Here is a 119,383-nt window from a genome sequence, read left to right on the forward strand (position 1 = left end):
TTACAGGCACCTGCCACCACTGGTGGGGAGAGGGAGACTGGCTTCATGGCCAGACTCCAGGACTCTTACGGGTCAGGGACCAACAGCTGGGGAGGGCCAGGGTTTGGGGTAGGGGCAGAACAGAAGAGAACACTGTCTATGCTGAGCCCACTGTGCACCAGATACTCCACCAGCAGCTGAGAGGGTCTCCCTCAGTCCTCACAGCAGCCCGGGGAAACCAAGGCAAGATGAGCCTCTGAGCCTGGTTCCAGGCATCACAGCTGGGAGGCACTGGAGCTGGGATTTCAACCAGGGCTGTGACCTTCAAACTCTCACGCCCAACCATATCTGGCAGTTGTCTCTCACATCTGTGTCTTTCCCTGTCCCTGACCTTTCTATGTGTCTCTGTCTCTGCCCTCTGTGTATCTCTGTTACATCTCTCAAGGTCTCTGGCCCCTGTGTGTCTCTATCTCCTCCCCTCTGGGTCTCTGTGTGTCTCTATCTCCTCCCCTCTGGGTCTCTGTGTGTCTCTGTCTCTGCCCTCTGTGTATCTCCGTTGCGTCTCTCAAGGTCTCTGGCCCCTGTGCATCTCAGCCCCCTCTAGGTCTGTCTCCCACGCGCTCCGCCCTCTCCCTGGCTCTCTGGCTCCCGCCCTGTCTGTGCTGCGGTGGTCCCGTCTGTGCTGCCGTGGTCCCGCCTGTGCTGCCGTGGTCCCGCCTGTGCTGCCGTGGTCCCGGCTGTGCTGCCGTGGTCCCGCCTGTGCTGCCGTGGTCCTGGCTGTGCTGCTGTGGTCCTGGCTGTGCTGCTGTGGTCCTGTGTGTGTTTCCAGGGTGCCCCTAAGCATCAGCCCGTGAAGGCAAGTTTCTGTCGCCTGTCCCTAGCGGTGGCCTAGTGCTTGGAACAGTGTGGGGCAGACGGGAGATGCTCAGTAAATATTTCTCAAATGAATAAAGGAATGAATGAGTGAGTGAATGAATGAGCTCGCTGAGATGGGTGAGATCAGCGCCATTTCCCAAATGAGAAACGTGGGCTCCAGGTGGGCGCCCACAAGCCCAGAACTGCCGGTCCGGAAGGTTCCAGTGTGGGCTTGACACTGAGCCCCTGGACTCTGCCCCCAGCTGAGCACCAGACGCCAGGACGTGCCCATCACTGCTCCTCCCCGCCCTCAGAGCAGGGTGACTCCCTCCGGCCTCTCCCCACTGTCGGAGGCGTGGGTAGCAGCTGGGAAAACCGGCTGAGTGCTGCCCCTCCCCTTGGGCCGGGCACGGAGTAGGCACCTGGCGGGCTCCCCAGGTGGCAGACGCTGTCGCTGCGCACACTTGGCCTCCGTGCCGCCTGCTCCCTACTCGTCCTCCCCTCCCCAACCCTCACCCACCTGCCATGGACGGGCCCGCTGAGCCCCAGATCCCGGGCTTGTGGGACACCTATGAACCTGACATCTCGGAAATCAGGTGAGGCCCAGACCTGGGCAGGAGCCAGGAGATCCCAGGGAGGAGGTGGCTGTTTGGGGGAGCCAGGGGCTGCGGCAAGGGTGGCCTCCAGCCTCCCATGGCGGCAGGCCTAGCCCAGACTTGGCTGGCGGGGCTGGGCAGGGCTGGGGCATCCAGCATGGTGTACTCCTGAGAAGGGAGTGAGGACTCGGCCGTGCTGAGTCACCAGCGGGGATGCCTGGGGTGTCCCTGTCCCGCTCCGGGACTCAGTTTTTCTGTCTGTCAAAGGGACTCACAAGCCCTGTGTCTCCCTGAGAGAGGAGTGGAAGAGAGCAGGCCGCTTGGTGCACAGTAGTTGCTCAGGAAACACAATGGCCTGTAGTATCCAGGACACCCCATGCAAGCCTGAAATAATGGGGGTGTTTGGGGTGAAATGGGAGAAACTGGGATGCCGCTGAGACCCAGAGGGAGTCTGTGTTCGAGGGGGGCTTGGGGCTGAGAGGGCAGGCTCCGGACTCTTCAGGTATCCTAAGAGTGGTTAGAGCAGAGCACTGCCCACCTCCGTGAGCTCAGCGTGACTCCCTGTTCCTGGGGATGAGTCAGGCACTTTGACAGCACCTGCTTTCCAGGTGGGGAAACTGAGGCTGGGAGGGAATGCAACATGACCGCAATTACAGAGCTGGAAGCAAATTTGAAGCCAGTCTGTCTCACCGCAGAGCCTGTGGTTTCTCCTGCTCCTCACGGCCTTGGTAATGTCCCTTTACACCTCTCCCCGTGGCTCCATTTTTCAGGTGAGTGTGCAGAGGCCCAGAGAGGGCAGGCAGCCTGCCCCATATCACACAGCGAACTGCTGAGACAATCTGCAACCCCTTGTATCTTTTTTTTTTTTTTTTTTTTTGAGACGGAGTCTTGCTCTACCACCCAGGCTGGAGTGCAGTGGCCGGATCTCAGCTCACTGCAAGCTCCACCTCCCGGGTTCCCGCCATTCTCCTGCCTCAGCCTCCCGAGTAGCTGGGACTACAGGCGCCCGCCACCTCACCCGGCTAGTTTTTTGTATTTTTAACACGGGGTTTCACCGTGTTAGCCAGGATGGTCTCGATCTCCTGACCTCGTGATCCGCCCGTCTCGGCCTCCCAAAGTGCTGGGATTACAGGCCTGAGCCACCGCGCCCGGCAACCCCTTGTATCTTGTACTCTTGCCAAGTGAGACCTTCCTGGCAGCCTGGACCCCTCCAGCCACCGTGGGCTGTGAGGAAGGGGACAACCAAGACCCGTTCTCAGCCCAGTTGCCTCATTCCTTTCTTATTTAATTTAATTTAATTTTTTTTTTTTGAAATGGAGTTTTGCTCTTGTTGCCCAGGCTGGAGTGCAATGGCACAATCTCAGCCCACTGCAGCCTCTGCCTCCCGGGTTCAAGTGATTCTCCAGCCTCAGCTTGTCAAGTAACTGGGATTACAGGAGCCTGCCAACATGCCTGGCTAATTGTATTTTTGTATTTTTGGTAGAAAAGGGGTTTCGCCATGTTGGTCAGGCTGTTCTTGAACTCCTGGCCTTAGGTGATCCACCTGCCTCGGCCTCCCAAAGTGCTGGGATTACAGGCGTGGGCCACCGTGCCTGGCTGCCTCATTTCATTCCACTGTTTCAGGCCCTCTCCTCCCCTCCGTCAGCCAGAAGCTGGGGCATGGAGAGGCCTTCTTGGGTGCCTGGGACTCCAGAGACAGGAGCAGTTCAATCCTGATTGCTGTGTGACCTAGACAAGCTTCCTAGTGTCTCTGGGCCTCCTGGGCTGAGAGCCGTGACTAGGCTGGCCCAGTTCTACTTGAGGGACGCCCCAGCATTCAGTACTCAACATTGGCTCATCCAGGCCTTCTGAGTTCTGCAATTCTTCCCTCCGGAGATAAACAGATAAGCCAGCTCGCCTCTGGGAAGGCCTCACCCCCACCCCATCCAGGCACCTGGGAGCCTTTTTTTATCTCTGCTAAGGCCCTGCCCGCTGGTCATAAAATGCCCTGAGTGTGCTCGCTAAGTGGGTGACCTTGGTTCAGTCATTGACCCTCTGCAAAGCTCGGTTTCATTATCGTGAGGGAGAACAGCCCTCCCCTGCAGGACTCCTCCAGCCCTGAATGGCTGCATCGCCCTGGGGGGTGCCCTTAGGACCTCAAACTTCCAGGCTCTTCTGGAATCCCCTAGGCCAGGAAGCGTGCCTCTCCCCAGCGAGCCCACTTGACCATCCCCCTGGGGCCTGCTTCCTCCCGGGTGTCCCCCTCTCGGGCCCCCTCAGATACGCCACATCCCCCTGAACTCAGCAGCCCCCCAAATTCGCATCTCCTCCTGGGTTGCCCATCTCAGGGATGCCCCCCCACCACCCCACATCACTGGCTCAGATCCACAGGGCTTCTCCTGGCCCCGACTTTCCCCCCTGCTCGCCCCCAGCCTGTCAGTCCCCAATCCCCACCCTCGTCCCCTGACTCTCTGCCCCGGTTCTTCCTGTCAGTTGCCACAGCCCCAGCTCAGGCCTCCTCATCTCCCCTCAACACCACCTCAGCTGTCCCAGGCTGCTCCTCCCTTCCTCCCAGCCATCCTGTGAATTCCTCAGCACCCAGCCCTCACCCACCCCGCCCCCAGCCTCCTCACCTGCATTCCAACTACTCTACTACTTTTTTTTTTTTTTTTTTGAGACTGAGTCTGGCTCTGTCACCCAGGCTGGAGTGCAGTGGCACGATCTTGGCTCACTGCAACCGCCGCCTCCTAGGTTCAGGTGTATTACCTCATCTAATAATCACAGCCATCTGAGATGAACCCACTCTGACTACTGTCATCCCGTGTTAGAGATAAGGCCCAGAGAGGTTGAGTGACTTGCCTAGGGTCACACAGCTGCCAAGCAGGGAACAGCCAAGATTTGAACCAGGGAAGCCTGACTGTATCACGCCCTGGACAGGAAATGTAGAGATGATGAGCAAGACCAGGAAGGAGCGAGATCCAGGAGGTAGATTCAGCTCAGATGGGAGGCACAGCAGGCACTCTGAGGTTCTAGCCTCCCGAGTAGCTGGGATGACAGGTGCATGCCACTGCGCCTGGTTAATTTTTTTTTTTGAGATGGAGTCTTGCTCTGTAGTCCAGGCTGGAGTGCAGTGGCACGATCTCGGCTCACTGCAACCTGGGCCTCCCAGGTTCAAGCGATTCTCCTGCCTCAGCCTCCCAAGTAGCTGGGATTACAGGCACCTGCCACCACGCCTGGCTAATTTTTATACTTTTAGTATGGACAGGGTTTCACCATGTTGGCCAGGCTGGTCTCGACTCCTGACCTCAGGTGATCCACCCACCTTGGTCTCCCAAAGTGCTGGGATTACAGGTGTGAGCCACCACGCCCGGCCTATCTACTCTATTATTTTGATTTACTTCTGGCCACACTGTTCCCTGCCACAGTGCCTTTGCTTATCTGGCTCCTTCCACAGGGATCCCAGAGAGATCTTTTCTCTCTCTCTTTTGAGACAGAGCCTCGCTCTGTGGCTCATGCTGGAGTACAGTGGCACAATCTCGGCTGACTGCAATCTCTGCCTCCTGGGTTCAAGCAATTCTCTTGTCTCAGCCTCCGGAGTAGCTGGGATTAAAGGCAAGTGCCACCACGCCCAGGTAATTTTTTAAAAATTTATTATTATTATTATTATTTTTTGGAGATGGAGTCTTGCTTTGTCACCTGGGATTTCTGTCACCTGGCAATTCTTCTGCCTCAGCCTCCCGAGTAGCTGTCTACCACACCTGGCTAATTTTTTGTATTTTAGTAGAAATGGGATTTCAGGCCGGGCGCGGTGGCTCAAACCTGTAATCCCAGCACTTTGGGAGGCCGAGTCGGGCGGATCACGAGGTCAGGAGATCGAGACCATCCTGGCTAACATGGTGAAACCCCATCTCTACTAAAAAATACAAAAAACTAGCCGGGCGAGGTGGCGGGCGCCTGTAGTCCCAGCTACTCGGGAGGCTGGGGCAGGAGAATGGCGTAAACCCGGGAGACGGAGCTTGCAGTGAGCTGAGATCTGGCCACTGCACTCCAGCTTGGATGACAGAGTGAGACTCTGTCTCAAAAAAAAGAAAAAAAAAAAAAAAAAGAAATGGGATTTCATCATGTTGGCCAGGCTGGTCTCAAACTCCTGACCTCCGGTGATCTGCCCGCCTCGGCCTCCCAAACTGATGGGATTACAGGTGTGAGCCACCGCGCCCGGCCTAATTTTTGTATTTTTAGTAGAGACAGGGTTTCACCACTTTCGGGCCTTTGCACGCACCAGTGCCCTGCCCTTTGCCTGGACTGACCTCTGCCCTCTCTCCTTCCTTCACCAAACTGCTCAGGCTTTAAGAGTCAACACAGGCAATTTAGGATTTTTGGCCAGGGGGATGAGAGAATGCAGGCACACACCCACCCCGGGTCCCAGGTCCCTGATCACGCTGGTCTAACTTCAAATCTGCCCCGTGGCACCAAAATATTGGCCTGTTCGTGGATGGGAAATGAATGTGGGAAATTTGTGAAAAGGATGTCGAGGATGAATGAATGAATGGAGGTTCCATTAAGCAACCTCTGAGCTGGAGCTTCCAGGATGAGTCAGAGTTAGCAGACGGGGAGGAGGGGCAGGGCATGCTGGGAGAGGGAATGGTTGGGGCACAGGCAAGTAGGTGGCTTCAGGAGAGTAAGGATCAGCTGGGTCAGAAGAGAGCCAGCTGCAGTGGAAACTCCCTGTGGTGGGCCATCCTGCGGCAGACCTGAGCGGCTCTCACATGGTTCATTCTTTAAGCATCCCCAGGGAGAGAAACTATTGTTTTCAGAATACACACATATGTGATTTAAAAAAAAAAAAAAAAGTTGCTGGCGCAGTGGCTCACACCTGTAATCCCAGCACTTTGGGAGGCCAAGGCGGGTGGATCACTTGAGGTCAGGAGTTCGACACCAGCCTGGCCAACATGGTGAAACCCTGTCTCTACTAAAAATATAAAAATTAGCCTGAGTCATGCCGCATGCCTGTAATCCCAGCTACTCAGGATGCTGTGGCAGGAAAATGGCTTGAACCCAGGAGGCGGATGTTGTAGTGACCTGAGATCGTGCCACTGCACTCCAGCCTGGGCAACAGAGCAAGACTCTGTCAAGACCCCCGCCAAAACAAAGTTATCCTAGGCCGGCATGGTGGCTCCTGACCATAATCCCAACACTTAGGGAGGCCAAGGTGGGAGGATCATTTGAAGCCAGGAGTTCAAGACCAGCCTGGACAACACAGCAAGACCCCTGTCTCTAAAAAAATAAAATAAAAACCAAACAAGGAATTGACCAGAATTTAATTCAGGATAGCAGCTCAAGGGAAGAGTAGATGCCACAGGCAGGGGCCCAGAGATATCAGCAAGATGCATCGCTCAGAATATTCTAGTTTATGGGGTTGGTTATAAATTATGCTTTAGAAATTTAATATGTGAGATCGGGCTCCGTGGCTCATGCCTGGTATGCCAGCAGTTTGGGAGGCTGAAGTGGGCAAATCACTTGAAGTCAGGAGTTCAAGACCAGCCTGGCCAACATGGTGAAACCCTGTCTCTACTGAAAATATAAAAATTTACCAGGCGTGAAGGTGCCTGCCTGTAGTCCCAGCTACTCGGGAAGCTGAAGCAGGAGAGTTGCTTGAACCCAGGAGGCAGAGGTTGCAGTGAGCTGAGATCGCACTACTGCACACTAGCTTGGGTGACAAGATTGAAACTCCATCTCAAAAAAAAAAAAAAGAAAAAAGAAATTTAATATGTGTTCCATGTGGCCTTGTACGTAAAAAGGACTAAAAAGGATAATAAGGGCTAAATTAAAATCGTAAGAGGCCAGGCGCGGCAGCTCATGCCTGTAATCCCAGAACTTTGGGAGGCCGAGGCGGGCAGATCGGGAGTTCGAGACCAGCCTGGCCAACATGGAGAAACCCTGTCTCTATTAAAAATAGAAAAAAAACTCAGCCGGGCATGGTGGCAGGCGCCTGTAATCTCAGCTACTTGGGAGGTGAGGCAGGAGAATCGCTTGGACCCAGGAGGCAGAGGTTGCGGTGAGCCAAGATCGTGCCATTGCACTCCAGCCTGGGCAACAAGAGTGAAACTCTATCTCAAAAAAAAAAAAAAAAAATTACAATTAACAAAATTAAAAAAAAAATAAAATCGTAAGAGGAAAACATTTGGCACAGGCGGTAGGCAGGATGGGCTGCAGAGCCAGTAGACTGACGAGCTCAGATGTTATAATCCCTGTAACATCCTTGAAGTTGTTCTCAACCTATTGAGTGCTGTCTGTATTACCTCATCTAATCCTCACAGCCGTCTGAGATTAACCCACTTTAACTACTGTCATCCCCTATGAGAGGTAAGGCCCAGAGAGGTTGAGTGACTTGCCCAGGGTCACACAGCTGCCAAGCAGGGCGTAGCCAGGATTTGAACCAGGGAAGCCTGACTGTATCACGCCCTGGATGGGGAACTTAGGGATGAGCAAGACCCGGAAGGAGCGAGATCCGGGAGGGAGGCTCAGCCCAGACAGAAGGCATAGCCGGCGCCCTGCGGTTTCAGGCGTTTCTTTGCATTCCCTGCGTGCTGAGCTATGGAGAGTGTCAAGGCCAGAGAAGCCACGCCGGCCTTTGGACCTGGAGCGCCTCGGGCAGCCAAGGAGAGCTGCGATGGCCGCTCCTCCCCTCGCTCTGATCTCGGGAGTCCCTGGCGCCGGCACCGTCTCATCTCTGCCTCTTATTGGCGGGGAGGGCGAGGAGGGGCCACCTCTGGTTTTTCAACCCCGGTCCCGCCTTCCTTAGGGAGGGCTGAGCCACTTGAATGATTTTACGGCCAAAACACTGCCAGTCATGAGGCTGCTTTTTCTTTTTTCTTTTCTTTCTTTCTTTTTTTTTTTTTTGAGACGGAGTTTCGCTCTGGTTGCCCGGGCTGGAGTGCAGTGGCGCCATCTCGGCTCACTGCAACCGCTGCCTCCTGGGTTCAAGCGATTCTCCTGCCTCAGCCTCCGGAGTAGCTTGGACTACAGGAGGAGCATGCCACCATGCCGGGCAAATTTTTGTAGTTTTAGTAGAGACGGTGTTTCACCATACAGGTCAGGCTGGTCTCGAACTCCTGACCTCAGGTGATCCACTTGCCTCGGCCTCCCAAAGTGCTGGGATTACAGGAGTGAGCCACCGCGCCCTGAAGCTGCTTTTTCTGAGACAGGGGCTGATCAAGAGTTTTCTTTTTTTTTTTTTTTTTTTTAGTCGGAGTCTCGCTCTGTCGCCCGGGCTGGAGTGCAGTGGCCGGATCTCAGCTCACTGCAAGCTCCGCCTCCCGGGTTCATGCCATTCTCCTGCCTCAGCCTCCCGAGTAGCTGGGACTACAGGCGCCCGCCACCTCACCCGGCTAGTTTTTGTATTTTTAGTAGAGACGGGGTTTCACTGTGTTAGCCAGGATGGTCTCGATCTCCTGACCTCGTGATCCGCCCGTCTCAGCCTCCCAAAGTGCTGGGATTACAGGCTTGAGCCACCGCGCCCGGCCAAGAGTTTTCAAACAATTAAGAAATAATAAGACATTGCCTCCCCGCTGGGTGAGATTTGGGCAGGCAGACTAGGGAGAGGGGCTTTGGGGCCAGCACTAGCAGATGCGGGGACTTGGGGAGAAGTGGAAAAAGATGCTCACGGTTCCCTCCTTCTCCCCCCAGCCCCTGACTCAGGCTTCAGGAGGGAGGCACAGGATGTGCTTCCCTTTCCACTCGCTCTTTGGGGTAAGGGGTGGCAGTTGTGCCTGGCGGGCCTGCGTAGGGACCGGCAGAGGAAAGGCTGAGAAGTGGGGACGTTCAGAGTTCAGGATCCATTTGGTTTTGTTTTTTGTTTTGTTTTGTTTTGTTTTGGAGACAGAGTTTTGCTCTGCCCCCAGGCTAAAGTCCAGTGGCGCGATTTTAGCTCACTGCAACCTCCGGCTCCTGGGTTCAAGCGATTCTCTTGCTTCAGCCTCCCAAGTAACTGGGATTACAGGCGTGTGCCACCATACCCAGCTAATGTTTGTGTTTTTGATAGAGACAGGGTTTCTCCATGTTGGCCAGCTGAGTTCCGGACCCATTTGGAAAGAACCAAGCAGCCCAGTTTGCCACCTGGAGGGTCTGGAGGAGGAACTGTGGGACCCAGTGGGTCACCCATGACATGGAATAGATGCCAGGCCGAGAAGGGAGACCCTAGCCTTGCCTGGAGGCCTGGAGTGGAGGCCCTAAGAGAGGTGTGGCCGGCTACTTACACGGGGACCAGAGCCCCAAGGATCTGGGAAAGTGGGGACCCTGACACCGCAGGCAAGAATGCCTGCAGGGGCCAGGTGCCACAGCTCACGCCTGTAATCCCAACACTTTGGGAGGCCGAGGCGGGAGGATTGCTTGAGGCCAGCAGTTCAAGACCAGCCTGGGCAACAGCAAACCCTCGTCTCTCTTTAAAAGAAAAAAAAAAAATTAAAAAGAAAAGAAGAATGCCCACAGGAAGGCAGTCCCAGGTTCGAATGCCGCTTCTGTGGCTCAGGAGCTGGGACCCTCCTGGTAGACAGGACTGACCTCAGGGCTCAGCGTCTGTGAAACGGGCAATGACCTGGGAAGGGCCTGACCCGGGCTCATGGCTGACTCAGCATTTGTTTTTTTTTTTTTTTTTTTTTTTTTTTCTTTTTTTTTTTTTTGAGACGGAGTCTCGCTGTGTCGCCCAGGCTGGAGTGCAGTGGCGCGATCTCGGCTCACTGCAAGCTCCGCCTCCCGGGTTCCCGCCATTCTCCCGCCTCAGCCTCCGAGTAGCTGGGACTACAGGCGCCCGCCACCGCGCCCGCTAGTTTTTTGTATTTTTAGTAGAGACGGGGTTTCACCGTGTTAGCCAGGAGGGTCTCGATCTCCTGAACCTCGTGATCCGCCCGCCTCGGCCTCCCAAAGTGCTGGGATTACAGGCTTGAGCCACCGCGCCCGGCCTGACTCAGCATTTGTGCTGTTTCTCTCTTTCCTCCTTCCCCAGTTTCTGGGACCGCTGCTGAGCCAGGGAGGGAGAGGGGGACGGGTGAGGAATGATAATAATGATGAGCTTCCTGAACATCTGCCCTGAGCCAGGCCCTGTGCTGAGGGCCGTGTGGGGAGGAGCTCATTCAGTCTTCACAACAGCCCTGTGCGGTCCCAGTGTTACGATGCCCATTTTACAGATGAGAAAACTGAGGCCCGACTCATAACCCTCATGCCAGAGAAAGGAATCCGACAGGGGCTTGGAACTGCAGTCAGAGGCTGCCCCTCAGTGGCCATTTCTTCTCTGGGGGCCTTGTCACCCACTGTGGTTTCCATGACTCTGGCCACCCTCCATAGCTATATACCAGGAGCCCATAGGAAAACATTTTCTCATAGCCACGTTTTTCAAAAAAGCATAAAAGAAACAGGTGAAATTAATTTTTTTTTTTTTTTTTGAGACGGAGTCTCGCTCTGTCGCCCAGGCTAGAGTGCAGTGGCCCGATCTCAGCTCACTGCAAGCTCCGCCTCCCGGGTTTACGCCATTCTCCTGCCTCAGCCTCCCAAGTAGCTGGGACTACAGGCGCCCGCCACCTCGCCTGGCTAGTTTTTTGTATTTTTTAGTAGAGACGGGGTTTCGCCGTGTTAGCTAGGTTGGTCTCGATCTCCTGACCTCGCGATCCACCCGTCTCGGCCTCCCAAAGTGCTGGGATTACAGGCTTGAGCCACCGCACCCGGCCAGGTGAAATTAATTTTAATCACATCTCTAATCTATCTGAAATAGCATTTCCACATATAGTCAATTTCAAAAATTGTCACTGAGGCTGGGCGTGGTGGCTCATGTAATCCCAGCACTTTGAGAGGCTGAGACGGGTGGATCCCTTGAGGTCAGGAGTTCGAGACCAGCCTGGCCAACATGGTGAAACCCCATCTCTAGTAAAAATACAAAAATTAGGTCAGCTGTGGTGGCTCACGTCTGTAATCCCAGCACTTTGGGAGGCTGAGGTGGGCCTATCACTTGAACCCGGGAGGTGGAGGTTGCAGTGAGCTGAGATCCCGCCGTCGCACTCTAGTCTGGGCAACAAGAGCAAAACTCTGTATCAAAAATTAAAAAAAAAAAATTAGCCAGATGTGGTGGTGGGCACCTGTAATCCCAGCTACTTGGGAGGCTAAGGCAGAAGGATCGTTTGAACCCAAGAGGCGGAGGTTGCAATGGGGCTGAGATCGCACCTCTGCACTCCAGCTTGGGAGACAGAGGAAGACCTTGTCACAAAAAAATAAATTTGGGCCCTGTGCGGTGGCTCATGCCTGTAATCCCAGCACTTTGGGAGGCCGAGACAGGAGGATCACCTGAGGTTGGGAGTTCCAGACCAGCCTGACCAACATGGAGAAACCCTGTCCTACTAAAAATAGAAATTTAGCCAGTCGTGGTGGTGCATGTCTGTAATCCTAGCTACTCCGGAGGCTGAGGCAGGAGACTCGCTTGAACCTGGTAGGCGGAGGTTGCAGTGAGCCGAGATCACGCCATTGCACTCCAGCCTGGGCAACAAGAGCAAAACTCTGTCTCAAAAATAAATAAATAAATAACATTAAGATTAAATAAATAAATAATAAAGGTATGCTGGAAGGGAGAGAGAGAGGAGGCATTTGAGAGCAAGGAGGAGAGAAAAAAGTGAAGAGCCCCAGGCGAAAGGTGTCGCGCAGGGTGCGGTTCCATAGTGTGGTGGAGCATTCGACACTCAGGAAACAAGCCAAACTGGACAGTGAGAACGGGATAACACTGGCAGCCCAGCCAGAGCGGGACTCGGAGGGGCAGGGCCTGTGGTGAGACTGCCAGGCTTCAAGGGACAGAGCCAGGGACCTTGAACCTAAGGTGTGTGCCCCATCAGGCAGATGTGGGTGAGATGCTCTCCATCCCAGAGCCCCACTCTCCTCTTCTCCAAAATGGGCCTTGGCTGGGTGCAGTGACTCACACCTGTAATCCCAGCACTTTAGGAGGCTGAGGCAGGCGGATCCCCTGAGGTCGGGAGTTCAAGACCAGCCTGGTCAACATGGCAAAACCCCATCTCTACTAAAAACACAAAAATTAGCCGGGCCCAGGGCTCACACCTGTAATCCCAGAACTTTGGGAGGCCGAGGCAGGAGAATCACTTGCGGTCAGGAGTTTGAGATCAGCCTGACCAACATGATGAAACCCATTTCTACTAAAATACAAAAAATTAGCCGGGTGTGGTAGAGTGTGCCTGTCATCCCAGCTACTCGGGAGGTAAATAAATAAAAATTAAAAATCATATGAATATTTATATAGATTTTTATTATTTTATTATATATAGATCACAGTTTTACCTGTTTGGAGGATATATATGATATTTATACAGACTTTATTTATTTATTTATTTATTTTTTGAGACAGAGTCTCACATCCTCACCCAGGCCAGAGTGCAGTGGCATGATCTCAGCTCAATGCAACCTCCGCCTCCCAGGTTCAAGCAATTCTCCTGCCTCAGCCTCCCAAGTAGCTGGGATTACAGGCGTGCACCACCATACCCAGCTAATTTTTGTGTTTTTAGCAGAGACGGGGTTTCACCATGTTGATCAGGCTTGTCTTGAACTCCCAACCTCAAGGGATCCGCCTGCCTCGGCCTCCCACAGTGCTGGGATTACAGGTGTGAGCCACTGTGACCAGCCGATATTTATATAGACTTTAAGTGTGCAGGAATTGGAAAGAAAAAAAAAAGTGAAGGGGGAACTTTCCCTATCAGATCTTTTTTTTTAATATAAAATTTTATTAAAATAGATTTTTTGTGGAGACGGGGTCTCACTCTGTTGCTCAGGCTGATTTTGAACTCCTGGGCTCAAGCCATTCTCCCGCTTTGACTTCCCAAAGTGGTAGGATGACAGGGGCATGCGCCACCGCACCCAGCCTCCTATCAGATCTTAAAACCTACTTTACAGCTACTACAATGCAAATCATATGATATCCACTCTGTGACCTAGCAATTCTGTTCCTAGTTATTTGCCCAAGAGCAATGAGAACGCAGGTTCCCACAAAGACAGGAACAGCTGTGGCAGCTTTGGGAGTAATAGCCTGACCTGGAAACCACCCAGGTGTCCATTAACAGAGGACTGGATCAACACATTGTGATTTATTTATGCAGTGGAATTCTACTCAGCCGCAAACGGGAACAAGCTCTAATGTACACACAGACACGGAAAATGTCAGAAACATTATGCTAGGCAAAACCAACCAAGACGCCGAAGAGCCTCTTCTGTAAGATGACAGTTCCAGAACATGCAAGATGGAGTTGACACAATCTGTGCGTGGGGGAGGTGGAGAGGTGGCCTCTGGGGACAGGGCAGGGACTGATTGAGACAAGATGCCGTCCGGGGCGTAGGCGCCGTGGCTTACGCTTGTAATCCCAGCACTTTGGGAGGCCGAGGCAGGTGGATCACTTGAGGCCAGGAGTTCAAGACCAGCCTGACCAACATGGCGAGACCACATCTCTACTAAAAATACAAAAATTAGCCAGGTGTGATGGCACATGCCTGTAATCCCAGCTACTCGGGAGGCTGAGGCAGGAGAATCACTTGAACATGGGAGGTGGAGGCTGCAGTGAGCCAAGTGCCAAGTTGATGCCATTGAACTCCAGCCTGGGCAACAGAGACTTCCTCTCAAAAAAAAAGAAGAAGAAGACTGGGCTTGTGTAATCCCAGCACTTTCAGAGGCCAAGGTGGGCAGATCACGAAGTCAGGAGATTGACACCATCCTGGCCAACATGGTGAAACCCCATCTCTACTAAAATACACACAAAAAATTAGCTGGGCGTGGTGGCGGGTACCTGTAGTCCCAGCTACTTGGGAGGCTGAGGCAGGGGAATCGCTTGAATCCAGGAGGTGGAGGTTGTAGCGAGCCAAGATTGCGTCACTGCACTCCAGCCTGGCGACAGAGCAAGACTCCATTTCAAAAAACAAAATAATAATAATTTAAAATATAGGCTGGGCACGGTGGCTCAAGCCTGAAATCCCAGCACTTTGGGAGGCCGAGGCAGGCAGATCATGAGGTCAGCAGATCGAGACCATCCTGGCTAACACAGTAAAACCCCATCTCTACTAAAAATACAAAAAATTAGCCAGGCGTGGTGGCACACGCTTGTAGCCCCAGCTACTTGGGAGGCTGAAGAAGGAGAATCGCTTGAACCCGGGAGGCAGAGGTAGCAGTGAGCTGAGATTGTGCCATTGCACTCCAGCCTGGGCGACAGAGCGAGACTTCATCTCAAAAAAAAAAAAAATTAAAAATAATTTAAAAATAAAAATAAAAGAGACCAGATGCAAGGAAACTGGGGGCTGGACTGTCCTGCATCTTTTTTTTTTTTTTTTTTTTGAGACGGAGTCTTGCTCTGTCACCTGGGCAGGAGTGCAGTGGCGTGATCTCGGCTCACTGCAATCTCTGCCTCCTGGGTTCACGCCATTCTCCTGCCTCAGCCTCCCAAGTAGCTGGGACTACAGGCACCCGCCACCATGCCAGGCTAGTTTTTTGTATTTTTTAGTAGAGATGGGGTTTCACCGTGTTAGCCAGGATTGTCTCGATCTCCTGACCTCGTGATCTGCCCGCCTCGGCCTCCCAAACTGCTGGGATTACAGGCTTGAGCCACCGCGCCCGGCCCCTCCCAACCTTTTATTTTGAAATTTTTCAAAACTTACAAGAACAATGGAAGGATTACCCCGTGAACACCACTATACCCACCACCACTAAAATTTGGGGGTTTTAACAGTTTTTAAATCTTTTTTCTTTTTTACAGTGTCCCTCTCAGGATACACTGAAATTTTATTACATAGTACTTGTTTTGTCACAGATCTTTGTATCCCTCTAGCCATGTATCAATCCTTCTGGCTTTTGTGTTATTGTTGTTGTGGTTGTGGTTTTATGGTCGTTATTTTGAGATGAGATTTCACTCTGCACACCCAGGCTGGAGTGCAGTGGCGAGATCTCGGCTCACCGCAACCACTGCCTCCCAGGTTCAAACGGTTCTCCTGCCTCAGCCTCCCGAGTAGCTGGGATTACAGGTGCCCACCACCACGCCCAGCTAATTTTTGTATTTTTAGTAGAGACGGTGTTTCACCATATTGGTCAGGCTGGTCTTGAATACCTGGCCTGGTGATCCACCTGCCTCAGCCTCCCAAAGTGCTGATATTACAGGCGTAAGCCGCTGCTCCCGTCCTAATTTTTGGTTTTATAGTAGAGACAGGGTTTCGCCATGTTAGACAGGCTGGTCTCAAATCCTGATCTCAGGTGATCCACCTGCAGAGGCCTCCCAAAGTGTTAGGATTACAGGCAAGAGTCACGGCATCCAGCCTAATCCTTAGTTTTGATGCATTTCAAAGTAAGTTACAGACATCTGAATGTTTCACCCTAAACATTCCAGGCTGCATATTATTAACTACTTCAATATTTGTTTATGGTTGTGTGTGTGTGTGAGAGAGAGAGAGACAGAGAGAAAGAGAGAGAGAGAGAGAGAGAGAATCTCTGTTACCTAGGCTGAAGTGCAATGGCTAGATTTTGGCTCATTGCAACCTCTGCCTCCCAGGTTCAATCGATTCTCCTGCCTCAGCCTACCAAGTAGCTGGGATTACAGGTGCCAACCACCATGCCCGGCTAATTTTTGCATTTTTAGTAAGATGGGGTTTCGCTCTGTTGGCCAGGCTGGTCTCAAACTCCTCACCTCAGGTGATCTGCCTGCCTCGGACTCCCAAAATGCTGGGATTACAGATGTGAGCCACTGCTCCCGGCCAGTTTTTTTTTTTTTTTTTAATAAAAGTTTACCTACAGTAAGCCACACAAATCTAAAGTGTGCTACTGTTTTGTGTGTGTTTGTTTCTGAGACAGGATCTTGCCCTGTCACCTAAGTGGTACAACCACAGCTCACTGAAGTCTCGACCTCCCCAGCTCAGACGATCCTTCCACCTCAGCCTGCCAAGTAGCTGAGAGAACAGGCACATGCCACCACACCAGGCTATTTTTTTTTTTTTTTTTTTTAGATGGAGTCTTACTCTGTTACCTGGAGTGCAGTGGCATGGTCTTGGCTCACTGCAACCTCCGCCTCCTGGGTTCAGGCAATTCTTCCACCTCAGCCTCCCAAGTAGCTGGGACTGCAGGCGTGTGCCACCACGTCCAGCTATTTTTGTATTTTTAGTAGAGACGGGGTTTCACGCTGTTGGCCAGGCTGGTCTTGAACTCCTGGTGTCAAACTCCTGACCTCGTGATCTGCCCGCCTCGGCTTCCCAAAGTGCTGGGATTGCAGGTGTGAACCACCGCACCTGGCCTAATTTTTTTAATTGTTATTTGTAGAGACGGAGTCTTACTATGTTGTCCAGGCTGGTCTCAAACTCCTAGGCTCAAGTGATCTTCCCACCTTGGGCTCCTAAAATGCTGGGATCACAGGCACGAGCCACCGCACCCAGCCTAAAGTGTGCTCATTTTGAGAAATATATGTATGGCTGGGTGCGATGGCTTATACCTGTAAACCCAGCACTTTGGGAGGCCAAGGCTGGTGGATTGCTTGAGGCCAGGAGTTCGAGACCATCCTGGCCAACATGGCAAAACCCCATCTCTACTAAAAATACAAAAATTAGAGGGACATGCCAGGCGTGGTGGCTCACACCTGTAATTCTAGCACTTTGGGAGGCCGAGGTGGGTGGATTGCCTAAGCTCAGGAGTTCCAGACTAGCGTGGGCAACATAGTAAAACCACATCTCTACTAAAATACAAAGAATTAGCTGGGCGTGGCAGCGTGCTCCTGTCATCCCAGCTAGTTGGGAGGCTGAGATGGGAGAATCACTTGAACCCGGGAGGCGGAGGTTGCAGTGAGCCGAGATTGCACCACTGTACTCCAGTTTTGGTGACAGAGCGAGACTCTGTCAAAAAACAAAAAAAAGAAAAAAAAATTAGAGGGACGTGTTGGCGCACACCTGTAATCCCAGCTACTTGGGAGGTTGAGACATGAGAATGGCTTGAACCTGGGAGGTGGTGTTTGCAGTGAGCCGTGATTGTGTCACTACTCTCCAAGCAGGGCGATAGAGCAAGACTTTATCTCAAAGAGAGAGAAAGAGAGACAGAGAGAGAGAGAGATGTATATATAACCCACGTCCCTGTTGAGCTGTAAACTCCTTTTTGAATGGCTGAATTCCAGCGTTTCTCCGGTCCGGACTCATTGACCCCGTCCTCTATGGTTTCTGGCCCCTCTTGGAACATCATCGCCATTATCGCCCTGGGGTATGTTTCACTGTGCGCTTCCTCAAGGGCATCTGTCTATTCCTTACATTTGTAGGGGGTCAGGTTCATTTGGGGATCTGGCAAATAGAACATAGTGTTTAACCAGGCGCGGTGGCTCATGCTTGTAATCCCAGCACTTTGGGAGGCCAAGGCGGGCAGATCACAAGGTCAGGAGTTTGAGACCAGCCTGACCAACATGGTGAAATCCCGTCTCTACTAAAAATACAAAAATTAGCCAGGCGGGGTGATGCACGCCTGTAATCTCAGCTACTCAGGAGTCTAAGGCAGGAGTAATCGCTTGAACCCAGGAAGCAGGTTGCAGTGAGCCAAGATCATGACTTGGCGACAGAGCAAGACTCTGTCTCAATAAAAAAAAAAAAGAACACAGTGTTACCCATGGTCAGATATTGGCTTTTGAGGTAGGACATGGCACAGGGAAAATTTCTGCCACCTCCTAGCTCTCCTGCTAGTGGGGAAAGCAGATTTAAAGAAAGCAACAGACCAGGTGCAGTGGCTCATGCCTGTAACTCCAGCACTCTGGGAGGCTGAGGTGGGAGGGTCACTTGAGCCCAGGAGTTCAAGACCAACCTGAGCAACACGGTGAGACTCTATCTCTACAAAAAATGTAAACATTAGCCAGGTGCGGTGGTGTATGCCTGTAGTCCCAGCTACTCAGGAGGCTGAGCTGAGGCAGGAAAATCACTTGAGCCTGGGAGATTGAGGCGCAGAAAGCTGTGACTGCATCACTGCACTCCAGCCTGAGCAACAGAGCAAGGCCCTGTATCCAAAAAAATAAAAATAAGCATGACACGGTGGCTCATGCCTGTAATCCCAGCACTTTGGGAGGCCAAGGCATGAGAATCCCATGAGCCCAGGAGTTCAAAACCAGCCTGGGCAACATAGCGAGACCCCTGTCTCTACAAAAAATTAAAAAATTAGCTGAGTGTGGTGGCACACACCTGTAGTCCCAGCTACTGGGGAAACTGAGGTGGGAGGATCGCTTGAGCCCAGGAGCTTGAGGGTGGAGGTCGAGGGTGTAGTGAGCCACTGCACTCCAGCCTGCGCAACAGAGTGAGACTCCGTCTCAAATATATATATATATATATATATATATATTATATATATATATATATAAAAGGGGCTGCAAAAGAGGCCAGCAGGATGTGGAGATGGGCAGTAAAGTGCACAGGGTGGGAGGTTTCTTGCTTTAGCCAAGGCGGTCAGGGAAGACCCAAGCCCTGAAGATGGAGAAGGAGCTGGCCTTGAATCCTGTCAATGTTCCCAAACGATCTCCCTAAGAGGTTATGCCAATCCCACTCCTGCCGAGAGAGTATCTCTGAGCCATGGCCAAGGGTGAGTCATCCTGCTGAGAGGTTGAGTTGGGGACGCCTGCCCAGATGGGCTCCAAATACAAGCCTGTCCGGAGATGAGTGAGGGCGAGCCTGGTGGGGAGAACAGCCGGACAGAGGCAGGGCAGGATGCCGGGACACTGCTCGGCGCGTCCTGGGAGTGAGGCGCATTGAACCCAGCTCAGGCTGGTGGGGGGGTCTTGGCAATGTTCTCTCTCCAAAGGCGAGTTGATCACAGGCGCCGGCAGTGAGTCAGCGAAACCGTGTGCCAGGGCTGCTGAGAAACCCCGCCTGCTGTCGGATTGCATTCCTGGAAGGGTGGGCCGCTCAGGGCCCTCCAGCTCCAGCCCCACTCAGACCCCAGAATCCTAGCAGCCCACTGCTCACTTCCTTTGCGCGCACTCTTCCTTCTGATCCTCACACACCGCTCCCTCTCTCGCTACCTTTAGTCTTTGCACAGATGTCCGGTTCCCAGAGGGGCCTCCCTGACGCCACCGTTCTAGCAGCATTTAGCATTTAGATAAATGACAAATTTTAGATTAAATATTAGATACATTTTAGATAATTTTTTATCTAACATTGCAACCCACTGGTCTCAGTGACACCTGTAATCCCAGCACTTTAGGGGGCTGAGGTGGGAGGATCGCTTGAGCCCAGGAGTTTTTTCTTTTTTTCTTATTTTTTTTAAGAGATTGGGGTCTTGCTCTGTGTAGCCCAGGCTGGTCTTGAACTCCTGGCCTCAAGCAATACTCCCATCTTGGCCTCCCAAAGTGTTGGGATTACAGGCATGAGCCACCATGCCTGGCTTCAAGATTTTTTTTTTTTTTTCTTTTTTTCTGAGACACAGACTCACTCTGTCACCCAGGCTGGAGTGCAGTGACACGATCCCAGCTCACTTCAACCCTCGCCTCCCAGGTTAAAATGATTCTCCTGCCTCAGGCTCCTGAGTAGCTGGGATTACAGGAATGCGCCACCACGCCTGGCTAATTTTGTATTTTTAGTAGAGATGGGGTTTCACCATATTGCCCAAGCTGGTCTCAAACTCCTGATGTCAAGTGATCCACCCGTCTCAGCCTCCCAAAGTGTTGGGATTAGAAGCATGAGCCACCTCGTGAAGATTGTTAATCACATCTGCAAAGTCCGTTTGGCCATTTTGGAACACAGTCTCAGATTTCAAGGATTAGGACAAGAACATCATTGGAGGCTGTGATTTGGCCAACCACAGCCACAGAGACGGAACTATACAGAGTTTACCTTCCAAGTCTGGCTCTTTCACCCAGCGCAATGCCTGGGAGACCCTTCCCTGTGTCTGTGGGTACCGCTGGTTTGCTTTTTTGTTTTGTTTTGTTTTTTTCCTGAGACGGAGTTTCACTATTGTTGCCCAGGCTGGAGTGCAATGGCGTGATCTGGGCTCACTGCAACCTCCACCTCCCAGGTTCAAGTGATTCTCCTGCCTCAGCCTCCCGAATAGCTGGGATTACAGGCGCACACCACCACACCCAGCTAATTTTTGTATTTTATTAGAGACGGGGTTCCGCCATGTTGGCCAGGCTGGTCTCGAACTCTTGACCTCAGGTGATTCGCCCACCTCGGCCTCCCAAAGTGCTGGGATTACAGGCGTGAGCCACTGCACCCAGCTTGCCCAGGCTAGTCTTGAATTCCTGGCTTCAAGAGATCCTCCTGCCTGGGTCCTTCAATAAATATTGACAAGCACCTCCCTGGTGCCAGGCTCTGCTAAGAGTGCTTTAGGTACATTGGCAAACAAGACAGAACAACAACAACAAAAAAACCAAATTTGTTTAAATTCCCAGGCTTATGGAGCTTACATGCAAGCGGAGAAGATAGGTCAGTAAACCATCAGTGTCATATGTCAACTGTAGAGCAGCTCAGGAGTGACAGGTGTGATGGTAGGCAGAGCAGGGGAAGGGGGTGCAGGAGGTCTAGCTGTAAACAGGATGCTCTGGGGTAGCCCTCATGATAAGGGGTGATATTGGGAGCAAAGACTTGAAAAAGGGGAGGACAAGAGGCGTGAGCCATTGTGCTCAGCTGTACTTGTATTTAATGAAAACTAATGGCTACTGTGTGACCTTGGGGGACTATATTAACCTCTCTGGGCCTCCATTTCTTCCAGCATAAAGTGGTCCTCTCACTACCCACCTTGTGAGGTTCTGGGAGAAATCTAGGATCATGCATGTTCTTGGCATAGAGTTTCTGTGCAGGTGGCTTCCATGCTGGTGCCAGGCCCTTTCCTGGGATTGGAGGGGGATGGGCAGAGGAAATTCAGAGGTTTGAGGAGGCTGTGTCCCCATCTCCTGGGGCAAGGAGGCTATTGGTCAAGAAGGTCTGCATTTAGAGGGTGACATCTGTGCCGGGAGCGGTGGCTCAAGCCTGTAATCCCAGCACTTTGGGAGGCCGAGACGGGCGGATCACAAGGTCAGGAGATCAAGACCATCCTGGCTAACCCGGTGAAATCCCGTCTCTACTAAAAAAATACAAAAAACTAGCCGGCCGAGGTGGTGGGCGCCTGTAGTCCCAGCTACTCAGGAGGCTGAGGCAGGAGAATGGCGTAAACCTGGGAGGCGGAGTTTGCAGTGAGCTGAGATCCGGCCACTGCACTCCAGCCTGGGAGACAGAGCGAGACTCCGTCTCAAAAAAAAAAAAAAAAAAAAAAAAAAAGGAGGGTGGCATCTGACCTGTGTCGAGGTGGATGGAGGAGGTGGGAAAGGCACTCAGAGAGCGGAAAATGGGCGTGCCTAGAGCTGGTGTCTGCCGGAAGGAGGCCAGAGGAGGCAGTGACCTAGGGTTTGACCTGAAGGCACTGAGGTGCCACAGGATAGCTGGGAGCAGGAGGGGCAGCAGAGAAGACCTGGAGGAGGCTGAGTCCAGGGCCCACAGGGAAAGGAGAAGGGCTGAGGTGGGCAGGAATGCAGGAACAGAGAGGGAACCGGGGACTGGGAGGCCGTGGTGGAGGGAGGCAGGAGGCCTGGGAGGTTGGGCCTTTAAGAGTTGCATGTCTGCCGGGTGTGGTGGCTCACACCTGGAATTCCAGCACTTTGGGAGGCCGAGGTGGGTGGATCACCTGAGATCAGGAGTTTGAGACCAGCCTGGCCAACATGGTGAAACCCCATCTCTATTAAAAATACAAAAATCATCCAGGCATGATGACAGGCACCTGTAGTCACAGCTATTCAGGAGTCTGAAGCAGGAGAATTGCTTGAACCTGAAAGGTGGAGGTTGCGGTGAGCCGAGATCATGTCACTGGACTCCAGCCTGGTGACAGAGCAGGACTCCATCTCAAAAAAATAAAAAAGGTCACATGTCCATTCGCCGTCCAGGAGGCTGAGTTGTTCCCAGCAATCCCCTGCCTGCTGCGGCCACCAACCCGGAGCTCTGTCTGCTGTCCCTGCCCCTAGCCTCTCGCTGGCTCAATTGTCCCCTTCATTCCTCCACTTGAATCGAGCGATATAGGCATGTCAGGCCCTGGATGTGTTCTGTGGGAACCAACAGGCCTGTGACCCAGGCATAGAGAAGGTCGCCCCAGGCAGATTTGTTCTACAAGGTGGACAGCAGGCGCAGGGCACCTGTTTTAGGAATGCGAGGATGCAGCTACAAAAGCGCTTGGGCGGGTGTCGGGGGCGCTCCTTGGTGGGCTCAGTGCTCAGGCCCAGAGAGTGGCAGGTCAGGGGGGCATTTCCAGGAGCGGGAACAGCAGCTCCAGGGGCCCAGAGGTGGGACTAGTGCTCGGTGCATTTGGAGGTCTTGGCTGGACTGTGGGGTTCATGGGGAAGGAGGGCCTGAGTCTACAGGGCTCAGAGGTCACCGCAGCTTGGGTTCAAATCCCAACTCTGTCCAGTTCTTGTGTGGCCACAGCCAAATTGCTTCCCTTCTTGAACCTCTAAGTCCTTTCTATAGCACTGGAACCTACAGCGAGAGCCCGATTCTACCACACCCACTGCACGACAATTGGTTTGTTTGTATGTTTGTTTCTTTTTTTTATTTTTTTTATTTTTTTATTTTTTATTTTTTTATTTTTTTGAGATGAAGTCTCGCTCTGTCACCCAGGCTGGAGTGCAGTGGCGCGATCTCGGCTCACTGCAAGCTCCGCCTCCCGGGTTTACGCCATTCTCCTGCCTCAGCCTCCCGAGTAGCTGGGACTACAGGCGCCCGCTACCTCGCCCGGCTAATTTTTTTGTATTTTTTTAGTAGAGACGGGGTTTCACCATGTTAGCCAGGATGGTCTCGATCTCCTGACCTCGTGATCCGCCCATCTCGGCCTCCCAAAGTGCTGGGATTACAGGCTTGAGCCACCGCGCCCGGCCCGTATGTTTGTTTCTAGAGGCAGGGTCTCACTCTGTCACCCAGGCTGGAGTGCAGTGGCGCAATCTCAGCTCACTGCAGCCTCAAACTCCTGGCTCAATTGATCCTCCTGCCTCAAACTCCCAAGTAGCTGGGACTACACGTGTATGCCACTACACTCAGCTAATTTTTAATTTTTGCACAGAGACAGTGTTCTCGTTATGTTGCTCATGCTGGTCTCGAACTCCTGTCCTCAAGTAATCCTCCTGTCTTGGCCTCCCAAAGTGCTGGGACTACAGGTGCGAGCCACTGTGCCCAGCCGCTGGGGAGTTTTCAAAGCGTCCGCAGCACCCAGGGCTGAGAACTGCTACAGCAGCTGAAAGCCATAAATGTCTTTGACTTTCCTTTTGTCCTGGTAAACCCTTCATTCCTTCCTTCCTTCCTACACTCAGTCAATCAAACGCTGGTTGAACATCAGCATGTCCCAGCACTGTGGGCTCCACCCTGGCCTCCAGGGAGTGGCAGTGGGATTCCCAATTTGGAGATTGTAGGTGCCAAGAGGAATGGGCAAGATGCCCTCCCATTCATTCATTTATTCCTTCAGGGCTTCTCCAAGGGCACAGGGTCTTTTCTTGTTGGCATCTGGGTTTTCCTCTCCTGTAAGCTGGGAAGGAGCTTTCTCCCTCAAGGAACTATTGTCCAGATCAAAGACTAAAATAATGCTAAACAGAGCTTCCGTTTCCTGATAAATGTATCGGGAGCCAGGCACTTAAAATATATTATCCTGTTGAATCCCCAAGTAGGATTAAAACCTCAAGGCAGAGATTGCTCTTATCCTCACGTGACAGATGACGAAACTGAGGATCAAAGAAGTGAGGTCCACTGCCCAAGGCACAGGAAGGGCAAGTAGGACCTATGGCCCAGCCAAGGCCCAGCAGGCACTCAGTAGCTAATACTCCTGAAAACTGATTACCTCACCGCGCCTGCCCACTGGACTAAATCTGCCTGGTAACCGATGACATCATCACTAATTCCACACCCACGCTCAACCTATGGGATAACTGATGACATCACTGAACAAAGTAACTGCAGTTTATTGAAGGCCTACTGTGTGCGCAAGGTTGTGCTAAGCAGGCCCTCCTCTGAGTTCACATAAGGCCCCGTGGTGCCTGCTACTGCATGAAATAATCATAATAAATTTAGCTCAAAGTTACGGAATGCAGACTATGAGCTAGGCTCTGTTTTAATCTTTTTTTTTGTTTGTTTTATTTGAGACAGAGTCTTGCTCTGTCCCCTGGGCTGGAGTGCAATGGCGCAATCTCGGCTCACTGCAACCTCCACCTCTTGGATTCAAGCAATTCTCCTGCCTCAACCTCCCGAGTAGCTGGGATTGCAGGTGCCCACCACCACACCCGGCTAATTTTTGTGTTTGTTCTTGTTTTTCTTTTTGTTTTTGAGATGAAGTCTCACTCTGTTGCCCAAGCTGGAGTGCAGTGACGTGATGTCAGCTAAGTGCAACCTCAACCTCCTGATCTCGTGATCCACCCGTCTTGACCTCCCAAAGTGCTGGGACAACAGGCGTGAGCCACCTCACCCGATATCTTTTTATTTAAAAAAAATTTTTTTTGCCGGGCGCAGTGGCTCAAGCCTGTAATCCCAGCACTTTGGGAGGCCGAGACGGGCGGATCACAAGGTCAGGAGATCGAGACCATCCTGGCTAACACGGTGAAACCCCGTCTCTACTAAAAAAATACAAAAATCTAGCCGGGCGAGGTGGCGGGCGCCTGTAGTCCCAGCTACTCAGGAGGCTGAGGCAGGAGAATGGCGGGAACCCGGGAGGCAGAGCTTGCAGTGAGCTGAACTCCAGCCTGGGCGATAGAGCGAGACTCCATCTCAAAAAAAAAAAATAAAGAAAGAAATAAATAAAATAAAAATGAAAATAAAATTTTTAAATGTTTTATTTTTATTATTTTTATTTTATTTTATTTTTGAGATGGAGTTTCGCTCTTGTCGCCCAAACTGGAGTGCAATGGCACCACAATCTCAGCTCACTGCAACCTCCGTCTCCTGGGTTCAAGCGATTCTCCTGCCTCAGCCTCGGAGTAACTGGGATTACAGGCATGCGCCACCACGCCCAGCTGCTTTTTGTCTTTTTAGTAGAGACAGGGGTTCACCATGTTGGCCAGGCTGGTCTCGAACTCCTGACCTCAGGGGATTCACCCGCCTCCGCCTCCCAAAGTGCTGGGATTACAAGCGTGCGCCACTGCGCCCGACCAGCTTTATAAGGTTTATAGGGACAGTGTCACCACTTTACAGAAGAGGGACCAAGGCTCTGAGGAGGAAGTTCCCTGCCAGGGTCCGAGTGGCGCCCCCCTGAGAACCCTGGCACCCACCTCCCTGCTCTCCCTCATGGCGTCTCCCCCACCCTTCCACAGCCAGAAGTTGCCAGGTGAATACTTCCGGTACAAGGGCGTCCCCTTCCCCGTCGGCCTGTACTCGCCCGAGAGCATCAGCTTGGCGGAGAACACCCAAGATGTGCGGGACGACGACATCTTTATCATCACCTACCCCAAGTCAGGTACCTGCGGGCTGCGGGCGTCCGGGGCTGGGGAGCGTGGGGAGGGGATGCAGCGGAGGACGGGAAAGGCATATCGAGGAAGAGGGGAGGAGGAAAAGCGGGGCCGGGTTTGTTCAGAACTGTGCCCCTGCCAGAAGTAGCCTCCCAGGGATACCCACCCGGCGCCCAGTCTCTCCTCTCCAGGTCAGTTCTCAACACTTCGCCTTCCCTGACCTCCCTGGCTGAAATAGGGCCCTCATTCTGTCCCTCCCTGTCCTCTTTACCCTCTACTTTTCTTTTATCTTTTCTTCTCTTCTCTTCTCTTCTGTTTTCTTTTCTTTTCTTTTTTGTAGAGATGGGGTCTCGCGACGTTGCCCAGGCTGGTCTTGAACTCCTGATCTCAAGTGATCTTTCCGCCTTGGCCTCCCAAAGTGCTGGGATTACAGGCATGAACTACCACACCTGACCATTTTTATTTTTATTTTTTGAGACAAGGTCTTGCTCTGTCACTCAGGCTGGGGGTGCAGTGGTGCAATATCAGCTCATCAACCCTCCCATCCTCCCAAAGTGCTGGGACTACAGGTGCTGGTCACCACCTAATTGTATGCCTTTTTTTTTTGGAGGTCTTGCTCTGTCGTCCAGGCTGCAATGTGGTGGTACAATCTCAGCTCATTGCAGCCTCGACCTCCTGGACTCAAGTGATCTGCCCACCTCAGCCTCCTGCGTAGCTGGAACCACAGGTGTGCACCACCACACCTAGCTAACTTTTGTAGAGACGGGGTTTCATCATGTTGCACAGGCTGGTCTTGAACTCCTGGGCTCAAGCAATCTTTCTGCCTCAGCCTCCCAAAGTGCTGGAATTACAGGTGTGAGCCACCGCACCCAGCTAAACTGTATACTTTAAAGTGATGAATTATATACAATTTGAGTGTTTGAGTTTGAGACCAGCCTGGGCAAAACGGCAAACCCCCAGTCTATTTTTTTTTTTTTTTTTTTTGTAACGGAGTCTTGCTCTGTGGCCCAGGCTGGAGTGTAGTGGCGTGATCTCGGCTCACTGAAACCTTCGCCTCCCGGGTTCAAGCAATTCTCTGCCTCAGCCTCCTGAGTAGCTGGGATCACAGGTGCCCACCACCACCCATGGCTACTTTTTTTTTTTTTTTTGTATTTTTAGTAGAGAAGGGGTTTCACCATCTTGGTCAGGCTGGGCTTTAACTCCTGACCTCATGATCCACCAGCCTCAGCCTCCCAAAGTGTTGGGATTACAGGCGGAAGCCACCGAGCCCAGAATTTTTTTTTTTTTTTTGAGACAGAGTCTTGTTCTGTTGCCCAGTTTGGAGTGCAGTGGCGTGATCTCGGCTCACTGCCACCTCTGCCTCCTGGGCTCAAGCGATTCTCCTGCCTCAGCCTCCCGAGTATCTGGGACTACAGGCATGTGCCACCACGCCCAGCTAATTTTTGTATTTTTAGTAGAGACGAAGTTTCACTATGTTGGCCAGGATGGTCTCTATCTCTTGACCTCGTGATCTGTCTGCCTCAGCCTCCCAAAGTGCTGGGATTACAGGCGTGAGCCCAGTCAATTAGTAGCATTTAAATGACCAAAGGGAAATAACAAAAACTCTTTCTTCCCTTTTTTCTCCTCTCTTCCCCACCTCCTCCAACAAGTATTTATTAAACACATATTATGTGCCCTGCACTGTTCTAAGAACAAAGAAAGCTGCAACTCTCCAGACACACTGAAATGTCTGCCTTTATGAAGCTCACATTGTAGTGGGGGAACCCAGAGAATAAATCAACAAATAAAAATATGACACTATGAAAAAAACCATATAACACTATGACTGGTGGCAATAAATGCTGTGAAGAAAAGTAGAGGGTAGGCGGGCCGTAGTGGCTCATGCCTGTAACCTTAACACTTTGGGAGGCTGAAGTAGGAGGATCACTTGAGGCCAAGAGTTCAAGGCCAGTCTGGGCAACATAGCAAGACCCCATCTTTACAAAATAAAATAAAATAACCAGGCATGGTGCTGTGCACCTGTAGTCCCAGCTACTCGGGAGGCTGAGGCAGGAGGATCACTTTAGCTGGAGAGGTTGAGGCTGCAGTGAGCTGTGATCACACAACTGCACTTCAGCCTGGGCAACACAGTGAGACACTGTTTCAACAAAAAGAAAAAGGGTACAATTCAATGACTTTGCCATGTTCAATAGCATGTGGTCATCCATGACCACAATCAATTTTAGAATATTTTCAGCCAAGCACAGTGGCTCACACCCATAATCCCAACACTTTGGGAAGCCAAGGCAGGAGGAACTCTTGAGCCTAGGCCAGCCTGGCCAACATGGCGAGACCCCCTCTCTTCAAAACATATAAAAATTAGCCAGGCATCATAATGCATGCCTGTAGTCCCAGCTACTTGGGAGTCTGAGGTGGGAGGATCGCCTGAGCCTGGGAGGTGGAGGTTGTAGTGAGATGTGTTCACCCCACTGCACTCCAGCCTCAGTGGCAGAGACTCTGTCTCAAAAATAAAACACTGAGTGGGCCAGGCACTGTGGCTCATGCCTGCAATCCCAGCAGTTTGGAGGCCAAGGCAGGTGGATCACTTGAGGTCGGGAGTTCGAGACTAGCCTGGCCAACACGGTGAAGCCCCGTCTCTACTAAAATACAACAACTAGCCAGGCATGGTGGCATACACCTGTAATCCCAGTACTCCACAGGCTGAGGCAGGAGAATCACTTGGAACCCGGGAGATGGAGGTTGCAGTGAGGCGAGAGTGTGCCACTGCACTCCAGCCTTGGTGATAGAGCGAGACCTTGTCTCAAAAATAAAAATAAAAATAAAAAATAAAGAATATTATCATCATCCAACAAGAAACTCTAGACCTATAAACCATCACCTCCCAATCCTCACATCCCCTCCCCCCAGGCCCTGGTAACCACCAATCTCCATTCTGTTTCTATGGATTTGTCTAGTCTGGGCATTTCATGGAAATGGAATCTACACTAAGTGGCCTCTTGTGTCTGGTTTCTTCCTGAGCATCACATTGTCAAGGTTCAACCACATTGTAGCATGTGTCAGAGTTTCATTCTTTTTTATGGTCCAATAATATTTTCTGTTATGTGTAAACTATATTTTATTTATTCATCAGTTGATAAGCATTTGGATTATTTCCACTCTGGGCTTATTATGAGTGAAGCCGCTGTGAACATTGCACACAAGTTTTTTGTTTTTTGTTTTTTGGCGGTGAAGTCTCGCTCTTATCCCTCAGGCTGGAGTGCAGTGGTGTCATCTCGGCTCACTGCAACCTCCACCTCCCGGGTTCAAGCGATTCTCCTGCCTCAGCCTCCTGAGTAGCTGGAATTACAGGCACCTGCCACCACACCCAGCTAATTTTTGTAATTTTTAGTAGAGACGGGGTTTCACTATGTTGGCCAGGCTGGTCTCAAACTCCTGACCTCAGGTGATCTGCCTGCCTCAGCCTCCCAAAGTGCTGGGATTACAGGCGTGAGCCACCGCGCCCGGCCTTGCACGCAAGTTCTTGTTTCTATTTTTATTTTTTGAGGCAGGGTCTCCATCTTTCACCCAGGCTGGAGTGCAGTGGTGTGGTCTTGGCTCACTGCAGCCTTGACCTCCTGGGCTCAAACTATTCTCCCACCTGAGCCTCCTGAGTAGCTGGGACGACAAGTGCACACCACCACACCCAGTTAATTAAAAAATATTTTTTTGGCCAGACGCGGTGGCTCACGCCTGTAATCCCAGCACTCTGGGAGGCCGAGGTGGGCGGATCACAAGGTCAGGAGATCGAGACCATCCTGGCTAACACGGTGAAACCCCGTCTCTACTAAAAATACAAAAAAAAAATTAGCCAGGCGTGGTGGCGGGCACCTGTAGTCCCAGCTACTCGGGAGGTTGAGGCAGGAGAATGGCGTGAACCCAGGAGGCGGAGCTTGCAGTGAGCCGAGATTGGGCCACTGCACTCCAGCCTGGGTGACAGAGCGAGACTCTGTCTCAAAAAAAACATTTTTTTTTTTTTCCACAGACAAGGTATCACTGTGTTGCCCAGACTGGTCTCAAACTCAGGGGCTCAAGCAGTTCTCCCTTCTTGGCCTCCCAAAGTGTTGGGATTTCAGGAGTGAGTGTCTGCACCGGGCCCTGCACACAAGTTCTTATGTGGACATATGTTTTCTTTTTTTTTTATGGAGACAGGGTCTCACTGTTGCCCAGGGTGCAGTGCAGTGTCGAGATCTCAGTTCACTGCAACCTCCGCCTCCACGGGTTTAAGCAATTCTCCTGCCTCAGCCTCCTGAGTAGCTGGAATTACAGCCGCCCACCACCACGCTTGGCTAATTTTTGTATTTTTAATAGAGACGGGGTTTCCCCATGTTGGCCAGGCTGGTTTCAAACTCCCAACCTCAGTTAATCCACCCGCCTCGGCCTGCCAAAGTGCTGGGATTACAGACGTGAGCCACCATACCAGCCCAAAGGGCTTTTTCGATTCTTCCCAGCAATAGGTGACCCTCTATTGCCCCACATCTTCTCCAGTGATTAGCATCAACAGGAATTTATTTACTGGAGACAAGGTCTTGCTCGGTTGCCCAGGCTGAAGTGTAGTGGCGAGATCATGGCTCACTGCAACCTCCACCTCCCGGGCACAAGCGATCTTCCTATCCCAGCCTCCCTAACAACCACCACATCCAGCTAATTTTTATAGCAATAAGGGTCTCTGGTTGGTCTCGAATGCCTGGGTTCAAGCGATCTTCCTGCCTCAGCCTCCCAAAGTGCTGGGATTACAGGCATGAGCCACCGTGCCTGGCCAGTTTTTTTTCTAAAGCTATTTTGATAGGTGCATGCTGGTATTTCACTGTGGTTTTAATTTGCATTTCCCTAACAGCTAATGGTGTTTGAGCGTCTTTTGTGTGCTCATTAGCCATCATATATATTTCTTTCTGTTTGTTTGTTCTGTTACTTGCCACTGACTTGAAGCTCACAAATATATTCTTTGGCAAATTGTTGAAATATTTTCCCTTTTTTTTTTTTTTTTGGAGATGGAATCTTGCTCTGTCGCCCAGGCTGCAATGCAGTGGTTTGATCTCGACTCACTGCAACCTCTGCCTCCTGAGTTCAAGCAATTCTCCTGCTTCAGGCTCCTGAGTAACTGGGACTATAGGCATGCACCACCACACCCGGCTAATTTTTATATTTTTTAGTAGAGACAGGGTTTCACCATATTGATCAGGCTGGTCTTGAACTCCTGACCTCAAGTGATCCGCCCTCCTCGGCCTCCCAAAGTGCTGAGATTACAGGCGTGAGCCACCGTGCCCGGCCATATTTTTCCTCTTTTGAATTGGATTGTTTTCTTATCATTGAGATTTGAGAGTTCTTTATATGAACTGAGAACAGATCCTTGATCAGATACTTGTTTTGCAAATATTTTCTCCCAATCAATGGCTTGTCTTTCCATTTTCTTATCAGACTCTTCTCAGAGTATGTTTATTATTATTATTATTATTATTATTGAGATGGAGTCTCACTCTGTCGACCAGGCTGGAGTGTAGTGGTGCCATCTTGGCTCACTGCAACCTCTGCCTCCTGGATTCAAGCGATTCTCCTGCCTCAATCTCCCGAGTAGCTGGGATTACAGGTGCGTGCCACTATGCCTGGCTAATTTTTATATTTTTAGTAGAGATGGGGTTTTGCCATGTTGGCCAGGCTGGTCTCGAACTCCTGACCTCAGGTGATCCACCCGCCTCGGCCTCCCAAAGTACTGGGATTACAGGCATGAGCCACTGCGCCCGGTCTTGATTTTGCTTGTTTTTCTTTCTCATTGTCCCATCTTGGAACTTTAAACAAATAATTTTCTGGGCTTTTTTTTTTTTTTTTTTTTTTTACAGTTCCATAGTATTTCATGACACAGGATATATAATAATTCTTGCTTAACCAGTTTCCTACTGATTTATATTAATGTTCAATCTTTTGCCTGTGTATAGAATGTAAACTTTATGCACAATGTCTTGTACATGCAGTACTTGGCATTGAATACATTTATCTCTAGGACAAATATCTGGACATAGAATTGCTTGGTCAGAGTCGGTACATTTGTAATTTTGATATATAATGGCTACATTTCCCTCTATAGAAATTGTGGAAACTTGTTCTCCAAGCCAGGCGGGGTGGTTCAAGCCTGTAATCCCAGCACTTTTGGGAGGTCGGAGCAGGCAGATCACTTGAGGTCAGGAGTAGGAGAACAGCCTGGCCTACATGACCCCATATCTACTAAAAATACAAAAATTAGCTGGGCATGGTGGCACATGCCTGTGGTCCCAACTACTCGGGAGGCTGAGGCATGAGAATCACTTGAACTGGGGAGGCAGAGGTTGCAGTGAGCCAAGATCGCACCAATGCACTCCAGCCTGGGCAACAGGGCAAGACCCTGTCTCAAAATAAAATGAAAAAAGAATTATTTGCAGTTGGGCATGGTGGCTCATGCCTGTAATCCCAGCACTTTGGGAGGCCAAGGCAAATGGATAGCTTAAGCCCAGGAGTTCAAGACCAGCCTGGGCAACATGGCAAAATCCTCTCTCTACAAAAAAAATAAAATAAAATTAGCCAGGTGCGGTGGTGCATGGCTGTAGTCCCAGCTACTTGGGAGGCTGAGGTGGGAGAATCACCTGAGCCTAGAAGATTGAGGCTGCAGTGAGCCATGATTATGCCATAACACTCCAGCTTGGGGAAGACAGCGAGACCCTGACTCAGAAAAAAAAAAAAAAAAACTTGAGCCGGGCATGGTGGCGTGTACCTGGAATCCCACTACTTAGGAGTTTAAGGGACAATAATCACTTGAATCCAGGAGGCGGAGCTTGCAGTGAGCCGAGATTGCGCTACTGAACTCCAGCCTGGGTGACAGAGCAAGACTCTCTCAAAGAGAGAGAGAGGGAGAGAGAGAGAATTATTTGCACACATTAGGTGGCTATTACTTAGAAAATAACATGTGGCCAGGTGCAGTGGTTCGTACCTATTATCCCAACACTCTGGGAGGCCGAAGTGGGAGGATCGTTTGAGCCCAGGATTTGAAGATCAGCCTGGGCAACATAATGAGACCCTGTCTCTATCAAAAAAAAAAAAAAAGAAATTTAAGAAAAAAAACCAGAATAGTCCAGGCACAGTGGCTCATGCCTATAATCCCAGCACTTTGGGAGGCCGAGGCAGATGGATCACCTGAGGTCAGGAGTTCAAGACCAGCCTGACTAACATGGAGAAACCCCATCTCTACTAAAAATACAAAATTAGCTGGGCGTGGTGGCGGGTGCCTGTAATCCCAGCTACTCAGGAGGCTGAGGCAGGAGAATCACTTGAACCCTGGAGGTGGAGGTTGCAGTGAGCCAAGATCACGCCATTGCACTCCAGCCTGGGCAACAACAGTGAAACTCCATATCAAAAAAAGAGAAAAAAAGAAAAGAAAAAAACAGAATAGAAGAAAATACCAAGTGTGGCAAGGATGTTGAGAAAATGGGACTCTTGTGCACTGTTGGTGAGCATGTAGAATGGTACAGCTGCTATGGAAAACAATTTAGCAGTTCCTCAAAAAATTAAACATAGAATTACCATATAAACTCAGCAGTTCCACTTCTGGGAATATGCCCAAAAGAACTAAACTTTAGGTGGGGAGACTGTAACAGATATTTGTACACCAATGTTCATAGCCACATTATTTGCAATTACCAAAAGCTGAAACTATCCAAATGTCCGTTGATTAATGAATGGATAAACAAATTATGCTATACCCATACAATGGAATATTATTCAGCCTTAAAAAGGAAGGAAATTCGACCGAGTGTGGTGGCTCATGCCTGTAATCCCAGCACTCTGGTAGGCCAAGGCAGGCGGATCACCTGAGGTCAGGAGTTCAAGACCGGCCTGGCCAACATGGTAAAACCCCATCTCTACTAAAAATACAAAAATTAGCTGGGCCTGGTGGTGCACACCTGTAGTCCCAGCTACTCGGGAAGCTGAGGCATGAGAATTGCTGGAACCCAGGAGACGGAGGTTGCAGTGAGCCGAGATTGCACCACTGCACTCCAGCCTGGTCAACACAGCCAGACTCTCTCAAACAAACAAACAAACAAATAAAAAAAAAGGCCAGGCACGGTGGCTCATGCCTGTAATCCCAGCACTTTCAGAGGCTGAGGCAGGCAGATCACAAGGTCAAGAGATCGAGGTCATCCTTACCAACATGGTGAAACCCCGTCTCTACTAAAAATACAAAAATTAGCAGGGTGTAGTAGCATGCACCTGTAATCCCAGCTACTTGAGAGGCTGAGGCAGGAGAATTGCTTGAACCCAGGAGGTGGAGGTTGCAGTGAGCTGAGATCACACCATTGCACTCCAGCCTGGGAACAGAGCAAGACTCCATCTCAAACAAACAAACAAACAACACCACACATAGGAATAACTAAACTAGGGAGAAGCCACTTCCTCTAGGGCTAAAGCCAAACTCCCGAGGAAGACAGAAATTGGGAAGAAGGACTTGCCTGCCCAACCCACTCCCCACCCAAGATTAGAGTTTCACTGCAGAGGTATGGCCATGGCCCACTGGGTGACTGAGAAGTTCATTGAGGTGCAACAAGCCACTGAAATTTGCTAGGGGGAGGGGTAAACGTCACTGGGTGTCCAGTGCAGGGCTGGTCCCTGTCCATCACAAGATTCCTGTGAGGGGGGCCCGTGAGAATGAGGAAGAGAAGCCCGTGAGAATCAGGAAGAGCCCTATCCTCATTCAGTGTTCCTCCAGCGCCCTCTGCTGACAAAGCTTAACACTGAGCTAGCTGGCAGAGGAGAAATGTTTACAGGGTCCAGCTCCAATATCACAAACCGGGAGAGAGGCCTGAAGTTGGAGCCACCAGCCTGTAAACTGATAACTGGTACAGGGTGGTTGTTAGAATGAAAACCAGTGAATGGATTGGATGTGGTGGCTTACGCTTGTAATCCCAGCACTTTGGGAGGCCAAGGTAGGAGGATGGCTAGAGGCCAGGAGCTCCAGACCAGCCTGGGCAATGCAATGAGACCCCATCTCTACAAAAATTTTAAAAAATTAGCTGGGCGCAGGCCAGGTGTGGTGGCTCATGCCTGTCATCCCAGCGCTTTGGAAGGCCAGGGTGGGTGGATCACTTGAGGTCAGGAGTTTGAGCCCAACCAGGCCAACATGGCAAAACCCCATCTCTACTAAAAATACAAAAATTAGCCAGGCATGGTGGCACACTTCTAGTCCCAGCTACTTGGGAGGCTGAGGCAGGAGAATTGCTTGAACCCAGGAGGCCGAGATTGCAGTGAGCCAAGATAGAGCCACTGAACTCCAGCCTGGGCAACAGATTGAGACTCCATCTCAAAAAAAAAAAAAATTTCTCGCTGCATGTGGTCTAGCTACTCCAGAAGCTGAGGTGGGGGGATCATTTGAGCCTGGGAGTTGGAGGCTGAAGCTGAAGTAAGCTGTTATTGCAACAGTGTACTGCAGCCCAAGTCACAGAGCGGAATCCTGTCTCAAAAGGAATCCTGTCTCAAAAAGAATTAAATGCAATGAACACTAACAGAAGGTAATTGTGAAGGTAATTGTTTCTCTTCTGAACAGCCTGTGGTCTCCTGAAATTCAAAACTGTGAACTGGCTCCTTGATGAGGTCCCTTTCCACTAGGTAACATTCTGTGGCTCCCCACAGAAATAAAGAGGTGAACCTCGACCGGGTGTGGTGGCTCACGCCTGTAATCCCAGCACTTTGGGAGGCCAAGGCGGGCAGATCATCAGAGGTCAGGAGTTCAAGACCCGCCTGGCTAATATGGTGAAATCCGGTCTCTACTAAAAATACCAAAAATTAGCCAGGCGTGGTGGCGAACGCCTGTAATCCCAGTTGCTCGGGAGGCTGAGGCAGGAGAGGCTGAGGCAGGAGAGACACTTGAAACCAGGAGGCGGAGGTTGTAGTGAGCTGAGATCACGTCATTGCACTCCAGCTTGGGCAACAAACAGGAAACTCCGTCTCGAAAAAAAAAAAAAAAAAAAAAAGGAGGTGACCCTCAAAAGTGGGCAGTGAAGGCCGGCGCGGTGGCTCAAGCCTGTAATCCCAGCACTTTGGGAGGCCGAGACGGGCGGATCACGAGGTCAGGAGATCGAGACCATCCTGGCTAACACGGTGAAACCCCGTCTCTACTAAAAAATACAAAAAACTAGCCGGGCGAGGTGGCGGGCGCCTGTAGTCCCAGCTACTCGGGAGGCTGAGGCAGGAGAATGGCGGGAACCCGGGAGGCGGAGCTTGCAGTGAGCTGAGATCCGGCCACTGCACTCCAGCCCTGGCGACAGAGTGAGACTCCGTCTCAAAAAAAAAAAAAAAAAAGTGGGCAGTGAAAAGTAAAAAGAACAGAGATTTTGGCCGGGCGCGGTGGCTCAAGCCTGTAATCCCAGCACTTTGGGAGGCCGAGACGGGCGGATCACGAGGTCAGGAGATCGAGACCATCCTGGCTAATACGGTGAAACCCTGTCTCTACTTAAAAATACAAAAAAAAACTAGCCGGGCGACGAGGCGGGCGCCTGTAGTCCCAGCTACTCGGGAGGCTGAGGCAGGAGAATGACGTGAACCTGGGAGGCGGAGCTTGCAGTGAGCTGAGATCCGGCCACTGCACTCCAGCCTGGGTGGCAGAGCAAGACTCTGTCTCAAAAAAAAAAAAAAAAAAAAAACAGATTTTTTATGTCCAGACACCTGGGTTCAATTCCAGCTTCCTCCATGTAGTAAAGCAGTGCCTGCTGGACGTGGTGCCTGTGATCCCAGCACCTTGGGAGGCTGAGGCAGGAGGATTGCTTGAGCCCAAGAGTTCAAGACCAGCCTGGGCAACACAGTGGAACCCTGTGTCTACTAAAAATAATAATAATAAATTAGCCAGGTGTGGTTGAATGCACCTGCAGTCTCAGCTACTCAGAAGGCTCTTAAACCTGGGATTTCGAGGCTGCAGTGAGCTGTGATCACACCACTGCACTCCAGCCTGGGTGACAGAGCGAGATTTGATCCCAAAATAAATAAATAAGTAAAGCAATTCTGGCTGTACTAATAGATCAGCCTCAGAATTTCAGTGGCTGAACCCAAGTTTGTTTCTTGTTCCTATAAACTCTAGTTGGTGTAGGAAGAGTGGAAGGAAGCGGCAGGGAAATCCATGCTTTCCCAGACATTTGGTTCCTTCCATCTCATGGCTCTGCCATCCCCGGGAGTCCCAGATTCTCCTCTGGAGTCTCTGTATCCAGGAGCAGAGAGAGTGGGGAGTCACATGGTGTGCGTTTATGGGCCAGGCCTGGAAATAGCCACACATCACATCACCACCACCTACACTTCCTTGGCCAGACCCAGTCTCTTGGCCCCACACGTCACAGCAGGGGAGAAGAGAAAGGTCATCACACCATATTCCCAGCAGAAAACTGAAATGGGGTTGGGTGGACAGCTCGCCAGTCTCTGCCCTGCACCACTTTCCTAGCACTGTCCCCTTGGACGAGCGACATGGTTTCTGTGAGGCTCAGTTTCCAGCTCTGAAAATGAGGTTAAGCAACCCTGCCTTCTCTTCCAGCTGTAAGGAATCAGTGTGATAAAATACGCAGTAAATTGCTCAATAAATGCTGTCAGGCCGGGTGCGGTGGCTCACACCTGTAATCCCACTACTTTGGGAGGCCGAGGGTGGGCGGCAGGCAGATCACCTGAGGTCAGGAGTTCGAGACCAGCCTGGCCAACATGGGGAGACCTCATCTCTACTAAAAATACAAAATTAACCGGGCGTGGTAGTGGGTGCCTGTAATCCCAGCTACTCGAGAGGCTGAGGCAGGAGACTCGCTTGAGCCTGGGAGACAGAGGTTGCAGTGAGCCAAGATCACACCACTGCACTCCAGTCCGGACGAAAAAAAAAGGCAAATTGCTTAATAAATGCTGTTGTGATTATTCTGATGATATCCTCCCTCTTCAGCCCTCCCGCACCCAAATAATCTGCTCGATTTCTCCCAACAGGCACGACCTGGATGATCGAGATCATCTGCTTAATCCTGAAGGACGGGGATCCGTCCTGGATCCGCTCCGTGCCCATCTGGGAGCGGGCACCCTGGTGTGAGACCATCGTGGGTGCCTTCAGCCTCCCGGACCAGTACAGCCCTCGTCTCATGAGCTCCCATCTTCCCATCCAGATCTTCACCAAGGCCTTCTTCAGCTCCAAGGCCAAGGTTGGGAGGAGGGGTGTGCGTCAGTTGGGAGGGGCTGCATGGGTGTGTGGGGTGACAAGGAGATGGAGCCTAACACATTGATTCATTCAGCACCTATTTGTTAAGCACCTACTATGTGCCTGGCTCTGCTCTAGTGTAGTGGTCAATATACACACAGAAATGCCTAGCACAGTGATCAATATACCCACAGAAATGTCTGCCCTTTGGCAGGGAGTGATGGCTCACACCTGTAGTCCCAGCACTTTGGGAGGCTGAGGCAGGAGGATCACTTTGGGCCGGGAGTTTGAGACCAACTTGGGCAACATAGTGAGACCACGTCACTACAAGAAATTTTAAAAATCAGTCAGGCGTGGTGGCACACCCTTGTAGTCCCAGCTACTTGGGATGCTGAGGTGGGAGGATCGCTTGAGCCCAGGAGGTCAAGGCTGCACTAAGCTGAGATCACGTTACTGTACTCCAGCCTAGGCAACAGCTCAGTCTCAAAAAAAAAAAAAAAAAAAAAAGCCGGTGCTGGTGCGGTGGCTCGCGCCTGTAATCCGAGCACTTTGGGAGGCAAAGGCAGGCAGACCACTTGAGGCCAGGAGTTCAATACCAGCCTGGCCAACATGGTGAAATCCTGTCCCTACTAAAAATACAAAAATTAGTTGGATCTGGTGGTGGGCACCTGTAATCCCAGCTACTCAGGAGGCTAAGGCAGGAGAATCACTTGAGCCCAGGAGGCAGAGGTTGCAGTGAGCTGAGATGGCGCCACTGCACTCCAGCCTGGGAGACAGACTGAACCTTCATCTCAAAAAAAAAAAAAAAAATTACGGCTGGGCACAGTGGCTCACGTTTGTAATCCTAGCACTTTGGGAGGCTGAAGTGGGCGAATCACCTGAGGTCGGGAGTTCGAGACCAGCCTGACCAACATGGAGAAACCCTGTCTCTACTAAAAATACAAAATTAGCTGGGCGTGGTGGCGCACGCCTGTAATCCCAGCTACTCGGGAGCCTGAGGCAGGAGAATCACTTGAACCCAGGAGGCAGAAGTTGCAGTGAGCTGAGATCTTGCCATTGCACTCCAGCCTGGGCAACAAGAGTGAAACTCCGTCTCAAAAAATATGTATATATATATTATATTACATATAATAATATGATAGTATTACAATATACTTTAAATATACTTAATATTTGTATATTAAATATTTATATATTTAATATATAATATATATACGATATAATATATAAAATGTCTAGTGGGATAAATTTACATTGGGGGGACAGGGCTAGAGATAGAGTTAGGGGTGGGCGTGGGGCTGCAATTATAAAAGGAGGTCAAGGGGGCACCCAGTGAGTAAAAACCCGGGAGGCGGTGGTAGGAGCCACAGGGGTTTCCAGAGAAAGAACATTTCAGGCAAGCGGGAAAAGCAGGTGCAAAGGTCCTGAGGTGGGTGTATCTGAGGTGCAAGCAGGAGGTCGGTGTGGCTGGAGCCAAGTAAGCAAGTGGGGAGAGGAGTAGAGTTGAGGTCGGGGTCGGGGGCAACAGGAGCCAAAATGTGCATGGCCTCTTGGGCCCAGCGAGGACTTGAGCTCTGACCGAGTGACGCGGCAGCGCAGCAGGGATCGGAGCAGAGGAGGAGCCCGAGCGGGCTTAGGCTTCACCGGCGCCCTCTGGCGGCCAGATGGGGACCAACTGTTGAGAGAGCAGAAGCCGGGAAGCCAGAGAGGCGGCGCTGGCCGGGATCCAGGGGAGGGGAAGGTGGCTGGACCAGGGTGGTGGTCGCGTAGGTATTTTGAAGGCGAGACCGGGAGGATTTGCTGACAGATTGGATGTGGGTGTGAGAGAAAGGTATGAGTCAAGGGTGACTGCAAGTTTCGGCAGAAGCAACTGTCAGGATTGGGCAACTGGGAAGGGGAGGAGGCAGGGGAGGAGGCAGGGGAGCAGGCGGGGTGGGGGAAGACACGGGCTCTGCTGCGGCCCATCCCACGTCCAGCGGAGGCTGCCGGTGGGCACAGAAATGCACCCATAGGGATCTGAGGGTAGAGACCTCGGCTGGCACGTCCATTTGCAATTCCGTGGCACATATATTCTGTAATTAATCGAAGCCCCAGGACTGGGGTGATATGGCCAAGGAATTGAGCTTGGTCAGAGCAGAGAGGGGGACTGCAATCGGGAAATCCCCAAGACCACCCTCAGGCTCAACAACTTAGCAAAACTCATAGCAAAACTTCAGCAAAGCCGCTGCACTCCCTGGTTATAGTCAATTACAATGAAAGCAAACTTGAAAATCAGGCAAGGGGGCTGGGCGCGGTAGCTCACGCCTGAAATCCCAGCACTTTCAGAGGCCAAGGTGGGCAGTTGATTGAGCCCAGGAGTCCAAGACCAGCTGGACAACTTAGTAACACCCATCTCTACAAAAAAAATTAAGAATTATTCACATGTAGTGGCATGCACCTGTAGTCCCAACTACTTGGGAGGCTGAGGTGGGAGAATCACTTGAGCCTGGGAGTTTGAGGCTGCAGTGAGCCATGATTGTGCCACAGGCACTCCAGCCTCAAGGACAGAACAAGACCCTGTTTCTTTCCTTTTTTTTTTTTTTTTTTTTTGAGACGGAGTTTCCCTCTTCTTGCCCAGGATGGAGTGCAATGGCACGATCTCGGCTCACTGCAACCTCTGCCTCCAGGGTTCAAGCGATTCTCCTGCCTCAGCCTCCCAAATAGCTGGGATTACAGGCACCCACCACCATGCCCACCCACAGCGCCTGGCTGACAAGACCTTGTTTCTAAAAAATAAGACTAGGCTGGGCACGGTGGCTCATGCCTGTAATCCCAGCACTTTGGGAGGCCGAGGCGGATGGATCACTTGAGGTCAGGAGTTCAAGACCAGCCTAGCCAACATGGTGAAAACCCGTCTCTACTAAAAATACAAAAATTAGCCAGGCGTGGTGGCACCCACCTGTAGTCCCAGCTACTTGGAAGGCTGAGGCAGGAGGGAGAATCACTTGAACCTGGGAGGCAGAGGTTGCAGTGAGCTGAGATCGTGCCACTGCACTCCAGCCTGGGAGACAAAGGGAGCCTCCATCTGAACAAACAAACAAAAAATTCCAAGGGATTAGGAAGTATCTCAGGACCCAGGGCCAAGGGCCAGGCCTTTCTCTGGGCAGAAAGGAATCCTCTACAGCACAGGAATCAGGAGGGAGCCTGGAGAGCACCAACGTCATTACAAGGCCTCACACCAGAAGCCACGTTTCTCTAAGTCTGTTTTCATTTAGTTTTTGGTGGATCTGGGGGTGTTTTGTTTTGTTTTTTGTTTTTTGGTTTGTTTGTTTTTGAGGCAGGGTCTTGTTCTGTCATGTAGGCTGGAATGCAGTGGCGTGATCACAGCTCACTGCAGCCTCGACCTCCTGGGCTCGAGTGATCCTCCTGCTTTACCCTCCCGAGTAGCTGGGACCATGGGCACGCACCACCACACTCAGCTAATTTTTGTATTCTTTGTAGAATGGGGATCTCGTTATGTTGTCCAGGCTGATCTCGAACTCCTGGGGTCAAGTGATCCTCCTGCCTCGGCCTCCCAAAATGCTGGGATTACAGACGTGAGCCACCACGGCTAGCCAAGTGTTCTTTCTCAGCCTCCTTCTCTTTATGCCTTCGTCATCCCCTCAAGCAATTTCCACAGCCTCCTGTGTGTGGGGCCCTGGGTTAAGGCTCTAGGAACGAGTAAGACCCTGCCTGTCCTCAAGGGGTTCCTCACCCTGTGAATAACCAACATGGTAAAAGCCCATCTCTATTAAAAATACAAAAATTATCTGGGTGTGGTGGCACGCTCCTGTAATCCCAGCTACTCAGGAGGCTGAGGCAGGAGAATCGCCTGAACCCAGGGGCCAAAGGTTGCAATGAGCTGAGATGGCACTACTGCACTTCAGCCTGGGCAAAACAGAGTCAGACCCGTCTCAAAAAAAAAAAAAAAAAAGGCCGGGTGCGGTGGCTCACGCCTGTAATCCCAGCACTTTGGGAGGCTGAGACGGGCAGATCACCAGGTCAGGAGATTGAGACCATCCTGGCTAACACAGTGAAACACCGTCTCTCCTAAAAATACAAAAAATTAGCCGGGGCGTGGTGGCGGGCGTCTGTAGTCCCAGCTATTCGGAAGGCTGAGGCAGAAGAATAGCCTGAACCCAGGAGGCGGAGCTTGCAGTGAGCCCAGATCGTGCCACTGCACTCTAGCCTGGGCGACAGAGCAAAACTTCGTCTCAAAAAAAAAAAAAAAAAAAAAAAAAGCCGGGCGCGGTGGCTCAAGCCTGTAATCCCAGCACTTTGGGAGGCCGAGACAGGCGGATCACGAGGTCAGGAGATCGAGACCATCCTGGCTAACACGGTGAAACCCCGTCTCTACTAAAAATACAAAAAACTAGCCGGGCGACGTGGCGGGCGCCTGTAGTCCCGGCTACTCCGGAGGCTGAGGCAGGAGAATGGCGTAAACCGGGAGGCGGAGCTTGCAGTGAGCTGAGATCCGGCCACTGCACTCCAGCCTGGGCGACAGAGCGAGACTCCGTCTCAAAAAAAAAAAAAAAAAAAAAAAAAAAAAAATCTGCCCTGAGTCCTTCCTGCTTCAGGGTCAGAAGAGAGGGGTCTCCAGGGCAGGAGGCCTCAGGGGCTGGGGTCCTGCCTGCGTCTGACGCCTTCTCCCCTCTCCTCATCATCCGCACGCAGGTGATCTACATGGGCCGCAACCCCCGGGACGTCGTGGTCTCCCTCTATCATTACTCCAAGATTGCCGGGCAGTTAAAGGATCCGGGCACGCCCGACCAGTTCCTGAGGGACTTCCTCAAAGGCGAAGGTGAGGACAGGGCAAAGCCAGGCAGGAGGGGTGGGGAGGAGCCCCAGAGGACCCTGATGGGCAGAGGAGGGACAGAGGAGGGGTAAGAAAGGGAGAGAGGCAGAGACACAGGGCATCAAAAGGAGCAGTGGAGACAGAGAGCAGGCGACCAAGAGAAGAAGAGACGGAGGGAGAGAGACCGAGAGACCGAGAGATGTAGGACAAGCAAGGGACAGAGGAGACAGAGACAGAAAGACACTGAGATACAGAAAGACTGAGAGAGAGGGCAACAAAAAAGAGACGGGGGCCCAGCACAGTGGCTCATGCCTCTAATGCCGCACTTTGGCAGACCAAGGCAGGCAGATCACTTGCACTCAGGAGTTCAAGACCAGCCTGGCCAATGTGGTGAAACCCCATTTCTATTAAAAATACAAAAATTAACCAAGCATTGTGGCACACGCCTGTAATTGGAGCTACTCAGGAGGCTGAGGTGGGAGGATCACTTGAGCCCATGGGGGAGGTGGCAGTGAGCAGAGATCACACTATTGCACGCTATTGCACTCCAGCCTGGGCAACAGAGTGAGACCCTGTCTCAAAAAAATTAAATTAATAAATAAATAAAAAAGAGGCTGGGCGCGGTGGCTCACACCTGTAATCCCAGCACTTTGGGATGCCGAGGTGGGCAGATCACAAGGTCTGGAGATCAAGAGTATCCTGGCTAACACCATGAAACCATCTCTACTAAAAATACAAAAATTAGCCGGGTGTGGCGAGCACCTGTAGTCCCAGCTACTCGGGAGGCTGAGGCAGGAGAATGGCGTGAACCCGGGAGGCAGAGCTTGCAGTGAAACGAGATGGTGCCACTGCACTCCAGCCTGGGCGACAAAGCGAGACTCCGTCTCAAAAAATAAATAAATATATATATAAATAAATAAAAATTAAAAAATAAAAAGAAGTAAGGAAATAAATGCAGAAAGAGAGACAGAGTCAGAGAGAAATAAGAACAGACAAGGAAACAGGAAGACACAGGCCCCAGGTACCAAGAAAGGCAGCGCCCTTTGGCCACGTGTTCCTTTATCTGCTGCTGTCAGAGACCCTGGCTTTGGAGGGAAATCCAGGTGTGCCGAGGGGGACTGGATGGACAGATAGACAAGAGCACCCCAAGATGGGCAAACCAGGGGAGAAGCAGGTTGGAAGAGCCCCCGAACTTGGTGGAGATGTCGGTGCTCTGGGGGCTGGACCTGGGGGTTTGTGGGGCACAGCTAGTTAGACCCATGAGCCCCAGTGGGGCTGGGGGGACCCTGTCACTTGGCCCTCGCCCAACTTGTCCCTCTGCCCACAGTGCAGTTTGGCTCCTGGTTCGACCACATTAAGGGCTGGCTTCGGATGCAGGGCAAAGACAACTTCCTATTTATCACCTACGAGGAGCTGCAACAGGTGAGTTCCCACCTCCACCAGGTGCAGCATCCCCCCGCCCGATGCCCTCTGCTCACACCCCACTCTCTCCCCTTCCCGAGGGTCTCAGGACCCCTCCGCTTCCTCATGCAATGCGCCAGCCCCTGGGGATACTGCAGGAACAGAACAGAGGCCCTGAGCCTGTGAGCTAGGACCACAGACAAAATCCCTACACCACACAGTGGGCTAGCGGGGCAGAGGAGCTAAGGAGCAAAGGCAAGTGGGAAGGAAGACAAGGAACGGGCAGGGGCGAGATTTAACACAGGAGGGTTGGCCGGATGCAGTGGCTCACACCTGTAATCCCAATGCTTTGAGAACCTGAGGCGGGCGGACCCCTTGAGCCCAAGAGGTTGAGGCCACAATGAGCTATGATGGTGCCACTGTACAGCCTGGGCAACACCTCAAAACCCTGTCTCAAAAGAGAGAGAGAGGGCCAGGTATGGTGGCTCACACCTGTAATCCCACTTTGGGAGCCCAAGGCAGGTGGATCACTTGAGGTTAGGAGTTCGAGACCAGCCTGGCCAACATGGTGAAACCTCATCTCTACTAGAAATACAAAAATTAGCCGAGCACAGTGGCACATGCCTGTAGTCCCGGCTACTCAGGAGGCTGAGGCAGGAGAATGACTTGAACCCAGAAGGTGGAGGTTGCGGTGAGCTGAGATCCCACCACTGCACTCCAGCCTGGGCAACAGAGCAAGACCTTGTTCTAAAAAATAGAAAGAAAAAAGATTGAACCACATGAAATGCCTGTATTCAACCAGTCTTTATTTATTTGTATTTATTTAATTTAATTAATTTATTTATTTTTGAGACAGAGTTTTGCTCTTGTTGACCCGCCAACCAGTGTTTATCTTTTTTTTTTTTTTTTTTTTTTTTTGAGACGGAGTCTTGCTCTGTCCCCCGGGCTGGAGTGCAGTGGCCGGATCTCAGCTCACTGCAAGCTCCGCCTCCCGGGTTCACGCCATTCTCCTACCTCAGCCTCCGGAGTAGCTGGGACTACAGGCGCCCGCCACCTCGCCCGGCTAGTTTTTTTTTTTTTTTTGTATTTTTAGTAGAGATGGGGTTTCACCGTGTTAGCCAGGATGGTCTCGATCTCCTGACCTCGTGATCCGCCCGTCTCGGCCTCCCAAAGTGCTGGGATTACAGGCTTGAGCCACCGCGCCTGGCCAACCAGTGTTTATCTTAAGACGGTAATTTTGGCTGGGCATGGTGGCTCATGCCTGTAATCCCTGCACTTTGGGAGGCCAAGGCGGGCAGATCACCTGAGCTCAGGAGTTCGAGACCAGCCTTGCCAACATGATGAAACCCTATCTCTACTAAAAATACAAAAAAATTAGCCAGCCATGGTGCAGGTGCCTGTAGTCCCAGCTACTTGGGAGGCTGAGGCAGGAGAATCTCTTGAACCTGGGAGCTGGAGGTTGCAGTGAGCCGAGATCGCACCATTGCACTCTAGCTGGGTTATAGAGCAAGACTCTGTCTCCAGAAAAAAAAAAAAAAAAAAGATAATTTTATATGGTTTTCCCAAATGTTGTTATTATCCCTATTTTATCGATGAGGAAACTGGAAGTTTGTAACTTCAGAGAGGGTTGATAACTTGCCCAAGGCATATGGCTCTTGCCTGCAGACTCCTTAGTTATTTTTTTCCACCCTGGTAACTTTCTTTTAATGGAAAGCTCCAGAAAAGGTGTTGGTACTGCTCCTCCCCCTCTTTTCCAGCAAGCTTTCTTCTCCAAACCCAGAACTGGGCCACAGAGCCTAACAGCTTCTGGGCTGCCCCTGGGTGTGAGGCGCCGCCCACATGTTAAAATTTCTGGGACACGTCAGTGGTTCAAGAAGATAAAGAGACGGAAGGTTATGAAACCAGGAATGACCTGGAAAATAGGAGCCATGGGGTTGGCGGAGCTGACCAGAGGGCTGACCGTGCTGGGCACTACGTATGAAAAGGCAGCGAGGGCCGGGCACGGCGGCTCACGCCTGTAATCCCAGCACTTTGGGAGGCCCAGGCAGACCTCACTTGAGGTCAGAAGTTTGAGATCAACCTGGCCAACGTGGTGAAATGCTGTCTCTACTAAAAATACAAAAATTAGCCGGGCATGGTGGCACATGCCTATAATCCCAGCTACTTTGGAGGCTGAGGCAGGAGAATCACTGGAACCCAGGAGGTGGAGGTTGCAGTGAGCTGAGATAGCACCATTGCATTCCAGCCTGGGCGACAGAGTGAGACTCAGTCTCATTGATATCCCAGCACTTTGGGAGGCCGAGGTTGGCAGATCACCTGAGCTCGGCAGGTCGAGACTACCCTGACCAACATGGAGAAACCCCGTCTCTAAAAATACAAAATTAACCAGGCGTGGTGGCGCATTCCTGTAATCCCAGCTACTCAGGAGGCTGAGGCAGGATAATCGCTTGAACCCGGGAGGCAGAGGTTGCGGTGAGCCGAGATTGCACCATTGCACTCCAGCCTGGAAAAAAAGGGTGAAACTCCATCTAAAAAAATAAGCAGAGGGGCAAAGGGGAGGACTAAGGGCTCCAGGAACCTGAGCTCCTCTCTGGCTGTGTGACCTTGGACAAGTGTCTCTCCCTCTCTGGGCCTCTATTTACCAATTGAGATAATGACATTTCCCTTGCAAAGCTGATGGTGGGATTGGCACAAATGTATGGGGGGCTTGGATCAGAGCTTGGTACATAGTAGACACTCAGTAAGGAAGGTGATATCTGAGCTGCAGCCATAGCAATGGGCCCCTCTGGAAGCCCCGTGCCAAGGCCTGGAGGGAGGAATGTGTAGGGAATGGTGAGTCCCAGAAGGAGAAGGTGGGAAAGGTATTGGAAGAGCTGAAACCAGACCACATCTGTTCTTTTTTTTTTTTTTTTTTTTTTGAGATGGAGTCTCACTCTGTCACCCAGGCTGGAGTACAGTGGTGAGATCTCGGCTCACTGCAACCTCCACCTCCCAGTTCAAATGATTCTCCTGCCTCAGCCTCCCGAGCACAGCACCTGGATGACAGGTGCCTGCCACCATGCCCAGCTAACTTTTGTATTGTTAGTAAAGACAGGGTTTCACCATGTTGGCCAGACTGGTCTCCAACTCCCGACCTTAAGTGATCTGCCCGTCTCAGCCTCCCAAAGTGCTGGGATTACAGGCATGAGCCACTGCACCCGCCCCACATCTGTGCTTGAAAGCTGGGTCTGGGTCTGGGTCTGGGACTCTGTCCCAGAGCACTCGGGAGCCACAGAAGAGTTGGGAGCCAGTGAGGAGCAGGGTCAGTCTGGGTGTAGGGGATGAGCTGGAGGGGGATGAAGACTGGAGGCAGGGAGGTTATGGAGCAGCAGGCTGGGGCGTGGGTCCAGGAAGGAGAGGATAAGACCTGAGCAGTGCTAGGCTACAGGGGCACAGGGGAGGGGACATGGCAAGGGGAGGCAGGTGGGAAGGGACAGGTCTGATGATGGGACAGAGTTTGGGGGTGAGGGGTACCCAGAGAGGGAGGCCAGGCTCCTGGGTGGATGGGATCCTACAATGGGAGCCTGGGGGAGGAGCAGGTTTGAGATGTAGACCAGCCAATGCCTGTCTCTAACAGAAGGAAGGTGATTCCGGGTAAGGTGATGCACTGACCTCTGACCCTGCTGTGACCTCTGCCCCAAGCCCACCTATTCCTCTTACCTAGAGAACCGTCCAAAGACAGAAACTGCAAAAACCCTTAGAGGCAATATAGCCCAACCCCTCAGCTTGGAGTTGGGGAAACTGAGGCAAAGAGGCAGCATCCCTCAGGCAGCCCTGGGTTAGGACCCAGACGTGCAGACCCCAGGTTCCATGCTCCTTCCTTGGCCGAGTGCCCTCCCTCGGCTGACCCATTTCCCCTGCCTGCAGGACTTACAGGGCTCCGTGCAGCGCATCTGCAGGTTCCTGGGCCGTCCGCTGGGCAAGGAGGCACTGGGCTCCGTTGTGGCACACTCGACCTTCGGCGCCATGAAGGCCAACACCATGTCCAACTACACACTGCTGCCTCCCAGCCTGCTGGACCACCGTCGCGGGGCCTTCCTCCGGAAAGGTGCGGGGGCTTTGGGGTTCAGAGCTCACTAGGCCACTGCCTGGCTGTGTGACCTGGGAGAGTTACTTAACCTCTCTGGGCCTCAGTTTCTCACCCAGCTGTAACATTGGGTGAACAGGGTCACTGTGGCCCCAGGGTTGATCACGCACAGGGCTTAGCACTGGCTTGGCACACGTGCCAGCCACCCGAGGCGTCCCCACCCAGAGAACGCCCAACGAGAGCAACACATCCAGGAGTACTGCCAATGCCAGGTCTACCCGAGAGTGGAGATCTAGAATCTTCATGAATCCTCCTCCACGGCCATGTTCATGGCAGAAATACTCAAACTTTGGGTTATGGGGTGCAGGCAGCAGCATAGTTGTTTCCTCTTCCTGCTGTAACGAACACCGCAAACTCCATGGCTCAAAACGACACATTTACTCTTTTTTTTTTTTTCTGAGACGGAGTCTCGCTCTGTTGCCCAGGCGGGCTGGAGGTTGCAGTGGCACGATCTCGGTTCACTGCGACCTCCGCCTCCTGGGTTTAAGCGATTCTCCTTCCTCAGCCTCCTTGAGTAGCTGGGACTACAGGCACCTGAAACCACATCTGGTTAATTTTTACATTTTTAGTAGAAATGAGGTTTCACCATGTTGGTCAGGATGGTCTCAATCTCCTGACCTTGTGATCCACCCGTCTCAGCCTCCCAATGTGCTGGGATTACAAGTGTCAGCCACTGCGCCCAGCTTTTTTTTTTTTGAGACGGAGTCTCGCTCTGTCCCCAAGGCTGGAGTGCAGTGGCTCAATCTCAGCTCACTGCAACCTCCACCTCCCGGGTTCAAGCGATTCTCCTGCCTCAGCCTCCTGAGCAGCTGGGATTACAGGCATGTGCCACCACACCTGGCTAATTTTTGTATTTTTAGTAGAGGGGGGTTTCATGTTGGTCAGGCTGCTCTTGAACTCCTGACCTCAAGTGATCTGCCCGCCTCGGCTTCCCAAAGTGCTGGGATTACAGGTGTGAGCCACGGTGCCTGGCCCCTGTTTTTTTAAAATATGTTTTTAATAAGGACAGGGGTCTTGCTATATTGCCCAGGCTGGTCTCAAAGTCCTGGGCTCAAGCAATCCTCCTGCCTCAGCCTCCCAAAGTGCTGAGATTACAGGTGTGAGCCACCACGCCCAGCTGCATGTACTTTCTTAACATTTCTGGAGGTCAGGAGTTGGACTAAGATCTGTCTCCCTGGGCTAAGATCAAGGTGTTCAAAAGGACATGTTTCTTCTGAAGGCTCTAGGGGAGAATCTCTTGCCTCACCTTCTCAGTTGTTGACCCACCTGCATTACGAGGCTCATGGCCTCTTCCTCCATCTGCCAAGCCACCAGAGAAGCATCTTCTTTTTTTTTTTTTTTTTTTTTTGAGACAGAGTCTCTGTCACCCAGGCTGGAGCGCAGTGGCGTGATCTCAGCTCACTGCAACCTCCGCCTCCCGGGTTCAAGTGATTCTGCTGCTGCAGCAGAATCCCTGAATTCTATCAGCCCCAGGTTTCCAGGTGAGGGGTGATGCCCTGGTGATAGCCCCACAATGAGAAAACTAAGGCTTGGACTGGATGCAGTGGCTCACGCCTGTAATCCCAGCACTTTGGGAGGCCGAGGCTGGTGGACCACCTGAGGTCAGGAGTTTGAGACCAGCCTGGTCAACATGGTTAAACGCCATCTCTACTAAAAATATAAAAATTAGCTGGGTGTGGTGGTGCAGGACTGTAATCCCAGTTACTCGGGAGGCTGAGGCAGGAGAATCGCTTGAATAGGAGGTTGCAGTGAGCCGTGATCACACCACTGTACTCCAGCCTGGGTGACAGAGCGAGACTCCATCTCAAAAAGAAAAAAAAATAGAAAACTGAGAGTTGGAGGGTTCCTGAGGCTTCCCTGCTGCACCAATCAGCAAATTGGTTGCAAGCCCTGAGCACAGTGCCTGCAGAAGGGGGTCCCTTCCATGTCCCAGCAGTAATGGCTGCAGCACGGAGTGTTGTGGGGGCACTGAGACAGGAGGCCTTGTTCTAGCAGGGGAGGTTTGGGACTGGTCGCAGAGGAGGTGACACAAGCTGTCAGGTGGGCAGGAATTCGGGATTGGAGACAGAGGTTCTAGGCAGAGACTTAAAGGGTCCAGGATAAAGGGGAGGACTGACAGGAAGCCTGCAGTAGCAGATGCAGTGAGGGCGGGGGTGAGAACGGTGCCAGGTGACAGGCCAAGACTCTGCCACCATAGGACACAAAAGGGGCAATGTGGAGGGTGGGGAGGACGGTGTTTCTGGCAAAGGGAACACCTTGCCAAAGGCCGGGAGGGGTAAAGAGGGTGCTGGAATGTTGGAGGTAGGGGCAAACTGCTCCCCAGAGGTTCCTCACCCCCTGGCGTGCCCTCCCCTCCAGGGGTCTGCGGCGACTGGAAGAACCACTTCACGGTGGCCCAGAGCGAAGCCTTCGATCGTGTCTACCGCAAGCAGATGCGGGGGATGCCGACCTTCCCCTGGGATGAAGACCCGGAGGAGGACGCCAGCCCGGACCCTGAGCCCAGCCCCAATCCTGAGCCCAAGCCCAGCCTCGAGCCCAATACCAGCCTGGAGCCTGAACCTAGACCCAACTCCAGCCCCAGCCCCAACCCTGGCCAGGCCTCTGAGCCCCCGCACCCGCGACCCTGAGAATAAACACGTCGCTTCCGCCCAGGTTCCTTGATGCGCTGTGGCAGGGCGTGCAGCGGGGCGTGGAGAGTCCTCAGCACGCCAAGGCTTCCAGAGGCCAGGCTTCCCGACTCAGAGTCCTGCCCAGAGGCAAAGGTGCTGCAGGAACACAGCGCTGGGCATCTCACTTTCCCGGGGTGGGGCCTGACTCCCCAGTCTGAGGTAGAAGGGGACTGGGGGCCTGGACTCCCGGGTCTGAGGGAGGAGGGGCTGGGGGCCTAGACTTCTGGGTCTAAGGGTCTGGCCTCCGGAGTCTGAGGGAGGAGGGGCCGGGGGTCTGGACTCCTGGGTCTGAGGGAGGAGGGGCTGGGGTCTGGACCCCTGGGTTTGAGGAAGGAGGGGCTGGGAGGCTGCACTCCCGGGTCTGAGGGAGGAGGGTCTGGGGGCCTGGACCCCTCAGTCTGAGGGAGGAGGGGCTGGGGGCCTAGACTTCTGGGTCTGAGGGAGGAGAGGGCTGAGGGTCTGGCCTCTGGAGTCTGAGGGAGGAGGGGCTGGGGGCCTGGACTCCTGGGTCTGAGGGAGGAGGGGCCGGGGGCCTGGACTCCTGGGTGTGAGGGAGGAGGGGCCGGGGGCCTGGACTCCTGGGTGTGAGGGAGGCGGGGCTGGGGGCCTGGACTCCTGGGTGTGAGGGAGTAGCATCTGGGGGCCTGGAGTCTCAGGTCTGAGGGAGGAGGAGCTGGGCACCTGGACCCCTGGGTCTGAGGGAGGAGGGGGCTGGGTTATGGACTCCTGGATGCAGAGCCAGACTGTGGTAACGAACGTTTTTGGCATGAAGTGGTTTTATTCCAAGCAGACGTAAAGGGGAGCTCCGGCAGACCCGCCCTGTCAGCGCCCACAGAAAGTCCCGCCACCCACCCCGTTCGCCTGTGGCTGTGGCTGTACCACATTCCAGTCCCTCAGTATTCAGCTCCATGCCTCACTTTCCCCACAGCTCCTGAGCACAGTGTGCATGGCAGCGACTCCCCATCTTCCCCTCCACAGCTCCAGCTCAGGGCCTCAGCCGAACCCCTCATCAGGAAGGCCTGACCCTCGGGAGCTGTGTGTGTGTTCTTTAGGATCCGCAGCTGGGGGACGTTGCCAGCCCATTTTCTCAGCTGTGACACTGAGGTCCAGTGCAGGCAATGGGCTTGCCCAAGTCCATTTTCTTTTTTTTTTTTTTGAGACGGAGTCTCGCTCTGTCACCCAGGCTGGAGTGCAGTGGCCGGATCTCAGCTCACTGCAAGCTCTGCCTCCCGGGTTCAAGCAATTTTCTGGTCTCAGCCTCCTAAGTAGCCGGGATTACAGGCACCCACCACCACACCCAGCTATATTTTTGTATTTTGTAGAAAAGGGTTTCACAGGCCGGGCGCGGTGACTCAAGCCTGTAATCCCAGCACTTTGGGAGGCCGAGACGGGCGGATCACGAGGTCAGGAGATCGAGACCATCCTGGCTAACACTGTGAAACCCCGTCTCCACTAAAAAATACAAAAAACTAGCCGGGCGACGTGGCGGGCGCCTATAGTCCCAGCTACTCGGGAGGCTGAGGCAGGAGAATGTCGTGAACCGGAAGGCGGAGCTTGCAGTGAGCTGAGATCCGGCCACTGCACTCCAGCCCGGGCGACAGAGCGAGACTCCGTCTCAAAAAAAAGAAAAAAAAAAAAAAAAAAAAGAAATGGGTTTCACTATGTTGGCCAGGCTGGTCTCAAACTCCTGACCTCAGGTGATCCACCTGCCTCGGCTTCCCAAAGTGCTAGGATTACAGGAGTGAGCCACTTTGCTCAGCCTTTCTTTTTCCTTTTTTTTTTTTTGTTAAGAGATGGCCTCTCGCTGTGTTGCACAGGCTGGAGTGCAATGGCGTGATCTTGGCTCACTGCTGCCTCCACCTCCAGAGCTCAAGCGATCCTCCCACCTTAGCCTCCAGAGTAGCTGGGACCACAGGTGTGTGCCACCACACCCAACTAATTTGTTTTATTTATTGTGGAGATGGGGTCTCACTATGTTGCCCAGGCTGGTCTCCAACTCCTGGCCTCAAGCAACCCTCCCACCTTAGCCTCCCAAAGTGCAGGGATTACAGGCATGAGCCACCACTCCTGGCCCCAAGTTGCAGAACAAGTGAAAAACATCCCTCCTGCTTTACAGACGCTGAGGCCAGAAGCCTTGTCCAAGGCAGGGCATCGAGGCAGGGGGCTCTGAGCTGACAGTTGTCCGGCACTGCTCCTTGGGTGGGCCAGCAGATTTGGCTTGGTCTCCTGTTCAGGGTTGCCCCCCAAGTCCTGCCCGCGGGGCCCAGTCTGACGGCCTGACGCCTCTGGGCTCTTGAATTTTGAATGTAGCATCCCTAGCAAACCGCCTTCGGGCTGGGGACAGATAGCGGAGGCGGTGGGCAGGGGACAGGGGCAGGGCACCACCCCAGGGAGGTCGGGAGTCCACCTCCCCGCGGGGGCCTCCTCCAGCGCCCCGCTGCCTCATCAGAGCCTTGGCTGGGGTGTCCTTGGAACCCCAGGACTTCTTGAGCTGTGGAAGGAAAGAGAAGGAGGTGAGAGGAGGCTGAGGTGGGGCCCTGGGGGAGAGCCAGAGAAGGCAGGAAGTGAGGCAAGAGAGAAGCAGTGAAAGTGATAGACGGCCAGGCATGGTGGCTCACACCTGTAATCCCAGCACTTTGGGAGGCCAAGGTGGGAGGATCACTTGAGGTCAGGAGTTCAAGACCAGCTGGCCAACATGGTGAAACCTCGTCTCTACTAAAAATACAAAAATTAACCTGACGTGGTGGTGGGCGCCTGTAATCCCAGCTACTCGGGAGGCTGAGACAGGAGAATCGCTTGAACCCAGAAGGCAGAGACTGCAGCGAGCTGAGATAGTGCCACTGTACTCCAGCCTGGGCGACAGGACAAGACTCAATCTCAAAAAAAAAACAAAAAAGAAAAAGAAAAAGGTGATAAAGGATTTGAGGGAGATGGAAGGAGATGATGGAGGAGGGAAGGGAGGGAAGAGAGGAGAGAGGGAGGAGAGAGATGGAGGCTAGACCTGGTTCACGCCTGTAATCCCAGCACTTTGGGAGGCCGAGGTGGAAGGATTGCCTGAGCTCAGGAGTTCCAGACAAGACCAACCTAGGCAACACAGTGAGACCTCAACTCTCCAAAAAATACAAAAATTAGGCCAGGTGTGGTGGCTCATGCCTGTAATCCCAGCACTTTGGGAGGCTGAGGTGGGCGGATCACCTGAGGTCAGGAGTTCCAGACCAGCCTGACCAACATGGAGAAACCCCACCTCTACTAAAAATACAAAGTTAGCCAGGTGTGGTGGTGCATGCCTGTAATCCCAACTACTCAGGATGCTGAGACAGGAGAATCCTTGAACCCAGGAGGCGGAGGTTGTGGTGAGCTGAGATCACACCATTGCACTCCAGCCTGGGCAACAAGAGTGAAACTGTCTCAACACACACACACACACACCACACACACACACACACAGATTAGCCAGGCGTGGTGGCATGGGTCTGTAATCCTAGCTACTTGGAAGGCTGAGGTGGGAGGATCACTTGAGCCAACGAGGTTGAGGCTGCAGTGAGCTGAGATCACGCCACTGTACTCCAGCCTGGGAGACAGAGCGAGACCCTGTCTCAAGAAAAAAAAAAAAAAAAAAGGTAAAAGAAGAGGAAGGGGTAGGCCAGGCGCGGTGGCTCAAGCCTGTAATCCCAGCACTTTGGGAGGCCGAGGCGGGCGGATCACGAGGTCAGGAGATGGAGACCATCCTGGCTAACATGGTGAAACCTCGTCTCTACTAAAAAATACAAAAAACTAGACGGGCGCGTTGGCCGGCGCCTGTAGTCCCAGCTACTTGGGAGGCTGAGGCAGGAGAATGGCGTGAACCCGGGAAGCGGAGCTTGCAGTGAGCTGAGATCCGGCCACTGCACTCCAGCCTGGGTGACAGAGCGAGACTCCGTCTCAAAAAAAAAAAAAAAGAAGAGGAAGGGGTAAGAGAGAAGGTGAGGGAGGAGAAAGAAGGAGAGGAGGGAGGAGGGGAGCCAGGAAGGAGAGAGAGTAGACAGAGGGGGTGAAAGGGGAAGGACGACATGAGCAAGAAGAAGCAGGAAGGCAGCAGGAGGAGGGACAGAAAGGAGAGGGATGCAGAGGAGGAGGCAGGCAAGGAGGACGGTGTGGGGAGCCCGAGAGGGAAGGGGGGAAGTGAGAGGGCAAGCCTGGGACCCCCTAACCTACAGAGGGGCAAGGAACTGGGTCCCCACCTCTGCAGCTGGGGTGGAACCAGAAGCGCTGGCATCTGCCAGCTGGGAGCAAATATTTGCCAAGGGAAGGGATGCTGGGTGAGGGTTTTCAGGACCAGGTGAAGGTGAGGACCTTGCCCCTGCCCATCCCCTGTCTCCTCCCCAGTGGTGCTCAGGACCAGGTGAAGGTGAGGACCTTGCCCCTGCCCATCCCCTGTCTCCTCCCCAGTGGTGCTCAGGACCAGGTGAAGGTGAGGACCTTGCCCCTGCCCATGCCCTGTCTCCTCCCCAGTGGTGCTCAGGACCAGGTGAAGGTGAGGACCTTGCCCCTGCCCATCCCCCGTCTCCTCTCCAGTTAGGAGCCTTCCTTGCCTGGGATGGAGGGAGATGATTCCTGATTCCCAGGACATTGCAGAGCAAGACCCTGTCTCAAATATATATATCTCCCAGCCTTCCTGGCCTGGGATGAGGATATCACAAAATAAGTAAATTCCACTTCAGGAATTTATTTATGACAGTCTGGCTCTGTCGCCCAGGCTAGAGTGCAGTGGAACGATCTCAGCTCACTGCAACCACCACCTCCCTGGCTCAAACAGTTCTCCTGCCTAAGCCTCCCAAAAGCTGGGACTACAGGTGTGCACCACACCCAGCTAAATTTTTTGTATTTTTAGTAGAGACAGGGTTTCACCATGCTGGCCAGGCTGGTCTCGAACTCCCTGTTTCAGGAATGTATTGTTGTTATCATTACTACTCTACTTTTATTTAACCATGTGGATTCCTCCCTCAACCAAACTCAGAATGAGTGCCCTTGCTCCGCCGGTTCCTAGATGGGGATGCTGAGGTTCAGAGAAGTCAGGTCCTCGGCTTCCCCCCACCTAGTGTGTCATGCCAGGATGTGCACCCAGGGCTCTCCTGTCTCTGCCCCATGCCACCCAGCGCCCACCTGCCCCGCATACAGCAAGTCAACAAACGATGCTATTAGGAATTTAGCGGCGCAGGCCCTCAGGAAACGCTTACTGCTCTATGGCTGGGAGCAGGGTCCCTGGAGCCTGGCTTGCACCACCCTGGGCAAACGCCTTCCCCTTCCTGGGCTCCATGCTCTTCTGGTACCAGCCACAAAATCTCACCTCGTTGTCCCCATCACTGGAGCCAGACAGCTCGGACAGGCGGCTTAGGTCCCACAGGGAGCGGCTGGGCCGGGTCGCGGGGCTGCTGGGGGTCCGGGCGCGCTGCACGCTCCTTAGGATGTCGCTGAGTGCCGGCCCTGGGGCGGCAGGGGAGACGCGGCAGGCGGCCAGGCGGTGGGCCAGCGGGCCGTCAGGCGGCGGAGGCGACGCAGGGGCCACGGAGCGACGGCGGGACACACGGTGCGGGCTGCGGCCCCGCTGCAGGCCCCCCATGACCGAGGGATCCTGAGGGGGAGCAGGTGGGAGCGGACAGGAGGTCGCGTACAGCGTCCGGAACTCAAGGCTGAAGGCGTCGACAATTTCACCGGTCAGCAGGGTCACCAGGCCTCGGTGCAGGCGTGCATCACTCCACGTGAAGCTGGGGGTTGGGGAGCAGGGGGATCAGGGTCTCCAATCCTGAGGGCCCAGCCCCGCCCCCATCCCCAGCCAAGTCCCAGGGGAGGCGGTAGGACCTCAGGCGAGTCCTGACCTCTCCAGCCTCAGCTTCCCCGTCTGTAGAATGGGGACAACTGAAGTATGTACCCGGGAGGGATGGAGTGAAGACAGCCCAAATTAAGACACTTATCTAATCAGGGCCAGGCACAGTGACTCACGCTTTGGGAGGCTGAGGCAGGAGGGTTGCTTGAGCCCGGGAGTTTGAGACCAGCCTGGGCAACATGGTGAGACTGTCTCTACAAAAAGTCAAAAAACTAGCCAGCTATGGTGGTGCACACCTGTACTCCCAGCCACTTGGGAGGCTGAGGTGGGAGGATCCCTTGAGCCTGGAAATCTTTTTTTTTTTTTTTTGAGATGGAGTTTTTCTCTTTTTGCCCAGGCTGGAGTGCAATGGCATGATCTCGGCTCACTACAACCTCTGCCTCCCGGGTTCAAGCAGTTCTCCTGCCTCAGCTTCCTGAGTAATTGGGGACTACAGGCGCCTGCCACCATGCCCGGCTAATTTTTTGTATTTTTAGTAGAGATGGGGTTTCACCATGTTGGTCAGGCTGGTCTCAAAGCCCTGACCTCAGGTGATCCACCCGCCTCGGCCTCCCAAAGTGCTGGGATTACAGGCATGAGCGACTGCGCCCTGCTGAGCCTGGGAAATTGAGGCTGCAGTGAGCTGTGATAATACCACTGCATTCCAGCCTGGGCAGCAGAGCAAGACCCTTCCCCCCACCCCCTCCAAAATAAAAAAAGGACACTGTGGCTCACGCCTGTAATCCCAGCACTTTGGGAGGCTGAGGCAGGCAGATCATGAGATCAGGAGTTTGAGACCAGCCTGACCAACATGGTGAAACCCCATCTCTACTAAAAATACAGAAATTAGCTGGGTATGGTGGCGCATGCTGTAATTCCAGCTACTCAGGAGGCTGAGGCAGGAGAATTGCTTGAACCCAGGAGGTGGAGGTTGCAGTGAGCCGAGATCACACCACTGCACTCCAATCTGGGCGACAGAGCGAGACTCTGACTCAAAACGAAACAAAACAAAACAAAAAACTTATCTGGAATCAGACTGGAGTTTAAACCCAGGCTCTACCTGGTCCCCACTTAGGAACACCTGAATGCCTCAGTTTTCCCCTTTGGAAAGAGATGGAATTCACTTCTGGACACTAAGAGGGATTGTTTTAAGACCCAGCTGCTTCCTAGAATGACTGCCATCTAGTCAGCCCTGGCTGTGCACCAAGCTCTCCATGTTGCTGCTCCCTGCAGTGTTCATCTGCAATATGGAGCCAAAACCTAGGAAGGCCGGGTGCGGTGGCTATGCCTGTAATCCCAGCACTTTGGGAGGCTGAGGCGGGAGGACTGCTTGAGGCTAGGAGTTTGAGACCAACCTGGGCAATGTAGCAAGATTCCATCTCTACAAAAAATTTTACGAAATTAGCCGGGCATGGTGGTGCACGCCTGTAGTCCCAGCTACTCTGGAGGCACAGGGAGGAGAATCACTTGAGCCTGGGAAGTCAGGGCTGCAGTGAGCCAAGATCGCACCACTGCACTCTAGCCTAGGCAACAGGGCAAGATCCTTTTTTTTTTTTTTTTTTTTTTTGAGATGGAGTCTTGCTCTGTTGCCTAGGCTCAAGTGCAGTGGCACAATCTTGGCTCCCTGCAAGCTCCACCTCCCAGGTTCAAGCAATTCTCCCTGCCTCAGCCTCCCGAGTAGCTGGGATTACTGGTGCCCACCACCACGCCCAGCTAATTTTTGTATTTTTAGTAGAGATGGGGTTTCACCATGTTGGCCATGCTGGTCTTGAACTCCTGACCTCAGGTGATCCACCCGCCTTGGCCTCCCAAAGTGCTGGGATTACAGTTGTGAGTCACTGTGCCCAGACAACTTTTATTTATTTATTTATTTTTATTTTTTTTTGAGACGGAGTCTCGCTCTGTCGCCCAGGCTGGAGTGCAGTGGCCGGATCTCAGCTCACTGCAAGCTCCGCCTCCGGGTTTACGCCATTCTCTCGCCTCAGCCTCCGAGTAGCTGGGACTACAGGCGCCCGCCATCTCGCCGGCTAATTTTTTGTATTTTTAGTAGAGACGGGGTTTCACCGTGTTAGCCAGGATGGTCTCGATCTCCTGACCTCGTGATTCGCCCGTCTCGGCCTCCCAAAGTGCTGGGATTACAGGCTTGAGCCACCGCGCCCGGCCTACTTTTAAAAAAATTAAATTAAAAAATAAATAAAACATAGGAAGATTCAAATGACTGAACACGGGTCAAGCCCCCTGCACGTGGCCACTGCTGAGAGCCTGTGAGCTGTGGGAGCCAGTGCCCTAACACTTCCTGTCATCATAGTAGTTATTGAAAGCACCAAGGGCCAGGTGTGGCGTGGTGGCTCACGCCTGTAATCCCAGCACTTTGGGAGGTCGAGGTGGGCAGATCACTTGAGCTCAAGAGTTCGCAACCAGTCTGGCCTACATGGTGAAACCCTGTCTCTACTAAAAATACAAAAATTAGCCAGATGTGGTTGCACGTGCCTGTAGTCCCAACCGCTTAGGAGGCTGAGTTACAAGAATCACTTGAACCTGGGAAGCAGAAGCTGCAGTGAGCTGAGATCACGCCACTGCACTCCAGCCTGGGTGACAGAGTAAGACTCTGTCTCAAAAAAATAAAATAAAATAAAAGCAAGCCAGCACTGAGCATGAATCCTGGCACACAGTAAATGCTCAGTTAATACACCCTCTTTTTTCCCAGCCTTTTTGGAATTCAATGAACCTGGCTCTCATCCTGGCTCGGGGACCCCAGATACATCACGTTCCCTTCCCCAGCCTCGGTTTGCCCATCTGGAAAATGGGGTCACCATGGGAGGTATGAGGATGAAGTCAAGCCCTTGGTGGATACGGCACAGAGAATATGGACAAGCTTGCGGCCAGCGTTCTCTGGGTTCAGGGCATCTTCACCTTGGCAGAGGTGGCAGAGCCCTCTTGTGCCCTGGCAGGTTGGCAGGACAGGCTACCCCTTGGATTGTGACACCCCCTCCTCTCATCTATGACCTCATCCCCAGAGTAGCCAGTGAGAACGCTGAGGGATCTGTGAGATCACTCATTCCATTCACAGACTCTTGTCAGACGGCAGCCACCGGCTCACCTCCATCCCCAGGACTTAGAGGGACACAGGGCGTTGGGAACAGAGGACAGTCCAGGCGCTGACCCTGGGAGGCCAGAACCAGGGCCAAAGTCCCGTGGGCAGGAGGAGTCCTTGGAGGTCCTTCATTCAGCCGTTCCGGGAGGTCTGGGAAGCCCACGGCCTGGCTGGGGCAGCGTCAACGCCGCCAGGCCGCCATGGTCCTGTGCTGGCTGCTGCTTCTGGTGATGGCTCTGCCCCCAGGCACGACGAGCGTCAAGGACTGCATCTTCTGTGAGCTCACCGACTCCACGCAGTGTCCCGGCACCTCCATGCGCTGTGGCGATGACGAGGACTGCTTCACAGGCCGGGGGGTCGCCCCAGGCACCGGTCCGGTCATCAACAAAGGCTGCCTGCGAGCCACCAGCTGCGGCCGGGAGGAACCCGTCAGCTACAGGGGCGTCACCTACAGCCTCACCACCACCTGCTGCACCGGCCGCCTGTGTAACAGAGCTCTGGGCTCCTCCAGCAGCCAGAGCGTGGGGGCCACCACCAGCCTGGCACTGGCGCTGGGTATGCTGCTCCCTCCACGTTTGGTGTGACCAACAGGGAGGACGAGGCCTGGGACTGTTCTCCCAGATCTGCCACTCCTCACGTCCCCGTCTCCTTCTCCCACTAAATGGCCAGAGAGGCCCTGGACAACCTCTTGCGGCCCTGGCTTCATCTCTTCTAAGGCTGTCCACCAGGAGCCCGGTGCTCAGGGAAGCACCCCCAGGCCTGAGTGAGCGGCAGGGGAGCACGGCCTGCGGGTTTGATTGTACTCCTCTATTCCACCGGTTCTAAGATGCAGAGCTTCTCACGTTTCAATCCTTGCTTCTCTCCATTGGTGGCACCTTAGAGTCCATGAAATATGGTACAAAATATATATCTCTCTCTCTCATAATAAATGACAGCTGATATTCATGGAGCATTCTTTGTTTTTCCTTTTCCTTTGTTTTTTTTTTTTTTCCTTTTTGTAGCGATAAGATCCAGCTATGTTGTCCAGGGGGTTCTCAGATTCCTGGGCTCAAGTGATCCTCCCACCTCAGCCTCCCAAAGTGCTGAGATTACAGGTGTGAGCCACGGCACCCGGCCAAGACTGTCTTATGTTACATGCCACTGAATCCTCACGCAAAGCTGGGAAGGTAAACACTCTTTCAAACATTTCAGACATTTCAAACATTCTGGTCTCAACTCTAGTGGGTTCTCAAAGTGTGGTCCCTGGACCAGAAACAGCAGCAGTATCAAGTTGGAACTTACTAAAAATGCAGATTCTCAGGCCCTGTTCCAGGCACGATGAATGGGAGTGGGGTCCAAAAGCTGTGTATTGTTTTCTCTTTTTCTTTCTTTTTTTTTTTTCTTTGTGAAACAGGGTTTTGCTGTGCTGCCCAGGCTGGAGTGCAGTGGTGCAATCTTGGCTCATTGCAGCCTCTACCTCCTAGGCTCAAGTGATCCTCCCACCTCAGCCTCCTGAGTAGCTGGGACTACAAGCATTCTCCATCATGCTTGACTAATTTTTATTTTTTTAAATTTTTGTAGAGATGGGGTCCCGCTATGTTGCCCAGGCTGGTCTTGAAGTCCTGGGCTCAAGTGATTCTCCTGCCTCAGCCTCCCAAAATGCTGGGACTACAGACGTCAACCACCATGCCCAATCTTTTTCCGTTTGCTTTTTCTTTTCCTTTTTTTTTTCTTTTGTTGAGACAGCGTCTTGCTTGGTCACCCAGGCTGGAGTGCAATCGTCCAATGGTGCAATCTCGGCTCACTGCAACCTCCACCTGGGATTACAGGTGTGACCCACCGCGCCCTGCCATTTTTCTTTTTCCTCTTCCTTTTCCTGAATTATCTGCTACAAAAGCTGTGGGTTTTTTTGTTTTGTTTTTGTTTTTGTTTTTGTGAGAGGGAGTCTTGCTCTGTCGCCTAGGCTGGAGTGCAGTGGCATGATCTCGGCTCGCTACAACTTCTGCCTCCTGGGTTCAAGCGATTCTCCTGCCTCAGCCTCCTGAGTAGCTGGGATTATAGGCACCTGCCATCATCCCGGCTAATTTTTGTATTTTTGTAGAAACGGGGTTTCATCATGTTGGCCAGGCTGGTCTTGAACTCCTGACCTCAGGTCATCTGCCTGCCTCGGCCTCCCAAAGTGCTGGGATTACAGGCGTGAGCCACCATGCCCAGCCCAAATCTGTGTTTTAACAAACGCTCCCAGGGATTCTGGTGCACGCACAGGGTTGAAAGCCACTGTTCCTGCCCAGTGTTCTCAGCTAGGCACCTGTGCTCCCCAGTGGGCATCTTTGCTGTCTGGAGAGGTTTTCGGTTCTCTAATTGGCAGGGAAAGCTGGGGGTATGGGGCGTGTGATGCTACTGACCTCTGCTGGGTCAAGGCTGAAGATGTCAAGCAGCCTCCCACAGTGCACCCAACTGCCCCCGCCACAAAGACTCAGCCAGCCCAAGTGTGGGTGCTACCCCTGTTGAGGGACCTGCTTCTAGAGGCTCTAACCCTATCAGCACGTGACATAGAGGGGGAAACTGAGGCACAGAGAGGTGAAGTAAGTTGCCTGAAGTCACACAATGGGGAACTGAATCCAGGCCGTCTGGTCCCAGAGGCCACACGCCTCTCCTCCCCGACTGTGCTGTGACCCTGTGAGGTAGGTGCTGTTATTATTTGCAGTTTCTTTTTTTCCTTTTTTTTTTTTTTTTTTTTTTTGCTTTTTTGAGACGGAGTCTTGCTCTGTCTCCCAGGCTGGAGTGCGACAGCGCAATCTCGGCTCACTGCAACCTCTGTCTCCTAGGTTCAAGTAATTCTCCTGCCTCAACCTCCCAAGTAGCTGGGAAGACAGGGTTTCACCATGTTGGCCAGACTGGTCTTGAACTCCTGACCTCAGCTGATCTGCCTGCCTCGGCCTCTCAAAGTGCTGAGATTACAGGCTTGAGCCACCACTCCCGGGCATTTTCTTAGATGCTCAGATAGGTGGAGTTATTTACCCAAGGCAGAGCTTAGACCCCAATCCAGGTGCCAATCCACCCCTAAACTGTTTGCCCAGTTTTCCAGATGAGAAAACACCAGGTCAAAGAGAAGCAGACTTACCCAAGACCGCTAAACAGACCAGCACCGGGTCCGGCCGCCGCACGTATCTCCTCCCCAGGGAAAAGTCCCCAGGGAAGGCCATTACACAGATGAGAAAAGAGAGGACTGGGCAGGGGATGCCAGCTATTCTCTGAGCACACTGAGGGAAAGTGGGGTATAGGATGCCGGGAGGTGGGGGGCGGGGCGAGGACTACACCTGTAGGATCCTGAGATGACCCTCTCGCCGTCCAGCAGCACGAACTTCTCCCGCACAGTGCCGCTCACCTGCCGTCGCCAGCGGCTCTGGAAGCTGCAGCCCCGCACGACGCGGACATCCATGTTCTGTTGGTGTGGGGAGTGGACGGCACACCCTTGCTGAGGCCCACTGCATGGATTCAGGCTCCCTCCAGGCTGGTTTTAACTGGAGGGACCCATGACTCCATAGAAGTATCTGTCCAAGGCCAGGCCTGGTGGTTCACGCTTGTAATCCCAGCACTTTGGGATGCCAAGGCAGGTGAATCACCTGAGGTCACGAGTTCAAGACCAGCCTGGCCAATATGGTGAAACCCCATCTCTACTAAAAATACAAAAATTAGCCAGGCATGGTGATACATGCCTGTAATCCCAGCTACTGGGGAGTCTGAGGCAGGAGAATCATTTGAACCCAGGAGGCAGATGTTGCAGTGAGCCGAGATCGTGCCACTGTACTCCAGCCTGGGCGACAGAGCAAGACTCCATCTCAAAAAAAAAAAAAAGGAAGTATCTGTCTCGGCTTCCTCAGAGCCACTGATATCACCCCTCAGGCGTTTCCTGGGGATACCCAAACTCAGTGACTCAAGATTGCTTGGGAACGCCCACCCCACTTTCCCAGTGCCATGGGCATCAGATTCCAGGGGACCGTCCCTGCTAGCATCCATCTCAATGACCCAGGGCTCCGTGGAAGGGTCTGCCCCCACCGCCCCCATGCCAGGGGAATGGAGACTCACAGGTCCCCCTGGCCCGGCCCCTACCTCCGTGGCCCAGGGGTTCACCCCCAGCTGCTGGGCCAGCTCCAGGAAGGCAGGCAGCTGCTGGCGGTCCAGGAGCAGGTAGACAGGTACCCAGCGGCGCATGGCAGCATCCACCAAGTCCAAAAGCAGGTCTGGGTCAGTGAAGACATCCATGACCACGGCCACCAGCTGGGGGTGGGGAGAGGGGAGGTGGATGTGTGAACGGAAGCTGGTTCGGGGAACATTCAGAGGGTGTGGGAAGCCTGACATCCGGAATCTGGGAGTGAAGTGCTCTGGAGGCTGGGAGTTTAACATTCAGTGGGGGCTAAAGGGGAGACTCCCAGACATACACTGCTGCTCAAATCGCACCGATGTGTGAATGAGCAAAACGTTGCCCCTCCGTGAGATCCCCAGCCCCTTCTTGAGATTTCTGGCTCCTAAATGCTGGAAAATTATTATCACAAATCATATGTTTGCTTGTTTTTTTTTGTTTGTTTGTTTGGTTTGTTTGTTTTTGTTTTTGTGTTTGAGACGGAGTCTCGCTCTGTCGCCCAGGCTGCAGTGCAGGGGCGCGATCTCAGCTCACTGCAAATTCCACCTCCCGGGTTCAAGCAATTCTCCTGCCTCAGCCTCCCAAGTAGCTGGGACTACAGGTATGCGCCACCACGCCCAGCTGATTTTTTGTATTTTTAGTAGAGATGTACTTTCACCGTGTCAGCCAGGATGGTCTCGATCTCCTAACCTCGTGATCCACCTGCCTCAGCTTCCCAAAGTGCTAGGAGTACAGGTGTGAGCCACCACGCCCAGCTTTTTTTGTTTCTTTTTTTAAAGACGAAGTCTTGCTCTGTTGCCCAGGCTGGAATGCAGTGGCACAATATCAGCTCACTGCAACTTCAGCCTCCAGGGCTCAAGCTATTCTCCTGCCTCAGCCTCCAGAGTAGCTGGGATTACAGGCGCCCACCACCACGCCTGGCTAATTTTTATATTTTTACCAAGTTGGCCAGGCTGGTCTGGAACCCCTGATATCAGGTGATCCCCCAGCCTTGGCCTCCCACAGTGCTGGGATTACAGGCCATGAGCCACGGTGCCTGGCCTACAAATCACATGTTTGTAACACAGAACATCGTCCCCTGAGCTGTGACACTGCGGTGTCCAAATGTCCACGGCAGTTTGGCGCTAAGATCAGTGGTGGATGTCCCATAGGGCACTGTGGGCCACTACATTTCTGGGTCCTGGGGAATTTTCTCGGTGCTGGGTGCAGGAGGGCTGACCTGCTAGGCCACCGTGGCGAACCTGGGGGACACGGAGGTGCTGAAGGCCTGGATCTTGCAGGCAGCATAAAGTAATGGAAACCCTGACTCAGCAACCAGACAGTCTGGGTTCAAATCCCCACTCGGCCACTTGCAGGGAAGAGATTTAACTGCCCCGTGCCTCCGTGGTCACAATAGTCCCCCTAGCGGCACAGGGTTCCGGCTCGATGATCCACATTAGTCCCTGGGAAGCCCTTCACATGGGAGCTGGCGGACGCTAAGACTGTGAAGTACATAGTGAGCTTTCCAAGGGCTACAGTGGGGACATCTGGGTCCTCCTTGGGGGGAGAGTGGAGACCTCTGGCTTGGTGATGAGGGGATAAGGGAATGACTGAGACTGGGGGTGTCATAATTAGTCTCAAGGGGCATCCATACCTAAGGGCACCCAGGTCTTGAGGGAGCATAGGGACGCCCATTTCTTTTTTCTTTTTGGCATGGTATCTCGCTCTGTCACCCAGGCTGGAGTGCAGTAGCTCGATCTTGGCTCTCTGCAACCTCCGCCTCCTGGGTTCAAGCAATTCTCCTGCCTCAGTCTCCCTAGTAGCTGGGACTACAGGCACCCACCACCACACCCGGCTAATTTTTGTATTTTTAGTAGAGATGGGGTGTCACTATGTTGGCCAGGCTGGTCTCGAACTCCTGACCTCATGATCCGTCTGCCTCGGCCTCCCAAAGTGCTGAGATGACAGTCGTGAGCCACTGCACTCGGCTGGGCCCCCCTTTCTGAGAGGAAGGATGAGGTCTGGGGGTGTAGGCACCTGAGTCCTGGGGCTGGAAGGTGTGGACTCCTGGGTCCCAGGGGTGTAGGTCCTTTAGGGTAGGGCTGTGGGCTTGCAAGTCCCAGGAGGACAAGGGAGAGAGTGCCTGGGTCCCCGTCCCAGTCTGGGGAATGGGCACCAGGCCCCTGCGACACCCACCTTGTGGGCAGCCTGGATCTCCAGCCGCACTAGCTCCTTGAGGGGCGGCTGGCCCTCTCCAGGGGGCTGGGTGTACAGCTGCGCCCGGGTGATGCCCTTCCACGCTGAGTCCACTGGCCAGCCCAGCCGCAGGATGGGTGCTGGCTGCTCCGACTGCCCAGGCCAGTAGCTCAGGCTGCCCGCATCCCCATCGGTGGTGGGGGCTCCGTCTGCCATCCTGCCAGGCTCTGGCTTGGCCACTGTCCAGTCTTCAGCTGCCGCTGCCAAGCCCTGGACCTCATCTGCACTGAGGAAGGGCCGCAGCTCCTCGCGCTGCACACAGGCCTGAAACGCCTCCGCACCCTTGCTCAACAGAGCCTCCAGTGCCAGCCGCTGGCCCTCGGAATACAGGAAGCCGGGGCTGGCCCCGGGCACACTGGGACCAGAGTCCACTCCTTCCAGCGCCGCCAGCTGGGAGGCCGCCATCGGGGTCACTCGGGTGGGAGGACTGACTGTGAGAGGCTGGGTCCCTGGGTGTCTGGCTGTCTTTGGGGACTGTGACCATCTGGGGGTTCTCCTGATAGGGAGACCCTATGTGGCCATCCGAGGCCTCCAGGGGGGCCCTGCAGATGTCCTAATGGCTCCCTGCAGTGGCCCCTGCCTCACTGTCCTGACAATCACACTGCCCAAATAAGCGACTACCCAATGTGTCAGGCCACTTAGATCCGCCACCTGCCTGTGCCCAGGTGGCACCATGCCTGGCTGGCCTTCCGTGACCTTCCTGCCAGCCGTCTCTGCTGGTCACCTCCTGACACCATGCCCAACTGTGTGGCCCATCAGCTAGCCATCCCTGCTCAGCCACACGACAGCCTCCAACCCGCCGGTCACACAGTGCCCAGTCGGACCCTTCAGTTGTCCTGAATTTGGTCAGGCTGACCACTTGATCATTTCCAGGCGACAGGCTGTCTGCCTGTCTCCAATCATCCAGAGGTCCTTCAATAAAGGCACGGCAGGCTGCCTGCCTGCCCCAGGCCAAGAGCACAATGAACTGACCCTCTCCTTTCACTGTCTGGCAAATGCCAGTGGCTTCCGACTGAGTTGCAGGATCTGGCTGCCTGGTGGAGCATCTGTCTCTGGCTGAATCCAACGGCCCCGAGTTTCTCCTACTCACCAGCTCTCACCTGCAGACCAGCCAGGATGTCTCTCCACTGGACCTGCTTGCTCAGCCTTAGAGAAATGCTGAAGGCTTGGCATAGCCTTCCCTACCCTGTCAATGGGGGACCCTGCTCCCTGGACCCTCACACTCCCTCCAGCTGCCACAGTGGAGGGTGACACGCACTACGGGGGTCTCCATTACTATGGGATGGGTCTATGACCTTGGCAGCCCATCTAGGTGTGAGTGCCACCTAACCAATGACCCTCCTGAGGCTGGCTGCCCCTGCCTGGGGCCTGGCCCTGAGACCTGTTTCAGACCGTTCTCGGATCTGTGGTGATCCCTAACCAAGCTGCCCCCAGCCTGGTTTCTGCCTAAATCCTATCTCCTGCCAGGTGCCCGGATGCTTCTTCCCAGACAGGGGCCACTCTGTAACTCGCCCTGTCTCCCTCCCAAGCCCCAGTTGCCCCCTTGAGGGTCCTGACCCAACCTCGGGGATCCCAGCAACCCAGACGGCTGCTTCCTCCAGACCACAGCAAGGAGCTGCAAAGAGAAGGAAGGAGTCAAACCAGGCCAGCCTCCCCGCCCCACCCCCACCCATCCCCCTCTCGCCGAGGCCCATCCACACCGGCTAGTGCCGGGCTCCATGGCCTCCCTTCTGGCACTTGCCTTTTCCGAGGACACGGGCTGTGGCTCTCCGGCTTCTACTTCTGCGGTGCTTCCCGGCCTCTGCCCTGTCATCAGGCCTCCAGCTGGAATCCGGGGAGCCCTACCCCTTATGTAAACACAGGACGGCCCCCACAGGCCCCTGGGGGAGGTCCGGCTCACACACTTTCTTTACCTGTGCTCACTCGGGGTAAACGCCCCTCCAGACGCAGGCTTCCTGGTCGCGGCGTGGGGAGTCGAGATCACCTCACCTGTTTCTAGGCAGCCTCTCCCTTCCCGCAATCCTGCCTGCCTGCACTTCCCGGTCCACACCCCGCCCGCCATCCCAGCGCCAGGGAGGGGCACAGGATCCTTTAAGAGGGGCGGGCGTGGCTGACCCAAGGAAGCAGGTGTGGGAACACCTGCTGTTGGGAAGGAGGCAGGGCTCAGACCCTAGGGGGCAGGGAGCTTCCGGGGCAGTGGGGGCAGGAGGAAGGCTGGTCTTCGCTGGCATGGCGTCCCTGTCCCCAAACCAAATGCATTCTCACCTGCAGGCGCCAATCCCCCAACCCATCCCCCAATAACACACACACAGGACTGTCAGCATTCAAAATCTTTTTAATAAGAGAGTGGGATCCAAGGTTAGTTTTTGTAGCCTCGGCTGGCCCGTCGGCCTCTGGCACGCTCGAACTTCCGGCCCTTGGAGCGGACGTAGGGTCTGTGGGGAGAGAAGTGAATGAGAAGGGGGCCCTCTTAGAGGAAGCCATCATGGAGTGGCACAGGAATCCCACACGCCTGTCACATTCAGCCCCAGGAGAGTCAGTGGCTGCTAGAAAAGCCTGGCAGAGTGGGAAGCCAAGGAGCCAGGAGGGGCTACGGAAGCACCTGTCCCACCACCTGCAGGGCCCCAGCCTGGGCAGCAGAGGCCGGCGAACCGCATGCTCCCCAGGAGATGCCTGCTCAGGCCCTGGAAAACACAGCTCCAAGCAAAGTGTTGAAGGGAAAAGCAGGCAAGATGAGGCAGCTGAGAGTTGCAGAAGGCCTGGGGCTGGCTGATACGAGAGACAGGAGAAGCAGCCCAAGTGTGGCCAGGCCTGGCTCTGCAGGCTGAGTCTGGGTAGAGGGCAGAGCTGGGGGCCTGATACTCACTTGGTGTGGCTGTGCGGGGTTCCTGGGGCCTTGCCGAAATGCCGGTACACCTCTCGGCCCTTGCGAGGACCTAGGGAAGGGGAAGGAGAACCAGCTGAGACAGGGATCTGGCGCCCAGCTCTTGGCCTCCCAGACCCAGGAGTGTGAAGGCTGCCAGTAGCCACACAGCTCACTCCAACCCTGTCGACTACGCGTCACTCACCGGAGAGCAGGACAGTGCCACAGCCCTTGGGGGAGTCCAGGGCCAGCTGGTCGAAAGTGAGGATCTTGCCTCCTGCCCTGAGGATGCGGCTGCGGGCCCGGCTGGTTACGCGCAGTGCACATACCTGGTGGAGAGAACAAGGCTGGCGGGTCAGACCCATGTGGTCACCTAGCGGCTGCAGGGACTCACCCTCCACTGCCTTTGCGCAGCAGAGCTCTGGTAACCAACACCATCATTTATTACCTGGAGCACCCCGGGCTGAGAGCAGCTGTTCTCAACACTTTATCTCTAGGAACTTTTAACACCGCATCCCTAGTGTTACGCTAGAAGTAATAACAAGGAAGCTGGGCCAAAAGAAGACCCGTTCAGTGGTGACAAACGAGTCTAGACTTGAGCCCAGGCTGTCTGGCTCTAGGGGCCAGCACTAACAGTTTACAACTTGCCCCAGAAGAACCCTGCCCAGGGGACCCCACCATTAACGACGCCAGACGACCCACTCCAACCCTCAAAGCCACTCGGACAGGCAGGATGCTTGCCTCAGCAGAAGGGGCAAGACTGAGGAAGCAAGGGTCTGATGGGTGTGCCCGCCCCCTCCACTCACCTTTAGTTTGGGCACCTCCTGAACCCGCACGTCGTCCGTTATGGTCCCCACAACCACGGCCGTTTTGTTTTCCCGGCCAGGAAGCTTCATCTTCCGGATCTCGGGGTGGGGAGGATGCACATCGTAAGTCCTTTTGGTGTTTACATCCAGCCCCGCCCCAGGCATCCCCAGACCAGGGCAGCCGTGCCCTCTAACGGGACCCCCCACTCACACCACACCCCTTAAACCCCACAGACCTCCCTCAGGTCCCGCTGGGGAAAGCTCTACATAAAAACGATGCAAACGGCTCAACAGGGCCTCCCTCAGCAGGGCCTTTGACATAAAACTCAGTTATGACTTGGGGCCTCGGGGGCATCTCCTGAAGCCACCAGGACACCTCCACCTCACAATGAGGAGAGGAGGCCCAGGAGCCTCGCCCACTGCCCATGAACACTCAGTTCCGACCAACAGTCCAAGCTCTCCACTCGTGGCTGGCTGAGACAAACCCATGATGCCCCAGTTGCTCCCAAAGCTCCAAGTCCCCCCTCCTTTCCAGACAGACAAGACCCAGTGGCTCCCAGGTCCACCATGCTCTCTGGACCAGCCACTCACCATCCGGGAAAGGGACAGAGGTGGCCGGTTGGTGCGACTCATAAACAACCTCTTCAGCACAACCTGGTTGAATGTGGAATTGGTTCTTCTGGCCAGAAACCTATACAACTGGAGGGACGGGAAGAGAGTGAGAAGCTGGGACAGCCAGCTCCCCCGCAGCCTTCCAGTGAAGGGGCAAACACATGACGATTTGGACTAGAAGAATCTTTATCCCTTTCCCCCAACCCACCAACCTAGAGGGAGAAAGCTGGCCTAGGTCCTTCCTGGCCAAGGACCTAGAAAATCCCAGCTCCACTCCCAAGCCAAGCTGTACACAGCCTAGAGGCTGAAAACACAAATGCAGGAGGCCCTGGGACAGAACCAGAGACGCAAGCCTGCCCTGCAGGCCCCAGGGAGGAGCCTGGTGCCAGCACTAGAATGGAGGATCTGCAAGTCACAGACCTGGGGTGACCCTCCCCAAAGACCTCTCAGGGCCCAGCCTCACCTTGACCAACAGCCTCAGGTAGATATCCTGGCTCTTGGGCTCCTTGCGCCGAACCTTTCGGTCCTTGTTGTGGCGAATGTCAACTCCCTGCGGGGGTGAAGAGGCAACCATGGACCCAATTACCCCCAACCATGGCCAATTATTACTTATTTCTGAAACTGAGAGCTGGGTCCCAAGTCCAGCTCTGAACACATCAGCTCAAATCCCAGGCCCACCACAAGGAGACCTCTGGGCTGCCACCGACCCCTCTGTAAAAAGGGGCTACTTACAAAGCCTTCAGCCCATGGCACACAGAACCCAGAAACAGAAACAGCGTAACACAGCAGTCATGTTAATTTATATAAAAAGGTTAATTCTTTACAACTTGTATTTTGCAACAATGTTAAGTTCTCAAAACTGGCTCCCATACCTGGAGGATAACCAAAAATATCAAACCAATGGCAGTAATGATGGAAACGAATCCTTATTCAGAACCGAGCATTACTACTAGAACCACCTCTCCTACAATCAGTCAATCCAACAACCCTTACCAAGTACTGTCTTTTTAAAAAGTTGTTTTTGAAGTGGAAACAGGGTCTCACTATACTAGCCAGGCTGGTCTTGATCTCGTGGGCAAGGAATCCTCCAGCCTCGGCCTCCCAAAGAGCTAGGATAACAGGCGTGAGCCACCTCCCCAGGCTCTTACCTCCCTGCTGCCTTTCTGAGTAACAGAAGTTTTTTCAGACTTTGTTCGCAATCATTAAGAACTATTTAAGTTTTAACAGTTCCACTTATTCAGCACTGTGTGCAAGACCCCGTGGTGAGAATTTCCTGTGAATTATTTATTCCCAAATTCGCAAACTTGTCAGATGGGATTATTGTGTACTAAACGAACAGCCACACTGTGGCAAAGGCTCAAAAACCATCACAAGGTGGGAAGGGGCCTGAGACCTGAGACTCAGAGGCCTCCCTGGTCCCCAAAGCGATCCTCCCACCCGACTTTTCATACTAGAAAGTGACAAGTCCGGATAGAGGCAACAAAGCCAAGTAACTAAGAGTGGCTGCGGGGCCAGCCAGCCACTTGGGTCAGAATCCTGGCTCCGCCACTTCCTAGCTTTGTAAACCCAGTCATATCTGCCTCTGAGTACCTCAACTTGGTCATCTACTCAATGGGGGCGGTAGGCTATGACTCTGACCCATTCCTGCTCTCCCCGTCCCCAAAGTACGCCCCCAGTATCGGGAGTTGCCCCCTCCGGGCAGCCGCAGACCCCCTGCCGCCCTCCAGCGTGCCCCTAGGCCGCGACCACAGCGGATGGCAGCGGATTGCCCAGCCCCGAACGCCTCAAAGCGCGCTCACCATGATGGCGCCTCCTGCTCTGCCAGGTCCGAAAAGAGAGAACAGTGCCGGGGTGGGCGGGGAAAGCCCCCAGATAGTGGCGCCGCCGTGACGTCACATGACTGCGACGCGGCGCTCTACCACGATCCGGACTTCTCTGTGGTGAGTTGGACGACTGACTAGTCGGGCGACAACCTCAGAGAGCATAGAGCAGAGGAACAAGCGCAACGTCCAAGAGGGAAGGGCCAGCACGTCGGGGGCCTCTCTGGCCCTACCCAGGCCGTGTTCTCGATAGTTTTCCGGAAGAAAGGGATCTAGGAGCGAGATGTGTGGCGCTAGCACGACGCGTCGCGCTGTGACGCTCTGGCCCGACACCGACGGCCTCTCAGTGGCTCCCGGAGGACCCGGCGGGCCGAGTGTTGGAGGTGAGGAGGCGGGGCTGGCAGGGCTAGTCGGGGCATCTGGAAACCTCTGACCCCACGCTTCGGGCGTTTCCTTATCAAGTTCACTTCTCCCTTATCTCGCGCTACACTTCGTAGGCGCAGCCGCTGCTTGGGAAGTCCTACTTAAGGTCTAACCCGAGATGATCTTGCTGCACCTCAATCTATAGCATCCTGTATTCCCATCCTTTGAGTTCTTCTCCTTCTTCCCCGGCCCCTAGATGACCCTTTGCTGACGTAGAAAGAGACCTAGAAAGAGGGAGAGACCCCGTGGCTTGGGGGTGGGGGGAATGGAGGCCCAAAGCACAGGAAGGAGACCCAGGGGGAAGTAGAGGCAAAGAAAGATGGTGAGATGGGGCCTTGCAAGGCTGTAACCAAATTCAAATCCTGGCTCTGCTAGTTACTAATGGGGTGACCTTGGGCAAGTCATTTAACCTCTCTGTGATCTTGGGAAAATCACTTAACTTCTCTGGGCCTTACTCTCCTTATGGACAAAAAGGGGATGACAACAGGCCTGGCACACAGGAGGTTTTCCAGGATTATGAAAGTTAATAAAACTGCTGAGGTCAGTGTTTTGCACATAATAAGTGCTCAATAAAAGTTAGCCTTCACTCCTATTATAGCATACATACTGTGTGCAACCAGATGGACTGGCTGGGGCAGTGATTAAAATGACTTACCTACTCTTCCCCCCCCCCCCCCCCCCCCCCCCCCGCCTGCCCAGGGAGGCCCCTGTCTCTGGTTCTCAGGCACATTGAGCCTGGAAGGGCCTCCTGCAGTCGACTCTCAATGCCTCAATGCTGCTCCTCACTCACATCTCCTCCACAGAGCTGAAGGTCGGAGCTGAAGTGAGACCTGATTCCTTGCTCCTACCAGCCTGCTATGGCTTAAGACCCAGGCCCAGGGTCCCATTGATGTAACAGAGCAGAGGACCAGCAGATGAATGGACTCCTTGAAGCAGAGGAGCAGGACCAGGTAAGGGACCATCTAAAAGCCAAGATCCTCATACTGTGGAAAGACAAAATCCAAAGCTTTTCTTCTTCTTCTTCTTTTTTTAAAAAAGATTGGAGGCCGGGCGTGGTAGCTCACGCTTGTAATCCCAGCACTCTGGGAGGCTGAGGCCTGCAGATCACCTGAGGCCAGGAGTTCGAGCTCAGCCTGGCCAACATGGTCTACTAAAAATACAAAAGTTAGCCGGGCACGGTGGTGCGCGCCTGTAATCCCAGCTACTCGGGAGGCTGAGGCAGGAGAATCGTTTGAACCCAGGAGGCAGAGGTCATAGTAAACCAAGATCGTGCTGCACTCCAGCCTGGGCGGCAGAGTGAGAAAAAACAGGGTGTCACTGTTGCCCAGGCTGGAGTGCAGTGGCGCAACCACAGCCTACTGCAGGTGCCACCTCCTGGGCTAAAGTGACCTTCCCACCTCAGCTTCCCAAGTAGCCTCTGCCATGCCTGGCTAAGTTTTTAATTTTTGTTTTATTTTATTTTATTTTGAGGCGGAGTTTCGCTCTTGTTGCCCAGGCTGGAGTGCAATGGCACGATCTCGGCTCACTGCAACCTCCGCCTCCTGGGTTCAAGCACTTCTCCTGCCTCAACCTCCCAAGTAACTGGGATTACACGCATGCGCCACCACGCCCAGCTACTTTTGTATTTTTCCTAGAGACGAGGTTTCTCCATGTTGGTCAGGCTGGTCTCAAACTCCTGACCTCAGGGGATACACCCGCCTCGGCCTCCCAAAGTGCTGGGATTACAGGCATGAGTCACTGCACCCGGCCAATTTTTTTATTTTTTCTAGAGACTGGGTCTCTGTTGCCTAGGCTGGTCTTGAACTCCTGGGCTCAAGGGATCCTCCCACCTCAGTCTCTCAAAGTGTTGAGCTTACAGGCATGAGCCACTGCGCCCAGCCCGGAAGCCCTTCTATAAGTGATCTCAGACCTTCTCTCCAGGCAGGTGTTGCAGTGGGATAATTCAGGAATCAGAGAGACCGAGGGGTTGAGGAGGATACTTATTATTTATTATTTAGGTGCACCAGCCCAGTCAGATTAACATCCAAACAAGACTGAGCCCCGAACAAAGAGTCAAGTTAGCTTTTAAGCATTTTGTGGGGCTGGGGGAGATCTGTGCACGGGGAAGCATGTTAGAGAAGAGAGAAACAAAGAGTTATTCAATTGAGTCATACATTACATTATTTCTTGCATTTCAAGGAAAAACATGTTTTACGACTTGAGTTTATCCTGTCTAGTGATCTTGCAGCTGCACAGCTAGAGAAACAGGGTCTTCACAATGCCTGGGAAAGAGAGAGATAAGGCTCACTAGCCACAAACAGAAAAACAGGCAGTTAATTTTTAAAGGACTCTACCTGTTTCTCTTTCTCAGGGGGAGCTGGGTTTTTTACATACAACTGAGTTTTTGCTTACACGTTCTTTAATTTCTTTTAATTCCTGTTTCAGTGTGAATAGCTTTCTTCCCACGTCCCAGACAGGACAGCTGAGGCCAAGAATTCAGGGGCTTCCCAGCAGTGACACAGCAAGTCTGTGTGGGCTGGAGGGTCCTTTCGCCTTTTCCTCCTCCCTGTCCTCTCATCTGTGTGACTTAGGCTCTGTGCTTGAATCTCAGCCTCTTTGCTCAGTGTCTCTGCCTTTCCTTCTCCCAGGGCCCCAAGCTCAGTTGCTGTGCCCCCTGTCTCAGTCTTACTGGGTTTCTGTCCCCCTTTCTCTCTGTGTCATTCCTTGGCACATACTATCTGGTGCCATTGCTGTTGTGGGTTAGATGCTAGGTACATGATTTGGCAATAAGCAAACTTCTTCCTATATTTATCTTTTTTTTGAGACGGAGTCTTGCTCTGTCACCCAGGGTGCAGTGCAGTAGAATGATCTCGGCTCACTGTAACCTCCACCTCTTGGGTTCAAGCGATTCTCCTGCCTCAGCCTCCTGAGTAGCTGGGATTACAGGTGCATGCCACCACACCTGGCTAATTTTTGTATTTTTAGTAAAGACGGGGGTTTTGGCCCAGTGAGGTGGCTCACGCCTGTAATCCCAGCACTTTGGGAGGCCGAGGCGGGCAGATCACGAGGTCAGGAGATCGAGACCATCCTGGCTAACACGGTGAAACCCCATCTCTACTAAAAATATAAAAAATTAGCCGGAAGTGGTGGCATGTGCCTGTAGTCACAGCTACTCAGGAGGCTGAGGCAGAAGAATCGCTTGAACCACGGAGGCGGAGGTTGCAGTGAGCTGAGATTGCGCCACTGCACTCCAACCTGGTGACAGAGCCAGACTACATCTCAAAAACAAAAACAAAAACAAAAAGAGACGGGGGTTTCACCATGTTGGACTCCTGACCTCGCAATCCACCCGCCTCAGCCTCCCAAAGTGCTGGGATTACACTTTCTAGCCAGCTCTGTCCTTGTCTCCTAATGCATATCTCTTTCTCTCTATGCAATTCTGTTTCTAGGTCTCTTGATATATACTTGCCTTTCTTTCACTTTCGCCATGTCTTTGCCTCGGTGAGTCTGGCAACATCTTAACTTTCTGTCCCAGTTCCTTCCAGCCCCTGAGCTTCCAATATTCTCTCCCTCCCTCACCTTTGACCTAGAGATACTGTCCCCATCTCTCTATGTCTCTGTCTTGCCATGTGACTGGGTCATTCACTGGGCAGATGTTTATCTCATGGCGCTTCCATTCTGGTTTGAGCCTGAGGTAAATAAGTCTGAATTAATGAGCCTCTCCTTCCCGGCTTCCATTCCAGAAGTGTCTGTCTCCATCTGTCTCCGTGTCTGTCATTTTCAGGGTTTTCTTGTATCCTTACCTTGCACATTCTCAATCCCACTGTTTTGGTCTCTTGTTTATATCTCTGCTTTTCTCTGGGTCTCTCTGACTCTGTAACTGTTCGAAAAGAAACGTATCCTTCACTTTCCCCACTCTCTCCTCCCAGCTCTCTTATTGCCTCATCCAGCCTCTCTGGGTCTCTGCCTTGCTCTGTGTCTGGATCTCTGGGCCTTTGTTACGCGTGTTAGAGTCTCTGTCTTTGCCGCTAAAGACCTCCTCCCTCACGCCCCTTTCTTTTGTGAATTCAATGGATGGGACAGGCCCACTTTCCCTTAACAAAGATGGCGACAACGGCGCTATGAGGCCGCGACGTCGGCACCGCTGCTCGTCTGCCCTACCTACGATGGCGGCCAGTCTCCCGAAGCGCGAGGCCCCGCCCAGTTCTCGGCCTCTCCCGCGACCGGTCCCTGCGCCAAGCTCGCGAGCTGACTGGCTCCACCCCCCGCGCCCTCGTATTGGTGCGGCCCAGGCCGGCTGCACAGCCATTGGCTGAGCGGATGCACACCCTCCCCCCACCCCTAGGTCTGATGGGGGCTGTTGGTGCTGACTTGCGGGGCCGCCTGGAGGAGGACCCGGCGTGTGAGGAGGGTGCGGGGGTCGGGGCAGGGATCGGAGTCTAGGGGACTGAGGGACCAAGAGGACGCAGGCCTGGGACTGGGGCACCGGGGTGGGAGATGGAAATGAAAAACGTGGGCCAGGACTGAACCCAGGCCTGGGACTGAGTTCTGGAAATAGGGTGCGGATGGAAATGAAAAACGTGGGCCAGGACTGAACCCAGGCCTGGGACTGAGTTCTGGAAATAGGGTGCGGATGGCGGCTCAGAGGACCAGGGCCAGACACGCAGGCCTATGGATTAGGGACCAATGGATGGAGACCCAGGTCCAGGTCTCAGGGACCCAGGCCCAAGACTGGAGAACATCTAGGGCTCTATGCTTGAGCCTGATTTGAGGTTCCCATAATGGGGCCAGGGCAGGTTTAGGGGTGAGGCAGACATCCTGGACCGAGGGAGCCGCTGGGGGTAGGGGAGCAGATGTAGTTCCTAAGGGTGAGTCCACAGGCGGGGCGGGGAGCGGGTGTCCTGGTGCTCTGGGCCTGGGGAGTGTGAGGGGCAGAACTGGCAGGTGGCTGGGCGGGGCAGTGGGGAACAAAGGTGAGCGAAAAGAGGAGGAGGCAGAATCCGGGCAGAGGGCAGGGAGAGGGCCTGTGGGGAAGGGATCTCAGTCCTGCTCCCACCCGCTCCCTGGAGAGCAGGCGGCCAGATACCCAGGTCAGTGCTCAGGGACCAGCTCTTGGCCCCTGCCCCTTGCAGGTACTTGCATGTGGCTCCTCTCAGACCCCGCAGTCCCTCTGTCATATCCCTTCTCTCCAGCTGTCCCCATGCCTGCCTCCTACCCCTCCTATTTGCTCTCCCTTTTACTCTGTCTTGCCTTTCTCGTTGGGGTGAGAAAGTCTTACTCTCTTAAGTATCTTTCATCAGCCTGGCTTTCACCTCATTGAGGTGTTTGTCTCCTCTCAGTGTTTCTCTGGCTCTCAGACCGTATCTCTATTGCATCTGTGATTGTTTTGCTGCTGTTACCCTCTGCACCATGTGGTGGCAGGGGATGGAGGGGGTGTGCCTTTCAGTCTTTGCATGTCTGTTTCTGCATATTCTAATCCCACTATCCATTCCCTTTCCTGTGCCTTCTTTTCCCCCAAAGCCCGTTATCATCACCCAACCCCCTGTATATTTTAATCCTTTCTCTTGTTTATCTGTTCCTCTGAAGGCAAGGATTTGGGGCTGTTTTGTTTCCTGCTGTGTTTGCTAGGCCTAGCACCGTGACTGGCACATAGAGTGTACTGAATACATACTGGAGAATAAATGATTGAATGTTTGCATGCCCGGGTCTCCGGCCCCCTCCAGGATGCTGGCCTTCCTGCCCAGCTGGCCTTTGTCCTGCATCCTCAAGGTCTGCCCACACCTGTCAGAGCCTGTCTGTCTCTGGTGCTCCTGTCTCACCTGCCACTGCCCCTCATTGTCTCCTCCTGTCCACAGCCCCTGCCCCTGCCATGGGGTCCTGAACTCTTACTCCTTCTCTCCTCCCTTTCCAGAGGCCAGAACAGGAGCTGACCGGGAGCTGGGGCCACGGGCCTAGGAGCACCCTGGTCAGGGCTAAGACCATGGCCCCACCCCCACCGCCACTGGCTGCCAGCACCCCGCTCCTCCATGGCGAGTTTGGCTCCTACCCAGCCCGAGGCCCACGCTTTGCCCTCACCCTCACGTCGCAGGCCCTGCACATACAGCGGCTGCGCCCCAAACCCGAAGCCAGGCCCCGGGGTGGCCTGGTCCCGTTGGCCGAGGTCTCAGGCTGCTGCACCCTGCGAAGCCGTAGCCCCTCAGACTCAGCGGCCTACTTCTGCATCTACACCTACCCTCGGGGCCGGCGCGGGAGCCGGCGCAGAACCACCCGCACCTTCCGGACAGATGGGGCTGCCACCTACGAAGAGAACCGTGCCGAGGCCCAGCGCTGGGCTACCGCCCTCACCTGTCTGCTCCGAGGACTGCCGCTGCCTGGGGATGGGGGTGAGGCGCTGGGCAGCTGCTGTGTCCTGGGGCCACCTTGGTGTCTCTGCAGAGTTTCCTCCATAGGCAGCTGTGTCTTTATTTTTCTGTGTCTGGGTGATGTATCTCTCTGGATCCATTAGAAGTGATACACGGGGATGGGCTACAGAAGGAACAAAAAGACAGAGGGCCGGGCGCGGTGGCTCATGCCTGTAATCCCAGCACTTTGGGAGGTTGAGGCGGGTGGATCACCTGAGGCCAGGAGTTTAAGACCAGCCTGGCTAACATGGTGAAACCCCGTTTCTACTAAAAATACAAAAAATTAGCTGGGTGTGATGCCACGCACCCGTAATCCCAGCTCCAGGAGGGTGAGGCAGGAGAATTGCTTGAACTCAGGAGGCGGAGGTTGCAGTGAGCCGAGATCGCGCCATTGCACTCCAGCCTGGGCAACAAGAGCAAAACTCTCTCTCAAAAGAAAAAAAAAAGGCACAGGCAGAGGTCGGGTGCAGTGGCTCACGTCTATAATCCCAGCACTTTGGGAGGCCGAGGCAGGTGGATCACCTGAGGTCGGGAGTTTGAGACCAGCCTGGCCAACATGGCGAAACCGCGTCTCTACTAAAAATACAAAAATTAGCCGAGCGTGGTGACGGATACCTGTAATTTCAGCTATTTGGGAGGCTGAGGCAGGAGAATCACTTGAATCTGGGAGGCAGAGGTTACAGTGAACTGAGATCACACCATTGCATTCCAGCCTGGGCGACATGAGCGAAAGTCTGTCACAAAAAATAGAACAAAAAGGCAGACAGAGAAGTGATTTACATCTGCTGTTCTCTTGCTAGATTTATGTTTCTGTCTCCTGCCCTCTTCCCCTTTGCATGGGTCTTGACCACAGATGAGTCACCCAGGCTGGTGAGAGCAGCAGCCTGAGACAGGACCAGGCACCACCCAGAGTGATGGGTGCCAACAGAGGTCTCCTAGGGCTTCCCTGGAGTTCAGAGGTGGCATCTAATCCTGCCTGGGGCCCCTAAGGGCTGGAAGTAAACTGATCCTGGGTGATAGGTGTTTAGGGTGAGGAAAGTGGGAACCACAGCTCCGAACTAGAGCTCTTGTGCCCTCCTCCCTCAAGTGGGGACAAAGGGCATTTGGTTTCACACCTAAGCTCTGCCTTTGTCTCAGCACCTGGGTGGTGGGGCAGGGCTGCATACCTAGGCCTGGCCAGATAAGAGCCAGCAGGTTCCAGGTGCCAGCCCTCCACCAATTCTGTAGGGGGCTGTTTGAAGTGACTGTTTCCAAGGTGGGGGGCCTGGGTTGCTGGCCTCTGCAGACCCTAACCTGTCTCCACAGAGATCACTCCTGACCTGCTACCTCGGCCGCCCAGGTTGCTCCTGTTGGTCAATCCCTTTGGGGGGCGGGGCCTGGCCTGGCAGTGGTGTAAGAACTACGTGCTTCCCATGATCTCTGAAGCTGGGCTATCCTTCAACCTCATCCAGACAGGTAAGGGCCAGTGAGAATGGGAGCTGGGGGCTGGGACAACTGAGTCCTAAGGGAGCAAAGTGGTGGGTGGGACTCCTGGGGCTATGGGGCTGGGCTGGGACAGCCTGCCTAACGGCCCGGTATCCCACTTCAGAACGACAGAACCACGCTCGGGAGCTGGTCCAGGGGCTGAGCCTGAGTGAGTGGGATGGCATCGTCACGGTCTCAGGAGACGGGCTGCTCCATGAGGTAGAGCAGGAGCACCCTGCCCCTAACCCTGGGCCCTGGGGCACTGCAGAGGCTGCCACCAGGACCCAGGCTTCTGGTCTCCCACCCTCCAGGTGCTGAACGGACTCCTAGATCGCCCTGACTGGGAGGAAGCTGTGAAGATGCCTGTGGGCGTCCTCCCCTGTGGCTCGGGCAATGCGCTGGCCGGAGCAGTGAACCAGCGCGGGGGGTAGGTTGAGAATACCACCAAGGGAGGGATGAGGCCCTCCGGGGGTGATAGGGACCCCTATATTTCTCACTCAGCCAAACCCACAGTCAGTCAAGTAAATCAGCCTGCCTGGTTCCCAGCTGTATCCCTACTGCCTCACCTCCAGCTCCTGGACATTTGTGACTGCCTGGCTCCCAGCGGTATCCCTAGTGCCCAGAACTCCGCCTGGCATGGGAGGCACTCAGTGAATTGTAGGGAACAAATGAAAGAGATGACCGGGAACCTGGCCCCGTAAGGAATTGCCTACAGGTGGCCCCACAGCTGTGGTGGGCCTGGGCCATGGCCTTCCTGGCCTCATTGCCACTTGCTTCCCTGCCTGTCTCTTTCCCCTACCCCTATTTGCTCCTTCTGTGTGTCTGTCCATCTCTGGCTGTGAAGATTTGAGCCAGCCCTGGGCCTCGAACTGCTGCTCAACTGCTCACTGTTGCTCTGCCGGGGTGGTGGCCACCCCCTGGACCTGCTCTCCGTGACGCTGGCCTCGGGCTCCCGCTGTTTCTCCTTCCTGTCTGTGGCCTGGGGCTTCGTGTCAGATGTGGATATCCAGAGTGAGCGCTTCAGGGCCTTGGGCAGTGCCCGCTTCACACTGGGCACAGTGCTGGGCCTCGCCACACTGCACACCTACCGCGGACGCCTCTCCTACCTCCCCGCCACTGTGGAACCCGCCTCGCCCACCCCTGCCCATAGCCTGCCCCGTGCCAAGTCGGAGCTGACCCTAACCCCAGACCCAGCCCCGCCCATGGCCCACTCACCCCTGCATCGTTCTGTGTCTGACCTGCCCCTGCCCCTGCCCCAACCTGCCCTGGCCTCCCCTGGCTCACCAGAACCCCTGCCCATCCTGTCCCTCAACGGTGGGGGCCCAGAGCTGGCTGGGGACTGGGGTGGGGCTGGGGATGCTCCGCTGTCCCCGGACCCACTGCTGTCTTCACCTCCTGGCTCTCCCAAGGCAGGTCTACACTCACCTGTCGCCGAGGGGGCCCCCGTAATTCCCCCATCTTCTGGGCTCCCACCGCCCACCCCTGATGCCCGGGTAGCGGCCTCCACCTGCGGCCTGCCCGACCACCTGCTGCCTCCACTGGGCACCCCACTGCCCCCAGACTGGGTGACGCTGGAGGGGGACTTTGTGCTCATGTTGGCCATATCGCCCAGCCACCTAGGCGCTGACCTGGTGGCAGCTCCGCATGCGCGCTTCGACGACGGCCTGGTGCACCTGTGCTGGGTGCGTAGCGGCATCTCGCGGGCTGCGCTGCTACGCCTTTTCCTGGCCATGGAGCGTGGTAGCCAATTCAGCCTGGGCTGTCCGCAGCTGGGCTACGCCGCGGCCCGTGCCTTCCGCCTAGAGCCGCTCACGCCGCGCGGCGTGCTCACGGTGGACGGGGAGCAGGTGGAGTATGGGCCGCTACAGGCACAGATGCACCCTGGCCTCGGTACACTGCTCACCGGCCCTCCTGGCTGCCCAGGGCGGGAGCCCTGAAACTAAACAAGCTTGGAACCCGCCGGGGGCGGGGCCTACATTCCAATGGGGCGGAGCCTGAGTTAGGGGTGTGGCCGGGCTGCTAGAGTTGCGGTGGCAGCCCACAAGGGCAAGGGCCCTGGCCCCGTCTCAGGATTGCGCCCGCCTTCATGGGACCAGACGTGATGCTGGAGGGTGGGCGTCGTCACGAGGGTAGTGCCTGATCAATGAGAGCGGAGCCTGGCGTTTGATCTCGGGTCGCCCTTAAGGGGCAGGGCTTAGTCCTGAAGCTAGCCACCTGCTCCTACTCGGCCAGGATGGCAGAGGGCGGAGCCTGTTTTACGCATCGCCCAATGACAGGACCTGGAATGTACTGGCTGGGGTAGGCCTCAGTGATTCGGCCGGTCAGGGCCCGCAGCCTCGCCCCATCCACTCCGGTGCCTCCATTTAGCTGGCCAATCAGCCCAGGAGGGGCAAGTTCCCCGGGGCCGGCGCTAGGATTTGCACTAATGTTCCTCCCCCCGCGGGTGGGGGTGGGGAAATTCATATCCCCTGTTCGTCTCATGCGCGTCCTCCGTCCCCAATCTAAAAAGCAATTGAAAAGGTCTATGCAATAAAGGCAGTCGCTTCCTTCCTCTCAGACCTTCTGCCCTTCCTCCATCCGACAGCCCGCGGGAGGACTCAAGACTCCAGCTCTTCCAGCAGCGCCTGCAATCTATGGACGGCAGCCCGGAGCTGCCCACGGGCTGTAGCCAGTATGCCAGGGAGCTGCCCTCCTCTTCCACAACAGCTGGCTCTGGGGTTCTCAAGATTTATTCAGGATCGTGTTAACGGAGGCGGTGGGAGGATGGGGTCCCTGACGTGCCGGGGACACACAGAGGACCCTCCCCGCCCCCGCAAGGGAGGGGGGAGGTTCGCTTTTTCTTAAAAATATAAATGTATTTATCTGCATTATCACGTCCCTGGGGCACCCAGCTGGCCGGCCCTTGGGCCACAGGGCAGGGAGGGAACAGGGCGTTAAGTCTCAGCAAGGCGGAGGAGAGTTCCGCCAGGTGGGGGTGTGGGGCAGCCTCACAGGGCCCCGTGTTGGGCCTGGTATCGAGACAGCACGGCGCGGTAGTGGGACAGCTCCTGGCGCACAGCCACCACTTCCTGCCGCAGCAGGGCGTTCTCCTTCTCCAGGAAGGCCGCCCGCACCGATATCTGGTTCTCCTTGAGCCGCCGGGCGTCCCGGGACCGCTTGGCTGCCTCGTTGTTCTTGTACCGCCGGCTCCAATATTTCTCGTCCTGGGGGAGGAGAGGGGGAGGGCACTGAGGTCCAGAGGGACCCAGGTCCCAGCGAGAGAGGAAGGGAGCCACAGCAGCGGGGCCTAAACCATACCAGGTCTCTGCTGGGATAGGTACCCAAGGGTCTGCCTTTCTAGGGCCCTGGTTGCTAAGGAGATTGGGCCCCTAGCAACAGTAAACGCACAAGATAGACCCCCACCCTTAAGTAACTCACTTTAAGTCTCCACTCTGCAAAGCAGGCCCCAGCCCTCCCCACATGATAAAGGGCCTGCAGTTAGCTCCTGCTTGCTAAGGATGCTTGTTCCCTAGCAACAAGGCCTTCATGGCCTGAGGGCTTCTCCCATTGAAAAGCACTGCCCTGCACATCGCCTTTCCAGATCCTGGTTGCTAAGGAAAGCTTGGTGCCCTGGTGATGGGGTTTGGTGTCCCATAAAATCCTCCCAGAGCTGGGGCCTTCTGACCTGGTTGCCAAGGCAACCTCATCCATCCTTGGCAAACAAAAGTGAGGTCTAAGTGGTTTCAATGGCTATGGCCAGTTTCTGACCTGCTGGCCTTGAACTGAGGCCAGAGAATAGCCTCCTCCCCAGCAGGACCTGAGTGAGAGAAGAGCTGTCCCTTAGGAAAGGGGACTATCCTGAGACCTCCCCAGAGGATTATACCTGAAGTCCTCCCATCCTGGAATTTGGTTCCTAAGGAGGACTCCTCCTTAGTAACTAAGGACCACTGGGCTCAGAGAGATGCTCTCCACTCCACCATTTAATTAAAGCCCGGTTCCTGCTTGTGAGGGTAAATCCAGTCCCAAGCAACAGGGCCCTCTAGCAGGAGAAACAAGTGGTGTAGATTTGACTTATAGACCGGTCCTAGCTGCTTCAAGTATGGCAAAGTCTTGTTTTTTGAGATGGAGTCTTGCTCTGTCACTCAGACTGGAGTGCAGTGGCATGATCTCGGCTCACTGCAACCTCCACCTCCCAGGTTCAAACGATTCTCCTGCCTCAGCCTCCTGAGTAGCTGGGATTATGGGTTCCTGCTACCATGTCTGGCTAATTTTTTTTTTTCTTTTCTTTTTTTTTTTTTTGAGATGGTGTCTCACTTTGTTGCCCAGGCCGGAATGCAATGGCACAATCTCAGTTCACGGCAAGCTCCGCCTCCACCATTCTCCTGCCTCAGCCTCCCAAGTAGCTGGGACTACAAGTGTCCGCCACCATGCCTGGCTACTTTTTTTTATTTTTAGTAGAGACGGGGTTTCACCATGTTAGCCAGGATGGTCTCGATCTCCTGACCTGGTGATTTGCCCGCCTCAGCCTCCCAAAGTGCTGGGATTACAGGCATGAGCCACCACGCCCGGCCTGTTTGCTTTTGTTTTTGAGATGGAGTCTTCTTGCTCTATCACCAGGCTGGAGTGCAGTGGCACAATCTCGGCTCACTGCAACCTCCGTCTCCCAGGTTCAAGCGATTCTCCTACATCAGCCTTCCAAGTAGCTGGGACTACAGACACATGCCACCATGCCCAGCTAATTTTTGTAGTTTTAGTAGAGACGGGGTTTCACCATATTGGCCAGGATGGTCTCCTGATCTCGTGATCCACCCGTCTCAGCCTCCCAAAGTGCTGGGATTACAGGCGTGAGACACTGCACCCGGAAAATGTTTGTACTTTTAGTAGAGGCGAGATTTCACCATGTTGGCCAGGCTGGTCTCAAATTCCTGACCTCAAGTGATCCGCCCACCTTAGCCTCCCAAAGTGCTGGGATTACAAGGCGTGAGCCATCGCGCCTGGCCTGGAATGACAAAGTCTTGTAACAGAAGCCCAAGCAACTCTTGCTAGGGTCGACTCTAGTAATGGCAAAAAAAAAAAAAAAAAGATGCAAAGATGTAATCACTGCTCAAATCATCCCAAGTCAGAAAGTGGCCCTGGCTGTTAACAGAAGCCTGAAGCCTCCCACCAGTGAGAAGCCCAGGCCCAGGAAACAAGTCCTAAAGGGGCTGGCCCAATCTGCATCCTAGCCAAAGGCAATCACTCCAAAGGAAGTCCCACATCAGAGATCAAAGGCCTGCTGAGTAAGGAGAGACAGGCCACACGCTGATATCCCATTGCCAAGGAAGACTGTCCTTCGCAATTGTGCCTGGTGGAGCCTGAGACCTGACCCACTGAGGGTTCTGGATCCAAGTAATAGGAGAAGCTCCAAGTCTCTACAAGTAGAAGTAGCAGAGCTGGCAGAGTCAGCACCCCACAGTGACACTGTCTTTTGTTTTAAGACAAGGTCTCGCTCTGTTGCCCAGGCTGGAGTGCAGTGGTGCAATCTTGGCTCACTGCAGCCTCAACCTCCCAGGTACAAGCAATCCTCCCACCTCTGCCTCCCGAGTAGCTTGTAGAAATGGGGTTTCACCATGTTGCCCAGGCTGGTCTTGAACTCCTGAGCTCAAGCGATCCTCTTGCCTCAGCCCCCAAAGTGCTGGGATTACACGAGTGAGACCCCTCGCCCAGCTGACACTATCTTCATAAACCTCAGGCCCCTGCCCCCTTGTGCCCCGTGGCCAAGGAGAACTAATCAGTGGCTGCAGGCCAGGAGAAGCTGAGCACTAATCCCAGTGAGAAGCCCAGGCCTGAATGTGAGAAAAGGCCCCTCCCTGGCTATGGGGCATGTCTCCAGTCAAGCCTATGTCCCACATCCAGCTCTGCTCACCTTCTGCTCCTCTGGCACCTGGATTTTCCTCGCCTTCTTCATGATTGGCTGGGGCTTAAGTTCCTCCTCTGAGAAACGATGTCTTCGGGGGTCAAAGGTCTCATGGCCAGGAATGCTTGATAGGGCAAGATCAGCTGGGTCGGGTTCAAAGGTCATCAGCACCTCCACGGTGTCTGGGTCCACAGGGCTGGGTGTGTCCCGAGAGGTCAGGCCTTGGGGAAACAGCACGTGTCAGCTAAGTGTGCATTTTAGGGAGGGGGTTTCCAGAAGCTACCTCTTGCTCTGGTATCATAGCCACATGGAAAGCCCTTCTGGAATCTAGCATAAATTTGGCCAGAGACTAATCTCCCTAATATAAAATATGAAGGTTCCCTCAGACGCTGATAACCCCAGCACTTTGGGAAGCCAAGGCGGCGAATCACCTGAGGTCAGGAGTTTGAGACCAGTATGGCTAACATGGCAAAGCCTCATCTTCACTAAAAGTATGAAAATTGGCCAGGTGCAGTGGCGGGTGCCTGTAAGCCCAGCTACTAGGGAGGCTGAGGCTGGAGAATTACTCCAACCCGGGAGGTGGAGGTTGCAGTGAGCCGAGATCACACCACCGCACTCCAGCCTGGACAACAGAGCAAGACTCCGTCTCCAAAATAACAAGAAAAATGAAGGTTCCCCCAAGCCATAAAGATGCTTAGAGATCATGGAGCCATATCTATTTTTTTTTTTGAGACGGAGTCTCGCTCTGTTGCCCAGGCTGGAGTGCAGTGGCCGGATCTCAGCTCACTGCCAGCTCCGCCTCTCGGGTTTACGCCATTCTCCTGCCTCAGCCTCCCGAGTAGCTGGGACTGCAGGCGCCCGCCACCTCGCCCGGCTAGTTTTTTGTATTTTTTAGTAGAGACGGGGTTTCACCGTGTTAGCCAGGATGGTCTCGATCTCCTGACCCCGTGATCCGCCCGTCTCGGCCTCCCAAAGTGTTGGGATTACAGGCTTGAGCCACCGCGCCAGGCGAGCCATATCCATCTTTACAAACAAGGAAACTGAGTCCCAGTCATAACTGACTTGCCCTAGGTAACACATGACTCAGGGCTATTGCTTCTACAGTTAATCTTAGCCAAAAGGCCGAGAAGCGATGGAGCTATTGCTTCTAAAACCTCAGGACTTCAGATGCACAGTGTAGCCTGAATTCTACTTACCGAATCCACGACTTAAGCTTAGACCCCAGATCGTCCAGAGAAAAATGATCTACTGCACTGAAAAGCTCTCAAGTTACAGTCTAAGAGCTACTCGCTGGGAAGAGTAAGGGAAGAGGAGAGGAGAAGCTGCTCTAAGATTCCAGAAGATTGGTTCGAAAGGAGGCGTCTGTACCTTTAAGCACCAGCCAGCCGGGGCCAGCTAAGGACACAGGTTCAGGGCCGAGTCACGTGCTGACGCCTGCTTCCCTCCTCCTCCCTCCCTTCCAGGCCCCCCTGCCATCGGCGCCCTCACGTTCCCCGGCCCCGCCCCCTCGCGCGTGAAGGCGCCTGCGCGAAGCGCGGAGGAGGGAGGGGAGACTCACGTGGCGCAGGAATGTGCGGCTGGGAAGGGTAGGGCCCTGGTTCCGCCCGGAGGTCGGACCTGGGGCAGGTGTGCCCAGGAATTCCCGAACTGCAGTCCGTCCCTGGAGACCTCAATATGTTTCCAAAGGGAAACATCTTTCCTCTTGCTCTTCTAGTCACTTAGCTCCAACATCTCACCCTCCAAAGATCCCAATCCCCTGCTCTCCGGGGAGCCTCGGCCTCCTGGACCTTCCCAGGCCCCCCCGCCACTGCGGTACCCACAATTCTGGGATCCCAGGCCTCTCCTAGGAATATAGGAAGCTTGGCCCTAGCCCCAGTTGGAGAATCCAGAAACAAGATCCCTAACGTCTTCCCTTCTGAAGAACTCTGGGACACAGGGCTGCAGCACGCCCCACGGGGGGACCCAAGAACTGGGCTGCCAGTCTTTTATGTCCTGGGTAAACAGAATTCTGTGCCCCTCCTTTGCTCCTGTAAAGGACCTAGGGGCTCCAGTCCTATCCCAGTTCCATCGATTATGGGCCCAGATTCTGGGGTCAGTCCACTGCCCAGTAAATAACTCTGGTGTTCCGGACTTCCAGTTCTGGCTTCACGACTATCCACATCCTTTGTCCCCACGTCCCACAGAAAAACCCACAAAATCTCATTGGGCAGGCTTCCTGGAATTTAGGGTTCAAGTCTCTCCTCCCCTATGGAGCCATAAAACCAAGTTCCTGACCCATTAAGAGACACAGAATCTGGCCCCCTCCCACAACACCGCTCGACAACTGGACACAAAATTCGGAGTCGCAGCCGGGTCCCACGGTCCCAGCCCCCAGCGTCGCACAGCCCCGCCCCCTGAGTCCAAGCCCCGCCCCGTCAGGACCCGCCCCGCCCCCTTCGCCGCACCTGCGCGGTGGCCGCTGGCGGCCCCGAGGGCAGCCCGGGCGGGGGCGTGCCCAGGAGAGGAGCGGGGGGAAGCGGAGCCGCACGAGCCCGGCCCTGGGGAGGGTGCGGGCGTCCGCGCGGGCGACGGCTCCGGCGACGGGCCACCGGGGGGCGGCGGGCTGGGCGGGAGCCCGTGCTCCAGCAGGAAGGCGTCCAGGTCCACGTACTCCACATCGCCGAACGGCAGCGTGCGCTCCCACAGCAGTGGCGCCAACAGACCCGGGGCGGGAACTGGCCCCGGGCGCCCCCGCGGGGACCCGCCGCCAACCACCGCCCCAGCCGGGGCATCCGCCGGGCCCGCAGTCTCCAGGCCTGGCCCAGGGGTTGTGGCTGCGGGCAGGGCCGCCTTGCGCTCCTTTTCCTTCAGGAGACCTGCGGGCCAGGAAAGATGGGTTGGGATGAGGGTGAGGGGGGGGCAGATAGAGATGGGAGAAGAGACCCCGAGTCCGAGAGGCACAGGGCGGAGATCCAGAGAAAGAGGGGACGGGGAGTCGGAGAGGAGAGACGGGAAATGAAGGGACGGAGACGCAGAGTGGGAGAGAGACCCAGAAAGAACGGAGACGGGGGTGGCAGAGACAGGTGGACAGATTCACAGAGATGGGGACAGAATGCCGGGAAGGGATTGAGATACAGAAAGACAGCGACCCAGAGAAAGAGGGACGGAAGTTCAGGAATGGGGGGGCAGGGAGAGAGTAGGTGGAGGGTTGGGCAGGTGAAAGAAAAAAATGACAGCTCTGTAATTCCACCGTAATTACCCAACCCCATCCCCTGCGCGCTGTACCCCCTTCCCCCTCCCCCACCATCTGTAAGGGGCAGGAAGGGGCTCTATTCCTGGGGCACATTCCTCATCCCTAGACTCCATGTGACCCCATGACGCCCCGCCCAAGCCCGTGTCACCACCGTGTGAGCACCCGACACACCCCTTCCTTGGGACCCCAGGGGTCCAGACTCCCGGACCAAAGGAAGAGGAGGCTGGGGCCTACACTCCCGTGAACCGAGGGAGGAGGACTTTGTGGACCTTAGGGTGGACGGACTTCAGAGCTGGCGCTTTTGGGTCCTGGGCGCTGAGGGATCTAGGGGCCTAAACACCTGAGTAATTGAGTAGATTAAGGTTGGGAAGATGGACTCTCCGCACACAGGAGGTGTCTATGGGCCCCCCCCCCACCAACGGCATTTGAGGCCTTAAGGGGGTGGGGTGTCCGAACTGGGTGAGATGGAGGTTAGAACTCACAGCTGGCCGGCTCTTTGGGCTTGCTGGTCCCCTGCAGAAGGCTCCGCAGCCCAAGCAGCGCTCCCCCGCCAGGGGGTGTCCCGACCGGGCCGCCCAGCAGCAGAGGGGCCGGGGTCCTGTCGCTCACAGGCCGCGCCATCGCCTGGCACCTGCCCCCAGGCTCACGGGTTCATGGAGAGGCGAAGGGCTGGCCTGCCAGTCACCGGCACACTCCAGTGGTTTGGACGACTGTCTGCCCAGGGGCGGGCGAGTGTAGCCTGCAACCCTCCAGTATCCAGAACGCTGCAAATCCTAGGAGCGACGGGAATTTGAGGTCCTCGGTGCAGAAACGTGCAACTCAAAAGGGTCCCGGGAGATCATGCAGTCTGGGCGAGGGGGTGTCCAAATCAAGCGGCCGGCCCTTTGCAACCGAGGGTGAGAGGGGACCCAAGGAGCCCCTTCTACAAGGTGGGCGAGCCTGGCTCTTGCAAAATCTGCAGCTCTCGCAACGGAAGGCGCTTTGCAATCTGCACCGAGAGGTGTGCGCGGAGGGGCGGAGGAGGGGGTAGGAGGAGGCGGCCGCCTGAGGCGTGGCCAAAGCAAACTTCTTTCGCGGAAAAAAAAATCCGAACCAAAACACCCGACGCCACAGCGCGCGCCCCTCCTCCGGGTCCCCGCCCGGCGCGTCCAGCCCCGCCCGCCTCTGTGGGCATGCACCCCAGCCGCGTGCCTCCCTCCGGCTGCAAACACGGGCCAATCGTCTCCGACCCCTTGAGACGCACAGCCAATGGGGCCTCTGGATACGCCAGGGCCCAGGAGGGCGCGTGAGGGTCTCAGCGCGTGAAGTTGCCTTGCCTTTCGGTGGGAGGCGGGACACTGACCTACATTTGCCCAATGGGAGGCGGTACTGGGGGCGGGACCGTGACCCAGTTTGGGCCAATGAGGCAGGCGGGAGGGGGAAGCACATGGCTCTGCTCGTGCTGCCTGGTGGTAAGGGGTGTGATGGGGGAAGAGGGGCGCCGCTTAAAGGGGCCGCGGTCCCAATGATGGTTTCGAGAAGCAGGAAGCCAAAAAAGCCGAGTAGCGGAGGCTTAGAAAGAGGAAGATTGGTTTCCGGAAGAAGTCTGTTCTTTAATACCCAAATGTTTCCCCACCGCGCCTAGAATCAGACCACTGAGAAACAAGAAGTGTTCTGCCCCTTTAATAGCTTTGTTTTAGGAGTAACTCCCCTCGCCGTGTGGGGAGGCTTAGGACGGGCGGGTGCAATCCTCGAAGGGGAGTCTCAGCGGCCATGGGGGGCACCATCCACTGTAAGATAGAGGACAACGGCAAGGGACGTCAGTTTAGGATGGAAGGGGCAGGGGGCGTGCAGGGGGCGTGGGCTGGGCCGCGCAGGGCTCTACCATCGGAAGTCTGCGAGCGGGGAACCGGAATGTACCAGGTCGAGAAACACTGGGCTGAACCACAAGAAGCCAACAGGAGGGGGGAATCGGGATGTCCAGATTCAGCATTAGGCTGAACTACTTGAAGGTCTTTATGGGGGGTGTTGACTGTACCATGTTGCGAAGCCGGGGGGTGAGATCCCTGGGCTGAACCACAGGGAAGCAGTAGGTGGAGGGAAGGGGTTGTACCTTGTAGATTCTCAGTAAGGGGGAAAGGAGCATAAGATTGTGGAACAGCGTAGAGTAGTACGACTTGGAAACGGAGAGAGGATCCAAATTGTACCATTTTGGAAATTCACAGTAATAGGAAGAACAGAACAGTAGGTAATCGGACCATAGGAAGGCAGGGGTCAAGGGTTATAGACCAAGTTACAAAGCAGTGAAGAGGAAAGACAAATCGTGGGACAGCAATGACCTAGGGCTGGGAGGTGGACTGTACCACGTTGATATGTAGGGAGAGAGAGAAAAAGAGACAGCTCAGGAGGCTACACCATGCAGACGCAGGAAGGGGGATGGGACTGAATCACATGGAGACACCAAGGGGAGACACATATAAGCGGGTTAGCCCAAGACATAGAGCGGGTGCAGACTGGACCATACCATGCAGGCGGTAGTTAGGGCCTCGGCAGCGCCTCTCGGGGTGCCGGGGGTCCCTGTTGCCCCTCAGTGCCCTGTGGGCCAAGGGCTGCAGGGGCCGGCCATTACCGCTGAGGCTCTGGAAGATCTGGGATGGAGGATTCTGGCTCAGGAGTCTCAGGGAGTGCATCTGCCATGGAAGGAGGGTGGGAAACTGGGAGTGAATAGTGAACGGTCTTGGTGACGTCACGCGGGAAATCCCGCCCCTGGGAGCAGGTGGGCGGGGCCTGTTCTCAGCCCCACCCCGCCCCCAAGGGTGGTCTGACCTTCTTACCTCCTTAAATTCAGTCTATGAGGAGAGGGAGGGCAGGTGAACAAGGGGATACCCAGGCCAGTGAGTGGAGTACCCAGGCCTAGGAAGGGCGGTGCGGACAGAGGGTCACCTGGAGGGAGGTGATATTGAGGGCCCGGTCGATGAGGATCCAGGTGACAGTCTCGGAGCAGGGCGGGGTGCTGAGAGAGCCCTGATAGGTGATAAAGCCGAAGGACTCAGGGAACAGGAGCTCCAGGCTCAGGTCTTGAAGAAAGTAGGCGTCATCTGCAGGAATATCAGACCAGAGTAAGGAGGGGCGGCACTCTTGAACACCCCCTCGTGTGTGACCACTGGCTCCAGCACGCCGGAGACTTACTCTTGTAGGAGATGCGGGTGATGGTGTCGCGGTTAAGGAGGCGACTGAGGAATGGGTTAGAGCTACCGGCCACCTGTGTGGGGGTACAAGGTGAGGACACAGGAGCCCAGAAGTCCAAGCCCTCAACCGTCTCCTCCCCCAGGACTCAGGAGTCTGGGCCTCCCAGCACCCCTCTTCCCTCAGACCCCGGGTTCCAGGCACCCAAGTGCTCCCTCCCTCGGAATCTCGCCTACGCTCACGTTGACAAAGAGGCTGAGAATGGCCAGGCCATTGGGGCTTCGGGAGGCAGCGCTGAAATTCCCATAGAGTTCCTGGTTGAAGTGAATGAGCTGCACCTGGGGGTAGCACAGAGCATGGGGTCCCCCAGCAGAAGGGGAGGAGAGGATGACCCAGCTTTGGGGGCCCGAATCAGGCTGAGGATTAGTGCTTAGAGTGGGAGGCCAGTTCTGTGGAGGAGGATGGGGTGAGGCACTACCAGGGTGAGGTGGGAGGAACTGGGGTGACTCAGGGTGGAGGGTCGCCGGTAAACAATCAGTGGTCACTACCTCAGCAGAGAAGCCCTGGTGGTTGATCTGATGTTCCGAGCCGGCTCCGTCGCGAGCTCCAAACAGCAGCCGCAGTTCACTGAGTCGGTGGCTATAAAGGAGGGGACCCCCAGACACATTGACCACAGGTCGGGGTGCAGGCAGGAAGGAGACGTGTCGGCCGGTGTTGTACAAGGTTCCCCGGAGCTGTGGGAGAGGCAGGAGCTGTCACTGGGGCAGGGAGAGATCTTTTCTTTCCCGTTTCCCATGCTTACATTTTCTGATTACAACAGTCTTTTTTTTTTGTGAAGCGGAGTCTCGCTCTTGTTGCCCAGGCTGGAGTGCAATGGTACGATCTGGGCTCACTGCAACATCTGCCTCCTGGGTTCAAGCGATTCTCCTGCCTCAGCCTCCCGAGTAGCTGGGATTACAGGCATGCGCCACCATGCCCGGGTAATTTTGTATTTTTAGTAGAGACAGGGTTTCTCCATGTTGGTCAGACTGGTCTCAAACTCCCGATCTCAGGTGATCCACCCGCGTCAGCCTTCCAAAGGGCTAGGATTACAGACACGCGTGAGCCACCGCGCCCGGTCCTTTTTTTTTTTTTTTTTTTTTTAAATAGAATCTTGCTCTGTTGCCGAGGCTGGAGTATAGTGGCAGGATCTTGGCTCACTGCAACCTCTGACTCCTGGGTTCAAATGATTCTCCTCCCTCAGGCTCCCGAATAACTGGGACTACAGGCGTGTGCCACCACACCCAGCTAATTTTTGTATTTTTAGTAGAGATGGGTTTTCACCGTGTTGGCCAGGCTAGTCTTAAATTCCTGGGCTCAAGTCATCATCCTGCCTTAGCCTCCAAAAAACACTGGAATTATAGGCATGAACAACTGCACCTGGCCAAAGGTGACATTTTAATGGGGACCCGAAGGATAAGCAGAGGTGACTTGCAAAAGAACAGAGAGAAGGGCATTCCAAAAAGAAACAACAACAACAACAAAAATAAATAAATAAATAAATAAATAAATAGGCTGGGCACAGTGGCTCACGCCTGTAATCCCAACACTTTGGGAGGCCAAGGTGGGCAGATCACGAGGTCAAGAGATCAAGACCATCCTGACCAACATGGTAAAACCCCATCTTTACTAAAAATAAAAAGATTAGCCAGGTGCAGTAGCTCGCACCTGTCATCCCAGCACTTTGGGAGGCTGAGGCGGGTGGATCACAAGGTCAAGAGATCAAAACCATCCTGGCCAACATGGTGAAGCCCTGTCTGTACTAAAAATACAAAAGTTAGCCGGGTGTGGTGGCATGTGCCTGTAGTCCCAGCTACTTGGGAGGCTGAAGCAGGACAACTGCTCGAACCCAGGAGGTGGAGGTTGCAGTGAGCCGAGATCATGCCACTACACTCCAGCCTGGGCAACAGAACGGGACTCCAACTCAAATAAATAAATAAAAATAAACAAATAAATAAACTGCATATATATAACACATTTGCCAGAGTGCCAAACATATAGTAAGTGCTATGTAAATGTTTGCTATTATTATATATCCTAATAGGAGGATTGTGAGCAGGAGTGATATGATCTCATTTGTGTTTTAAACATCTCTCTAGCTGTGGGGCGGAGAATGGATTGCAGGGAGTACAGAGGCAGGCCAGTGAGGAGGCTACGCCACCAGTCTGGGTGAGAGATTATGGTGCCTGCATGAGACTGGGGGCAGTAGAGGACGTGATAGGTGAAAAGATTTAAATAATATTTAGTAGCAAGGCTAGAAAGAACATGGATTGGAAATGGATGTGAGGGAGAGAGGATGGGATGGGAAATGGCTTTAAGGCTTTTGGCTGGGGCAGCTAAATGAAAGGTAATCCTGGTTCTTATAAGAAATGGTATTGGCCAGGCATGGTGGATCACGGCTGTAATTCCAGCACCTTGGGAAACCAAGGCAGGAGGATCGCTTGAGCCCAGGAGTTCAAGATAAGCCTGGACAACATAGTGAGACCCCACATCTACAACAAACTTAAATAGTTAGCCAGGCATACTGGCATACGCCTGTAGTCCTGGCTTCTTTTTTCTTTTCTTTTCTTCTTTTCTTTCTTTCTCCTTCTTTCCTTTCATCTTTCTCTTTCTCTCTTTTCTTTCTTTCTCTCTGTCCTTCCTTCCTTCCTTTTTCCTTCTTTTTTTTCCCTCTCTCTCTGTCTCTCTGTCTCTCCCTCTTTCTTTTTTTCTGAGACGGAGTCTTGTTCTGTCGCCCAAGCTGGAGTCCAGTGGCAGGATGTCGGCTCACTGCAACCTCTGCCTCCCGGGTTGAAGCGATTCTCCTGCCTCAGCCTCTCCAGTAGCTGGGACTACAGGCACATGCCACCACACCCGGCTAATTTTTGTATTTTTAGTAGAGACAGCATTTCACCATGTTGGCCAGGCTAGTCTCAAAATCCTAACCTCGTGATCTGCCCACCTCGGCCTCCCGAAGTGCTGGGGTTACAGGCATGAGCCACCACACCCGGGCATGTCCTAGCTACTTTTGAGGTTGAGGTAGGAAGATCACTTGGGCCCAGGAATTTGAGGTTACAGTGAGCTGTGATTGGGCCACTGCACTCCAGCCTGGGCCACAGAGTGAGATCCCAATTCCAAAAAAAAAAAGTATGGTTCCCAGCATAGTATTGGAAAGCAGGTCCCACCATTCATGCTACACTGCCTGGTTTGAATGCCAGTGCTGGCTCTCTGTGTGATCCTAGGCAAGTAACTCAACCTCTGTGCGTCAGTTTCTGCATGTATATAATAAGGTTAATAACTGTACCCATTTTGGCTGGACATGGTGGCTCATGCCTGTAATCCCAGCACTTTGGGAGGCCAAGGCAGATGGATCACCTGAGGTCAGGAGTTCAAGACCAGCCTGACCAACATGGAGAAACTCCATCTCTACTAAAAATACAAAAAATTAGCTGGGCGTGGTGGTGCATGCCTGTAATCCCAGCTACTTGGGAGGCTGAGGCAGAAGAATTGCTTGAACCCGGGAGGCGGAGGTTGCGGTGAGCCAAGATCACACCATTGCACTCCAGCCTGGGCAACAAGAGCAAAACTCCATCTCAAAATAATAATAATAATAATTGTACCCATTTTGTGGGGTGGTTATGAGATTAGAGGCTCATCAAGCTTTTAAATCTGCCTGGCACAGGAAATGTTCTACTTTTAATTGCTTCTGCAGAGATGGGGAGACCAGGGGGCCATGGTTGGGAAGGGAAGAATGGGTGATCCATTTTACAGTGTAAGCAGCCTTCACCCACTGGGTGTCCCCTCCTCCCCCAAGGCTACTCTCTTACCTCAGCACCCCATTCCCCAGTCTCTACTCATGCCCATCCCCAGTGGATTCGATAGCTCCTCCCTCCAAGCCCCTTACCTTCTCTCCTCCAGTGCTGAGCCTTAATGGGGGCAGAAAGGGGTCATAAAGAACCCTCTTCAGCTCCACATCCACGGGGCTCTGCCGCTTCCCCACCGCACACAGACTCCACGCTGCATTCACCAGGCCCCAGAAAGGAGGCCCTGGGGGTGGGGTCGGAGTAGGAGGACAAGGAGTCAGAAATAGAGACTGGATCCCAGGGCTGGCATCTGCTGAGTGGGCTGTGCTCTGGACTCCCAGATCCCAGGGGAGGAAGGGCTAGGGACCTGGACTCCTGGGTCTGAGGGAGGACTGGGCTCGGATCCAGAATCCTGGGTCCTAGAAGAATCTTGGAATAGTTTCCTAGTAGAGACGGGTTTCGCTAAAATGGCCAGGCTGGTCTTGAACTCTGGACCTCAGGTAATCCACCCACCTCGGCCTCCTAAAGTGCTGGGATTACAGGCGTGAGCCACCGTGCCTAGCCGATCCAACCCATCAAGCCATCGTACATGGAACTACAACTCCCAGCAGGCCCCAGGGCTACCAGCCTACCCCTCTGCTGCCTATCTACCCCAGAGCCCTATGGGAGTTGTAGTTCTTTTTTTATCTCTCTTGTCCCACAGCTGGATTATTATTAATGTGTTGGGGAGAGAAGCTGCAAGAGAGGGCTGGACAAGGTGGGCGACGGGGCCACCCAGCCTCCGGTTCCTAGCGGGAGCCAGAACCTTCCTCTCCCGGCAAACACGCACATAATCTCCACCCCCACACTTTCCTTCCACTCACTCCCACTCACTACTTGAAATGCGCATGTATAATGTCCCATGGTGAGCCCCTGGGGTTCAGAGGCTGGCCCGACTCCTGAGGGACAGAGGAGGGGGCTGGGACTCCTTGTCCTGAGGGGAGGAGGGAGCTGGGAACCCAGGTTCCTGAGTCTGAAGAAGGAGGCGCCGGGAGGGCCGGACTCCTGGGTCCCCGCCTTGGCGGCACCTGGCACGAAGTTTCCCTGGAGATTATCCTTGTAGCTCCACCAGTCCTCGGGGTCAGGTGCTGGTCCGATGTGAGCTGAGAAGAGAGCAGCCTGAATCCCTCTCCTTGGCACCCCCACCTCCAACCTCCCTCGGGGGCTCCTGCCGGGAACCCCAGGTCTTACCTGCTGCCCCCAGTGCAGCCCAGAGTACCAGCGCTCGAGGGGCGCTCAGACGAGCTGCAGCCCCCATCCCCAGGAGGCCTCCGAGGGACCCCTGCCCAACGCCCTTCCCCCCCCCTCAGCTCCTCTGTCCCCTCCTTCTGGGACCCTGTCCCTCCAGGACTTCCAGCTTTCCTCTCCTCCCCACAGGGAGTCCCAGTTCCCCAAATGCCAGAGCAGCCAGGGACTGAGACCCCTCCCCTTCAAACCCACTCTTCTCCCCCGTCTCTCTGTGCCTTTCCTCTTTCCTCTCCTCTTTTCCCGGAACCCTCGAGTCTTTCTCTAGCTCCTGATCTTCCTACCCCTCTCAGCCTTCTGCTGCCCCCAGGGCTACCTCTTGGTTCCTAACCCACACCCCCTCTCCGTTCTCTTTTCATTAAGCTCTCCCAAGCCACCTAACTCCAGGTCTCCATCCAGCATCTCCTCCTCCTCCTTCTCCCCTCTCTCCTTCTTCACCTCCTCCCGCCCTCTCTCTGTGTCGGCCTCCAGCTTCGTGCTCTCCCCACCTCCTCCTCTCCTGCCTCTTCTCCCAGTTTCAGTCTCTCTTCTCTCTCGTCCCTTCCTCCCTCCTCCCCCTCCCTCTCTTCTCTCCCGTGGTGTTATTTAATTTTGTTGTTGGGTGTGGGGAGCAGGCGATCTCACAGCAGCAAACACTCCTCGGGTTGGCTGGGGGTGGGGGGTGCGAAAGGGGCAGGATTCGGAAGGAGGTAGGGGGCTTGTCCTCGGTTTCCAGCGGCTCTGGGGCCACGCGGGCGGGGGTGGCCGGGACACCTGGGGCCGCGAGCTGGCTGTTCCCATCCTCCGCAGGAAGGGGAAGGGGGGCGCTTAAGGTGGAGCTGGGAGAGGCTTCGGAAGTCTCCATGCCAGGGGCCGCCGGCCTTGGCAGATGCGGGGTCCTCCTGCTCGCGGGGACCCAGGTTGGAGCCGCCCCAGAGCCCGCAGTCCCCCTTCCTCGCCCCAGGGCTCCACTGGGTCCTCTGCCTGGGGCTGCCTTAACGGGGCCAGAACGGGGCCAGGGGATCCCCCTGGGAGCCTGGAGTGCAGTGAGCGCTGCTCGCCGGGAGGGGGAGGCAGAGACCTGGTGAGGGAGAGAGAGGAAGAGAGGAGGAGCCGGGAGGGCAGAGGCGGAGAGCTGGAGGTGAGGACCCATAGCTGCGGAGGCTGGGGAGGGGAGGGGAGCCTGAGATGGATACGGAGAGGAAGGGCGGAGGGACAGAGGGTTAGAGAGGCAAGAACAAACCGCCAGGCAGGAGGGAGGAGGAGGGAAAGGAGGAGGAGGTGGAAGAGGAGGAGGAGGTGGAAGAGGAGTAGGAGGAGGAGGAGGGGGAGAAGGCGGAGGGGGAGGAGGCGGAGGGGGAGAAGGGGGTGGAGCGGGAAGGGGAAGGAATGAATGAGAGAGATACAGATACTGGCAGAAAAGGAGACACAGAGACAAAGCGAGACAGACATGGAGACATAGAGACACACACTTAGAGACAGACAGACTCAGAAACTCAGAGACCAGGCAGCAGGTGGGGTGGGGAGAGACAGAAAGAGAGAGAAAGAACCATCCAAAGACAGAGAGAGACACCAAATGTTTGTATTTGGGAGGAAGAGATGCAGTCATGCTATGTTGCTCAGGCTGGTCTCAAATTCCTGTCCTCAAAGGATCCTCCTACCTCGGCCCTCCCAAAGCATTGAGATTACAGGCATGAACAACCACACCCAGCCTCAGAGCCACCACATATTATTGTTGTTATTATTTGTTATTTTTCACCCCGTCTAATGATAGTGAAACTGCTCAATGTCTTCTTTTTTTTTTTTTTTTTTTTTTTTTTGAGGCGGAGTCTCGCTTTGTCGCCGGGACTGGAGTGCAGTGGCCGGATCTCAGCTCACTGCAAGCTCCACCTCCCGGGTTTACGCCATTCTCCTGCCTCAGCCTCCCAAGTAGCTGGGACTACAGGCGCCCGCCACCTCGCCTGGCTAGTTTTTGTATTTTTTTAGTAGAGACGGGGTTTCACCGTGTTAGCCAGGATGGTCTCGATCTCCTGACCTCGTGATCCGCCCGTCTCGGCCTCCCAAAGTGCTGGGATTACAGGCTTGAGCCACCGCGCCCGGCCCTCAATGTCTTCTTTTCTTTTCTTTTCTTTTTTTCTGAGACAGAGTCTGGCTCTGTTGCCCAGGCTGGAGTGCAGTGGCCGGATCTCAGCTCACTGCAAGGTCCGCCTCCCAGGTTCCCACCATTCTCCTGCCTCAGCCTCCGGAGTAGCTGGGACTACAGGCGCCCGCCACCTCGCCCAGCTAGTTTTTGTATTTTTTTACTAGAGACGGGGTTTCACCGTGTTAGCCAGGATGGTCTCGATCTCCTGACCTCGTGATCCGCCCGTCTCAGCCTCCCAAAATGCTGGGATTACAGGCTTGAGCCACCACGCCCGGCCTTCTTTTCTTTTTTGAGACAGGTCTTGCAATGTCACCCGGGCTGGAGAGCAGTGGTGCGATCACGGCTTGATCCAGCCTCGACCTCCTGGGCTTAAACACTCCTTCCACCTCAGACTCCCAAGTAGCTGGGACTACAGGCACGTGCCACCATGCCAGACTAATTTTTTAAAATTATTTTTTGTAGAGATGTAGTCTTGCTATGATGCCCAGGCTGGTCTGGAACCTCTGGGCTCAAGGAATCCTCCTGCCTTGGCCTCACAAAGTGCTGGGATTACAGGTATGAGCCACCTTGCCCAGCCTGACACCAAACATTAACGAGACAGAGAGACATAGAAAGAGATACACATACATCAGAACAGGTGGAGAGAGACACAAAGAGAGGGAGAGACAGACCGGGCGCGGTGGCTCACGCCTGTAATCCCAGCACTCTGGGAGGCCAAGGTGGGCTGATCACTTGAGGCTAGGAGTTTGAGACCAGCCTGGCCAACACTGCCAAACGCCATCTCTACTAAATACATAAAAAATTAGCCGGGCACGGTGGCTCACGCCTGTAATCCCAGCACTTTGGGTGGTCGAGGTGGGTGGATCACCTGAGGTCAGGAGTTCGAGACCAGCCTGACCAACATGGTGCAACCCAGTTTCTAATAAAAAATACAAAAATTAGCTGGGCATGGTGGCAGGTGCCTGTAATCCCAACTACTCAGGAGTCTGAGGCAGGAGAATCACTTGAACCCGAGAAGCAGAGGTTGTAGTGAGCTTAGCCGGGCGTGGTGACACACACCTATAATCCCGGCTACTCACGAGGCTGAGACAGGAGAATGGCTTGAAACAGGCAGGGAGGCTGCAGTGAGCTGAGATCCTGACAGTGCACTCCAGCCTGGGTGACAGAGTGAGACTCCATTTCAAAAAATAAAAAGGAAACGAAAAAAGAAAGAAACACACAGCTAGAGACACAGACCTGGGAACAGGCACACACACATCTATAAATAGAGACACTCGTGCAGAGAAAGAGACATCAACAGAGAGGAACAGATGGACAGAGACAGAGAGACCCAGATAGAGGGAGAGAGGACCAGAAACAGAGCAAATGACATGATGGGACAGACTAGAAAGGAATCAGAAAGACAGAGGCATTCAGAGAGAGCGAATTGGGATGGACGTTCAAAGACCTTGGGATGGACGTTCAAAGACCTAGAGATGGAGAGAGACACCCAGAGAGAGTCAGGGATGGAGAGAGACACAAAGAAAGAACACAAGAAGGAAAGGTACATACTAATAATTTGTTGCTGGCCAGGCTTGGTGGTTCTTGCCTGTAATTCCAGCACTTTGGGAGGCTGAGGAGGGAGGATCACTTGAGATCAGGAGTTTGAGACCAGCCTGGGCAACATAGTAAGACCTTGTCTCTATTTTTTATGAAAAAGAAAAAAATAGTTGGGGAATGGCGGCTCACGCCTGTAATTCCAGCACTTTGGGAGGCCGAGGAAGGCAGGTCACTTGAGGTCAGGAGTTCTAGACCAGCCTGGCCAACGTGGTGAAACCCCGTCTTATCAAAACTACAAAAATCAGGCCGGGCACAATGGTTCATGCCTGTAATCTCAGCACTTTGGGAGGCCGAGGTGGGCGGATCACAAGGTCGGGATTTTGAGACCAGCCTCACCAACATGGTGAAACGTGTCTCTACTAAAAATATAAAAATTAGCTGGGCGTGGTGGCGTACACCTGTAATCCTGGCTACTCAGGAGGCTGAGGCAGGAGAATCTCTTGAACCCGGGAGGCAGATGTTGCAGTGAGCCGAGATTGCACCACTGCACTCCAGCCTGGGCAACAGAGCGAGACTCTGTCTCAAAAAAACAAAAAAACAAAAAAACAAAATTAGCCGGGTGTGGTGGCGCGTGCCTGTAGTCCCAGCTGCTCGGGAGCATGAGGCACGAGAATCACTTGACTCAGGAAGTGGAAGTTGCAGTGAGCTGAGATCCAACACTGCCCTCCAGCCTGGGCGACAGTGTGAGACTGTCTCAAAAACAGCAAAACAAAACAAAACAAAAATCTGTTGCTATGTGAAAAATTACCCTAAAACTCAGTGGTTCAAAACGACATTTATTGTATTCACAGTTCCTGAGGGCCAGGCATGTGGGAATGGCTTCATTGGGCAGCTCTGGGTCCCTCAGTGAAGCTGCTGGACAGGGCTGCAGTCACCTGGAGTCTTTTATGACCTAGTCTCCCAAAGTCACACACCTTTTATTCCATGCATCAGAAATGAGTCACTAGATCTAGCCTACACTGAAAAGGAAAGACGTTAGGATCCTCTGCTCTTGGGCTGGGTGTGGTGGCTCACGCCTGTAATCCCAGCACTTTGGGAGGCCGAGGCAGGGCAGATCACTTCAGGTCAGGAGTTCAAGAGCAGCCTGGCCAACATGGTGAAACCTCGTCTCTATTAAAAATACAAAAATTAGCCAGGTGTGGAGGCGTGCGTCTGTAATCCCAGCTACTCAGGAAGCTGAGGCAGGAGAATTGCTTGAACCTGGGAGGGAGAGGTTGCAGTGAGCTGAGATGGAGCCATTGCACTCCAGCCTGGGCGACAGAACAAAACCCTGTCTCGAAAAAAAAAAAAAAATCATCTGCTCTTGAAAGGAAAAGTATCAGAGAATTTGGGGACTAATTTTCAAACCACCATAGGTGGGGAGAGGGAGAGAGACACAGAGTTGTGGAGAGAAATAGACCCTTAAAGACTTGGGAGGGGCCGGGTGCAGCGGCTTATATCTGTAATTCCAGTGCTTTGGGAAGCCGAGGCAGGAGGATCACTTGAGCCCAGGAGTTTGAGACCAGCCTGGACAACACAATGAGACCCCATCTCTGCAAAAAAAAAATAAGTAAATAAATAGGCTGGGCGCGGTGGCTGAAGCCTGTAATCCCAGCACTTTGGGAGGCCGAGATGGGCGGATCACGAGGTCAGGAGATCGAGACCATCCTGGCTAACACGGTGAAACCCTGTCTCTACTAAAAAAAAATACAAAAAACTAGCTGGGCCAGGTGGCGGGCGCCTGTTGTTCCAGCTACTCGGGAGGCTGAGGCAGGAGAATGGCGTGAACCCGGGAGACGGAGCTTGCAGCGAGCTGAGATCCAGCCACTGCACTCCAGCCCGGGCGACAGAGCGAGACTCTGTCTCAAAAAAATAAATAAATAAAATATAAATAAATAAATAAAAATAAATAAATAAATAATTTTTTTTTTTTTTTTGAGACAGAGTCTCGCACCATTACCCAGACTGGAGTGCAGTGGTGAGGTCTCAGCTCACTGCAACCTCTGCCTCCCGGGTTCAAGCGATTCTCCTGCCTCAGCCTCCCAAGTAGCTGGGATTACAGGAGCCCACCACCAAGCCTGGCTAACTTTTTGTATTTTTAGTAGAGACAGGGTTTCACTATGTTGGCCAGTCTGGTCTCAAACTCCTGACCTCATGATCCTTCCACCTCAGTCTCCCAAAATGTTGGGATTACAGGTGTGAGCCACCGTGCCCAGCCTCTGCAAAAAATTTAAAAACCTAGTCAGGCATGGCAATGCACACTTGTAGTCCCAGCTACTTGAGAGGCTGAGGTGAAAGGATGACTTGAGCTCAGGAGGTCGAGGCTGCAGTGAGCCAAGATCACAGCATTGTACTCCAGCCTGGGCAACAGAGCAAGACACTATCTCCAAAAAAAAAAAAAAAAAAGTTAAGGATCTTGAGATGCAATCACCCTGCATTATCTGGGTAGACCCTAAATCCAATGACAAGTGTCCTTATAAGATTAAAAAAGCCATAGTGAGATTGGGAGAAGGCCATGTGAAGACGGAGGCAGAGGCTGGAATGAGGCAACTACAAGCCAAGGAATGCCAGGAGCCACCAGGAGCTGGAAGAGGCATGAAACATTCGCCCCTGGAGTCTGCGGAGCGAGTATGGCTTTGCCAACACCTTCATTTTGGACGTCTGACCTCTAGAGCTGTGAGACAATGAATTTCTGTTGTGATAACCCACCATGTTTGTGGTAATTTTTAGTGACAGCCAACCTGTCACTAAAATAAGACCTGGAATCTGGCTGGGCACAGCGGCACACACCTGCAATCCCAGCACTTTCGGAGGCTGAGGCAGGCGGACTGCTTGGGCTCAGGAGTTTGAGACCAGCCTGGGCAACATGGTGAAACTCCATCTCTATTTTTATTTAGTAATATTTAAAAAGAAAGAAAGAGAGATATGGAACCCGACAGAGGCAGAGGCGATGAAGGAACTAGAGCTATACAGAAAGTGAAAGGCTGACTGATACCGCAGGAAGAGCAGAGTCTACCTAAAATGTAGGGCTTTCCTCCTCCAGGAAGCCCTCCTTGACCCCCCAGGCTGGGTCAGTGCTTGCTGTGAATATTTACAATGCCCTGTGCTACCTCCATGAGAGCATACCTCTCATTAGAAAGGGACTGTGTCCCCATGCGTTCCACCAGAGGGCCCAAGCCTGGCCCATCTCTGAGTCCCCAGCCTCACTGCACACACAGCCCGGTGTACAGGGGTCCTCAGGAGAGAACTCAGGCATTACTGAATGAAACCATGCTCATGATGTCTTTCCCTGGAGAGTCTGCCAGTTCCCATGTGCCTGGGTGACACTTCGATTTTCTGCAGTGCCCATGGAGGGCCTTGCCTCCTCCAGGACGTCTTCCCTAAACGCCAAGGCATGTCCAGGTGCTTCTTCTAGGCTCCCACAGTGCCCTGCGCTGCCTCCATTGTTGAATATCATACCAAATCTCATTGTACCCAGGTCTCTCTCCTACCCCACCCTCCCAGACTAGGCAAGTCCTTAGTTTGACTCAGGTCAGGGTGTCAGAATTTTCCAGGGAAACCACAGGAGAGTATGTTGAATGAATTAATAAGTGAGTGAATGAAATAAAAACATAGGGACTGTGGCCCCCGGGCACGGTGGCTCATGCTTGTAATCCCAGCACTGCAACCTCCACCTCCTGGGTTCAAGCCGATTCTCCTGCCTCAGCCTCCCGAGCAGCTGAGATTACAGACATGCGCCACCACGCCCAGCTGATTTTGTATTTTTAGTAGAGACAGGACTTCTCCATGTTGGTCAGGCTGGTCTTGAACTCCCAACCTCAGGTGATCCCCCAGCCTCGGCCTCCCAAGGTGCTAGGATTACAGGTGTTAGCCACCGCGCCAGGCCAACACACTAGTCATTTTTAATTTTTTTGTAGCGATAGAGGTCTCGCTATGCTGCCTGGACTGGTCTTGAACTCCTGGCCTCGAGCAATCCTCCCACCTTGGTCTCCCAAAGTGCTGGGATTCCAGGTGAGAGCCACCATGCCCGGCCCCTGAGTGGCTGTGTTATATTCAGAGTGGACTGCCTCTCCCACAGCTCCCCTGTACCTCTGGACAGAGTCTCCCTCCTCAGCCTTTCTTGTCATGACCAGATTCTTCTAATGTCCTTGAAGATTCACCTCAAAGAAGTTTTCTTACCTGCAGGCTGGGTTTGGGGTACTCTCTGGGCTCTCCCAGTGAGCTGAGCCACCTCAGTGATGATGACGATTGCCCGTGTCACTCTGTTTTAACACGGTGTGTCTCTCAGAGAAAGCTGATTCTGCCCCTCCCCTGCTCACAGACCTCCCATGGCTCCCCAGTGCCCTGGGGGAAAAAAAGCCCAGGTCCTCAGCCTGGCCTGAGAGACCCCATATACCCGGACCACCCCCAGTCCCCAGCCTCATCTCTTCTCTCACCACACAGACCTCTTGCCCTGGGATCTTTGCCAAACTGTTTCCTCTAACCGGCCTCCCTTTCTCCCTTCTCTGCTGGGCAAATTCCTACTCAGACTTCTATATACTTCAGGAGTCCCCTCCTCCGAGAAGCCATCAGGCAATGCCATGAGGTGGGTGGGGGCCTCCTCGGAGCTCTGGAAGCCACCTGTGCTGCCTCCATTATAGCGCAAAAACAGACTGGGCTCGGTGCCCAGGACGGGAGGGAACGACCAGGCCGGAGGTGGGTCCCAGATGTGGATTTCACGCCTATTCGTCTCGGGCGCTGGGAACAAAGTTTGGGTCATGAGGAACATATGGGGCCTGCTCTGCACCATGCTTTCATCTCCCATCTCCCCAGCCCCTGAGTGGGAGGCGGCAGCACCAGGCTTCTACAGGCCCGGGTAGTTCCCACAGTCCCTCTTGGCCTCCTCACCCCTCTCTCCCTGCCTGCAACTCCCGCTGCCCCTGGGAGCCTAAAAAAATCCTCCCTAATCTCACCTTCTGGGTTCCAGTCTCCTGGAGGAGGTGTGGACTCTGGGTGTTTAAATTTCATATATATAATATATATATATATATATTTTTTAGACAGAGTCTTGCTCTGTTGCCAGGCTGGAGTGCAGTGGCGCAATCTTGGCTCACTGCAACCTCCACCTCCTGGGTTCAAGTGATTCTCCTGCCTCAGCCTCTAGAGTAGCTGGGACTATAGCTGTGCACCACCATGCTTAGCTAATTTTTCTTTCTTTTCTTTTTGTTGAGAAGAAGTCTCGCTCTGTCACCCAGGCTGGAGTGCAGTGGTGTGATCTCGGCTCACTGCAACCCACCTCCCGGGTTCAAGCAATTCTCCTGCCTCAGCCTCCTGAGGAGCTGGGACTATAAGCACACGCCACCACACCCAGCTACTTTTTGAATTTTTAACAGAGATGGGGTTTCACCATGTTGGTGAGGCTGGTCTCGAACTCCTGACCTCAGGTGATCTGCCCACCTTGCCCCCACCAAAGTGCTGGGGTTACAGGCATGAACCACCGTGCCCAGCCTAATTTTTCTGTTTTTAGTAGAGACGGGGTTTCACCACATTGGCCAGGATGGTCTCGAACTCCTGACCTCAAGTGATCCACCAGCCTTAGCCTCCGAAAGTGCAGGGATTACAGGCATGAAAGACCGCACCCGGTCTAAATAATATTAATAACAAACTCAAGGCCCTGAGCAGTGACTCACGCCTGGTGATGGGATTACCCAGCACTTTGGGAGGCTGAGGTGGGAGGACTGCTTGAGCCCAGGAGTTCAAAGCCAGCCTGGGCAACAGCAAAACCCTGCCTCTATTTTAAAAAAAGCGAAAACAAAACAAACCTAGCCTGGTGGCATGCGCCTGTAGTCCTAGCTACTTGGGAGGCTGAGGCAGGAAGATCCCTTGAGCCTGGGAGGTCGAGGTTGCATTGAGCTGTGATTCTGTTATTGCACTCCTGCCTGGAAGACAGAATAAGACCCTGTCTCAAAATAAATAAATGAATAATAAACTCATACAGCTCTCGGTCTGCGCTAGGCACTGTTCTAAACCCACTGTATATATTAACTAATTTAATCCTCACAACATACCCTGGAGATTATTTTCTATTACGATTATCATGTCATATTATAGATGAGAAAACTGAGGGACATGGCTCAGCAGTGCTAGGATTTGTGTGGTTTTTGTTTGTTTGTTTGTTTGTTTTGAGACGGAGTCTTGCTCTGTTGCCCAAGCTGGAGTGCAGTGGCATGATCTCGGTTCACTGCAACCTCCGCCTTCTCAATTCAAGCGATTCTCTTGCCTCAAGCCTCCTGACTAGCTGGGATTACAGATGTGTAACCACCGGGCCTGGCTAATTTGGGGGGATTTTTTCGTTTTTTTTTTTGTTTTGCTTTTTTCTATTTGTTTTTTGTTTGTTTTTTTCTGTCTGACGGAGGTTGCAGTGAGCCAAGATCATGCCACTATACTCCAGCCTAGGCGACAGAGCAAGAATGTCTCAAAACAAAACAAAAAAAAGGACCTTGAGGTGGGGAGATATTATTCTGGATTATCTGGGTGGCCCCATCTCCAAGATGGGGCTTAGTTCATCATCCAAGAATTAACAGGGTCTGATTCTGCTTAGCTTCTGAGATCAGACAAGATCGGGTGCATTTAGGGTGGTATGGTGGTAGACTGGGTGCCCTTCGTCTAATTACAGGAGTCCCTAAAAGCAGAATACCTTTCCCAGCCATGGTCAGAAAGAGATGTGAGGATAGAAGAGGCAGGAAAAATTTGAAGTGTGAAAGGGACTCAGCTTGTCGTGGTTGGCTGTGAAGATGGAAAAAGGGGTCATGAATCAGGGAACGTGGGTGGCCTCTAGAAACTGGGAATAGAAAGGAAACAGATTCTCTCTTAGAGGCTCCAGATGGAATGCAGCGTCGTTAGCACCTTGATTTTAGCCCAGTGAGACCCATGTGGGGCTTTTGATCTGTAGAGCTGTAAGATGATACATTTGTGTTGTTTCAGCTGCTGAGTTTATGGTAATTTGTTATGGCAGTCACAGGAAAGGAATTTGACAGTTCTTCTCTGTTACTGGGCACGAGGAGGGAATTCTACGTCCCCACCTTCATACAATTGAGTGGGACCACATGAGTAATCCCAATGTGATTGGAAGGGCTGGGCCAAAGCTGTTTTGCTTGCATGAGACCATTCAATGCTTTTCCTCTTGCCTTGCCTCAGTGATCAAGGATGCCCTGGGTTACGGCTGGTGCTACAAGTTGGTGAACATCTCTCAGCCTGGGTCCTTGACTGTGTAGAAAACCAGCCTTTGCCAACTTGCATGGAACATGTAGATGAGCAAGAAAGAAACTTTGTGTTTTCTTTTTCTTTTTCTTTTTTCTTTCTTTCTTTCTTTCTTTTTTTTTTTTTGAGACAGGGTCTTGCTCCAGGCTGGAGTATCGTGGCCCAATCACAGTTCACTGTAGGCTGGACCTCCTGGACTCAAACAATCCTCCTGCCTCAGCCTCCCAAGTATGAGGACTACAGGCAGGCACACACCACGATGCCTGGCTAATTTTTGTATTTTTTGTAGAGATGGAGTATCACCACGTTGCCCACGCTGGTCTAGACCTGGGCTCAAGTGATCGCCAGCCTCGGCCTCCTAAAGTGCTGAGATTATAGGCATGAGCCACCACACCCAGCCAGAACTAAATAAACTCTGTAGAGCCAACAGAGCTAGCCTAACCTGCCTAATGGAAGGTCTCAATGAAGTAGGGAAACTGGCTTGCCATTACATGAAAAGGTGTGTTCCAGGACGAGAGAACAGCAAGTGCAAAGGCCCTGGGGCAGAGTGTACTTTTTTTTTTTTAAGACTGAGTCTTGCGCTGTCACCCAGACTGGAGTGCAGTGGCACGATCTTGGCTCACTGCAAGCCCCACCTCCCGGGTTCACACCATTCTCCTGCCTCAGCCTCTGGAGTAGCTGGGACTACAGGCATCCACCACCATGCCTGGCTAATTTTTTGTATTTTTAGTAGAGACGGGGTTTCACCGTGTTAGCCAGGATGGTCGCAATCTCCTGACCTCATGATCCGCCCGCCTCGGCCTCCCAAGTGCTGGGATTACAGGCATGAGCCACCGCGCCTGGCAAGTGTGCTTGGTTTTTAAAGGAACAGGAAGAAGACCAGTGTGGCTGCAGTAGTGTGAATGAGGAAGACTTATAAGAGGTGAGATCGGTCATGTGGTGGAGGTAGATCATGCAGGGCTTTCTAGAGAAGGGCAGAGACTTTGGGTTTTATTTTGAGAGTGATGGGAAACCATTCAAGAGTTTATTTTTTGTTTTTTGTTTTTCTGCATTAAAAAATGCAGAAGAAAAAAAAAGTTTATTTTTAGCAATGGGGTCTCACTCTGTTGCCCTGGCTGGAGTGCAGTACCACGATCATAGCTCACTGCAGCCTCCAACTCCTGGACTCAAGCAATCCTCTGCCTCAGCCTCCCAAGTAGCTGGGACTACAGGTGTGCACCACCATGCCCAGCTATCTATTTTTTTTTTTTTTTTTTTTTTTTTTGTAGGGATGGGGTTTTGCTATGTTGCCAAGTTTCCTGGTCTTGAACTCCTGGTTTCAAGTGATTCCCATCTCAGCCTCCCAAGTGCTGGGGTTACAGGCATGAACCACCATGTCTGTCCTGACATGTTTTAAAGTGACCATCCTGGCTTCTATGTGAAGAAGACTTTTAGGGGGTAGTGGTGAGATCAGTGTGGGCACTATTGTAGTAATCCGGACGAGCAGTGATGGTGGCTTGGACAAAGGTGGTAGCAATAGAGATGGTGAAAAGAGTTGAATTCTGGGAGATATTTTGTAGCTGCGGACAGGATTTGCTCATGGATTGGATATGAAGGTGGAGTGTGGGGGCAGTGAATGCCTAACTGAATTGGCTTCAAAAGAGGATGAAAATAACAAAGATAAGGAATTTAGTTTTTCTGGAACAGAGGACCCTTCTTAGAAAATCCCTTGGCCAGGCACGGTGGCTCACGCCTATAATCCCAGCAATTTGGGAGGCTGAGGTGGGTGGATCACCTGAGGTCAGGAGTTTGAGACCAGCCTGGCCAACATGCGGAAACCCCGTCTCTACTAAAAATACAAAAATTAACCGAATATGGTGGTGCGTGTGCTGTGATCCCAGCTACTCAGGAGACTGTGAGTCAGGAGAATCGCTTGAACCCAGGAGGCAAAGGTTGCAGTGAGCCAAGATCACTCCACTGCACTCCAGCCTAGGTGACACAGTGAGACTCCATCTCAGAAAAAAAAAAAAAGAAAAGAAAAGAAAGGAAAGGAAAAGAAAAGAAAAGAAAGAGAAAATCCCTTAAGACTGGTCGCGGTTGCTCACACCTGTAATCCTAACACTTTGGGAGGCTGAGGCAGGAGGATTGCTTGAGCTCGGGGGTTGAGACTGGCCTGGGTATCATAGCGAGACCCCATGTCTACAAAAAAAAGAAAAGAAAATCTCTTAAAAGACTCCTGCTTCAGAGATGCCCCCACCCTGAGTTCATCTGGAGGCTAAGGGGAGGTTCCCCCAGATTATGTAACGTTTTATTGGTGGCATGGGTGTCAAATAGTCTCCCTGGAGGCAATTTCTTGCCTTTTTCCATCTAACCAAGAGCAAATTCAGAACGTTTGCTGGAAGGTACCTTTCTTCCTGCCTAGTATCCTGTGACATCATGGCATATCCTGACTCCCCATTGGCTGAGAGCCCCACCTTTCTCTCAGGGAAGGAAATTATTAGGCAACACAAATCTGACTAGCACCCAGTTACATCATAGGAGTGTGCTTTTTGTATTGGCCACTTTGTTCCAGGTCCAAATGGACCTTAGGCCAGCACGGTGACTCACGCCTATAAACCCAGTACTTTGGCAGGCCAATGTGGAAGGATCACTCGAGCCCAGGAGTTCGAAACCAGCCTGGGCAACATAGCAAGACCTTGTCTCTACCAACAACAACAAAATTAGCCAGGCATGGTGGCCTGTGCCTGTGGTCCTGGCTACTTGGGAGGCTGAAGTGGGAGGATTGCTTGAGCCTAGTAGGTCAAGGCTGCAGTGAGCTACCATAGAGCCACTGCACTCCAGCCTGGGCAACAGAGTGAGACCCAGTCTCAAAAAACTAAATAATTAAAATAAAATAAAATAAAAAATTTTGACTGGGCACAGTGGCTTATGCCTGTAATCCCAGCACTTTGGGAGGCCTAGGTGGGCAGATCACCTGAGGTCAGGAGTTCAAGACCAGCCTGGGCAATGTAGTGAAACCCCATCTCTACTAAAAATACAAAATTAGCCAGGTGTGGTGGCATGCACCTGTAGTCCCAGCTATTTGGGAGGCTGAGGCAGGAGAATTGCTTGAACTAGGGAGGTGGAGGTTGCAGTGAGCTGAGATCATGCCATTGCACTCTAGCCTGGGTAACAAGGGCAAAACTCCATCTCAAAAAAATAAGTAAATATAACTATAAATAAAATACATTTTTTTAAAAAGAGAAAGAAACAAACAAATGGACCTTAAATCACATCTCTTCCTCTAAGACTCTCTGAGTACCCCCTCAGTGACTCTCCTGAAAAGATCACCCAAATTTGAGATTATGTTGTTTGCTGTGGGTGCAGGGGCAGAGGTCAGGGTGGCAAGGAAGGTCCCAGGCCGTGGTAACCTTCCATTCCGTGGTACTTACCGCTTCCTGCCTTTTGAGCCACTCCCCTCTGGCCTGCAGGTAGCCAGTTGTTGGGTGGGAATACAATTCCCCTTAGCACCAAGTTATGTCATACCACTCTGTGGCTTCCGATTGGCTATTCTCTCAAAAATGAGTCACTCAAAGTCTCTTAATTCCTTTCTCAGAGCGTATCCTGAGGCCAATCAGAAACCAAAAGTTTCTACATCTGGAATTTTCTAGAAATCCGCAACTGCTGTCCTTCCCTTTGTGAGATTTCCCACCTTTTCCAACCAAGCCACGCCCATTGGCCTTTGGCCTATCATCAGTCAACACCAATCTGACTAGCACCCAATGACGTCATAAGAACTGTTTCATTGGATTGGCCACTTTGTCAGGGTGCTGTGGTGCTGTGGTCCTACCTTCAGCTCCGCATACTGAGTCAAGGCCTTGTTCGCTTCCCTCCAGAGACGGTGCCAGCATCGATCAGGGGTCTGTAGACAAAAATTCCCCAAGATTTGAGACTTTATTGGGGGAAATAGATCACTGGCGGGGAATAAGCCACAAGCGAAAGGAGGAACAGTTGGAACCAGTAGTCCTCTTTGCCGCCTTTTGCTAAAAGTTCCGCACGCCTGCGTGGCATGGGCGTATGCATAGTGACGTCGGGGCTCTGCGACGTCTCATTGGCTCTCTACGGCGCACCGTCAAGGTATAAGGCTCAGCTCCTGGTCGCTCCAAAATTTCTTTGTTGGCGTTCGAGGCAGCCTCAGCCCACATCTAATGCTCCGGCCTGGGGCTGGACGTGGGTGCCCGAACGCCGCGGCAGCCCCCGGTGCGCTCCTCTTGCTGCAGCCGCCTCAGGGGCCGGGCCCAGCGCGGCCTCCATGGCAGCGCGAGGCCGTGGCGGTCTAGGATGAGGCGCGTGGGGTCGGGGCCGCCGACCACACTGCCCAGCAGCAGGTAGTCGGTGCCTGGCTGTAGGCGCAGGCAGCCGCAGGCCAGGTCGGCGCGGGGCACCCAGGCGTCCTGGTCGCCGCGTCGCACGAGCTGCGCCCGCTGCTTGTAGACGGCCTGCACGCGCACGGCCAGCCGCCGCCATGCCGGGCCCGCCGCCTCAGACGCTAGCACCTGCGCCCGAAGAACTGTGGGGAGGGGAGATGTCAGCCCAGGTCATGGGGAGCTTCCAGGGTACCTCTGGGTCCCGTGGGGTCAGTCACAGTGGGCAGGAGCCCGAGATCGGTGGGTGAGCTTCTGGTGTTGGGGAGAGAAACCTTGAACTTTTGAGAGTTTGACCCTAAATCGTGAGGGGTGGGGCCCGCTGGAGGAAACACCTTTGAGACAAGGAGTGAAACTACAGTAGGTGGTGCTAGGGACAGGGCAGAAGACGCAGGTCCAGGGTGTCTAATACAGTGGGGTCAGAAGGTATCCATGGTGGAATTCTTGGGAAGGAGGGGTCACATTGCCGGAAGAGGGACTCTGGGATAAATTTGGAGGACCAGAAGGAAGAGATTGGTCCTTGGAATGTGAGGGCTGAGGTCATACTGATAGTGATTCAGAAAAACATAATTTTTTTTTTTTGAGACGGAATCTTACTATATCGCCCAGTCTGGAGTGCAGTTGTGTGATCTCAACTAACTGCAGCTTCCACCTCCTGAGTTGAAGTGATTCTTGTGCCTCAGCTTCCTGAGTAGCTGGGTTTACAGGATCCTGGCACCGCCCCCAGCTAATTTTTGTATTTTTAGTGGAGACGGAGTTTCACCATGTTGGCCAGGCTGGTCTCGAACTTCTGACCTCAAGTGATCCACGCACCTCGGCCCCCATAAAGTGCTGGGATTATTGGTGTGAGCCACCGTGCCCGGCCAGAGAAATGTGCTTTCTGAGAGGCTGGGTGGGACTCTGACTAGCCAGCTGGGTCTGCAGGGCAGGAGATCCCTGTGGAAGGTGGGGAAAAGCTTTCCACCTTTGAAGGCCTAGAACACTAGTGACCAGATGAGGATCCTGAGGGAGAAGAAGTCTGCGGTCCTATACATTGAGAGAAATAGCTGGCGTTGGTCTAGATTTGTTGGCTGGGCCGAACTCCCGAGTGTCTTAAGAGAGCTGAATAGCCTGAGGTCATAGACCCCAGGGTCATGGAGCAGGTGCGGACTGGGGATTAGGGAACTGTGGGATAAGTCTTTATGGGGATTGGGACTAAGGCTCAAATATCTGGGACCATGAAGGGAAGCAGAAAGGGTCTCTGAGATAGGGTAGACAGGACAAGAGCTCATTCTACTCAACTAGCTCCCCTATCTCTTCCATCCCTCAGAGATGTCAGGCTGAAGGGGATGATGAAACTCTGCAAGCCCAAGAACACGGTGAAAGAGGAGACACAGGGCCGGGCGCAGTGGCTCAAGCCTGTAATCCCAGCACTTTGGGAGGCCGAGACGGGCGCATCACGAGGTCAGGAGATCGAGACCATCCTGGCGAACACGGTGAAACCCTGTCTCTACTAAAAATACAAAAAACTAGCCGGGCAACTTGGCGGGCACCTGTAGTCCCAGCTACTTGGGAGGCTGAGGCAGGAGAATGGCGTAAACCTGGGAGGCGGAGCTTGCAGTGAGCTGAGATCCGGCCACTGCACTCGAGTCTGGGCGACACAGCGAGACTCTGTCTCAAAAAAAAAAAAAGAAAGAGGAGACACAGGAAGGTAGTGAATGCTCACTCCCTCTCCCCATTTGTCTTCTGCCTCATCAATTTCTAGATCAGGAAGGGGCCCTTTGGAATCCAACACTCCTTGCCATTTAAGATGAGAAAGTGGAAGGCCAGAAAGGGGGTGGCTTAGAAGCAGTCATCAGAACCAGCTGTGTAGCCTTCCGCTGTCTTGCTTCCCCAGTACTCACCATAGTCCTGCTGGCAGTACCTCTGAAGGCTCATATATACCCTGGTGTCCGACATATTGCAGTAGTTTTGACACTGAGGATCTAGGGAGGGTCAGGCTGTTTGCAGTGGGCTCCTGGGGCCTAGATCACAGCCGTCTGCCCTGCCCATCCCTCCATTCCATCTTGATGGCCAGCTGGGGCACCCAGACCTTTGGGACTGGGCTCAATGGGGGACCCATGTATCCCCATCTGGGGACCCAGTCAGCCCATCCCCAGTCCCACTTGCCACTCAGGGACCTCCATGCCACACTGTCTTACCAGAGCTGTAAGCACCAGGAGTAGTGGCAAGGGTGGTGGTTGCTTCTGGAATTCCTGTGAGACCAAAGGAGAAATTAACCTCTTAGTCATTTCCCCCAGGATCCCCCCGCCCCTGCCCCTGGAATCCAGGCACTGAAACTCTCTAAGTGTTTATTCCTTTAGGACTCAAGAGTGTAAGCATCCCTTGCCTTCCTCTCCTGGGACGCAGGCGTCCAGGCCCCAAGCCTCCTTTTCCTCTAGAGTCCAAAATTTCAGTCCCTGCTTATCTGAGGGCCCGGAGTCCAGCCTCCAGCCTTGGGCTCTCAGTTCCCAAGGCCCCAGCCCTCACTGCACCTGCTCACTGGAGACCTGGGATGTCTCCTTCCCGCTCTACTCAGGCTTGTGGCCTGGCCCCTCAAGACTCACGCTGGCAGGGCATCCTGGGGGAGCGGCTCTGCTGGTAGCCAGGGCCACAGCGGTTGCAGGTCAGGCCTGTGACCCCTAACTTGCAGGTGCACTGCCCACTGGTCTGGTTGCAGGTTCCTCCTGTTGCCCCGATAGGGTGACACTGGCAGGCTATATGAGCAGAGGAGCTGGGGGCATGGGGTATCGGGGCCCCAGATGCCCCTCCTAATTCCACAGTGTCTCCTCCCTCAGCCTGGGGAGTCCAGGCCCAGTCCCTCTTTCCTCAACCCCAGGAGTCCAGATCCCCAGCCCCTCCTCCCTCAGACTCAGGAGTCCAGGCCCCCAGCCCCTCCTCCCTTAGGCCCAGAGTCCAGGCCCCCAGCCCCTCCTTCCTCAGACCCAGGAGTCCGGGCCCAGCCCCACCTCCCTCAGTCTCAGCCTCTAGCCCCTTCTCCCTCAGCCCCAGGAGTCTAGCCCTGCCTCTGTTCCCCCCACGTCTGTCTACAGGCCACACTCACCCCTGCAGGCCCTGCGGCTGGACATAGGCTGGCTAGGGTCCCTCCAGAACCCTGGTTGGCAGTAGTGGCAGTGCCGCCCGGCTGTGTGGTGGCGGCACCGCTCACAAACACCCCCACTCCGGCCGCCCGACAGCCTGAACAGCTCAGAGTTGAACCGGCAGCGTCGGGCGTGCTGGTTACAGGAGCAGGCTAGGAGCAAGATGGGGTGGCGGCGCGTCAGGGCCAGGTATGCTGCTCCCCAGTCCCCAGCTTTCTTCCCATGGCCCTGCACTCATGAAAGGAAGCAGTGAGTGTCCAAGGTAGAAGAGAATGCCTGGGTCTCTCTAGCTAAGCCTGGTTCCCAGGACATCTCCATTCTCATGTTTTTATTTATTTATTTATTTATTTTGTTTATTTTTTTGAGACGGAGTCTCGCTCTGTCACCCAGGCTGGAGTGCGGTGGCGCAACCTCGGCTCACTGCAACGTCCACCTCCCAGGTTCAAGTGATTCTCCTGCCTCAGCCTCCCAAGTAGCTGGAACTACAGGTGCATGCCACCACACCTGGCTAATTTTTGTGTGTGTGTGTGTGTTTTTAGTAGAGACGGGGTTTCACCATGTTAGCCAGGATGATCTTGATCTCCTGACCTCATGATCCACCTCCTTCGGCCTCCCAGAGTTCTGGGATTACAGGCATGAGCCACTGTGCCTGGCCCCTCATCTTTTAAATGGGTAGGCCGGGTGCAGTGGCTCAAGCCTGTAATCCCAGCACTTTGGGAGGCCAAGGTAGGTGGATCACCTGAGGTCAGGAGTTCGAGACCCACATGGCCAACATGGCAGAAACCCATCTCTACTAAAAATATAAAAATTAGCTGGCTGTGGTGGCTTGTGTCTGTAGTCCCAGCTACTCGGGAGGCTGAGGCAGGAGAATCTCCTGCACCCGGGAGGTGGAGGTTGCAGTGAGCCAAGATCGCGCCACTGCCCTCCAGCCTGGCGACAGAGCAAGACTCCATCTCAAAAAAACAAAGAAACAAAAAACAAAAAGACTGGGCTATGGCCTGTGGAATCAGACCCTGTTAGCTTTGTCTGTCTCTCTGACTGTATTCCCTGAGCAAGTGATTTCTCCCTTCTGTAATTCGATTGGCTGTGAAATGGCATTTATGTGTACTTCATGAGGCTTAAATGAAATGAAGTAGATAGAAAGTGCTTAGCCCAGGCCTGGCGGAGAGCAATTACTTGGCTGTCTGGCGTTCCCATGTGCAGGGCACCCTGTGCTAAGTGTTTGATGTATTTCATCTCCACAAAGGCTCTGTGAGGCTGGCACTATTATCACCCCCATTTTACAGAGGGAGAAAGCTGAGGCACAGAGAGGTACAGCTAGCGGGTAGTTGGAGGCAGGACTTAAACACAGGTCTTCTAGCTTGAGAGTCTGAGCTCTTAGCTCACTCCAGTAATCCTCACATGAGGATTATGCTAAATAATAATAAATATGCATTATCCTGGGAGCGTTTGTCAGGTTTTTTAAGGTGGCTCTCAAACCTTACTACTCGTCAGAATTACCAGGGAAATGCTTTGTTGTCGTTTTTATTAAAAACACATTAGCAGGGCATAGTGGCCCATACCAGTACGTCCCAGCTACTCTAGAGACTGAAGTGGGAGGATCACTTGAGCCCGGGAGTTGGAGGCTGCAGTGAGTTATGATTGCACCACTGCCCTCCAGCCTGGGCAACAGAGTGAGACCTGTTGCAAAAGGTCTCAAAACAACAAACAACACAAGCAAAAACCCAAAACAACAACAACAAAAGCCAGATTGCAGGACTCATTCCAGCAAGCACTGCAGAGTGAGATGCTGATGCAGGGGGTTCATAGACCACTTTTTTTTTGAGACAGGGTCTCACTCTCACCAAGGCTGGAGTGCAGTGGCATGATCATAGCTCACTGCAGCCTCCAACTCCTGGGCTCAAGGGATCTTCCCACCTCAGCCTCCTCAGTAGCTGGGTCCACAGGTGTGCACCACCACACCAGGCTACTTAAAAAAAATTTTTTTTTTTTGTAAAGACGGGGACTCATTATGCTGCCCAGGTTCATGGACACTCTTTGAAGAGACTTGGACAGGGTGTATTGACTCCAAGAAGTTTGAAAGCCCTGGACTGGCAGGTCCCTGGGAGCCCGGAAGAGTCGCGGGATGATCAGGGAGCTCAGACAGCCGCGTGTTCTTGGGAAAACAACTCGCCCTCTCCCAGCCTCTCTTTTCTCCCTGTCTAGAGAGAATCCAGATCCCTCCCTCCCAGGGTTTTTGTGGGCATTCGAGGTAGCAAAGGTATTCAGATGCTCAGTGGGTTGAGTCAGGCTTTGGATTCTTTCTGACCCAAGGGTAATCGCTTCACCTCACTTCCCCTGTAGAAAACTCAGATGAGGGAGGGGAGATGCAGACTAGGATGTCTGTGAAGCCCACAGCTCTGCCGCAGGCATTAGTCTCACCTGGCCACCCTGACCTTTCTCCACCGCAGCATTGTCAGTCTCTTACCCGGGTTTGGAGGGCACTGCCCTGCTCAGTCTGGGAGGATGTGGTGATCCTCAGGAGGACAGCCTCCCCAGCACCCAGGCCCTGTCCAGGCCCAGGATGAAGGCCGCCTCATCCTCAGGCCAGGTGAGTCTCACCCCTCACTCCCCTGCTTAGGTAAAAGATTTGGCCAAAGAATGGGATGGTCTGTAAGTTAGCCCATGTGATCTTCATGTATGAAGAAATAAAGGGGTGGAGGCCAGGCACAGTGGCTCACGCCTGTAATCCCAGCATTTTGGGAGGCCGAGGCTGGTGGATCACCTGAGGTCAGGAGTTCGAGAACAGCCTGGCCAACATGGCGAAACCTCATC

At 53.7% G+C, this 119,383-nt stretch overlaps 9 protein-coding genes across 19 annotated transcripts in view; 4 read left to right on the forward strand and 5 right to left on the reverse strand.

Moving 5' to 3' along the window:
• Nucleotides 1-1,185: 1,185 nt before the first annotated feature.
• On the forward strand, nucleotides 1,186-51,072 carry SULT2B1 (sulfotransferase family 2B member 1). Its single transcript, XM_033223901.1, has 7 exons — nucleotides 1,186-1,430; nucleotides 25,739-25,881; nucleotides 37,877-38,085; nucleotides 42,774-42,900; nucleotides 44,222-44,316; nucleotides 48,202-48,382; nucleotides 50,780-51,072. Exons 1-7 carry the CDS (start codon nucleotides 1,360-1,362, stop codon nucleotides 51,046-51,048), a joined length of 1,095 nt encoding a protein of 364 aa, XP_033079792.1. The 5' UTR covers nucleotides 1,186-1,359; the 3' UTR covers nucleotides 51,049-51,072.
• Nucleotides 51,073-53,020: 1,948 nt separating this feature from the next.
• Nucleotides 53,021-67,998, reverse strand: FAM83E (family with sequence similarity 83 member E). Its single transcript, XM_033223900.1, has 5 exons — nucleotides 66,325-67,998; nucleotides 64,119-64,286; nucleotides 63,326-63,450; nucleotides 56,417-56,834; nucleotides 53,021-53,581 (listed from the first exon to the last, which is right to left on the reverse strand). The coding sequence occupies exons 1-5, from the start codon at nucleotides 66,787-66,789 to the stop codon at nucleotides 53,321-53,323; spliced, it is 1,437 nt and encodes a 478-aa protein (XP_033079791.1). The 5' UTR covers nucleotides 66,790-67,998; the 3' UTR covers nucleotides 53,021-53,320.
• SPACA4 (sperm acrosome associated 4) lies at nucleotides 59,538-61,090 on the forward strand. Its single transcript, XM_033223906.1, has 2 exons — nucleotides 59,538-60,921; nucleotides 61,028-61,090. Exon 1 carries the CDS (start codon nucleotides 60,227-60,229, stop codon nucleotides 60,608-60,610), a length of 384 nt encoding a protein of 127 aa, XP_033079797.1. The 5' UTR covers nucleotides 59,538-60,226; the 3' UTR covers nucleotides 60,611-60,921; nucleotides 61,028-61,090.
• Nucleotides 67,999-68,699: 701 nt separating the features above from the next.
• Nucleotides 68,700-72,604, reverse strand: RPL18 (ribosomal protein L18). Its single transcript, XM_033223905.1, has 7 exons — nucleotides 72,465-72,604; nucleotides 71,129-71,215; nucleotides 70,645-70,752; nucleotides 70,054-70,152; nucleotides 69,453-69,576; nucleotides 69,251-69,320; nucleotides 68,700-68,819 (listed from the first exon to the last, which is right to left on the reverse strand). The coding sequence occupies exons 1-7, from the start codon at nucleotides 72,465-72,467 to the stop codon at nucleotides 68,744-68,746; spliced, it is 567 nt and encodes a 188-aa protein (XP_033079796.1). The 5' UTR covers nucleotides 72,468-72,604; the 3' UTR covers nucleotides 68,700-68,743.
• Nucleotides 72,605-72,615: 11 nt separating this feature from the next.
• SPHK2 (sphingosine kinase 2) lies at nucleotides 72,616-83,308 on the forward strand. 10 transcript variants are annotated; one of them, XM_033223891.1, is made up of 7 exons: nucleotides 72,616-72,868; nucleotides 73,712-73,858; nucleotides 78,799-79,270; nucleotides 80,594-80,743; nucleotides 80,877-80,971; nucleotides 81,064-81,179; nucleotides 81,597-83,308. In XM_033223891.1, exons 2-7 carry the CDS (start codon nucleotides 73,823-73,825, stop codon nucleotides 82,687-82,689), a joined length of 1,962 nt encoding a protein of 653 aa, XP_033079782.1. In that variant the 5' UTR covers nucleotides 72,616-72,868; nucleotides 73,712-73,822; the 3' UTR covers nucleotides 82,690-83,308. The 10 variants fall into 10 exon arrangements, with proteins under 10 accessions (XP_033079782.1, XP_033079784.1, XP_033079783.1 ...); XM_033223893.1 differs by having other exon boundaries at nucleotides 72,760-72,868; nucleotides 73,612-73,858; XM_033223892.1 differs by having other exon boundaries at nucleotides 72,836-73,014.
• A 157-nt stretch (nucleotides 83,309-83,465) lies between these two features.
• On the reverse strand, nucleotides 83,466-91,365 carry DBP (D-box binding PAR bZIP transcription factor). The gene is made up of 4 exons (XM_033223904.1): nucleotides 90,342-91,365; nucleotides 89,072-89,482; nucleotides 86,637-86,848; nucleotides 83,466-83,955 (listed from the first exon to the last, which is right to left on the reverse strand). Exons 1-4 carry the CDS (start codon nucleotides 90,478-90,480, stop codon nucleotides 83,740-83,742), a joined length of 978 nt encoding a protein of 325 aa, XP_033079795.1. The 5' UTR covers nucleotides 90,481-91,365; the 3' UTR covers nucleotides 83,466-83,739.
• A 69-nt stretch (nucleotides 91,366-91,434) lies between these two features.
• On the reverse strand, nucleotides 91,435-98,926 carry CA11 (carbonic anhydrase 11). 2 transcript variants are annotated; one of them, XM_033223902.1, is made up of 9 exons: nucleotides 98,076-98,926; nucleotides 97,913-97,987; nucleotides 96,947-97,089; nucleotides 93,573-93,758; nucleotides 93,267-93,362; nucleotides 93,028-93,100; nucleotides 92,782-92,936; nucleotides 92,363-92,528; nucleotides 91,499-91,628 (listed from the first exon to the last, which is right to left on the reverse strand). In XM_033223902.1, exons 1-9 carry the CDS (start codon nucleotides 98,140-98,142, stop codon nucleotides 91,603-91,605), a joined length of 987 nt encoding a protein of 328 aa, XP_033079793.1. In that variant the 5' UTR covers nucleotides 98,143-98,926; the 3' UTR covers nucleotides 91,499-91,602. The 2 variants fall into 2 exon arrangements, with proteins under 2 accessions (XP_033079794.1, XP_033079793.1); XM_033223903.1 differs by lacking the exons at nucleotides 97,913-97,987; nucleotides 98,076-98,926 and adding an exon at nucleotides 97,719-97,905 and having other exon boundaries at nucleotides 91,435-91,628.
• Nucleotides 98,927-112,964: 14,038 nt separating this feature from the next.
• The window catches only part of NTN5 (netrin 5), a 9,870-nt gene continuing 3,451 nt past the window's right edge, over nucleotides 112,965-119,383 (reverse strand). Inside the window, exons 2-6 of the mRNA XM_033223911.1 lie at nucleotides 116,533-116,721; nucleotides 116,036-116,185; nucleotides 115,631-115,684; nucleotides 115,334-115,414; nucleotides 112,965-113,596 (exon numbers count right to left, since the gene is read on the reverse strand). Of these exons, the coding sequence (XP_033079802.1) occupies nucleotides 113,232-113,596; nucleotides 115,334-115,414; nucleotides 115,631-115,684; nucleotides 116,036-116,185; nucleotides 116,533-116,721 (839 nt within the window). The 3' untranslated portion in view covers nucleotides 112,965-113,231. The remainder of the gene's footprint in view (nucleotides 113,597-115,333; nucleotides 115,415-115,630; nucleotides 115,685-116,035; nucleotides 116,186-116,532; nucleotides 116,722-119,383) is intronic.
• LOC117091518 (galactoside 2-alpha-L-fucosyltransferase 2-like) overlaps nucleotides 113,085-119,383 on the forward strand; it is a 21,080-nt gene continuing 14,781 nt past the window's right edge. The window contains 3 exon segments of the mRNA XM_033223908.1: nucleotides 113,085-113,163; nucleotides 114,760-114,893; nucleotides 119,020-119,159. Coding sequence (XP_033079799.1) covers nucleotides 113,096-113,163; nucleotides 114,760-114,893; nucleotides 119,020-119,159 — 342 coding nt within the window. The 5' untranslated portion in view covers nucleotides 113,085-113,095.

This window comes from Trachypithecus francoisi, unplaced genomic scaffold, assembly GCF_009764315.1.
Source record: "Trachypithecus francoisi isolate TF-2019V2 unplaced genomic scaffold, Tfra_2.0 Lachesis_group12, whole genome shotgun sequence".
NCBI lineage: Eukaryota > Metazoa > Chordata > Mammalia > Primates > Cercopithecidae > Trachypithecus > Trachypithecus francoisi.

What these genes read in the sequence shown, in the direction of transcription:
- SULT2B1 (XM_033223901.1), top strand. Translation starts at nt 1,360, where the DNA reads ATGGACGGGCCCGCTGAGCCCCAGATCCCGGGCTTGTGGGACACCTAT. An exon ending in CCTGACATCTCGGAAATCAG is followed by an intron (nt 1,431 to 25,738) that starts GTGAGGCCCAGA and finishes ACCCTTCCACAG; the next exon opens with CCAGAAGTTGCCAGGTGAAT. An exon ending in CCTACGAGGAGCTGCAACAG is followed by an intron (nt 44,317 to 48,201) that starts GTGAGTTCCCAC and finishes CCCTGCCTGCAG; the next exon opens with GACTTACAGGGCTCCGTGCA.
- SPACA4 (XM_033223906.1), top strand. Translation starts at nt 60,227, where the DNA reads ATGGTCCTGTGCTGGCTGCTGCTTCTGGTGATGGCTCTGCCCCCAGGC.
- FAM83E (XM_033223900.1), bottom strand. Translation starts at nt 66,789, where the DNA reads ATGGCGGCCTCCCAGCTGGCGGCGCTGGAAGGAGTGGACTCTGGTCCC. An exon ending in AGATCCAGGCTGCCCACAAG is followed by an intron (nt 64,287 to 66,324) that starts GTGGGTGTCGCA and finishes CCCCACCCCCAG; the next exon opens with CTGGTGGCCGTGGTCATGGA. An exon ending in GTCATCTCAGGATCCTACAG is followed by an intron (nt 56,835 to 63,325) that starts GTGTAGTCCTCG and finishes CCCAACCCCCAG; the next exon opens with CTTCACGTGGAGTGATGCAC.
- RPL18 (XM_033223905.1), bottom strand. An exon ending in AGGAGGTGCCCAAACTAAAG is followed by an intron (nt 69,577 to 70,053) that starts GTGAGTGGAGGG and finishes TCTCTCCACCAG; the next exon opens with GTATGTGCACTGCGCGTAAC. An exon ending in TGGCACTGTCCTGCTCTCCG is followed by an intron (nt 69,321 to 69,452) that starts GTGAGTGACGCG and finishes CCCCTTCCCTAG; the next exon opens with GTCCTCGCAAGGGCCGAGAG.
- SPHK2 (XM_033223890.1), top strand. Translation starts at nt 78,585, where the DNA reads ATGCCCGGGTCTCCGGCCCCCTCCAGGATGCTGGCCTTCCTGCCCAGC. An exon ending in GCCGCTGCCTGGGGATGGGG is followed by an intron (nt 79,271 to 80,593) that starts GTGAGGCGCTGG and finishes CTGTCTCCACAG; the next exon opens with AGATCACTCCTGACCTGCTA. An exon ending in CTTCAACCTCATCCAGACAG is followed by an intron (nt 80,744 to 80,876) that starts GTAAGGGCCAGT and finishes ATCCCACTTCAG; the next exon opens with AACGACAGAACCACGCTCGG.
- DBP (XM_033223904.1), bottom strand. Translation starts at nt 90,480, where the DNA reads ATGGCGCGGCCTGTGAGCGACAGGACCCCGGCCCCTCTGCTGCTGGGC. An exon ending in GCCCAAAGAGCCGGCCAGCT is followed by an intron (nt 89,483 to 90,341) that starts GTGAGTTCTAAC and finishes CCTGGCCCGCAG; the next exon opens with GTCTCCTGAAGGAAAAGGAG. An exon ending in AGGTGCCAGAGGAGCAGAAG is followed by an intron (nt 83,956 to 86,636) that starts GTGAGCAGAGCT and finishes CTCCTCCCCCAG; the next exon opens with GACGAGAAATATTGGAGCCG.
- CA11 (XM_033223902.1), bottom strand. Translation starts at nt 98,142, where the DNA reads ATGGGGGCTGCAGCTCGTCTGAGCGCCCCTCGAGCGCTGGTACTCTGG. An exon ending in ACCAGGGCTTCTCTGCTGAG is followed by an intron (nt 93,363 to 93,572) that starts GTAGTGACCACT and finishes TGCTACCCCCAG; the next exon opens with GTGCAGCTCATTCACTTCAA. An exon ending in TCAATATCACCTCCCTCCAG is followed by an intron (nt 92,529 to 92,781) that starts GTGACCCTCTGT and finishes CTTCCATGGCAG; the next exon opens with ATGCACTCCCTGAGACTCCT.